At 40.1% G+C, this 144,179-nt stretch overlaps 2 protein-coding genes across 6 annotated transcripts; one reads left to right on the plus strand and one right to left on the minus strand.

Annotated features, from left to right (window-relative positions):
• Positions 1-3,581: 3,581 nt before the first annotated feature.
• On the minus strand, positions 3,582-48,982 carry NDUFAF6 (NADH:ubiquinone oxidoreductase complex assembly factor 6). 5 transcript variants are annotated; one of them, XM_043979732.1, is made up of 9 exons: positions 48,772-48,982; positions 36,401-36,500; positions 27,888-28,010; positions 23,253-23,309; positions 18,135-18,237; positions 16,375-16,508; positions 15,656-15,757; positions 13,260-13,316; positions 3,582-3,720 (listed from the first exon to the last, which is right to left on the minus strand). In XM_043979732.1, the coding sequence occupies exons 1-9, from the start codon at positions 48,966-48,968 to the stop codon at positions 3,592-3,594; spliced, it is 1,002 nt and encodes a 333-aa protein (XP_043835667.1). In that variant the 5' UTR covers positions 48,969-48,982; the 3' UTR covers positions 3,582-3,591. The 5 variants fall into 5 exon arrangements, with proteins under 5 accessions (XP_043835667.1, XP_043835668.1, XP_043835669.1 ...); XM_043979733.1 differs by having other exon boundaries at positions 36,397-36,500; positions 48,772-48,908; XM_043979734.1 differs by lacking the exon at positions 36,401-36,500 and having other exon boundaries at positions 48,772-48,894.
• Positions 21,809-22,221, plus strand: LOC122737259 (60S ribosomal protein L35a-like). Its single transcript, XM_043979738.1, has one exon. The coding sequence runs from the start codon at positions 21,843-21,845 to the stop codon at positions 22,173-22,175; it is 333 nt and encodes a 110-aa protein (XP_043835673.1). The 5' UTR covers positions 21,809-21,842; the 3' UTR covers positions 22,176-22,221.
• Positions 48,983-144,179: the final 95,197 nt, after the last annotated feature.

Consider the following 144,179-nt stretch of genomic DNA (forward strand, 5'->3'; position numbering starts at 1 on the left):
GTACTTTTGGGCAAGCCTCTTAACTTCTCTGCTTAATTTGCAAAATGGGGATAATAATATCTATATCACAAAAGTTGCTGTGAGGATTCATTGAGAATTCTCTAAGGCAACTAGGTGGTTAGAGTGCTGGGCCTGGAGTCAAAAGACCTGAATTCAAATCCAGCCTTGGAAACATTTGTAGTGTGACCAAGGGCAAATCACTGTTAGCCTGTTTCCTTGTCTGTAAAATGGGAACACCACCACCACCTACCTTCTGGGGCTATTGTGAAGAATGAAATCATATATGTAAAGCACTTAGCACAGTGCCTGGCACCTCACAGGTAATATATAAATGCTAGCTATTCTGATTTTTAAATATATCAAAGGGCATTGTAAACCATAAAGCTATATACAGTAAATGTGTATGTGTGTGTATATATATATATATATATATATATATATATATATATATATGCACACACATATACTGTGTGTACATGTGTATGTATGTAGTGTGTGCGCACGCACATGTGTGCGTGTGTGTGTGTGTGTGTGTGTGTGCTGCTACATCTCTGTTGGCAGCCAGAATGAAGCAGTGGGCAAAAAAAATTTTTTTTTGGCAGGGCAATAAGGATTAAGTGACTTGCCCAGGGTCACACAGCTAGTGTCAAATGTCTGAGGCCGGATGTGAACTCAGGTCCTCCTGAATTCAGGGCCAGTGCTTTCTACACTGCACCACATAGCTGCCCCAGGGCAAATTTTATTAGTTCCAATGTTATGTCCATATTTGTCATGTGGCAGCACACAGGTTTCTTAGAATATTATAGCCTGATCTTTCAATGATGATCAAGAGAAGGGCATCTGTTGCTTTTACAATTGAGAATTTCATAAGATAAACTTTTAAACCATTATTCCTAGAAAACAATATTCCATCTAGGTTTCCCTAGTGTACAATATGCTATATGAATAAATGATTGTGAGTTCAGAACAGCATTTGCATTCAGAGAAACCAAAAGAAGCATTCTCTCACCTGTGAAAAATGAGTATAAAATCTGTTTCTAACTTACTTCACAAGGCTTTTGAAAAGGTTATTGAGAATGAGGCTTTGAGGCTTTACAGAAAAGATCTGAGTATCACTGCCAGACAAGTCTTTTGTTAAGCAAAGAAGAGGTTGAAATGTATGTAGAGATGCTTTTGCCTCAGAGTCAGATTAAAAAACCACTAAGTACCAACTTTATGCAAGGCATCACACCACGCACTCTTTAACTTAACCATTGGCTTTATAACCCCAAGACAGTACTTATGAAGTCTTCTATAATTTAACAAGAACAGTTTTTCTAAATAATCAGAGAAGAATGTTTGGTCTCAGAGTAGGGAAATTTGATTGGGAATTAGGAGTTCCAAAGTCACTCATTCCAGTACTGACCTGTTTTGTTAAGATGCTTAGATGAAGCTGTTTTTATAATTATGTGAGTGCTCCCTCCACTAAGAGATTCCCGTGTCTCCATGTCTTCCTAGCCTGTGTGATTCTTGTCCTTTTGCAAATCCTTTAGAGCAGAAGGGTCATGCCCATAAGACTTCCGAATGCAGCCCAAGCCAGATCAAAATGTAATTGGGAAATATTTAATGAAATAAAAAATGAAACATAGGCAATACATTTTAAAACTATAGGCAAAACATGTAAAACTAAGTATGTAACTGGTGTGATCCTCATGTATGGATTAGTGGGTCCCATTTCTATTTAAGTTTGAGACCATTGCTTCTGTGAGAAAATAATAGGGGTTTTGGGATGTCCAGGGGCCCCCAAACCACACCTACCTTGAAAGCCTTGTTCCCAGGATCTGAGCTCTGACATCAGCATGACTGTGCCCAAACTGCCCTCAAACCCAGTGAACCAATAGATTTGAGTGATGCTAGCCAATGAGCTTTGAACAGTGTTTATGGGCGGGCTCTGCTCCTGTCCTCAGTGAGCTTTGGCGCGGAACTGGGTGAGTGCAGAGGCAGTATTTTCTCTCTTCTCTAAGCTTTCCTATGTTTCAGAGGCACGTGTTCTCTCTTTACTAATATCTAATATACTTTAACAAATACTTAATGCCCAAAACTGGTGCGGTAGCCTCTAATTTCTAAGTAAAAAATATATTAGAAACCCCAGCTAATTTTCCCTACACATGGGACAGAAATAGGCGACCATACATTTAATTTTAAACATCACACTTCAAAGGACCAAGTTAAGGTTAATGGGGCCTCCCTCTGGTTCTTTTGGCATCTCAGGGATACTTAATGCAACAAAGCATTTGAGTTACCTGTTGTCTCACGCCCTTGCTACATGACTAGCCCCTTTCCTTCCCTTCCCTGGTCAGATCACACAATCTTAGAGTCAGACAGGATTTTACATTAATCAGATCCTTATTTGTGTAGGGATACCTTTTACAACTATTTCTGTGAGGGGCAGCTAGGTGGCGCAGTGGATAGAGCACAGGCCCTGGAGTCAGGAAGACCTGAGTTCAAATCCACTCTCAAACATTTGTCACTTAACCCCAATTGCCTTCTCTCTCTCTCTCTCTCTCTCTCTCTCTCACACACACACACACACACCCACACACACACCCCTAACTCTCTGAAAATCTGTCCAGCTGATACTTAAAAATTTACAACAAGGGCAAGGCCCATTGCCACCTGAAGCAGCTCCTTCTAATTTTCGATGGCTCCAATTGACTGGAAAACCATCCTTACTTCAAGCTGAAATCTACTTCTATACAACTTGTGTCCATTGCTTCCAGTTATGCAGCCTGTGGCTGAGCAGAAGTCTAATCCCCCTTCAACAAGTGTCTTTCAAATATTTGAACTCAGTTGAATATATTAAAATTCCTTCAACCAATCCTCATGTGGCAGGATTAGGCACCCTCAGTTTACACTTTTACTAGCTGCATGACCACTGCAACCTCATTGAGACTCCTCACCTGTGAAGGGGTAAAACTAGATTGTGCTCGTATCAACATTCAACAAGAGAGGGCAGCTGTGGCATAGTGGATAAAGCACTGGCCCTGGATTCGGGAGTACCTGAGTTCAAATCTGGCCACAGACACTTGACACTTACTAGTTGTGTGACCGTGGGCAAGTCACTTAACCCTCATTGCCCCACCAAAAAAAAAACACCACTCAACAAGAGAAGATATTGTTTTGTCAGAAGCATGAAGATTTTGTGTGAGCCTCACACCACAAGTGATACTGTTCTGTAGAGAGTTATCTAAGCAACTAATACAGAAAATCATGAGATGTAGCCTACCCCTGAACAACTTAGGTTATAGGCTCTCGCCAATTTTCTCCCCCACTGTGATTTATGTTAAATTAAAAATTTTACAAAAAGATGAATAACACATGCTATGAAATGTTTAAAGATTATTTAAATATTTTAAAATCAGGGCAGCTAGGTTGTGCAGTGGATAAAGCACTGGTCCTGGATTCAGGAAGACCTGAGTTCAAATCTGGCCTCAGACACTTGACACTTACTAGCTATATGACCCTGGGCAAGTCACTTAACCCCCATTGCCCCACCCCCACAATTTAAATTATCAAGGAAAAAATGAGCCATCTTGGTACTATAAATTGATTTTAATATCTTTTTTTCCAAGACCGAATATAGAGGTGCAGTGCTAATAATGTATTCTTCTGCTGTAATCGCGGATGGAATACATCAAAATCCACTCTTTGAATTTTTTCTAAATAGTCCTCCAAAGCAACCTGAAAATGGAGAAGAGAGTTTAGTCAGTACAACAGTAAAACATTAGTCATGTGAAAGAAACTTGAGGAAAATTACAATGATTATCATAATTGGCAGATAGGTGATGTGGATATAGTGCTAGACCTAGCATCAGGATGACCTAAAATTCTTTTTTCCCCCTCAATAAATACTCCTTTATTTAAAGTTCTGAGTTCCAAATTTTATCCCTCCTTCCCTCCCCCCTCCCTATGGATGACCTAAAATTCAAAGTTTTCTTCATACTTTTTAACAGCTGGATATCCTGGGTAAGTCACTCAGCCTTAGTTTCCTTATCTACGAAATGGGAATAATAGCACCTAACTCACAAGTTTTAGAGAGCACAATACTATATGTAAAATACTTTGCAAACCCTAAAGCACTATGTAAATGCAAGTTACTGTTGTTTGTCCTATCATTTGGACCTCCTCTGGTAAACTTAAGGCAACCCAGACTGGTGGATCTTTTAATGAGGAGGTAGCTAAGAGTTCTCAGATCCTCCTTATTACTTCATCACTGGGGAAGGGCAGGTTAGGAGAAGCAAGGTTGTTGTTGTCTGTCCTTACTTCTTGAAGAGGGCCATGACATTGGGGTGATGTCATGACTTGCAGTGAACTGGATTTAAGTGAGGGAGAACTGTGCAAGGTCACCAACGTCACTCTCTCTTCCTGAGCCATCTGGGTCCAGTGGCAAGATATAGATTAGGATGAATGGTAATGGCCCTGAATGGCAATTGGCATTTGGGGTTAAGTGACTTGCCCAGGGTCACATAGCCAGTAAGTGTCTGAGGTGAGATTTGAACTCAGATCCTCCCAACTTCAGGGCCAGTACTCCATCTACTTCACCACCTAGCTGCCCTCAAAAGCAAGCTGTTATGATGATGACAAAAACTGTTTCAGTGTTAAAAGAACCTTATATGACCCTTCCCTCTTGTTTCATCAAGGAAACACCCCGTGTTCCTTGAAAAAACAAAGGGGGGACTGTAACGATTGGAGTGACGCCACCTGCTGGAGAGTTACTGTAGGAAAGCTCCACCATGAGGAGAAGGCGTCTGAGGGCAAGCCATGGGGCTTTTCTTTGGCGTCAGGAAGTGACATTTTCTCGTGGGTACTGTCTATCAAAGCTACTAGCCATTTAGCTTGGAGCTGTGTGTGCATGTGGACGGGATGTTCCCAGTTTCACAGGAGGCTTGTGGGAGGAAGAAGGGGTAAGGCTGGCTATCTCGCTCTCTTTCATCAGGACTCTCATGGAGAGTGGAGCAGAAATGCAGGCTTCCTGAGATAGATAGCTGAATCTGGGCCTCTTTCTCTCTCTCTTCACCAAATTCTTATTCTCCTTAATAAATGCTTAAAAGTCTGAATCTTTTTTTTTTTTTTTAGTGAGGCAATTGGGGTTAAGTGACTTGCCCAGGGTCACACAGCTAGTAAGTCTTAAGTGTCTGAGGCCGGATTTGAACTCAGGTACTCCTGACTCCAGGGCCGGTGCTCTATCCACTGAGCCATCTAGCTGCCCCAAAAGCCTGACTCTTGCTAAAGCTTATAATTTATTGGCGACCACTCATTAGATATTTTAGACAGACTAGCTAGAATTTTAGCCCCTTACACTCTGAAATATTACACTTAATCATTTTTAAAATGTAAAGTTGGAATGGGATAGGAATTAGATCCATGTTTTCTTTGGAATAAGGAATTCCTACATGAAGAAACTCCTTTTATTGATGAAGGTCAACATCTTCCCTGAAACTTGAAGTCTTTGCTGCTTAGGGCACTGAATGATTTAGTAACTCATCTAGGGTCCTGCTGCCAGGATATGTCAGAGGCAGGGCTGCAACCCAGATCTTCTTGGCTCTTAGGCCAATTCTTTATGCACCATATTTTGCTCTCTCTCAGCAAGAACATAGATGCTTTGAATACATTTAGTTTATGAAGTTGTGAGGAAATAGGGAATGGTCTCCTCTCAATAAGGATATAATAGTCACCATTCAAATTACACTGGACCTGTTTGAGGACCAAGGTCTCAGTCCCCCTCCTTTCCCTCTAGCAAACAGATCACATGGTTCGAGGAGCCCTGAGCTGGTCTCAATAAGGTCCTCTCCTGGGCTGTGTCCATATAAAGGAAGATTAAAGAAATGTCCCTGTGTCACTTCCCCCAGTGGCTAAGAACCCAAAGAATAATTATGGAAATTAGGGTTAGGAATACTTCATTCTGGTAGATTGTAATCCTTGAGTAATCGGCCTGTGATGAAAAGGGGGAGGGTCCATTCATGTTAGGGACTAGGGTTTAAAATGGGGTCTGTGAGCCCCCATTCTTTGCACCCACCAGCTGCACAGTGGGTTGCCCATTCTCAAGAGAATGACAATAAATGAGCCTCTGACACATCTGCTGAGAATTATTGAGCAGGAGTCGTTTTCCTCACAGAAGTGAAAGGCAGTCTGATGTAGTGGATACTGAGCTGACCTCAGAGCCAGGAAGGCTTTCATTGAAGTCTTGCCTGTGCCATATCCTGGCTGTGATATTCTGTCAAGTCAATCACTCGGATTTCTAAACGATTCTCTAAAACTCAAAGCTGCAGAGAAAGTGCTAACCTGTATCAGTGGTAGGAGTTTCTTCCTCTGGGAGTTCCCAATGAAATCACAGGTCTGATCCTTATCACTACCCCTTGTCTCTAGCCTACATTCCTGCTAAAAGACTCAACCAGGGGCAGCTAGGTGGCACAGTGGATAGAGCACCGTCCCTGGAGTCAGGAGGACCTGAGTTCAAATCCGGCCTCAGACATTTGACACTAGCTATGTGACCCTGGGTAAGTCACTTAACCCTCATTGCCCTGGGGGGGGGGGGAAAAAAGACTCAACCATACAGGCATACCAGAGGCCCCTGTGCCCCCTGCTGCCTCATTCCTGCTCAGCCCTGAGGCTTGGCTGCTGTCAGCTCTGGCCTCTCATGCACTGTGGGATGCATTGGGGTTTTGTGTTCCCCCCAGCATATCTGACAACTTCCCATTGCTTTTTCTTGCCCAATAAATGGGAGAGGATGGAGAGATCACTGACTGTCTCCATCCCAGTAGGGTCCTGATTGAGGATGTTCTCCAGCTCAGCTGCTGTACCCAGGCCTTTCTTCAGGGTCTCCTGACCCTGGTCCCATACCTATATGTGATCCTTCTCCCTTCTGGAAAGCAGCCTCCTTGGGCCTTTGCATGGCCCATCTCTATTTGGTATGAGGCTAAACTTCAAGGGAGGATTTTAGAGAGTAATCTTGTGCCTCTCTCAATGAACTTCCCTCCAAACATTGACACTGTAGTTGGAGTCAACTGTTTATTGCTCATCATACTCCCATCCTCTTGATTTTTTATTTTTTTTTTGGTGAGGCAACTGGGTTAAGTGACTTGCCCAGGGTCACAGAGCTAGTAATTGTTAAGTGTCTGAGGCCGGATTTGAACTCAGGTCCTCCTGAATCCAGGGCCGGTGCTCTATCCACTGTGCCACCTAGCTGCCCCTTACTCCCATCCTCTTACCCTCACCCCATCTCAGTGATCCTGAATGCAGCTGCCTATATATAGACCACCTCTGTTCCCCATTCTCTACTTGTTACTGCCAGAAGCCTCTACCCACTTCCCTATCTCAATCCCTGGGAAAACCAATTACACTATTCTCCAACCTCAAGATTCCCTTGCCCCTTTGTGCTATTTCTAATCCTGCCAAGCTCCAACAATAGATTACTCCCACAATCCATTCCTCTGTTCTTAATCACTTGTTGCTGGACAGAACTATAAGAAATCAAAAAGCCGTGCTAAGTGGGCCCACTACAAATTTATATTATCTAATCTCACTACAGTTAGGCAAACATTCTATTCCACACCGATTCACTACCCTCATTCTCAGTGGCTATTCCAAATTTTCTTATCTCTCCTCAAATCTCTGACAGCGTTCCTTCTCTCATTCTCTCAGTCAAGGACTTTGCCTCATACTTCACCAAATAAGTAAAATAAAATAAATTAAAATAAAAAGTAGACCATTCATCTAGAGTTCCCTCTTCTTCCTCATCTCCCATCATTCAAAAATTTCCTTCCACTATCTCCTCCTTTAACTGCTCTCAGATGAAGAAATGGCTCTGCTCCTTGCCAAGACAAAACTGTTTACAAATGACCTTGGATTGTCTTCTCTCCTGACTTTTTCAGCAAATTGCACACACCAACACCACAGATGCTAACAAAGTTATAAGTTTTCAGATAAGTTAATTTTTTTATACTAGCCTTCATAAATGTCAGTTATTACAAAGGAGGTACACTTTCATATACAAAAATATTCTCATCTTGAAGAATTTTAGGATAGTATCACTGAAATTCACTGAAGTGACATTTTTTTTGTTTTGTTTTTTTCAGGGCAATGAGAGTTAAGTGACTTGCCCAGGGTCACACAGCTAATAAGTGTCAAGTGTCTGAGGCCAGATTTGAACTCAGGTCCTCCTGAATCCAGGGCCAATGCTTTATCTGCTGTACCACCTAGCTGCCCCCAGACATTTCTTTTTATAACCATGGAAGTACATGTACCTTATTTTAATCCATGTACCTTATTTTAATCTCATAAAATCTTAAGAGTTGGAAAGAAACTAGAAAGGTCATCTGATCCTCTACCCAGTTCAGGAACACTACTGTGACAGGAGGCTCATAACCTTAAAAGTAGTCTATTCATTTAAAAATAATTCCAGTTGTCATAAACATCTACTTCTCTGTAAATTCTATTCATTGGTCATAGTTCTATCCAATGGAGACAAAGAGACCAAATATCTAAAGCCCTCCCCATCCTAAAGTCTTCTCTCTTCCAGGCTAAACATTTCTAGTTCCTTTGATGATCGACGCCAGAATGAATATAGGAATTGGGCTCAGGAGATCTGGGTTCAGTTTTGAGCTCTGACACTTCATAGCAATGCTAAGTCACTAACCTCCTATGAACCTCAATTTCCTTATCTGTAAAAGAATCACGCAACTCTTTACAGGGTGGCTGTGAGAAAAAGTCCTGTTGTGTAATCTAAGATACCATGTAAATGTCACAGAGTAATAGATTCGGAGCTGGAAAGGACCACCCAGGTCCCAGTTGACCCTACTTAATTTTGCAACTGGGGAAAGAAACCATAGAGGTAAAGTAATTTGCCTAAGGTCACACAGGGTAATAAGTGGTAGAGATGGGAATCCAAATCTTCTGATTCCAAAACCAGCTTTTCTACTGTAGTAGTAGGCTTCTGCCAGTCACGGACAACCATGGATCAGTGCCTTGAAGAGCCACAGGCCACAGTGTGGCTGTGCAGTCCGATACGGGAGCCACAGCTCCTGCCGCAACGAGGGCATCAGAAAACTGCGCTCTCTGTTGCCTGTCGGTTCCTGTGACTCATTCGTTTTTCTTCCTCCCGAGCTTGGAGGCCCACCTGAGCTGCGCACAAGCTGCTCCTGAGTACTGAACTCCATCGGGCGCAGTCCTTGGCCATTTCCTCCCAGCTGCCAATGTCTATTCCCAGAGCCCTCAAGTCTCGCTTTCATACATCTCTGTACGGAAGCTGGGGGCGTCCAGCAGGTCTTTGGCCTGAGGCTAACTGTTAAATCCTACCTCTGCAGTCTCCAATTAGTCTTTTCCTATCCATTCCTTGTGCTGCCAATCTGGTTAATGACCTAATTACCTACTGGCCTAGACTGCTGCTCTACCTCCTCACTGGTCTCCTTGCCTATAGTTTCATTCTCCTGCAATCTGTCCTATACTAGACAGGTAAAAGTTTCCTAAAGCACATGACTCCTTTGTTCAAGTAACTCCCCATTAAATTGGAAATAGAGACTCACTCCTCCATAGAGTCTTTGAGACCCTCTGTAAATTGACCTCAATCTGTCTTCACCTCTCATTACTCCCCTACATATAACCAACACTTACACGCCAACACGACTGCTTATTGCACTATATAGACCACATGGAGATCTGTTGATGAAGTTGGCAAGTAAGATAGAAAAAACTTCAAGATGTTTGGTAGAGAGTGCAAAACAGCAGGTGTTTTCAAATATTTGAAAGCTTGTCATGTGAAAGTGGTATCAGACTTCTGGGTTGATTTCAGAGGAATAACTATGAGCAATGAGCAGAAATTCATAGGGTTATAAATAGCTGGAAGAGATCTCAGAAGCCAACTAATCCAAACCCTCTTTTATAGATGAAGAAACTAAATGAGACTAAGTGATCACAGGCACTAAGGGTCAGAGATGGGATTTTAACCCATAGCCAGTGCAGAGGGACACAACAGATTTAGGCTTGCTTGATATAAGGGAAAAGGTCCCAATCATTAGGACAGACCAAGAACCTAACAGCCTGCTTTGGTGAGTTGTAAATCTCTTTTCCCCAAAGGTCATCCAGAATGGATGATGACTATTTGTTAATCATTTTTTTGAAGAGTATTCTGTTTGGTTACTGGTTGGATTAGCTGACTTTTGAGGTCTCTTGCACCTCTGAGATTCTGGGAATTCAATTCCCTAAACATGCCCTACTCTCCTGCTTTCATGCTTTTGTTCATGGCAATCCTTCTCCCTGGAGGGTATTTTTCTCTCCTTTGAGACCCAGTTTTAAATGCGACCACCTCTCTGACGTCTTCCTTTGAAATCCCATAGCACTCTGAATCTCTAGTACTATATTTTCACACTATACTTTGTATTATAGTATGGTTCTGTACCTCCTTCAAAATCTTTCTATACTTTACTAAGTGACTTAATGAGAGACATGGCCAAGCTTCTAGTAACATACCTTTCCAAAATTAACTAGACTGGTCCCTGAAAAACCATTTGTTGCTTATCCTTTCTAGTTAAATGAATGAACCTTCCAGAGTTTGCATTTTACTAATACATCCTTCAAGAACCCACCTTCATACCACAATGAGGGAGTAGGATTTCAGTGAAGGGTTTTACACACAGTAGGGGCCTTAATTAATAGTTAATTGTGTCATATGAAACTAACAGAATATTATTATGCCATAAGAAATTATGATTATGGAGAATTCAAAGCAGCATGGAAAAATATGAATTGATAAACTGACAATAGGGGGCAGCAAGGTGGCACAGTAGATAAAGCACTGGGCCTGCATCCAGGAGGACCTGAGTTCAAATGCAACCTCAGACACTTGACACTTACTAGCTGTGTGACCCTGGGCAAGTCATTTAACCCTCATTGCCCCACCAAAAAAAAAAAAGGGCATTGATAAACTGACAAAATAAAGTAAGCCTAACCAGGAAAACAGTATATAAAATGACTACTACAATGTTAATAGGGAAAAAAAACAACAGAAAAAAAGCGAAACTAACATTTACATTTATGAACAAGCTTGGTCTGGAAGAAGAAATAATAAGAAAGTATACCTCCAATTCTTTATTGCAAGAGTATGGAATATTAAGCATATTGTCAGATTCAATTGATAAGTTAGTTTTGATGAACTGTTTTTTAATATTTTGTTACAAAAAATGGCTCTGGGCAGGGGAGAGGAGAGGAATATATTCAGAAATGAAGGTGATGTAAAAACAAAATATGTCAATAAAATTTAAATCAAAAGTTGTTAGTAGTGGATGAAAAGAACATATTTATTTGTGTAAGCAGTTAGATGGCTTGGTGGAGAGTGCACTATACCTAGAGTCTGAAGTTCAAATCCTGCCTCAGATACTTACTAGCTCCATAATCTTGGGCATGTCACTTAATCTCTGTTAAATTAAGCTCAACAAATATTTGCTTTCTATATCCTTTACAACTCTTACTGGTATCTCCTCTAGTTTCTATCCCAGTTTATTAATGTCCTTAAAATACAATGTCCGGGGCAGCTAGGTGGCACAGTGGATAAAACACTAGTCCTGGATTCAAGAGGACCTGAGTTCAAATCTGGCCTCAGACACTTGACACTTACTAGTTGTGTGATGCTGGGCAAGTCACTTAACCCTCATTACCCTGCCCCACCCCCCAAAAAACCATAATGTCCAGCACAAAGCAAAATACTCTAGATGTGGCCTAATCAGGGGAACAGTACAAGAGGATAATTGTCTCCCAGGTTCCAGATGCTAATTCTATTAATTCAGCCTACATATTCTGGAGGTTCTATCACACAACTAATCCATAGTCAATTAATCAACAAACATTTATTAAATACCTAGTGTATGCTAAGCACTAGGGTATGAAGATAAAAATGAAATAATCCCTGCCCTCAAGGGAGTTAACAATCTATTGGAAAGAGACCATATGTACATACACATAATTATATATAAAATAAATATAAGTTAATTGGGTCCTCCCCAATTAGGGGAGGGACTAGCAGTTGTAGGGACCAGGAAAAGTCTATTGAGAGCTGAGCTTTGAAGAAGACTATGGGTTTTAAAAGGCAGAGATGAAAGCAGAATGCATTATAGCCATGAGACCTACACAAAGACCTGGAGACAGGAGATGGAGTATCATACGTGAAATGTGCAAGCTCTTTTCTGTGTTAAACAAGCTTAATCTACAATGTAATTAAATACAGCTGATTTTCTAACTAAGTGTAAATCTTTACATTTATTCCTAATAAATTGGATCAGGAGGTCTTTTTTTTTTTGATCAGGAGTTCTTAACAGTTCCCTTGGGCTGCTTTCTCAGAATAATGCTTTTAAATGTTTTAAACACACGGGATTATAAGAGAAACCAATTATATTAAAATAAAGATGTATTTTTTTGTTACTGCCTAAATTCATGGACCCTCTGAAATCTAATCAAACTTCTTGGGGGTCCATGAAGCCCAGATTAAGAACACCTGTATTAGATTCATCTTATTTTTCCAACTACCAATTCAGATCTTTCTAAATCTTGATTCCATTTGCCAGCATAATGGTTATCTCCTCCATCTTTGTGTGGCTTACAAGTTTAAATAGAGTATAGTCTTCATCTATGTCATTGATAAAAATTGAAAGGGAAAAAGACCAAAGGGAAAAGATAAAAAGTTTTTTGGGGGGCTGACAGACTTTCTGTATTTAAGACTGATTGGCATTTACTATACCACTTCTTCCTTCAATATCAGTTGCATATTTATTCAAACAAACACAATAGAATATAATAATTCAACACCTAAATTACAGATTTCTACACTGATTTAATGATATTTTATTAATGATCTGTATGTGTGCCATATACATATGGTACATAGTTTACACAGTTTGCCTTAAAACACAGCAATCTGTGAAATGATTAGAATGTTACTGTGTATTATATTTGTAAATTCATCATAGAAAACCTACAACTGAATGATGGAAAACAGAAGGAGGAACTAGGGATGTTTTAAAATATTCTTTAGGGAGACAGAGAGTTGTTCATTTCTTTATAAACTCTAGAGGGCTCATCATTCTTAAAACTTAGGAAAACAGACTAAGAAAAATAAAAAATAAAAACCAAAAACAATCAACATTGCAGACATAAATTTGTAGCAATTTTCAAACATATAAAACCATATATATCTAGTCCCCAAGCACTGTGCCATGGTCTGTTATTCTACTTACCGTCTGAAGAAAAGCAGGAAATGCTTTCACAGGAACACTGTTCTGGAAGGATCTGGCCTAAAGAGAACAAGGAGAGGAAACTGACAATGCAGAAATTCTCCTCAAAATAAGTGAATAAAAAGTTCTAAATCCACACAAAACAAATCTATCAGAGAAAAGTCACAAAATTGTAGGATTTCAGAGTTGGGAGGGTAGTTAACAGGTCCTCTAGTTCAACCTGTAATTCAGAATCCCCTCTAAAAGATCCTTGATCAAAATAGAGTGATAACAGAGCCTTTGCTTGAAGAACTTGGGGGCTGGAGAATCCACTGCCACTCAAAGGCAACCCACTGCACTTTGTTTTGTTTTGTTTTGTTTTTGTTTTTGTTTTTTGGTGAGGCAATTGGGGTTAAGTGACTTGCCCAGGGTCACACAGCCAGTAAGTGTCTGAGGCCGGATCCAAACTCAGGTACTCCTGAATCCAGGGCCGGTGCTTATCCACTGCGCCATCTAGCTGCCCCTAACCCACTGCACTTTTAGACAACTACAATTGTTAAAAAGTGTCTTTTTATATCGATTCACTTGTAAGTTCCATCCACTTTCTGGCTAGATAATCTTTGAAAAAAAGAAAATCAAGCTTTTCTGTTTAGATAGATCAGAATGTTACTAGAGTTAAGAACCTCTGTAGCCAAACCCAGAGAAAAAGAAGCTAAGATTTTAGGGAACTCCTTTGTGATCTAACTGATTAGCTTTGATATTTCTTATTATTTGTCTTCTCTTGGGCAAGTAATTTGTCCTTCCTGGGTCTCAGTTTCCTCATCTTTTAGTTAAGGCCAGAGTCTATGATTTCTACAAAAGGCCCTCCCAGCTTTGATGTCCTATATCCTAATTATAACACAGATTAGAATGAAAAGCACATACAAGTCAGACTGTCATTCAATATTTAATGGAACAATTACTTCTACATGCAGAAAATCAAGTAGGGCTTCATGGTAAAAGTATCTGCAAGTCACTTAACCCAGTCTGCCTCAGTTTTCTCATCTGTAAAATAATCTGGAGAAGGAAATGGCAAACCATTCCAGTATCTTTGCCAAGAAAAACCCAAATGGGGTCACAAAGAGTCAGACATGACTAAAAATGATTGAGCGAACTTATGACTAAGTTCATTTTTTCTTTTTAAAAGGAAAGAAAAAAAATAATACTGATTGGGAAGTGATTATAGAGGACTTTACCAGGTAATACGATGCATATTTTATCTTTGAGATAACAGAAAGTTACTAAAGTTGTTTGAGTAAAGTAGAAATATAATTAGACATGTATAAATAATATTTTGTGGTAAAAGAAATGCAAGCTATCAACAACCATATTTTTTTTAAAAAACTCTTCAAATCAACAAGAAATGCAAATTAAAATAAGGTTTCACACTTCATAGCCAGAAAATTGGCAAAGATGGTAAAAGAAGTAGTCAATATGGGCTACACTAATACACTGTTAGTAGAATTGTGAAATTGTTCAGCTGTTCTGGAAAACAATTTGGAATTTTTCTAAAAGAGTCATTAAAGTGTTCAAACCATTTCACCAAATGATCCCACTACTGGGCATATATACTTCAAGGGGGTCAAGAACAGAAAGTCACCAAATATAGCAAAATACTTAAAGCAATACTTGTGGCAGCAAAAAGCCTGAAGTGAGGGTCCATTGATTAAAGAACAGTGGAACAAATTATGGCATATGAATGTATAGGGATATTACTATACCACAGAAAATAACTACTTTGAGGAAGTCAGAGAAACAAGAGAAGAGTTATACAAAATGATGTGGAGTGACATCAGGAGAACAACATACACAATGACTAAAAAGCTATTCTGGTAGAATAGAACAGTTGCTTGAGGGGAAGCTATAGAATTAAATAAAAGTTTCTTTGCTTGTTTTCCAAGTCAGGGAAAACCTCTGCTTATATCACAGTTGAAGAAAACAAATCAGTAGAGAAGGTGCTATTTAGTGGACTGGTGTAATTTGGAAGTATTGCTAATGGAGCAAAGTTGTGAAGTAGTCAGGCAGGACGGACCTGATAACACAGGTATAGAAAAATTAACCCTGGAGAGAAAATTACATAAATCTTCCATGAAATAGGATAAATATAAAGACAGATATTCTACGAAAGAGGAGAGGATAGAGAGAATTAATGCCAGCTTTTCTCAATGAAGATGTGAGTGTAAGGAGAAAAGTGGTTAGAACTAGGAGCTTGAAGAGAATAAACAACAGCTTCCAAAGGAAGCTTAGCTGTGCAAAGGGCCACCAAATACAAGATAAAGCTAAAGAATTCCAAGCAGCAGATACCAAAACAACATTCTAGAAAATACCATATCTAGGGATTAAAATGTTCTATTTTCATTAGTCCAAAAAAAGAAACTTACATGTTTTAAATGAAGATGTCCCTGGCTAGCAATGTCATAAATTACATCCCTCACATTTTTATCTTGGTTCTTACGTAGAAAGTCTTCTTGTGAAACACCATGCTGTAAAAGAAAACTCAGATCAGGGTGTTCTTAATACAACTAAAATCTAATGTACCAGCATAAAATAAGCTCCTGGAATAATAAGTGGATGATTATCCATCATACAATAATAACTTCCCTGGTTCAAGTGTGAAATCATTGGCTTAAGAGAATAGACAACAAGCAATTTCTTTCCCAAATACTTCAAGCTTAAATTATATTTCTTACAAAGTAAAATACTTTTGTTAATTTTAAATGTATTTTTCCATCTTAGCTACTTGTGAGCAGCCTTCAGGAAAAGGTGACTCACTAGAAAAGTCGTTCTGACTGCCTGGGGTGAGAGAGATAAGACACATGGAGATAAGTAATTTGAACTATCCTTCCTTACTCCACCACCATCACCAACAGCAAATGCCTGATACAATAAAACTTTGATTTGAGGATATTTGTGAAATGACATAGAAAGGAGTATGCTTTTTGTTTGTTTGTTTTCAGGGTAAGTCACTTGTCTTTGCTGAATGCAGAACTAAAGAAAATTCACATCACATTTTACATTTTAAATTCTTATAACTTTAGAAGAAAAAACACTTATTTTCAGTTTACAGTTTATTGCTAGCTTCCCTTTTGGATTTTCTTACCAGCATGCAAATGTCCATGGGAAGAAACACCTTTCGCCTACTAATATGATAAGGAGTTGCTCTCAAGCAGGTGACAATGCCTTGTGCTTTCCCAATATGACTTGCAGCATGGTCTGCATGGAGGTCTCTTATACCTATTATTTTAAAAAAATTAGTAATAAAGTTGGTTAGCTTTTTTTTGCATGTCATAAATTTATACATAATGCATATATTTTATGTCTGAAAAAAACTTACAGATTTAAAGCATAATCACGCAAAAGAGGTAAAGCAGATGACCATTTTACCATATAATTGGTTTCAAAATTGAAATAATAAGAACTTTCCTCAGATTATACTGCACAAAGAGTATATCTAGGATTTAATCACCTATTAACAACTTTATACCAATATTTCTATTCTCTTCAGTATAATTTCCCTATGATCTCATTCCAAAGAATATGCTTTGCAAATAAACAATTTTACTCTTTACTCTTTTTGTTGTTGTAGTAAATGTCTCTGGGTGTGTTTTTAAGAGAAAATAGACTAAGAATTTTTATTACCTACCTAAACTGCCATAATGACAGTTTTCTTTAAAAAACAATTATAATGCATTGTCCTTGGCCTAAAGAACTTGCTGGTTGTAATAAGAACTCACTAATCTGGAACATAAGGTCAAAGAGAGAAAATCCTGACTAAATTAGTAAAAACAACAACACCAATAAGTTGCAGAAATATTTTGTTTGGTTTGGTTTGGTTTGGTTTGGGTTTTTTTTGTTTTGTTTTGTGGGGCAGTGAGGGTTAAGTGACTTGACCAGGGTCACACAGCAAGTGTCAAGTGTCTGAGGCTGGATTTGAACTCAGGTCCTCCTGAATCCAAGGCCAGTGCTTTATCCACTGCGCCACCTAGCTGCCCAGAAATATTTTAAGAAATGCTGGTTGGTTACTCATCAGTACATATAAAAACATTATTAAGAAGGCACAGGGGGCGGCTAGGTGGCGCAGTGGATAAAGCACCGGCCCTGGATTCAGGAGGACCTGAGTTAAAATCCGGCCTCAGACACTTAACACTTACTAGCTGTGTGACCCCGGGCAAGTCACTTAACCCCCATTGCCCTGCAAAAAAAAAAAAAAGAAGGCACAAAAAGGAGTACACTAAATTATGAGTTTTTGAAAAATCTTAGAAAAATATTTTAGGAATTAAGTCGAGATGTAACATATTAGAGTAGACTGAGTCAGGATGACATAGATTCAACTCGTCCCTCTGACAGGTATAGACTTAACTTCTCCATATTACAATGACTATAAATTAGGAATGAGCTGCTGATTCACATTGACAAAAAAGTCAGGTCACCTCCTTCCCCTCAAAAGAAATTTGTTGGGGCAGTTAGGTGGTGCAGTGGATAGAGCACTGACCCTGGAGTCAGGAGGACCTGAGTTCAAATCTGGCCTCAGACACTTAACACTTCCTAGCTGTGTGACCCTGGGCAAGTCACTTAACCCCAATTGCTTCAACCACCCCCCCAAAAAAAAACTGTTACTAATCATTTATAATAAGCAGATTGTTAACTACAAACAGAAATGATGCCAAAGCACTTTTACAAATGCTTTAACATTTGTTAGTCTTAAACTATTGAAAAAGCTATTCTAACAATTTGTTCAGCAAACCTTTTATTCCATAGATAATACTAAGATATATATACTTTAGTACTAACTCTACTAGGATAAATTCTCAACTAGAATAAAACAAATTGAGAGAAATATCAAATGGAAAGTGCACATACCCAATACTTCCAGTGTCAAGTAAAGAAGAGAACTTTGTGTGTTTTCAGCATATGTTTCTAGTTCTTGGATGTTTCTATATACTTTGTCATCCAAATTTTTTTCCTAGAATCAAAATATAAATAAAAACAAAGTTTGTTAAAACATCAGTATTTTGTTTTCATTCTAAGTAGTGAATAAAAATCATATTATATTTAGCATACAACTCAGGAATAAAAAAATAATAATTTAAAGCTTCATTCTAGTCAATATCATATACATCTGCCCCCCAAACAGTATATGCACAATTATTTCAACATACAAATCACCATGACAACACAGGGCTTCATTTCTATTTCTTTCTAAAGAAATGAGGGAGAATATAAATTTTGGTTTTTTGTGATTTTTTTTTTGGCAGCAGAGGGAAGGGGGTGAAAGGGGAAAGGGAAGTCATAAATGTGAAGAGGAAAGAGACTGTGTTCTAAAGATGATACAAATAAGTCAAATACTTATACTTAAAACAGTATCATGTTTAAAGAGTAAAACATATCTGGAAAACAGAAAACTAAAGCCACTGGTAGCTTACAGTAACTACAACTAACTATTCTATACATATATAGAAAACAAAAATAGAGACTGAATAAAGTCAGCTCAACTAATATAAATAAGATAGAAGTGTGGGCCTTATTAATCTACGTCAGTTAAATTACTTGGTCAGCAGAAGAATAATTTGTACAATAACAACACTAAAGAAAATCAACTTTGAAAGACTTAAAAACTCTCATCAATGAAATGAGTAATCATAATTCCATAAGATGAATAAGAGACTAAAGGTGAATGAAAAATTTTTAGACATGGACAATGTAGAAATTTGTTTTGCTTGACTATTCTTAAAGCTAGTTAGAAGTGTTTTTTGTTTTTTTAATGGAAATAGATGGGTAGGAGAAGGCAGTTAACAACACTGGGGGGGGCAGCTAGGTGGTGTAGTGGATAAAGCACTGGCCCTGGATTCAGGAGGACCTGAGTTCAAATCTGGTCTCAGACCCTTGACACTTACTAGCTGTGTGACTCTGGGCAAGTCACTTAACCCCAATTGCCTCACCCCACCCCCCAAAAAAAACAAATACTGGGAAGGTAAGGGAGGGGAGGAGAGAAATAGCACAGCTTTGAAAGTTTTATGTTGAATGTATTATATGCTTAAACAAAAAAAGGAAGCTACATGTAATAGAATTGCCATTTAATATATAATCCTCTTTTTCAGTTCTACTTTATATATGGAAATTTTATGACATTTGTTATGTTTAGAATTTTAAAAACAATTCAAATAACAAAAGTTATTTGGTTAGTATATAGCAATAGTGAAGACAAGGTTGCAGACCTGATCTCACAGAAGGTCTAATACAGAAAAAAATCCTAAACCCTATCAACCATTTCACAAAATGCAAAACATAAGAGAACTAGGCAAAAACATATGTAAGATTCTGTACAACTTATTACCATATTTGGAAAATATTAAGTTTGTGTCTGACTTAAGAGGATCACATCCTCTAGTGCAGTTTTTATATGAGAAGAATATATTTCTTCAGTAGATTCAGTAGCTACTTGGCAATATGTTTAGGAATGCTTTGTAACACTTTTTAGAGATGGTAAATAACCCTACTTCACCCTTTGATTAGATGGATTTGTCAGGGACAAGCATCAAATACACACCAAACATATAGATTAGACAAAATCTTTTCAATCTTTCTTTTGAATCAGGAAGATTTGATCCCAGGGTCTGTCATGAGAGGTCCCAGAATAAAAAATGATTTAATTGGCAGTTTCTAAGACCCTAATTTCAATTGAATTCAATGCACACTTATTAAAAAACTACTTTGTGGGGCAGCTAGGTGGCGCAGTGGATAGAGCACCGACCCTGGAGTCAGGAGTACCTGGGTTCAAATCCGGCCTCAGACACTTAACACTTACTAGCTGTGTGACCCTGGGCAAGTCACTTAATCCCAATTGCCTCACTAAAAAAAAAGAAAAAGAAAAAAAAACTACTTTGTGCAAACACCTGTTTTACTAGGTGGTAAGGATACAAAGTGATAAATGAAAAAGACCCCATAATCAAGAAACCTTCAGTCTTCTGAAGAGATGCAATATGTAAAAAGATAAGCAAACACAAGATAATGTAAACAGGGAGAAAGCACAAACAGGCTTCCCATAGGAGCTGGCTCCAGAGCTAAGCCTTGAAGAAATCTAAGGATGTAAAGAGGCAAGGATGAGGAGGGAGGGCGTTCCAGGAATGCAAAGGCATGAAGGCAAGAGATGGGACATTATAAAAAGGAGGGAGGCGCAGCTAGGTGGCACAGTGGATAGAGCACCAGCCCTGGATTCAGGAGGACCTGAGTTCAAATCTGGCCTCAGACATTTAATACTTACTAGCTGTGCGACCCTGAGCAAGTCACTTAACCCCAATTGCCTCGGCCAAAAAAAAAAAAAAAGAAGAAAAAAAAAGGAAGGAAACCAAGTTCAGAGAATAGCAAGTAATCCAGTCTGGGTGGGACCCAGTGCAGAAAGCGTAGCAGTGTGAAATAAGGCTAGAAAGGGATTCAGTTTAACACTGATCTTATTAATGACATCTTCACTACCTGCTATATAAATGTATAATCTGCATAGAAGAAACAGTTTTCATGGGCACAACATGATGGAAGCAAGATATAATCACAGGAAAGAACCTGGGGCAAAGAGATTTCACTGCTTTCTGAAACAATGTATGCAAAAGCTATGATGGGGAGAGATTATCCAGGCAGGGAATTTACATTGACCCCAATCAGATCTACTTTTTTTTTTTTTTAGTGAGGCAATTGGGGTTAAGTGACTTGCCCAGGGTCACACAGCTAGTAAGTGTTAAGTGTCTGAGGCCGGATTTGAACTCAGGTACTCCTGACTCCAGGGCCGGTGCTCTATCCACTGTGCCACCTAGCTGCCCCCAGATCTACTTTTAAGATTATTTTGACAACCATGTGAAGAACAGATTGGACAGGAGGTAACTGCTTTGGCAGAAAGAAGATCAATCAGGAGGCAATAGTCAAGGTGAGGGGAGGATGAGTACCTGAATCAAGGTGATAGTTGTTTAAGTGGAAAAAGGACAGATGTATGAGATTACACAGTGGTGGAATCAATGAGACATGGAAAATATTGTAGATGAGAGAAAAGGTAGAGGAAACAATTGTAAGGCTTCAAAACAGGTAACTGGAAGCATGGGGGTACCCACAACAGAAAGAGGAAGCTTTGAGGGAGGGGAAAGTTTAAGGCAAATGAAAATAAGAACTATTTAAACATGTTGAGTGTGAGAATCAATGAGACAGTGCTGTCCAGCCAGCAACTGGTGATGTGAAAATGGGAGAATGGTGACGTGAGTCCAGAAAAGAGATGGGGACTAGATATATGAATCTGGGATTCATCTGCATAGAGATGATAGCTGAACCAATGAAAGCTGATGAGACCACCAAGAAAGTATGCAGACCAAAAAAAGATGAAGACCCAGTCTAGCCAAGGTTAGGAAGTAGGATGTAGATGAAAATCTAGTAAAGGAATATGAAAAGGAAATCAGACAAACAGGAGAAGAGTCAGGAGAAAACAGTGTCATGAAAGCCAGGGGAGAAGAGTGCCTAGGAGTGACTTCCTTTTTCCTCCATCTTGGAGCGTCGGAGGCCTCCTAGAAACAGGACTTCTAGAACAGCAAAATGTCTGGAAGACTGTGGTCCAAGGCCATTTTTGCTGGCTACAAGCGAGGCCTGCGCAACCAGAGGGAACATACAGCTCTTTTGAAAATTGAAGGAGTCTATGATCGGGATGAAACTGAATTCTATTTGGGCAAGAGATGCGCTTATGTATACAAGGCAAAAAATAACACAGTGAATCCTGGTGGGAAACCCAACAGAACAAGAATGATCTGGGGGAAAGTTACTCGGGCTCATGGTAATAGTGGAATGGTTCGGGCCAAGTTCAGAAGCAATCTTCCTGCCAAGGCCATTGGACACAGGATCCGAGTGATGCTGTATCCCTCAAGGATCTAGAATATGAAAACTGATTGAATAAAATTACACATTTTTTGCAAATGTATATGTTTTGAATGCCTTTTCCCTATTCAAGATCTATTTGTTGGTGGTTTTTAAAAATAAATTTTACTTCTCTCTTGCTTTTTTTCCCCATAAAAAAAAAAAAAAGAGTGCCTAGGAGAACACTTGGTCAGTGCTGTCAAATACTGCAGAAAGGACAAGAAAGATCAAGCCTATAACACTGCTCCACACTACTATATATGAAAAGGGAATGTCTTATTTCGGGCTCACAATCCTTCATTTTCTACTGTGCATAAAGTTGGGAAAGGTTATGCCTGAAAAATTAACATTTTCTTTTAGATTTGGAGATTGAGGACCCTCTTGTATATTGAGCCTGTTACTAGTGCTACAACTGCCTAGATCTTACTAGTGCTACATTTGCATGTTTGTGAAGGGTTTTTTTTCCCCTGATAAATTCAATTTAATTTCGTTTTTATAGCACAATTTTGAGAAAAGGAGACTGATGAGAAAACCCAGGCAACAATGAATCAGAAAATGTAGATGTTTTAGCCTTAACTACAGAACAAACTGGAATCAGAACTGAACCTAAACCCAATTCTACTGACTCAGTAGGGATGAGACTCCATCAACTGTGACTGTAAGACTACTGCATCTGTGCTACTAATATATTACTGGATCACAGCCTAGTAATGGAAGATAGAACATGATTACCTTTATGATTAGAAATGAGGGGGCAGGTAAGTGGCACAGTGGATAAAGCACTGACCCTGGCTTCAGAAGGACCTGAGTTCAAATCTGGCCTCACACATTTGACACTAACTGTGTGACCCTGGGCAAGCTACTTAACCCTCATTGCTCCGCAAAAAAAAAAGAAAGAAAGAAAGAAAGAAAGAAAGAAAGAAAGAAAGAAAGAAAGAAAGAAAGAAAGAAAGAAAGAAAGAAAGAAAGAAAGAAAGAAAGAAAGAAAGAAAGAAAGAAAGAAAGAAAGAAAGAAAGAAAGAAAGAAAGAAAGAAAGAAAGAAAGAAAGAAAGAAAAAGAAAAAAGAAATTAAGATTGTAGCATTTTCAACTTACTCTTTCATCAATGATTTTCATAAGCCATCTTTTAGTTAGATTATGTCTCTTCACTGCCTAAAAAAGAGAATCATTTTAAAAATCCTGACAAATTAAAAAACTAGTGAAAATCTGAATGAAATAAATCCAACAAAAACAGTGATTAAGGAAGCAACATTTGCAATAGTACATTATTAAAGAAACAGCAGTGCTAGAAAAGACTACAGGGAAAAAGAAAATGTCAATGGAAAATATTTCAAAGCATTTCCAAGTGAAGAATTTTCCTAGTACTTTTCCACTAACTGGCTGCTTCCCTGAACTATTTAGTAATTTAAATGGTTCAACTACTATTAACCACCACCACCCCAACAAAAAAGGCTTTTTTATTTACCTGATGCACCCTGGCTTTGCTGTAGCTGGTATTTTAAGGCTATACTGTTATTAAGTACTTCACTTCTAAAATATACAGATGTTCTCTTTGAAGAAAAAACAATTTCCTTAAAAATGAAAATAGCACATCCTAAAGAACCAAAAGAAAAATACGAATTATGTACCATTTCAGTTTACCAACACAAAGGAGTTTAAGTATTTTCTAGCCAAAGACTATTTTGATAACTATGGCTTTTTCAAGTTATCCCTCTTCTAAATGTACTATAGTCCTTTTCAAACTTGATCTATCCTCATTGTGGAACACTATGGTCTACACAGCTGTCATGGAAGTCGATGTCTCACTGAAGCATTCTCATAGTGATTTAAGAGAATAGACAAAACTGAGGACTTTAGTGCACCCCTTTCTGTATTTAAAGCTCTTAACATTTATAGGTTAATATTTTCTCACAGCCAGGAATAATTTTTTGTTTTTCACAAATATCAAGAGACTTTTTACATTCTTGTACATGAACTAGACCTCACCAAAGCCCAGTTCATGCCTTTCTTTTTTTTTCAACATTTGTTTTTATGAGATTTCTAGTTTCAAATTTTTCTCCCTCCCTCCCCCCTCCCCAAGACACCAAGTAATCTGATGTAGGTTATATATGTACAATCACATTAAACATATTTCTGCATTAGTCTTGCTGTGAAAGAAGAATCAGAGCAAAAGGGAAAAACCTCAAAAAAGAGAAACAACAGCACCAAAAATAAAAGAAATAGTGTGGTTCAATCTACATCCATATTCCACAGTTCTTTTTTTTTTTTCTGGATTTGGAGAGCATTTCAGGAATAAATTTGAAAAGCTAGATCACTGACCTCTTATTTAAAAGAGTGTGCTCATAACTTACACTAAGGAGATGAGTATGATGCAGGACAGGCCCCATGCAGCTGGCAGAAACCTGCCAGGGAATCATCCTGCACAGACTGCTGTGGCCTAGCAGTCCCCTTGGATTACAAGAGTCATTTCAAGAGCTTCCACTGTAATCTTACATCTCTGTGACAGGAAGAAGAAACCTTTCCAAGTGAGCTCAGCTCCTGATGGTCTGGGATTCATTAGCCTAACCCTAAATTACAATATCTCTGTTTGCATCTGAAGGAAGTTAAGCAATATTTTTTAAAAACAAATTTAGAAATATAGCAATTACAAATAACTCTGGGAAATTATAGAAAGAAAAATAAAAACCCTGACTACACACAATTACTTAAACTAGAAATTTAAATTCATATACAAATTACATGCAAAATACATTCAATGGGGGAATTCCTATATGGAATATGTAAAGCAATTATGTTGTAATTGTTGTTCTATTCCTACTTCTGCTGTTAAACTACCACCATCACCTGTTTGACTTTTACAGTTTGTAGAACATTTTCATAAATATTTCCTCATCTTCACAATAATTTTGTGTGACAGGCAGGGCAAACACCTTCTCTATTTTATAGATGAGAAAACTGAGGCCAAGAGATCAGGTGATTTGCCCAAGATTAGAGTTAGAAAGTAGCAGGGGTCTGGATTAGATACCAGATCTTCTGACTTCTAGTCCAGAACTCTTTCAACGAATGGATGATGATAGGAGCAAATTCTGCTATCTGGACAAAATATCTTCACTTCTTTTATGCTACACTTTCAAAAAGAACCTGACGTTCTACTAAGGAAGAATGATAAGGTTTGTAACAGCTACAATTGAGATTCTATAAAGTTCGCCTAGGCAGTACAACTACCCTGAATGTCACTAATTTCTTCCAAATCCTCAGAATAACCTTCAAAATTAATCACGTTGGAAACTTAAAGAAACAATCATGATCACAGTTTAAGCTGCTCTAAAGAGAACATGATAAGCTAGCAACTATAAATTGGCACAAAGGGTAGCATTTATTTTCTACTTCAGATACATCTTCTAGCTTTTTTTTTTGGCCGGGGCAATGAGGGTTAAGTGACTTGCCCAGGGTTACACAGCTAGTAAGTGTCAAGTATCTGAGGTCAGATTTGAACTCAGGTCCTCCTGAATCCAGGACCCATGCTTTACCCACTGCACCACCTAGCTGCTCCCTGTAGCTTTCTAAGAAAGGCAGATATGAGAATGATATACCTCCTAAAACAAATTCCCATCTCTACTACATGTTCAGAAAAACTGATAAAGGCTAGAACATCTTGTACTATCACCTAAGCATGAGCTCACAAGTATAAGGAGTCAGCTAGAAGTTGAAGAGTCAGTATTCTATTGGGAACTGATTAGGTTGAGCTTCTTAGAAGGAGATAAATATAGAGGGAAAAACTAATCTAATACCTACAGTTTCCCACCCATTTTTTTTTCATCAGTTGCCTGGTATGGGAAGACCTAGTTTTCCACTCCTTAGTGGGACATCAGAACTACGTCCTGCCCTTGATGGTGAAAACTGAGAAAATTTGTGCCAACAACAGGTTTTTCAGTTTGCTTCGCCTATAGAATATACATCTCTCTGATAACATTTAGTTACAACACAGAGGTAAATAACACAAGTCACTGGAATTCCCTTTCCCTTTACATAGCTTCTAAAGTTACTCAACTAGGGTTTCCTGTGAATTAAGTGTGGTGCACATAGAGGTATAGTTAGTTGGAGTAGTGGATAGAACACTGCATCTGGAGTCAGATAGACCAGAAAGACCAGAATTCAACTTTAACTTCAGACACTTACTAGCTATATGACCCTGAGCAAGTCACTTCACCCCTGCCTAAGACTGGAAAAGGAAATGGCAAACTACTCTAGTATATTTTGCCAAGAAAATGTCATAGGATGACATTTGTGGTCCATGGGATCACACAGAATTAGACATGACTGAACAACAACATGGTTGTTGAAAGTACTCCAATGTGGAAATGTAAAGTGGTTAGTAATGAACACAACATAGATATTAGGTTATTAATAGAACTTGAAACCATGATTTTCTTTGTGTGATACCTAGAAAAATCAATGCTGAAAGCAAATTAGTCCCATCATAGAAGTGGCACATATTCCAACCTACCAAAGTAAAAAATGGGATTAAAAAGCATGTAAAAGGTGATAAGTAACAATGTTTCCTAGGATTTAAACTCCATGACCAAGCAAATTGTTGAAGAGACCTCAGGGGCTATTCAGTTCAACTCCTACCAAAAGAATCTCCATTACAACACACCCAACAAGTAATCATTTGTTTGAAGACCTTCAATGGGGGAGGACCCTACTGCCTCCCAAAGAAACTCATTCAACTTCCAGATGGCTCTGTTGCAATTTTTTAAAAAGTTAATATCAAACCTAAATTTGCCCATTTGCAACTTCTATGAATTGTATCTAGTTTTGCCACTGGGGCCAAGCAGAACAAATCTAATCTCCTTTCTATATGACAGCCTTTCAAGTACTTAAAGATAGCTATCCCAAACCTTTTCTACAGGTTTAACTTGCCTAATTCCTTCAAATGATCTCATAGGGCAAGTCCTCCTGGACTCAACCTTTCCCAATCTGTGGTCACTCTCCACCAACCTAGACCATAACCCCTCAATAACTTATTTCATCTATTAAGTATGTCTTCAACAGTTGCTGTGCCTAAAAATTTTATCCCCCTGTAGCCAACTTAGTGATGGACCTCCCTCAAACCACAGACACAGCTCATGACTAGCACCATACTTGAAGTCTTTCTGGCTTGGTAAGGCCTGCCAAATTAGCACAGACTTCAAGAACCCAACATCCTCTCAATACCATGATGGATTAACAGAGGAAGTATTCAGAAGATAAGTCATCTGTGATAGTTAAAAAATAAAAACAAAACAAAAAATAACCCAGCTCTGTGTTGATACTCCTTTTAGTGAGAAGTATACCAAGAAAAGCAGATTTATGTTCAAACTAATTTCAGGTTGTCATTCGGTGGATGATTTGTCATTCATTTGTCAGGTTGTCATTTGTCAGATACCACAGCTAATAGATATCAAGCTAACAACTGCCTAAGAATTTAATTTATAGGGCAGCTAGGTGGCACAGTGGATAAAGCACCAGCCCTGGATTCAGGAGGACCTGAGTTCAAATCCAGCCTCAGACACTTAACACTTACTAGCTGTGTGACCCTGGGCAAGTCATTTAACCCTCATTGTCCTGCAAAAACAAAACAAAACAAAAAAGAATTTAATTTATAATAAAGAACTATCAAATAACATATAGAAGTCTCTAATATTTTCTTTCAACTAACATTAATAGAAACAAGAACTTTTTTTTCACCTTCCATAGTTCAATGGCTACCGGTTGATGAGGTGGATTGTCAGAATACATATCTTCCACAGCTTTCTTCCAAAACTGCATTCGCATTTGGCCAATTGTTTTCTGAGAGACTGAATCTTTAACCTATGAAGAGAATTTAAAACTTTAATAAAAGTACTATTTATATATATATATAAAGTATGCAGCTATGGAGCTACTCAGGTAATGATTCAGGTCAAAATTAGGATTCATTCTATACATTTTCGATTTTACTTCAAACTCATATCTACCAGTAATCTAAATCCTTAGCTTTGTTTTCTATCAGAGAAATCACTAAAGTCTCTATTTCCTAAATGGGGTAGTGGGGAAGAAACATGCATTTACCAGCTGTTGGTAAATGCATTTTAAAGTCTGAGTAATAGCCCTAAAGAATAGTACCTGATGCTCTCTAGCAAGCTGTATTCTTTAGACCTGTCAGCCTCATGGCTCCCAGGGCACTAGAAAAGAACCCAGTCCACAAGTAAGAGAATGCTAGCCTCTGTCCTCCTGCCTTAGCTAATTAGAGCAGCAACTATGGGTGTGTGTGTGTGTGTGTGTGTGTGTGTGTGTGTGTGTGTGTGTGTGTGTGTGTGTGTGTGCGCGCGTGCGCGCGTGTGTATAGATAGATATAGATATTTTTTAGGTTATACATGCATTAAACACATTTCCAAATTAGTCATGTTGTGAAAGAAGAATCAGAACAAAAGGAGAAAATCTGAAGAAAGAAAAACAGAAAGAAAAACAAAAAAAGGTGAAAATAGTAGTATGTTTCGATCTGCATTCAGATTCCACAGTTCTTTTTTCTGAATGTGGAGAGTATTTTCCATCATGAGTCCTTTAGAACTGTCTTGGAACATTATATTGGTGAGAACTAAGTCTATCACAGCTGATCATCACACAATGTTGCTGATACTGTGTACAATGTTCTCCTGGTTCTTCTTACTTTACTTAGCATCAGTTCATTAAAGTCTTTCCAGGTTTTTCTGAAATCTGCCTGCTCATTATTTCTTCTAGCACAATTGTATTCCATTACATTCACAGCCATTCCCCAATTGATGGGCATCTCCTCAATTTCCAATTCTTTGCCACCACAAAAAGAGCTGTCATAAATATTTTTGTACATGTGGGTCCTTCTCCTTTTTTAATGATCTCTTTGTGATACAGACCTAGTAGTGGTATTGCTGGGTCAAAGGGAAACACAGTTTTATAGCTCTTTGGGCATAGTTCCAAATTGCTCTCCAAAATGGTTGGATTGGGGAGGCTAAGTGGTGCAATAGATAAAGCACTGGCCCTAGATTCAGAAGGACCTGAGTTCAAATCTGGCCTCAGTCACTTGACACTTAGTAGCTATGTGACTCTGGGCAAGTAACTTAACCCTTATTGCCCTGAAAAAAACAAACAAAAACAAAACAAAAAAACCAAAATGGTTAGATCAGTTCACAACTCCCCCAATAATGCATTAGTGTTCCAATTTTCCCACATCTTCTCCAACATTTACTATTTTCCTTTTTTGTCATATTAACGAATCTGATAGGTGTGAGGTGGTAGGTACCTCAAGAGTTGTTTTAAGTTGTATTTCTCTAATCAACAGTGATTTAGAACATTTTTTCATATGACTATAGATAGTTTTAATTTCTTCATCTGAAAACTGCCTGTTCATACCCCCCATTTCTCAACTGAGGAATGACTTGTATTTTTACATATTTGATTCAGTTCTCTATATATTTTAGAAATGAGGTCTTTATCAGAAATGCTGACTGTAAAAATTGTTTACCAGCTTTCTGCTTTCCTTCTGATCTTGGTTGCACTGGTTTTGTGTATACAAAACCTTTTTAATTTAATGTAATCAAAATGATCCACTTTGCATATGATAATATTCTCTATCTCTTGTTTGGTCATAAATTCTTCCTCTCTCCATAGATCTGAGAGGTAAACTATTCCTTCCTCTCCTAATTTGCTTTTTTTTTTCTAAATTATGTGCCCATTTTGACCTTATTTTGGTATATGGTGTAAGATGGCTGTCTATGCCTAATTTCTGGATTTTTTCATCCTCACCCACAGTACTATCTTCCATCTCTTTGACTTTGTACTGGCTATCCAAAACACCCAGCATACATTCCATTCTCACCTGAGTACCTTTTATTTATTTGGTATATTTGGTGCCTGGTAAGTTGTAATCTCCTTAAGGGTAAGGAATGTTAAATTTATGTCTTTGTAACACCAGCATCAAGCACAATGCTTGGCACTTAATAAATAATTACCGACTAATGGCCAAGACAGTGGAAAATAGGAAGCAAGATTTCTAGCAAGAGTAGTCTAAGAGATACTGGCTGAATTTGTCAGGTAGGTAACTATTCAGGAAGCAGTTTGGAACAGAAACCAAATGGATTAATTTAGGGTCAAAAAGAAAAGCAGAAATGAAGGGGGCGACGGGGAGATGGCCAGGAGGAAGGGAATAAGCATTTATATAGCACCTACTATGTACCAGGCCCTGAGCTAAGTGCCTTACAAATATTATCTCCCATTTGATCCTCACAATAACCTTAGGAGGTAGATGCTATTATTATCCTCATCATTTTACAGTTGAGGAAACTGAGATAAATAGGTTAAGTGACTTGTTCAGGGTCACAATAAATGTCTAAGGCTAGATTTGAACTTAGGTCTTCCTGACTCCAGGCCCAGTACTTCATCCATTGTGCCACATAGCTGCCTCAGACAACCCTCTTTTCATCAAACAAGGACCAAAGCAAATGGTTTAGTCTTGAACTGGAGGGTGACAAGATAGTGAAGAATAGCATTTCAAGGAACTGGGCCTACAGGAAGGGTCTACAGATTAAATAACAATGATTAAAGAGGGCCTAAAGAAGACAGCATAATGGTCTCAACCTGTAACACTATATAATTTATCTGTTATCCACAGATTGTACCCACAAATCCTCTTACACTGTAATAGTTTTGTTGTACACTTTAACACACTACATATGCTGGACTAGAGTTGCAAAGTCAAAGTTAAAAGACAAAAAGCTATGGTGCAAGGCAGAGAACCCACCCCCTTCACCTTATACCCTTGACCTACAACAACAAACTTATCTGAGCTAAGCAGTGTCATGGGGTGCAGAGCACCCCAGAAATTCTCTGGGGCACATCAAGGAAACTTCTCCTTGAGAAACTAAACCAGAGGACAGATAATGCCTAGAAGAGATAAGCTGAACCAAATAGGACTGAGCTAGCTTGGGATTCCTACCCTTCATTCTGGTCTTCCTTACCCTGGGGAGATAAATTTGGGTGTGGCTGCGGCCTTTGTGTTCTGAAGAGGGATCCATAGCCACCCCTCACCCTATTCCTCTAGTCACTACCAGTGGGGGATGGTCCTCTACTCCTCACCCAAATCCCCCAGCTACCACCAGTGGGGAATGGTCCTCTCTCACTAAAGGAACTTTCCACAGGCAGATGGTCCACCCCCATCAGTCCTCTATAAAAGTACCTTCCAGGCTCCTATTTGAGGAGATTTGGTACCTCTGAGCCATGTGCTTTATGCCAATCTCCCCATGAAAAGTCCAAGGATTTCTTTCATGGTTTCCCTCCCCCCACCCTTCCCTTCCCTTGCTCCTAAATAAACGACCACCTTATTCTAACTATTTTTTGCATGCAAGAGGGTATAATTCTTTAAAGAGGAATTCCCAAGAACCCCAACCCCTAATCTAACCCGTACCCCATTTCCCCCCATATCAGCAGGAACAAGAAGAGGAGACCAGCTGGGCAATCCTGCAATCTATTTTGGGCACAACTTGTCCCCTGGCTGTAGTAGAAGTCTTCCTAAAAGACCCTGAGAACCCAAAAGTCTAGCCAGCACAATAGTTCATCTTTGCCTCTCGTACCACTGCAACACTGGAGGGACAACCTAGCAGCTGTATTCCTGAACATCTGTATCCCATATATCCTTAGCTTTTCTAATTCCCATCCATTTCTAATGAAAGGATGACTATAAACTTTGAGGGAATAACAAAGAGAAGACAAAAGCTAAGACACATTCTGAGGAATTTAAAGGATGACATTGGGAGGGGGGGGGCAGGGCAATGAGGGTTAAGTGACTTGCCCAGGGTCACACAGCTAGTGTTAAATGTCTGAGGCCAGATTTGAACTCAGGTCCTACTGAATCCAGGACCGGTGCTTTATCCACTGTGCTACCCAGCTGCCCCCTAAAGGATGACATTTTAAAACAAATGATCTAAGGAAACTAAAGTACTATAGCCATGACACCACCCAAGAAAAATTTAAGCAATGCTTTAATGCATACAAAATTTACCCCTAAAGGCCTATTCCAGGTCAAAGTCTACTCAGAATTTGAATAAAACAAAAATCTCCTTTTTAATAAACTGAAACATACTACTAGCAAATAATTAACATTTAGCATTACTGTCATTTAAAACCAGAACATATCCCTATTCTTATTTCAATTGTTTAGGACAATGGCTAAGATGCTTAATCACTGGTAAATAGCTGCCTATAAATGATAACTTCCCTTCCAATATAAGATCTCCTCTTTATGGTGTGATGTTACATGCTAGCTTGCTAAATCCTGGTAGGCTCTCCCTATAGCTTTCCATTTTTCACTGTTTCTTTACATCAGTCAGTACAGTCTCACTGTCAGAGATGTACAGGATAAAGTTCACCTGAATTAATAATTGTAGTCAAAACTGCAAGTAGTTATTGGCATGTTAAAAAAAAAATCCTGAATACCTATATGTATGATAGTAAGGATTTTCACAACACAATCTGGGGAACAAGCACAATAGCAACATTACAGGATAAAAACAGGCCTTTAACTAAACTCATTTTATTGTATTCCTTCTTACTCTCAAACAATTTCTTAGAAGTGTGGTATAATGGATGGAGGCCTTGCCCCAGAGTCAGGAAGACTCAGGTTCAAATCCTACCTCAGAAACATACTGGCTGGGTGATACTGGGCAAGTCACTGGATCTCTCAAGGCCTCAGGCAACTCTCCTAGACTGTAAAGCACAAAATTAGCATTTAGTACTAGCAGAGGAAGCTTTCTGATCAAGATCTTCTGACACTGCTAAAATCACAGGTCTGGACAGAAAGAAGAAAAAAAAAATACCAGCTCATGTGACCAAGAGGTACTAAGAAAGCAAGTATATCCCACATAGACACTTGTACAGCTACTATCAATCACTCATTTCTAAAAACTATCAAACTCTAGTAACTTTGTCTTTGTTAAACTGAATGATTAGGAATAAATTAGAGGTGCAGAGGAAGCACTAAGTTCAAATCCAGCTTCAGACTCTTACTCACTATGTGACCCTGGGCAAGGCATTTAACCTGTTTGCTTCAGTCTCCTCTTCTGTAAAATAGGAATAACACCATCTACCTCCCAGGGTTATTGTGAGAATCAAATGAGATAATATTATAAAGTGTTTAGCACAGTGCCTGGCACATAGAAAATGCTATTAAAGTGCTAGATATTAAATATCCACGAGTAACTTTTGTAATTGTAACAATTCGCTGGCAATATATATCATTTGCAAGAATAAGCAAATACTGATAAAGTGACTTTCATCTCTGGGTTCATCATCCTCTAGTCTGTTTTCCCCACACTTAACTTGAATATCTTTATAAGTAATGAAAACTAAAATATCTCACCTTTAGTTCACACAAGATTAGGAAATAAGCATCAAGCAATTCCTAAACAAAACTTTAAACTGGTTTACTACCTTGGAATTATTGTTGTTTTATATGAAAAGTGAATTAAAGAACTAAAATTACCATCTAGATATTTCAATTCTTGAAGCTTAGGCAAAATTAAATTCAATAAGTACTTGAGCACCTACTATATACTTGGATTCAGCGCTATTAAGCATTATGAGAATTACAAACATGCATGCAAATATCAAAGTAAAATCGAAGCAGTATGGCCTAGGGATGAGGGTGGGGGACCTGGAATTGGGGAAATCTAGATTCAAATCCCACCACCTCGACACTTTTTATGTGACCCAATATTCAAAGTACTTTACAGCCTAGCCCCCTCCTACCTTTCCAGTATTCTTATACATTACACTTTGACATGTACACTTTGATCTAGTGACACTGGCCTCCTGGTCATTCCATGAACAAAACACTCCATTTTACAGCTATGGGAATTTTCACTGGCTTCCCCTGACTCCTGCAATGCTTTCTCTCCCCAACTCTGCCTATTAAATTTCCTAGCTTCCTTTAAGTCCCAACTAAAATCCCTTCTATTAGTGAAAGCCTTCCTCAATCCCTCTTAATTCTTGTACCTTCTCTCTGCTAATTATTTCCTGTGCTCTGTATATATTTGTTTCAATGTTATCTCCCTTCACTCACTTGTAAGCTCCTTGAGGGAAGGGATTGTCTTCGACTTTTTTGTATCCCCAGCACTTAGTAAAGTCTGGCACTTAGTAGGAGCTTAATAAATGCTGACTTATTGATTGATTGGGGCAAGTCACTTAAACTTTCTAAGTCTCAGGCAACTCTGAAAAACTTATGGTTAGAGACATGTAACACCAATTAAATTACAGATGCCAGAACTAAGAAACACAGGAGGCAGCCACATGTAGTGGAAAGAGCACTGGACCAGAAATCGGAGGACATAAGTTACAGTTCGGCCTCTGTTACTTACTACCTATGTGACTTTAAGCAAAGCCTTTCTAGGCCTCTCATGATTTAGTAGGGGAGCCAAGAACTACAAATTATGAAACCGATAATAATGTATTCAACAAAAATTTATTGGGTACCTAATATCTGCAAAGTACAGTGCTACAAAATATCCTCAAAGAGCTTACACTAGAGGAGGCAGCTAGGTGGCGCAGTGGATAGAGCACTGGCCCTGGATCCAAGAGGACCTGAGTTCAAATCTGGCCTCAGACACTTGACACTTACTGGCTGTGTGACATTAGTAAAGTCACTTAACCCTCACTGACACCCCCCCCCCAAAAGCTTACACTAGAATTAGATATGAAATAATATGAATCAAAATATGACTAATTGATAGGATTAAGATAACACTGATACTAAGGATTATAACTGTTCAAAAAAGAAAAATTAATGTTAGCTCCTGTGGTCATAAGAAGCTTTAAAATTGTGTTGTAAGAAATGACAAAGGAGGGGGCAGGTAGGTGGCGCAGTGGATAGAGCACTGGCCCTGAATTCAGGAGGACCTGAGTTTAAATCCGGCCTCAGACACTTGACACTTACTAGCTGTGTGACCCTGGGCAAGTCACTTAACCCCAATTGCCTCACCCCCCCAAAAAAAGAGAAATGGCAAAAGGGATGGTTTCAGAAAAATCCAGGAAGACTTATATGAGCTGATACAAGGTGAGCAAAACCAGGAAAACACTGTATATAGTAACAGTAATATTGTAATAATAATCTACTATTGAAAAACTTAGCTACTCTAATTGATAACAATGATACACATGAATTCCAAAGGACTCAAGAGGAAAAATACTATCAACCTCCAGAAGGAAAACTGATAAATTCTGAACAGAGTAAAGTATGTATACTTTTTACTTTATTTTTCTTGTGTATGTGTGTATATGTTTTTTATTACAACATGGCTAAAGTGGAAACATGTTTTACATGACTTCATATGTATAATGGGTATTCTATTTCTTGTTTTCTCAATGGATGAGGGAGGGAGTTGAAGGAGGGAGAGAATTTAGATCTAAAAGTAAATTTTTTTTTTAAAGATCACTGATATTAAAAAGAAAAAGCAGCTTTATTGTAAAGGGTAGGAATTGGCCTAAGCTTTGAAGAACAGGCATAATTTGAATAGGCATAGAAGAAAAAGGACAGCATTCTAGATAAGGAGAATAACATGGAAAAATACAGAATGGGTAATCTTGTATGGCCTGAATCTAGATCAGTGGTATCAAACTCAAATAGAAATGAGAGCCACTAAACAAGACATAAAGATCCCTGTGGGCTGCATACTGACTTCATTTCAAAATGTATTATTATTTATTCTTTGTATTTTTATGTATTTTGTTAAATATTTCCCAATTACATTTAATCTGAGTTTCTGGCCAGCAAATCTGACCCCTCTGAGCTAGAGAATTGCCTCCAATGTTTCTTTTACATATAGAGATACAACCTTGAGATAATACATTTGAAAGAATACTTTTGAAAGTCAGAAGTGCTACACAAATAAAAGGGACTAATTTTGCAACTGTTTCATCATTAATAGCCTACTAATCTTACATTATACAAATAATAGACAAGTAGATCATAGTCTCTTTATGGTCCTTCTATTATTTCTTTTTCACCTTTTAAGCTGTGTAAAAGTAACTAAAACCTCAAAATAGTATGTGTAGAACTGGAAGTTTGCCAATTAAAATTTAAGATGGGTTCTTAAAATTATTTAATACATAACTAGTTTTCTTTACTATACAGACTTTAACCTTACACTCAATCATCAACATTTTCAGTTGACTATTTTAATTATTTTAATACCAGCCTGAGCCAGTTCCACATTGAAGGCTCTCAATGCAAAAGCAGCACTTCGGGCTTCTGCAGGCAGTAACAGGCAACATAAATATCCTTCATAGTCTCGTTTCCTACAAACAAAAAAACAAAAAGTTATCAGTTGCTTTCTAAATTCTGTATAAATCTACATTTAGCTTGTTAATTTATATACCGCTTTCAATTGTGAATATAGGCTTGAAGGTCAAGATCAGTGTAAAAAAATTTTATTAATTCAGACACAAATTAGGGATCATTTCTTTAAAACTACTGTATTGGGGGCAGCTAGGTGGTACAGTGGGTAAAGCACTGGCACTGGATTCAGAAGGACCTGAGTTCAAATTTGACCTCAGCCACTTAACACTTACTAGCTGTGTGACCCTGGGCAAGTCACTTAACCTTCATTGCCCTGCCAAAAAAAAAAACCAAAACCCTACTGTATTGAAGTTTCTTATTTTACTTCTTCTCAAGGCCAAATACAAAGAAACTGTACCATAGGATTCTTTCTGAGGGGATGGGGTCAACTTTTCAAAACATTCAGGAGAATATTACAAGTTTTTGGTTTGTTTGTTCAAATAGCCAGATACTTAAACATTTTTTAAATACATAATAACCCAGGGGCAGCTGGGTGGCACAGTGGATAGAGCACTGGCCCTGGAATCAGGAGGACCTGAGTTCAAATCAGGCCTCAGACACTTAACACTTACTGGCTGTGTGACCCTGGGCAAGTCACTTAACCCCAATTGCCTCACCAAAACAAAAACAAAACAAAACAAAAAAAATCCCATAATAACCCTGAAAAATTATATGGCCAGTTTAAAAAATGACAGCTAGGTGGCAGAACAGATAGAATGCTGGCCCTGGAGTCAGGAAGACTCCTCCTCCTGAGTTCAAATCTGGCCTCAGACACTTACTTGGCTGTGTGACCCTGGGTAAGTCACTTAAACCCTGTTTGTGTCAATTTCCTCATTTGTAAAATGAGCTGGAGAAGGACATGGAAAACCATTCCAGTATCTTTGCCAAGAAAAAACCAAATGAGGTCATAAAAAGTGAGACATGAATGAAAAATGACTAAACAACAACAAACTTTAAAAATAATAAAAAACTCAACGTACATCGATTTGGCTTAAAATACAATATATATGGGGGCATCTAGGTGGCGCAGTGGATAAAGCACCAGCCCTGGATTCAGGAGGATCTGAGTTCAAATCCAGCCTCAGACACTTGACACTTACTAGCAGTGTGACCCTGGGCAAGTCACTTAACCGCCACTACCCTGCCCCCCTCCAAAAAAACCCCAGAAATGAAAAAACCAAAACAAAATAAAACAAAAAACAATATATACAATTTAAATTCTTTTAGAACTACTTTTCCTTTAATAGTCAAATAGTTACAGATATAGAAATCAAATTACAAAATATGCTACAGTGTTCTTTCCATTATATTTTATTATTTGAATCAATTTACACACTTTTTTTTTAGTTTCAGGGGGAAAAACATGATGCAGTATTTTAAGGACTTTGGGGAGAGTGATTTTTGTCCAATTCAAAACCTGCTTTTGACATTACTACCTAAACAAAAAGTTTTCATTGGCAGTATTTTTACCACCATATCACAAACAGGTGATCTAAAACAGCAGTGTGATTTCTGCCACTAGGGAGCACCTGGAACATGTCAAAATGTTATGCAGCTAAGAATCCCGCCCAGCTGTTTTTCTCTTAAGAAATCTAATTTGCTTTCAATTCCAAAAATATTTCTGGGTTAAGTTTTCTAGAATAAAAGGTTTTATCTAATTACAAATATCTAAACCAAAATAACTTTTATGCTTTAGTTTATTTTCAGGCCCTCAGGATTGAGCCCAGAAAACCCTAAGAGAAAATTTTATGCTTATATTTTCATCTCTGCTCAGATCGGCCATAAGGAGGCTGTACATGTAAAATTACAATTCATTGGATTCATTCTCACTCCAAATAAGTTATTTCAGACAGAAGTTCATAGGACACTCATAAAAACTCTCCCCTGGCTAGTGAATTCAAGAGGTATTTTTAAGCCTTTGGTTTCTCATAAAAGTGCACAGAGGAGTTTTTGTTCAGAATCCCCATTTCATTTGCATAAACAAAAATCAGCTCCTGTCTCTGGAAATCTTTTTCTGCTTTTTGATATGTCGGTTATTGTTTCCCTAGGATACCTATCATATTCCATACTACTGTCACATGTATATGCCCTTCCACAGCACAGAGCAAATAACTACAGGAGCACTAGTCACACTCTAGGTATTTCAATCCCTTTCTCTTCTCTGTCTCATCCCAGCAAACCTACTGGATGACCAAAGAAAGAAACAAGTGGCTGCCCCCATCCTCCATTAAGGCTTCCCTTAACCATTTAAAGCTCAACAGAATGAAATTTCTGGCAAATTCCAACTCTCCAAGCCATGTTAAAGTTGTCTCTGCTCCTCCTTTCTTGGAGCCAATGTTGCCTTAACTTGCTATTGTCCATTCTTTCATTATGAGCCCTAGGGATCCCAGTCCACCTCAAAAGCTCAAAAATGCACAGTCCTTCCCCTCCCCCGCCCCAACCTTATGTAATGAGGATAGTGTATACACCTATGGAACATCCTTGAACTTGACCTGGGCTCCTAACCACTTTCAGGGACACAGGCTTAGCATTAAAGGACCCTGGGATGACACAGCAATCCTGTGACGCAGTGGGGAGGGGGCTTTGTCAAGGATTGGACACTGAACCAGGAAGAACTATCCACTCAGGAGACTTTAAGGTGTGACAAGTTCCCCACTCTATCTCTTCTCTCCATAAAGTGTGGCATGAAACTCTCTCTGGGACTTCTTGGACGGAGGGAAGGTGAGAAATGTAGCTATAGTGGCTACTTGCATATGGCAAAGAGTATACTTGGCTCAGCTTTACCTATGGTCAATGGGTATACTCTATCTTCACTACACTTTTTTTTTGGCAGGGCAATGAGGGTTAAGTGACTTGCCCAGAGTCACACAGCTAGTGTCAAGTGTCTGAGGCTGGATTTGAACTCAGGTCCTCCTGAATCCAGGGCTGGTGCTTTATCAACTTCGCCACCTAGCTGCCCCCTTCACTACACTTTTAAAAGTTTCACTTAAACCCACCACTATCTCAGACTAGCATCCACATATCTCTTTATCATCACAGCCAAACTTCTAGAAATTGTCATCTATGCTCTTTGTCTTTCTTCACTTCCTCTCCTCCCACTTATTTCTCAAACCCTTGAATTCTGGCTTTGGACCTTAGCTTTCAAGAAAATGATCTCTACAATGTTACCAAAGAATCTCCTAATTGCTCAATCCAATGGCCTTTCCTTAGTCCACATTCTTCTTAACCTCTCCATACCATGCGGCACTTCTGATCATTCCCTCCTTCTAGACACTCTTTTGGCTTTCCTGAAGCTGCTCTGATCTATCCCTCTTCCTACTTGTCATCCCAACCTCTCCTGATAGATCATCATTCATGTCTCATCTCTTAACCACAGGTTAAGAGTTCTATCCTGGTTATTCTACTCTCTTCTTTCTACAGCCTCTTGTTGCTATCAGCTCACACATATTCAAGATATGTAGCCCCAATTTCTCTCTTAAGCTTCATTCTCACATCAACAACTGCTGTGTAGATTTCCCACAGACATCTCAAATTCAATATGTGCAAAAAGAACACTAGGTCTTCCTCTGTAAAACCCATCCCCTCCTCAAAACTTGGCTATTTCTGCTAAAGGTACCATGATCTTTCTACTCTCCAAAGTTCTCAACCTCCTTTGCCTCTCCCTTCACTCAAATATTCAATCATCTGACAAGTCTTTGGAACCAGTCTTGGTTCCAAAGGTTTGTCATGCTGGGGTGGGAGTGGGGATAAGCTCCCACTCTCTATGAAATGCTCCAATAGCTTGTGTCTCAAATAGCCTCTGACAACCGAAGCCCAACTCCTGGCCTTCTCCTGGTGGAACTGTTTCCACTAACAGAAGGGGCAAAGGCAAGTCACTGGCGCCTTAAAACCAGTCGCTTCAGGCAGGTGGGGCTCACTAGCCTTGGCAGGCAACCCTCATTTTAAACCTCTGCTACCTTGCAGCTATACCCATATGTGGGAAAGGCTTCGGGAGTTAACCCTGAGGAAAAATCAGGAGTCGGAGTCCCTTAGGCAGTTGGATGTTGGACATCACGTCCCTCTGGCAACTCCTGCAGCTGCACTGGTGCCAAACTGTATTGACTCTGCCTCTCCTTTGGATCCACCAATGTCGAGGAGAGGGAAAACCTGCTGCATGGGCAACAGCTTGTTTTCCACCAGCGCCTTGATCCATGGTCGTCCTTGACTGGTGGAAGCCTACTATTACTACTACTACTACTACTACTACTACTACTACTACTACTACTACTACTACTACTACTACTACTGACAAGTCTTGTTGATTCTACCTCACAATATTTCTTCCCTCTGCTTATGTTGCCATTACCTTATTTTAGGCCCTCATCACATCACAACACAGTGTAGTGAAAATATTGATAAACATGGAGTCAGGAAAACCTGGGTCTGAGTGCCACTCCAGACATACGAGTTGTGTGACCCTGGGCAAGTTGCTTAACCTTTTTCCTAAATGAGGAAACTCACTAACCTCCAAAATCCATTCCAGTTCACATCTATTATTCTGTGATCTAGGACCCTGTGACCATTAAAGCAGTCTCCTAATTGGACTCCTGGCTCCCAGTGTCTACCTTCCCTATCCTTCACAGCTGCAAAAAGAATCTTCTTAAAGCACAAATCTACTATGTCAGTCTCCTGCAGAAGGATAAAATACAAACTCCTTAGCTTGGAATTTAAAGCCTTTTAGAATTTGGCTCCAGTTTAACTTTCTAGTTTTGTTGTTGTTGTTTTTTAACAACACTCCCCCCTTCACATACTATGTCTCAAACTAGACAACTGCAGTTTCCTAAACTTGGAATTATATTTCCCACTCCTGTGCCTTTCCAATGGCATTCACATCATGCCTGGAATGCACTTCCTCCTCAGAGAATCCCTAAATTTCTTTAAGGCTCAACTCACATGCAATTTCTGAGATAAAGCTTTTTCTGATCCCCATAGCTGTTAGTACTCCCTCTCTCTTCAAATTGCCAGGGAAATATTCACCCTATTTATAGGTTAAGTCATATTCCACCTACCTAGTCCCAGTGGAATTACAAACTCCTTGATGGCTGAGTACCTCCCCACCCTCCTTATGTCTTTGTTTGCTGAATTACTTCACACATAGTAGCCACTTAATAGTTTGGCTGGACTGGGATTTCTGGTAGCTATGGAAGCTGATAATCTCTTCAAACTTCTTGGCTCTTCTGAACAACACCATCGTAACCAGATTAAGTTACTTGCATGTTTGTAAAAACATTAAAATGGTCTTTGCTCAAGCTGTTTCCTGAACTTGGAATGCCCTCTGGCAATCTTACCCCTTGCTTGCTGAAATATTTATCTTTCAAAAACTAGCTTGAACGTCATTTATTCCATAACTCTCTGAACTTCTATTTAGTATTGTAATTATTTGTGATTAAGTTTTCACCTCAGGCAGTGAGGTGGAACAGCTGGGTGGGTACAGCCAGGCCTAGAAGTAGAAAGACTCTTCTTCCTGAGTTCAAATGCAGCCTCAGAACTTACTAGCTGTGTAACCCTATGTCACTTAACCCTGTTTGCCTCAGAGCTAGAGAAGGAAATGGCAAACTTACTTCAGCATCTTTGTCAAGAAAACCCCAAAAGGGGTCACAAACAGTAGGACATGACTGAAAAATGACTGAACAACGAATTCATCACCTCAGTCTACCCATTCTGTTTATGTTTATGTTCAATCCAATTCAATAAACTTACTATGGAATAGGCATTGCAATATGTATTGTATACAAAGACAAAAAATGAAACTTACATAGAGGGGTTGAGGGGTGGAGAAAGTAAGTCAGTTCAAAATATACATACAAAGTAAATATAATGAGGGGAAACGGGAATAATAATAATAATAATAATAAGAGGCACTTATTAAATGCTTGTTGAATTAAAATGAATTATGCTAGAGGCAAAAGGTTGCCACTGAAGTTTACTTAGTAGCGGAGTAATGTGATCAGATCTATATTTTATGAATGTCATTTTGATATCTATGTATGTAAAGAAAAAAAGAGGCAGAGATTAGTTGGATTAGTTCAGGTGAAAGGAAATGATGGCCTGAACTAGCTTGGTAGTCATGTGAATAGGCAGAAAAAGACCTGATTACCAGGGAATGTACAAGTAGAACCAACAGGATTTGGTGACAGACTGTATATGAGAGGTGAGAAAGAGGGAAAAGTTAGAACTATAAGATTGTGAAACTGGGAGAAATAGAGAAATTATAAAGAGAGGTGGGTTTAGGAGGAAAGATAATGAATTTTATTTTAAACATTGTATTTGAGATACTCAAGGGACACTTGGGTGGAGTTATCCAGCAGGCAGATAGTGATGATGAATAAGAGCTCAAGACAGATTCAAAGACTATAGATTAGCTTGGAAGTCATTTGCATGGAGATGATAACTGAATTAACAGGAGCAGATATCAATCAATGAGCATTTATTAAATACCTATTACCTTCAAAGCATTGGGATTACAGACACAAGTGAAACAATGTCTATCTTCAAGAAGTTTATATTCTATAGTAATTACATTCTATGGGGGAGAAAAACATATGCACATGTAAGCACATACAGAAGGTACAAGATGAGTTCTGGGGTTAAAAAAGTATCAAAGATAGAATATGCATGATGAAGTAACAGAGGAGACTAAGAAGTGATCAGACAGGCAGAAAAAGCAGAAGAGCAAATGTATCAAAGACCAAGGGAAAATAATGTCCGGAGGGCTGTGAAATGTTGCATAAAGGTCAAGAAGGTTGAGGATTAAGAAAAGCAATTAACAGACTGCTGGAAAATCAGGTGGTATGGCTGGACACCAGATAATAAGGGGCTTAGAGGTGAGTGGAAAGTGAAGAAATGGAGGCAATGAACATAGGCGGTTATTGATGGCACACCACCATATTCCCAGTGACTTGGATTGAAACTCTCTGCCTGTAAAAATCTGTCCCTTCAAGCCCCATTGAGGCATCACATTTTCCATGAAGTCTTTCTTTATCCCATCAGATGGAAATGGTCTCTACTCAAAATCTGCCAAAGCATTTTGCTTGGACATACTTCTTTGTATATCTCATATTCTGCCTTGTGTTAAGTCTGTATATCTAATCCCCTCCCTGGAAGGCAGATTTATTTCATCTTTGTTTATTATACATAGTAAAATGGCACTTAAGTGTCTGCTGAACTGGATTATAGGCTGTATATAGGCAGGTGTCTTAACTCATCCTAGTACTTACCCCTGAAGCTAACACACTGAACTGCACTTGATGAAATAAAAATAATAACAACAACAATAATACTCAATTCATTAAGTATCTAAAAAAAGACTCAGGGAGAATACGTCCAGGAGGAGGGCATGGTCAGTAGTATTTAATTAATATTAAATATTAGTTTTTGAAGCGAAATGAAACTTGCTATAACATAATTCCCTATAGAAAGGCATTCATTTTAAGGATAGTATTGGGGCAGCTAGGTGGCGAAGTGGATAAAGCACCAGCCCTGGATTCAGGATTACCTGAGTTCAAATCCAACCTCAGACACTTGACACTAACCCCTATTGCCCCGCCCAAAAAATATTTTTTTTAAAAAAGAAGAATAGTATCAAAAATTGCAAGGAAAAAAGAAGGGTAGTATCTCATAGCAAGTTAAGAAGCATTAATAAGTGCTTACTATGTGTCAGGTGCTACACTAAGTAGTGGGGATACAAAGAAATGCAAAATTATGGCCCCTGTCCCCAACAGTTCATATTTTAATGGGAGAAACAAAATGCAAATAACTATGTACACAGGTATATTCAATACAAATGGAAAATAATTTCAAAGGGAAAGCACTAGCAGCTGAGGGCAGGGGGCCAGGAAAGGTCTCCTGCAGAAGGTAATATTTGAGCTGAGTCTTGAAAGAAGCCTGAAAAGCTGGAAAGAGTGTTAAAGATGAAGATCATTCAAAGCAATAAGGACAGCCACTATAAAGACACAAAGATGGAAGATGTAGTGTCTTGGGAGAGAAGGAGCAGTTAGGCAAGTGCAGCTAAATCACAGTTTGAAAAGTTGAAGTGTAAGAAGGCTAGAAAGGTAGGAAGGGGCCAGGTTGTAAAGGGCTTTAAATACCAAAGAAAGTTTATATTTAATCCTGTATGTAACAGGAAGACAACAGAGTTTGTTGATTAGGGTAGGTGACACCATCAGAGCTGCAATTAGGAAGATTACCATGGTGCTGAGTAGAAGAAGGACTGGAGTGGGGACACTTGACGCAGGGAAACCAACCAGAAGCCTATAGCAATAATCTAGTATGACAAAACGAGGGCCTGTACTAAAGTAGCAGCTGTATAACTGGAGAGAAGGGAACATAGATGAGAGTTGTTTTGAAGGCAGAAACAACAAAATTTGGCAACAGATCAGCTGTATGGAATGAAAGTGAGGAGTCATAGATAACACTGAGGTTATAAGCCTGTGTGACTGGAAGGGTGGTGGTGCTCTCAATAATACATTTTGGAAAGGGATAGGTATATTTGAGATGTCTATAACATAACATAAAATAATATAATATAATTTAAGACATCTAAATGTCAGCTGGTGATTGTGACTATCAATCAACAGAGAAATGAGGGCTGGACATAGATCTGGGATTTACCTCCACAGAGATGATGGCTAAACGCACTGCAATTGAAGAGATCATCAAGCAAGATAGCATGAAGGGAAAAGAAAAGAAGGCACAGGACAGAGGCTATAGGGACCCGATGGCAAGTGGGTACGACCTGGATGAGGATACAGCAAATAAGACTGAGAAGCAGGTGAAGAGAGGATTGAGAGGGAGTAATGCTGTGAAAATTTGGGAGGGAGCATCCAGGAGGAAATGGTGAGGTCACTTTAGAGGGTGGGAGAAGAGGTACCAGGGGGAGGCTGGAGAAGGAATGAAAAGGTTTAGAATAGCTACTGCAGAAAGAGTGTTAGTGATAGATTAACAAGGTATAAATGAACTCCCTTGTTGCACTGAAAGCCAGGTTGAAATGATGTACTTGTAGCAGACCTGAACAGCAAGGTTTGGTGATTTTCTCCAGCTCTGTTCTGTGATACTGTGAATAGATGCAAAGGAGGCAGATGGTGGGAGTAATTCGTGGTTTGGGTTCAGCAAGGTATGATCAATGAAAAGAAAGGAAGGGATTTGAGTGTGGATGATAATGCATAGTTGAGGTAATTCACCAAGAGATGGCAAGGGAGTCGAATGTAACCAGTGCATGGTTGAGGCCTTGCACATTCTAGCTGCTAAAAATGTTCATTCAATGAATGAGCATCCATCCAAAAGAGTTTAATTATTTCAATACCAAAGGATATCATATTCTAATAATATTCTAATAAGCTACATTCTTTTTTATGGTGACCTCACAATACATTGATCAGTCTTATCAGGATAACAAAGCCACTGTGGAAAAATACCCCAAAAACTAAATCAATAAATAATGGTTTAAGGACTTCGTGTAAATACAGGATTGTGGAAAAAGCTTATAAAGTGCTCAAGTTAAGCAAACAGGAGAAGTGACAGGTGTCCTATCATCATGAACTTTGGTTACTTTTACTTCTTTATGTGAATCCCTCACTTCCTGCCACAAAAATAAAAGTGTAGATGAACAAGACCTCCCATTTCTCGACTTCCAGCATTTTCCCTGGCTGTTTCCCACTCCTGGAATGCTCTCCCTTCTCATGTCCCTCTTGTGGCTTCCCTGTTTTCCTTCAAGTCCCAATTAAAATCCCATCATCATCTGGAAGCCTTTCCTTTTTTGGGGGGGAGGGGGGCAATGAGGGTTAAGTGACTTGCCCAGGGTCACACAGCTAGTGTCAAGCATCTGAGGTCAGATTTGAAGTCAGGTCCTCCTGGCTCCAGGGCCAGTGCTTTATCTACTGCGCCACCCAGCTGCCCCTGGAAGCTTTTTCTAACCCTTCTTAATTCTAATGCCTTCCCTCTATGAATTATTTCCTATTTATCCTGTATATATCTTGTTTGTACATATTAGTTTACTTTTTTGCCCCCCTCTCCCCCATTAGACAGTGAACTCTTCAAGGGCTGGGGCTGCCCTTTGCTTCTTTTTGTATTCCCAGTGCTTAGTGTAGTGCCTGGCACATAGCAGGTGCTTTAAAAGTGTTTACTGACTACCTGTTTTCCCCACCACCACCACAAAAAAAAATGATCATTGTAAAGTAAAATCTCAGCAAACAATAGTCCTGCTCAAATTAATGGAAGGCATTGCCTACCCATATTCAATCATATGCCATGTCTTATAAATTCTACTTCCATATCAACCCTCACATCCCACCTTTCTCTCCACTCATCCCACAAACAAGTCTAATTCAGCCCCTCATAATGTTTTTGCCTGGCCTACAGCAAGTCAATAAATTGCTATGCCTGCATCCAGCCTCTCCAATCTTGGTAGCAAGAGACTATGTCACTCTCCTGAAGATATAGGGGCTCCTTTTTGTCTCTAGGATAAAATACAAACTCCTCCAGTATTTAATAAACTTTACAACATGACTCCAATCTATTTTTTTTAGGATGATAATGTATCATCCCCCCTCATTCTCTACTTCCAGCCACCGTGGTTTATTTGATGGACCCCAACAGCATATCTCCATCTTTAAGGCACAGTGGATAGAGGACTGGGTCTAAAGTCAGGAAGACCTGAATTCAAAACAAGTCTTGGATACTTACTAGATGTTATGATCCTGGGCAAGTCACCTAGCCTCTGTCTGCCTCAGTTTCCTCAATTTTAAAATGGGGATGATAATAACGGCAAGATTGTTGTGAGAAGCAAACGAAATATTTGTAAAGCACTTATCAGAGTCTGAAAATAATAATAATAATTGTTATTATTATTATTACTATCTCCACAGCTCTGTGCTTCTTCCCCCACACCTAGAATGCACTCATAAAATCCCTAGATTCCTCCAAATCTTGGCTCAAGCCACCTGAAGCTTTCAATCTGAAGCCTTTTCCTGATCCCTTTCCCCTTTGTATATATTTTGCATTTACTTGTTCTTATACACTGGTGCCTCTCCCAAGTTCTCCTTCCCACTAAGAAGGAAGTTTCTTGAGGGCAGGAGCCCTGTTTTTTGTCTCTGCATCCCCAGTATCTAACACGAGGGCCAGACACAGAGTGGGCACTTAATAAGTGCTTGTTAAAATTAGATACCCATTGGAGCAGCTACGTGGCGCAGTGCATAGAGCACTGGCCCTGGATTCAGGAGGACCTGAGTTCAAATCCAGCCTCAGACCCTTTACACTTATTAGTTGTGTGACCTTCAGCAAGTCACTTAACCCTCATTGCCCCACACACAAAAAAATTTCTTTAATTTTTAAAAAATTAGATACCCATCAATTGGGGAATGGCTAAACAAATCGTGGCAAACTGCTATAATCCAACAGTGCGAGAGAAGCATGGAAAGATCGACAAGCCAGATGCAGAATGAAGTAAGTCCAGGCAAGAAAACAATAAACTTAGTGATTACAACAATACAGGACAGAAAGAACCATCCAAAACCCCCCCAAAGTGGATGTTGCCAAATCATCAGGCACAAACAAGTACGGCTGGAAAAAAAAAGAAATGAGAAGGCTCTCTCCTCCCTCCCGCTCCTCCTCTCTCCCCCTGAAGAGTACGGCACCACACGTGTATTTTCGGACGTTTTTCGGCGTGCTGATGCTCGGGTTTTTTTTTTTCCTATTGTCTTTCTAGTCTTTACAAATATGGGATAACATTGGAGTAGAAGACAGAAAAACACTGCAGAGAACCACGGTGATGGGGAGTGGGAGGCAGCAATAAGAACTTATTTCAAAATAAACGAATGGGGGGGGGGCGCAGCTAGGTGGCGCAGTGGATAGAGCACCGGCCCTGGATTCAGGAGGACCTGAGTTCAAATGTGGCTTCAGACCCTTGACACTTACTAGCTGTGTGACCCTGGGCAAGTCACTTAACCCCAATTGCCTTACTAAAACAAAACAAAACAAAATAAACGAATGAATGGATGACTGTTGGATCGAGGGGAAGCAGAGACCAAGGTCACAGGCGAGGCTGCGAGGGGGTTATCTCAGGAGCTCCGCCGACCCCTTCTCCCCCGACCCTGGAGCTGTTCTCTCTCTCCCTCCCTCTTCGCAAGCCGGAGGGCTGCGGGGCCTGAGCGGGGAGGGGGCTGGAAGGGGTGGCGGCGGCCTCGGGCCGGAGCTCACCGGAGCAGCTCCACGCAATACAGGTCACTGCCGGGGGCCTCTGTCCGGCTGGATGCCGTCGCACTTCGTCCCAAGACCACGGGCGCCGGGAGCCCCCTCCCACGCGCGTTCAGACCCCGGGGCGCGCGACCACGAAGGCAACAACCAGGGCCAAGGCGGAGTGGGCCCCAACCCAGCGCCAGAGCGGAGGCCGCCATGACACCTGGACACCTCTGACCTTTTACCTTTAACACACACCTCGCGCGCCTGCGCAGCCCCGCCCTCCAGCTGACGTCTCCTTTTCTCTCCTACGGCTCTCATCCCCCGTCCCTTTTCTTTCTGCTTCCGAAGAATCTCCCTCTTCTGCCCTATCATTCCCCCTTACACGTTTGTCTTTCTTCTGAATCTCCTCTGCTTATCTCTTTTTTTCTCCCTCTGTCCCCCACTTTCGTCCTTTTCCGTTTGTGGATCCTCTGTCGGCTCCCTCCTGAACACTTCCCTCCCTTCCCTCCTTCCTTTCCTACCTGCCTCTCACCTTCCTATATTTTTTTCCTTCGTTCCCCTCTGTCCCTCACTACTCGTTGCCCTCATTTCTTTCCCTTTCTCTCAGGTCAAGCCAACAGGCATTGATTAATTTGCCTACTATGTGTCAGGCGCTATGCTAAGAGCTGGGTATAAAAAGAAAGGCCCTAAACAAGCCAAACAAAAGAAACAATCCATAAACATTTATTAAATACCTACTATGAGTCAGGCATTGTGCTAAGAACTGGGGATAAAAAGAAAATCCAATAACAAAAATAAGCCAAATGAAAGGAAATAGTATATCCAATCAATGGACGTTTATTAAACACCTATTTACCAGGTACTGTGCTAAGCATTGCGGGTACAAAAAGAAGCAAAAGACAGTCCCTGCAAATATCAGCCATCTCAAGATATGCAGATGATACCACTCTGATGGCAGAAAATGAAGATTTAAGAAACCTCTTGTTGAGGGTGAAAGAGAAGAGTATAAAAGTGGCGTGAAGCTTAACATTAAAAACAAAAACAAAAACAGGGCAGATAGGTGGTGCAGTGGATAAAGCACTGACCTTGGATTCAGGAGGACCTGAGTTCAAATCCAGCCTCAGACACTTGACACCTACTAGCTGTGTGACCCTGGGCAAGTCACTTAACCCTCATTGCCCTGCAAAAACAAACAAACAAAAAAACACTAGGCTCCTGGCACCTGGTCCCATCACTTCCTTGGCAAATAGTGGGAGAAGAAATGGAAGCAGTGTTTAAAGTCCAACGGAGGAGACAACATGCAAAAAAAAATACATGCAAAACAAGCTATATACAGGATAAATAGGAAATAATTAAAAGAGGAAATGTTCTAGAATTAAGAAGATATATGAGGAAGAATGTATATGCTCTCAGGTTGTTCACAGTCTAATGAGGAAGACAACATGCTAACAACTATGTACAAACAAGATATATATGGGAGGTGGTCTCAGAGGGAAGGCACTAAGAAGATTAAGGAGGACTAGGAAGGGCAGAAAGTGGAACTTTAGTTAAGACTCAAAGAAAATCAAGCAAACTCTCTCCTTTCCCTTCCCTTTTCTCCTATTTTTTTTAAAGTTTCCTTCCTCTTCCTTATGTTGTTCCCTCAGAGCCTGAACAATATATTTATATGCTCTAGGCAAGACTAAAAAGCCACAGCCTCTATGTATTGTTTTCTACCACAGACTAAGTTTTAAATGTCATATATACAATTTGACAACACAAAATAAATGCTAGTATCTTAGAAGCAGAATTTTCTGGCATCAAAAATGTGCACATTTATATAAGGTAATATTAGTGACATCCATGACCCTAGTGGCTTCTTCCCTGGGGCTCATGGGTCCAATAACCCAAGTACTGCCTAATCAAAGCTGTTCTTCACTGTTATTATCCAGCCATTGGGAAGCTTCTTAAAAGCTTGCAATATCCCCACTAGCCACCAGAGGATGCTAAGAACTGTGCAAAGTGTTGGAGATACAAAGACAAAAGTGAAAAAGTTCCTGCCCTCGAAGAGTTTTCATTCTAATGAATGAATGGAATATTACTCAAAATATTAAAAATCTATAGTTTGTATATAACTAATAAACCTCAACTCTACATTTCAAAACTCTTCTCTCTAGTCACAACTTGCTCCACACCCATAGGACTCAGATGTTCAACATAGTTTATTAAACATAGTGAAAATGAAAGGGGGCAGCTAGATGGCGAAATGGATAGAGCACTAGCCCTGGAATCAGGAAGACCTGAGTTCAAATCAGACCTCAGACACTTAACACTTACTAGCTGTGTGACCCTAGGCAAGTCACTTAACCCCAATTGCCTCACCAAAAAAAAAAGAAAATGAAAGGAAATATGTCCCATTCACCTATGTAGGGCCATCCATGTGTAGTCTTTGCCTAAATTCTTAAATCTCCTCCTACCTGCCCAGGGACCTGCAACAGGATAGCCCCTTTTCACATTGATTGGTTCCTTTTGGGGCCAGTCCAGCCATGCTTCTTTCCCCTTTCAGGTGTGCTTCTGATTCTAATGACTTTATTGCTATGCCCCCACCCAAGTGTCCTTATATCCTGTCTCCCCTTTCCCTCTACCCCACCTTAATTTGTTGTCTTCCCCCATTAGAATGTATATTCCTTGAGGGCAGAGACACAATTTCTTTCTGTTTCTGTTTGTTTCACTAGTATTTAACACAGTGCCTAGCACAGAGTAAGTACTTTAAAATGCTTATTAACAAATCAACTGGAAGTCAGGGGAAGTAATATCCAAATCACTGCTCATGGAAAGGAATAACAAAAAGGGTTGTGTATGTCTCTGATCCTATCTCATGGTTACAGACTGTTACAACAGGGGAAAGCAGTAAAGGAGAAGATAGAAGAAAATGATCAGTCTTTTCCTGTAAGCTCATCAGCCCAAACAGATTTGCAATAGCTGGCAGTCTGGGTACTCAGGATGGTTCATTTTCTCAGCTCCTTTCTCAGAATCTCTTCCTCAGTGATCATCTCCAGCAACCCATTCCAGAGCTGAGAGAGCCTTTGGTCATAGCAGCAGCAGCCACCTTCTAGGCAATCAGGAAGTCCTACTCTCAAGGACAGTGAAGGAGAAAGAAGTAGTAACCGTACAGATGGTATCCCTTTCTGTCCCCAAGCACTTTTGGGGCAGTGTAGCTTCCCTTTCTTTTTTCTGTTATGGAAATAATTTTGATACCCCTACTCAATTCAATCAGTATTTACTCAGTTCATTGTGACTTAATGGGTATTAGTGATTGGGTTAGCTAGTTTGGTAGAATAAAATTATTTGATTTAGTTAACACTATTAGAATAAGAGTTATGTAGGTTAGAATTAATTAGCCCAGGGGGCAGCTAGGTGGCACAGTGGATAGAGCACTGGCCCTGGATTCAGGAAGACCTGAGTTCAAATCTAACCTCAGACACTTCACTTAACTAGCTGTGTGACCTTGGGCAAGTCACTTAACCCCAACTGCCTCACTAAAAAAAAAAAAAGAATTCATTAACCTACTATATATTGATGATGGTTCTATTGCTTATATTAAGTTAGGGGACAGATTTATACTTTATAGATTTCTACTTTATTAGCTAGGCCTACATTAATAAGGGTAGGGATTTGCTGTACTACCCTTCACCCCGCCCCCACACACTACTTTGAGAACAATGCTAAAAAAAATAGCTTCCTTATGCTTCTCTGTTCTTTTACACCTAATGTTCATAATGGTGATACACAAATAACATTGCTGTTGTTGTTCAGTTGCTTTCAATCATCTCTGACTCTTCATGACTCCTTTTGGGTTTTTTTTGTTTTGTTTTGTTTTGTTTTTAGTAAGGCAATTGGGGTTAAGTGACTTGCCCAGGGTCACACAGCTAGTAAGTGTTAAGTGTCTGAGGCCGGATTTGAACTCAGGTACTCCTGACTCCAGGGCCGGGGCTCTATCCACTGCGCCACCTAGCTGCCCCTGGGGTTTTCTTGGTGAAGATACTGGAATGGTTTGCCATTTCCTTCTCCAGCTCATTTTGCAGATAAGGAACTGAAGCAAACAGGATTAAATGACTTACCCAGGGTCACATAGATAGTAAGAGTCTAAGGCTAAATTTGAACTCAGGAAAATGAGTCTTCCTGACTTCAGGCCCAGCACTCTATCCACATAGCCTGTACACCTACCTGCATTGAAATACCTACCCTAGGGGCAGGTAGATGGCACAGTGGATAAAGCACCAGCCCTGGAGTCAGGAGTACCTGAGTTCAAATCCGGCCTCAGACACACTTAACACTTACTAGCTGTGTGACCTTGGGCAAGTCACTTAACCCCAATTGCCTCACCAAAAAATTAAAAAAAAAAAAGAAATACCTACCCATATCTACCTGCATTGAAATATATTCCCATATTAAAAATGATCTGGCCTTTTCATTTAATATAGGGAGAAAGCATGTGGGTCCTTAGGATTCCTCTGTAAAGAATCATACTCTCGTAAAAGTCCTATTTAGGAATAAAAGAACAGGTTTATTGGGGTACAAGAGAAACTGGCCTGGAGGAAGGTTTAAAAAACGCTTTCCTCCCTCTTTTATAGGGCCAAGATGGCATGTGCAAAATGTCCCTTATTGGGCAGTGGGTTGGAAGTCCTCTGGTGGTGGGTTGGTGTAGTTTGACAATGGGTCGTGAGCAATCTGGTGATGGGCATTAACTCCATCCTGGTGGGTCCAAGCAGTCTGCTGGTGGGAAGTTCCTGGCGTAGCCATGCCTAACAGGATTACCTCATCCAGGTGGTGAGGGGGACTGGAATATAGGGTGGTGGTCCTGGAGCTTGTTCAGTTTGATCCAGTGCTGCTTATTTCTTTTGGGTGTGTCTATCCTTGGTAGACCTCAAAGAGAGGCCTCCTTGATCTCAGGGGAAAACTCCTGGGGTTTCAAGGAAAAAGTTCCTTGACCTCCCCAGACAACTTCTGGGGTAACTGGGGCCCATAATCCTCCCATAACACATTCAAGGCCCTGCTAAGGAATCTGATAAACTAATTTATTCTAACATGTTACTGTCCCAACTGTGCCTTTTTACTCAGAAATTAACTTCATTCATTACAGAATTACAGAATTTTAGAGTTGGAAGGGCCATTTAATCTACCCCATACCCACAAAGGAATCTTTCACTATAGCATACCTGATAAATAGTTACAGTACCCAGCATAAGCTTGAAAAAAATCCAATGAAGACCTCCCTAAATACCTTATTCAGCTGCCAAATTGATATTCCTAAAGCATAGATTTGACCATGTAACTCCTCTGTTAAAAAAAAACAACAAACTGCTATGGCTCCCTATTGCCTCTAGGAAAAACAAGAGGTTCTTTGGTATTTAAAATCCTTTGCAATCTGTTCTAGTCTTCCTTACATATTATATTATACATGTACATTATGGTGCATTAAACATCTATATATGTATGTATGCATGCATGTATGTATATGTGTGTATGTGTATATGTGTGTGTGTGTATACTCTTTATGTTTTCCATGTTCCACCCCAACTGGCCAACTTTCTCTTTCTCCTATGGAAGAGTCTCTCTTTTGTCTTCTTACCTATGCACAGGCTACTCCCCTGAAATGCACCCTTTCTTCATTTGTACCTGACCTCATCGACTACAAATGCTCCCTCCCAGAAATTACTTTGTGTCTATGTTGTATTTATATGTGTCTGTGTTGTTTCCTCTAATAGAAGGTAAACTCCCTGAAGTTAAATGTTTCTATTTTCAACACCTATCAGTTCTTGGCACATAGTAAGAGCTTAATAAATGCTTGGTGATTCATTGAGAGTTATCTTTAGGTATGGGCAGGGTATTTAGTACAATTATATAATAGGCCCTTAATAGATATTATTTCTCCTTGCACACCTTGCTTTATTGCCCACTAGGATGCTTTACCCCTGATCCCAATTCTTTTTTTTTTTTTTGGCCTCCCTTACTTTCCATCCTAAGAAACAGGTCCAAGTCCAACCTAGAAGAAGGGTATTCTATTGTGTTTGAGAAAATCTTTTATCGGTAGCTGACTCTGGTTAAAATATTGCAGAGGATTACTTAATTCCCTGTAAAGGGAGAATTATCTTAAGCCCTTCCCATATCCAAATTAGGATAAGTTCTTAAAAATATTTTTCCCCCTAAAAACTTACAAAACTGTCCCTGGAACTTGACTGGCCCACAGGATTAAGGTTCAAACTGTTCCTCCTTTAATGAAACTTCCTGGTAGCCTCTGACCATATTGTCATGGTTTCCTGGTCACCTAAGGACATCAAAGGCTCGCCCACATGGAGCTGGAGCCCTTCAGACTTGGCAGATGTCCCAAGACCACAGGATTCTCCACACCCAATCCTTCTGACTAGATGTATTTCCATAAGAGGGAGGCAAAGTCTACACAAATTAAGTACTATAGTATGCTCATTGAATAGCCTTTTTATTTAATGGCTATGTAAATCTTCTTCTGCTCACTGTTGAATGACCTACAGGTGCCTCATTTCATTCCAACCTCAAGCCTTAACAAAGAGAGCATGGGCCTGAATCTGGGCTCTCTTCCTCATGATCACTTCAATTATGCCCTTTCATTCCCTACAGAGAAAGTCACTGAATCTGCCAAAATACAGACTCTCACATTGGAAAGCGACCTCCAAGATCTGCCTATGTAACTGTAGCTCCCAAAGTGAATCCTCCTGTCCAGTCATGCCATTCTTATCTGAACCCACCATGTTCTTCCTCTTCTTCTTTTTTTATTTTTTGTGGGGCAATAAGGGTTAAGTGACTTGCCTAGGGTCACACAGCTAGTAAGTGTTAAGTGTCTGAGGCCATATTTGAACTCAGGTCCTCCTGAACTCAGGGCTGGTGCTTTATCCACTGCGCCATCTAGCTGCCCCCACCATGTTCTTCTGAGCTTCCAAACCTTTGATGTTCTGCCTACCTGAAATGATCTCCTTATTTCTTCATCATTCTAGACCCTTTGCAATCAGCTTTCTCCCTCCCTTTGCAATCTTATCTCACTCTGCTTCCTACCACATACTCTAAACTCTTTCCTAACTGGATTATGTACTGTCCTCCCTATTCATCAGTAGAGGTAGCTAGCTACCTCTGTGGTTTAGTGGATTAAGCACTGGGCCTGGAGTCAACAAGACTTGAGTTCAAATTTAACCTTAGGGGGCAGCTAGATGTTGCAGTAGATAGAGCACTGGCCCTGGAGTCAGGAGTACCTCAGTTCAAATCCAGCCTCAGACACTTAACACTTACTAGCTGTGTGACCCTGGGAAAGTCACTTAACCCCAATTGCCTCACTTAAAAAAAAATTAACCTTAGGGCAGCTAGGTGGTGCAGTGGATAAGGCACTGGCCTTGGATTCAAGAGGACCTGAGTTCAAATCCAGCCTCAGATACTTGACACTTAACTATTAATTATTATATTTATATGATTATATTTATTTTAATTTATAATTTATATTTAGATATATTTATATTATGATATAACATGTTAATTATTATTATATTATATATTATATATATTATACCACTATAATCTACATTATAGGGCCTGCTTTTCATTTGTTCTACTATAAAAAAGATTGCTTATTTAATTGATATAAGAATAGAAACACCAGTAATAAAACTTCTTTAACATGCCCCAGAGTCTCTGGAAGCCACCTCATTTTCTAAGTGACTATCAATTAATAATCATTAGTTGCCCACAGAGTTTATAGCATTCTACCATCCCATTGTAGGACAAAAGGACTTAGAACTTAACGACCTTTGAAATCATCTGATTCAAGCCCCAAATTTAACAGATGAGGAAATTGAGACTCAAAGAGTGATTTACCAAAAGCTATATGTAGAGAAGAACTAGAATTCTAATCCACGTTCTGATTCCAAATCCATTGTTCTTACTGTTCTCTCATAGCTACCTTAGATTAATTGTGGCTGTCAGATAAAGACCTGAGAAAGACTTGTGCTAAAGTTCAAATACCTGACATATATCTATAACAAAAGAAGTATGCCCTTGTTGATGCCTTCATCCTGACACATTGTCCATCTAATTGATTAATGATGGCTAAGGGACACAGCACATTAAAATAGTGTTTTTTCAGTCTAAACAGAATGATCACTTGTGCTTACATTTACTTTTCACAGGGTCCCTTAAAAAAATTTCTATTTTGAAATAATAAAAATATTTAAGTAAAACACTAACTTAAGAATAGAAGTGTCAATGCAGGAGCTCATGGACACTAACTTCTATATTTTAAAATAAAAGCTAATTTAACTTATATACTATTCTTCCTCTTTATTAAAAATCATTGATTAAGGGGGAGTGGGGAGGGAGGGAAGAAGAGAATTTGGAACACAAGGTTGTAAAAATCAATGTTAAAATTGTTTTTACATGTAATTTGGGGAAAGAATTTTTAAAATCATTGATTAAAGGGGGCAGCTAGGTGGGTCAGTGGATAAAGCACCGGCCCTGGATTCAGGAGGACCTGAGTTCAAATCTGGTCTCAAACACTTGACACTTACTAGCTGTGTGACCCTGGACAAGTCACTTAACCCTCACTGCCCCACCAAAAAAACAAACAAACAAAAATCATTGATTAAAGAGTATCAACATTTGAGATATAATCAATGTTACTTAACCTCCTTCCCAATGTAAGCAATATTCTTTAAATAACGGTTGAATAAATCTGAATTCTAATTTCGCCCTCCCCCCTGCATTCTTTTTTTTTTTTTAGTGAAGCAATTGGGGTTAAGTGACTGGCCCAGGGTCACACAGCTGGTAAGTGTTAAGTGTCTGAGTCCAGATTTGAACTCAGGCACTCCTGACTCCAGGGCCTGTGCTCTATCCACTGCACCACCTAGCTGCCCCTCCCCCCTGCATTCTTAACACCAGTAACACAAACAAAGTAGCTGTGCTTTCTAGTAATACAAAATCTTAATGTGCTATAACTTTGCTAAAGCTACCTTAGGATCCATACTCTAATACTGTAGTGAAGCGATGCTTGAGGGAAATCTAGAAACTTCTATAAATGAATGCCTCTAAGTGGAGTAAAAGGAAGACCTGCTTTTCCTTGCATTTAATAGTCTTGTGGGTTGTGTTATAAAACAAATCTTCAGTGTCTTTTTTCCAACCACTTAATTAAGATAATATTTTATGAAGTCTTTTCTAAATTGTAAAGAGTTATATGGTCATAAAGCACTGGAAAGAGGCAGCTTGATGTGGTGGATAGAGAGCTTTAGATTCAAGAAGTTCGGATTGTCTTTCTGATGCATACTGGCTGTGACCCCCTAGGAAAATCACTTAACTTAGTACTCTAGGCCAGTGGCATTAAATTCAAATGAAAATCAAGCCAGTAAGCCATACAAGAGGCCACATATTGACTTAGAAAACCACAAATTAACAGAATCTATGTTTTATTGTAGGGCAGCTAAGTGGCGCAGTGGATAAAGTGCCGGGCCTTCAGTAAGGAAGACTCCTCTTCCTGAATTCAAATATGGCCTCAGATACTAGTGTGACACTGGGCAAGACACTTCACCCTGTTAGCCTCAGTTTCCTTATCTGTAAAATAAGCTGGAGAAGGAAATAGCAAAACCATTCCAGTATCTGTGCCAAGAAAATCTCAAATAAGACCACAAAAAGTTGGACATGACCAAACAACAAGAAAAAATGTTTTATTGTATTTTTATTTATTTTGTTAAATATTTCCCAATTCTATTTTAATCTGTTTGGAGGATTAGATGCTGGACTAGATGACCTCTAAGGCACCTCCTAGCTTTAGATCTATGATATACTAAAAGGCAGCTGGGTTCAGGGTAATTGCAATGACCAATTATGGTCCCCAAAGAATGGATGAAGACACTCCCTTGTTCTCAGGAGAAGGTATTGGCACTATGGGTGTAGAATGTTGTTAAGCATGCTGCAGCTGATTTTGAAAGGGACTGTCAAATTACAAATGCTGGGATGGAATAGAACAACTCTTTGATGCACCCTGCAGGCAGTCAGGGCTGTACTGAGGTCTCGAGGGGATAGTAGTTTAGACCCTACTAAGCAGTTTTCTCTCCCCAGAAAGGAATTTAAGATGAGGAGAGAAGACCAAAGAGGTATGCATATTCTGTTCAGTGGTGGCTAATTTCAAGTGACCTCTTCCAATTCCCCACCCCTTTAGCTAGCTATGACTGGCAACCACTTGTGAGTGTGTTCCTTTATTCTACTGTAAATTGTATTTTACAGAACTGGTTTTACTTCTCATAAACTTCTGTGGTTGACTCAGTCATGTGTATTTCCTTGTGCCTTCTCTCTCTGTTGATTATCTTTAAATAATACTGTACATATCTTATATCTTTGTACAAAGCTGTTTACATGTCATCTTCCCCATTAGACTGTGAGCTTCTTGAGAGCAGGGGCTGGTTTTTGCCTTCCTTTGTATCTTTAGTGCTTAGCCCAGTGGCTAGTGCATAGTAGGTGCTTAATAAATACTTGTCAACTTACCTATTGGTTTGTGGCATAAGAGTGAAGGCTCCAACTCTGGAAGTGAAAAAAGAGAGTGACTTTTTCTAGCATAAGGGCTGAGATCTCTCTCTATCTGGGGGCATAATCACAAGCCATTCATATGTTTCGAAACTAAAATCTCAAGGGCAGAATTAATATGAACTCCAGCTTTTCTTTTGTCTGCTCCAACAGACTACAAGCCTAACCTTTCTTTTTATGGTATAACTCAGATATTTGGTTCACCAAGAGTTGTGAGACCCAGAAACTCCATAGCAACAACTTTCATTACATATACATATATTAACTAGAATATTGGGTAACCAGAATGCCATAACACTAAATACAGAGTTTGCTGGATTTGGGTTTTACCTATTAATATAATATCTAGGGGTAGCTAGGTGGTACAGTGGCACTGGCCCTGGAGTCAGGAGGAGCTGAATTCAAATCTAGCCTCAGACACTTACTAGTTGTATGACCCCAGACAAGTCATTTGCCCCTGATTGCCTCAAAAAATATATAATATCTTCTCAGGCATACATAGTAGGACAATAATTTATAATCCCTGTATGATTTACTACCTTCCCTATTAGCTTCAATTTTCTGGACCTGACCAACTTCATGATAAAGAAAGGGAATTTAGCTTTTAAAGTGAATGTGAGAAAAGACCAACAGTCTTTTTCTAGCAGTCAATCCTTTGGAGCAGCAATGGTCAGGCATGGTATGGGCCTCATGTTGTCTCTGCTGTTCTTACTATTGCCATTGATCACAGAATTACAGAATTTCTGAGTTAAACAGGACATCTACATCTATCTAGTCCAACCCATTCCTATATAAAAATCTCCTCTACAATATAGCCAATAAGTGCTCATCCAGCTTTTGTTTGAAAATATCTACTGGCGAAGAGCCCACTACCTCCTGGGCCAGCCCATGCCAGTTTCAGACAGCTCTAATTGTTAGGAATTGTTTCCTTATGTCATTATAAATTGGCCTCTTTGTAGGTTTTAACTACCAAATCAAGACTCTTCTTTCTTTACCTTTACAACTTGATTTGGTGTATTTGACTTCTAGAGAACTTAGCTGAGCATTCATTAAACTAACTAGGCAAATGTCTTAAGGGGTTCTCATATATTCTTTCTGCCACTTTGGTATAGGAAATCTGAGGTCAGTGAAAGTAGGCAGGGGAAAAGAACTCTGGAAAAAATAAGAAAAAAGCCTTTAAAAAAAAAGTCAATTTTTATTGAAAAATTGCTTGAGAAAAGGATTAAAATAATTAACTTAACCACCGAAATTGGAAACAACTTTGATAAACATATTATGCAGTTTTGTTTGTGGTTTTCATTACCATTTCTTACATCTGGAAATGCTATTTGGGAAAATTCCAGAGGTGACAAGTCATAGAGTACAATAGTAAAAACACACTGTTGTCAAATGAAATATCTGTTCACTAGTGTCTAGACATGATTTTTGTTTCATCTTCTTAGAGCATCAGTTTTTGCCTTTGTAATAATAAATCACATTTACACAAAGGTTTATAAAGCATTTTTCCTCACAATGACTATGTGAGGTGGGGAGTAAAGGTATTATTATTTCCATTTTACAGATGAGGAACCAGAGTCTCAAAGAGGTAAAGTGATTTGCCCAGAGTCACACAGTTAAAAAGTACCAAAGCCAGGATTCAAACTCTTGACTCTCACTTTGGTCATTTTTCAACTATATCATACCGCCTTCAATTTGTAAATTTAGGACATCCATCCTCTCTTGAGTCTACTCCCAACGAGTATGTGGCTGCTCGATTCCTCCCCACTCAAGCCCTCTCCCACCAGTGCCTGGGCAGCATACTTCCCATTGGCTTCAGTACATCCCACTTAGAATTTTGAGGTTCAAAGAGGCACTTCTGCTCTTATGTTCCATTTGCTTTTTCATTCCCCATCTTATTCTGGGTCAAGTAGGGAAGGTTATGCCAGTGATCTGATGCTGCCTCTTAAAGATCTCAACAGGGAGGAGGGTCCCAGAACAGGAAGAACTCAAAGACAGAGCACAAGCCTTGGTGCATTGTAAGCTGAAGTAACCCTAAAGTCCATCTATTAAATCAGTAGTAGATATTTTTTCAGGGGAAATAATTTTTTTTTTGGATACCTCCCCTACTGTTCCTTGAGCTTCCATAAGTAAAATTGGTAATAAATGAACAGTATCCTCTGGCAATTGTAGGGATAAAGACTCAGAAATATCTGAGGGAATTTTGGATAGGAAATAATTTTTTTTTAATCTTCTATTCCATTATATCCAGTAGTTCTTAAAGCTCTCATGCGTCTTCCTGTGTTGAGAAAAGGCATATCATCTGGGAAAAGTCAACAATATTTTAATTATTTTCTGGAAATAAGCCTAGCGACAAACACGTTTTATTTGTCTATGCGAGTAGCTTTTAGTTAACAAGAGGTCAGCGTCCATTACAACACAGTCCTATCAAGTGAAGGTCTCCTGATAAAGGTAACTAAGCTTTATACATAAAGAAATTGTTCCAGTGACACACATTGTACTCCAAGACCTTGCCAAGTCTCTTATCTCACACTGCGTAAAGTGTACCACTAGTCACGAGGGCAATCAGGTGAGAGTACAAATAATTCCACAGAACTCATCACCACTACTAGAAAAATAACACAACTATGCACACCCAGTAAGCATTGGCTAAGTTCCTATTATTTGCAAGGCACTGAATTAGGTGCTAGAGATACAGAGTCAAAAATAAAATAGTCCCTGCCCCAAAGGAGCTTAGAGTCTCTTGGAGTTATTTGTTGAATATATTCACATATACAAGGCATACCTTTTTTAAAATTGTGCTTCATTTTACTGCACTTTGCAGATATTGCATTTTTTTTTAACAAATTGAAGGTTTGTGGCAACCCTGAATCAAGCAAGTCTACAAGCACCATTTTTCCAAGATCATGTGCTCACATCATGTCTCTATGTCACATTTTGGTAATTCTCACAATATTTTAAACTTTTTCATTATAATTATATCCTTTAATGTGATCTGTGATCAGTGATTTTTGATGTTAGTATTGTATTTGTTTTGGGGTACTAGGAACCACACCCATCTAAGAGGGGGAACTTCATCAATTAATGTGTGTGTTCTGACTGCTCCACCAACCAGCTATTCCATTTTTCTTCCTCTCCTCAGGCCTCCTTATTCCCTGAAACACAAAAATATTGAAATTAGTCCAACTGATAACCCAACAAAGGCTTCTTTTTTGTTTGTTTGTTTGTGGGGCAATGAGGGTTAAGTAACTTTCCCAGAGTCACACAGCTAGTAAGTGTCAAGTGTCTGGAGCTAGATTTGAACTCAGGTCCTCCTGAATCCAGGGACTGTGCTGTATCCACTGTGCCACCTAGCTAGCCCCCCCATAGCAATGGCTTCTAAGTATTCAAGTGAAAGGAAGTTTGTGTGTGTGTGACTTGCTTTATTGCAATATTTGCTCTATTTTGGTGGTCTGGAACCAAACCCACAATATCTCCAAGGTATGCCTATACGACTTTCTTCCTCCTCAGACCAAAAGCTTCTAAGGGCAAGGGCTCTATTGCCCATGGTATCTACTACAATGCTAAGTGCAAAGTTACTGAGTAAATACCAGGGACTGAAATGGAGGCTACACCTCAGAAAGCATGAATGAAATGGAATATGATCTCCAATTCATCCCCTGCCCCACCCCTCTCTCTCTCTCTCTCTCTCTCTCTCACACACACACACACACACACACACACACACACACACACACACACACACACACACACTCACACACACACAAGCATGCAGTAGGAGCTTAATGTTGAGAGAATGCTTGGTGAGAGCCTCGCAGACAGAGATTATTGCATTGGAATTTATCCAATGGTTGAGGGAAATAGGTATTTAGATGATTTTTTTTTCCTGCCGGCCCTGCTTAAGGGTCCATGAAAAAGGCATCATTGACTTTTATATGTACCCTGGAACAAGAAAGGAGCAGCATCTTTTTGCAAGGACAGTGTAATCTTATGACAAGGATCAAACTGACCATGTGGAAAATAGATGACCTTTATTTCTACATAGAAGGTTCTCTGAAGTCAGAAATTGCTTTGATGTTTTCAAGTGACAGTTCTCTGAACCTGTTTGTGGAGTTCTTGGAAGACTGGAGGCATCACTGAACCCCAGGCACTGTTCTGCTCAGCAAAAAGACACTATTTATGCTCTGGTCTCAAGCTAGCTATTCAGGGACACATACACATGAAATAAGCAGCAAGCATTCTTTTTTGGTGACCTCTGACTGGAGATAAAAGGTGATGGGGACTCAAGAACTCATTTCTTTTTTCAATTTTCTAAAACCCTGCAGAGTAACTCTGCTTTGGGGTTTTATTCTTTAGCTCAGCAGGCACTTATGTAGCCTTCTTGTAATCTTTCCATGCATGGGTAATGAAGAAGCCAGGTCAACATTTGTACCTAATAAAAGCCATCAAAAAGAACAGGGGACGAGGTCAAGAACATTTTGTAAACACAAAAGGAACACTGCAGAGTATTTGCTCCTTCAGCTCTTGGATGGGTCTGTGCTCTCACCAGGATGGGGATGCCCTCCACTGGTGCAGGTCACAAGTCCTCCATGCCTTCTTGTGCAAGTCTTTCTATAATCTTCCATAGAAGATGCACCCAACATTCTAAAGGCATTCCTTGGGTTCTTTTAATATTTCAAGGTCACTAGTACAGTACTTATACTGCCTTTCTGTACTTATTCTTTTTTTTTTTTTTGCAGGGCAATGGGGGTTAAGTGACTTGCCCAGGGTCACACAGATAGTATGTATATATGTCAAGTGTCCAAGGCCGGATTTGAACTCAGGTACTCCTGAATCCAGGGCCAGTGCTTTATCCACTGCACCACCTAGCTGCCCCTTGTCCTTATTCTTAACCAGGCCATCTATTTTTTTTTGTTGCATCTTTGTCTTGAAAATGTTGTTTAGGGGGCAGCTAGGTGGCACAGTGGATAAAGCACGAGCCCTGGATTCAGGAGGACCTGAGTTCAAATCTGGTCTCAAACACTTGACACTTACTAGCTGTGTGACCCTGAGCAAGTCACTTAACCGCCTTTGCCCTGAAAAAAAAAACAAAAACTAAACTAAAGGAAAGAAAGAAAATTTGTTTAAAACACAACTTGTACATGAATCACTGTTGGTAATATGCTGAAGTCTCTTAATAGCCATGCCCACCTTTCATTCTCTTTTCAGGCACCTGCAATTTGAAAATTCTTCTGAGATGATGGTATTATTCCATGCTTCATAGAAATATATCATCATTGGAAGAATAATACTGTTTAAAGATGGACATTTTTAGCTGGTAGCTGATTTTTATCTTTGAAAGCATTATATAGTTTTCCAAATGTGCACAAGGCTGATATCCTCCTATTCAATTCTCATTGTACATCTACAGTATATCCCTACTCAACTAATTTATTTTGATCACCTAATTCGATGAGCTGCCTGTTTACTTGTCTGTTACAGTGTGCATAATATGCACTTTTCTCATTAATGTTGTTTTTCCAATGCTGATCTATTTCAAATGACTACAGATTTCACTGAGTAATATAGTGATCCAAAAATCATTAAAATTAGTAGTCATTTGTGAAGGGGAGCATTTGGAGAATCTCATCATTCATAATTACTTTTTTAAAAACTTTATTTATTTAAGTTTTCAACATTTGTTTAGATAAGATTTCCAATTTCAAATTTTTCTCCCTCCCTCCCCTCTCTCTCCCCCTCCCCTAGACAGCAGGTAATGTGATACAGGTTATATATATATATGTATATATATATATAGATTTATATTTATATATATGTATATATATACATATATATAATATATATACATATATATAATATATATATATACATATATATAATAACATTAAACATATCTCTGCATTTGTCATGTTATAGGAGAAGAATCAGAGCAAAAAGGAAAAACCTCAAAAAAGAAAAACAACAGCACCAAAAACAAAAGAAATACTATGGTCCAATCAGCGTCCATATTCCACAATTCCTTTTTTTTTTTTTTCTAGATTTGGAGAGCCTTTTCCATCATGAGTCCTTTGGAACTTTCTTGTACCGTTGGATTGGTGAGAAGAATCTAGTCTATCACAGTAGATCAACACACAATGTTGATGATACTGTGTACAATGTTCTTCTGGTTCTGCTCATCTCACTCATCATCAGCCCATGCAAGTCCCTCCAGGTTTTCTGAAATCCTCCTGCTCATCGTTTCTTACAGCACAATAGTATTCCATTACATTCATATACCACAACTTGTCCAGCCATTCCCCAATTGATGGCCATCCCCTCAACTTCCAATTCCTTGCCACCACATACAGAGCAGCTGTAAATATTTTTGTACATGTGGGTCCTTTTCCCTTTACCATGATGTCTTTGGGGAAAAGACCCAAAAGTGGTATTGCTGGGTCAAAGGGTATGCACAGCTTTATAGCCCTTTGGGCATCATTCCAAATTGCTCTCCAGAATGGTTGGATCAGTTCACAGCTCCACCAACAATGCATTAGTGTTCCAATTTTTCCACAGCTTCTCCAACATTTATTATTTTCCTTTTTTGTCATTTTAGCCAATCTGATAGGTGTCAGGTAGTACCTCAGAGTTGTTATAATTTGCATCTCTAATCAATAGTGATTTAGGGCATTTTTTCATATGGGAATAGCATGATTAGTTTTTGATCTTAGAGGAATCGTTCTTTAATTTGGGATTCATGATGCTGGTGAACACCTTAAATGAGCATATATCTCCTCAATTTATGTCTCAACAGATGTTGATATTTAAGCATAGTGCTTTAGCAGAGGATGGATTTCTGGGTAGTAGATTTGTATAAAGGGAAAGGTACACATGTAAACACTACTTCAAAGTCCAAAAGAGCCCCATGTGAGAGGTGTATACATGTAGGGCAAAAGGTTAATGCACATGTTGGGCCCTGGAAGTCCTTGTTGTCCTTTATGGAGTCCTCATCAAGTTCTCCTTGTGTATACCTCCTGGAGAAGTGGGAAATCTAGATGGGCTTCAAAAGAACTCTGTTGAGTCCTTTTCAATTATTTCTTGAGGGGTCACCATGGGTCTTATCCCCTGAACTTCCTCCATCCTCAGATGTCTTTCTGCATCCATCTAAGCAGTTTCCTTTTCTGTGAGCCACTTTTACTCTGATGACTACTGTTACCATCTCTGATCTCAAGCGCAACCCAGATGAAGACTCTAGATCTCCTAAACTCACAAGTAACACAGTAGAGCATTGGGCCCAGGAGTCCAGAAGATCTGAGTCCAAATCTTGCAACAAACATTTACTAGCTAGATGACCCTGGGCAATTCATTTAGTCTCTATTTGCCTCTATTTATGGGGGTAATAACAGCACTTACCTCTTATGGTTGTTGTGAGACTCAAATGATATAATACTTATAAAATGCTTAGTGTATGTCCTGGCACATTGTGCTTAATCAATGCTTGTTCCTGCCCCAACCCCACTACACATCCACCTTAGAATATTTGTTCAACTAAGATCAGGAAAGAATAAACATAGAGTAAGAGGGGGCTTATGGCTATCAGGGTGGTATGGGAGACAGGGCTGTCATCCCTTTCCTCCTCAGCCCTTGGTGCCAGCTCAAAGTCATCCTCCTCATTTAAAGCTGCCAAGGAAAAGGAATGAAAGAGTAAGTGCCCCTTTTGTATGCCCACTCAGTCCTGGTTCAGCAATCCCTGTGTCACCAGCTCTTCCAGCTCCATAGCCAATTAAAAGACTTTGTATCATTGTACAAGCCCTGCAGCCACACATGGCTGGAAACACGTTCCCTTCAAATTTCCATGTGGTCACTTGGACTGGAAACAGGCAGGGAATATTTTTGAGTCCTTCAAGGATTGGTCCTCACAAACTAGTCTAATCCCATTCCATGGAATTGTCTCTGTAATAGCATCTGTCATATATGCTTCTGTCTTTTATGATTTTTGACATGTGCAGGGGAAACACTTTTTTGAGGAAAGAGAACCTATGAGGCTGAATTTTGTTGTATTGAGGTTTTTATGTTGTTTTTTAAAATCAACAAACATTGGGCATGATGGGATCTCATTTGCTCTACATTCTTCTGAGCCAACCATGTCACCATGAAGATGTTATGGGGGGAAATTTGTGTTGAACTACCAGAAATTGAATGCAAATGTTTGCTTCTTCCCTTCTCATGTTATCAGTTAAGGATGCCCTTGACACATTCCTAGACCATTCTCTCAAAGATTTCATAAAAGAAATCAGACAACTAGTTGACTTACTGAATGGAATGCTGGTGCTGGAGTCAGGAAGACCTTAGTTCAAATCCTTCCTCAGATACTAGCTGAGTGACCCTAGCAAATCACCTCTCTGAGCTTGATGCGCAAAACGAGGGGTTCAGACTCTGATGACTTCTCAGGCACCTTCATTTCTAAAGCTAGGATTCTATGTCATGGGTCAGTAGTTGCTGATGCATTTTTGTGAGGTAGGAGGATTAGCCAGGTGGGTCTGAATGTGTACTTTCATGAGTGTGGGTAACTCCCTGTGTGAGAGCTCCCTGTCTTGATTCAGACCTGCAACTACTCTCAAACTTACAGTCTTCGCAACTTATCTTTAGCACTAAGAGTTTAAGTGACTTTCCCAGTCACTTTTACAACTAGTTTGTATCAGAGCCAAGATGTGAGCCAAAGTCTTCTTTACTCCAAAGCCTGCCCCTCTAATCATGATAGTCTGCTGGATCTCTTGATATCTACTGCACCACTTTTTAAAAGTATCCTTTGTAATATTCTCCATTCTTTTAGAAACTTCCCCCTTTGGAATATCTTTGACACCTTAATAACTGGTCTCTCTGAGTGTCTTTGCTGTTGTGTCCAATATGGATTCCTCCCATATATATTTGATGATGGAGTCATTATCTTCACTTCTGTCCATTTCTGATATTTTAGGAGTGAGCAGAGTGTTTAAATAAACACAGTTGGAGCTGTGAGATGGTGGATTGAATGCTAGGCTTGAAGTCAGAAATAACAGCTAATATAATAATAACTAATGTTTATATAGTGCTTACTATGTGTCAGGCATTGTGCCAAGTGCTTTATAATTATTTCATTTGATCCCGTAACGATTGGAATGACGCCACCTGCTGGAGACTTACTGTAGAAGAGTTCTGCCCATGAAGTGAAGGTCTTTGAGGGCAAGACCAGGAGTCTTTTCTTTGGTGTCAGGAAGTGACGCGGGCTAGTGGGAGGAGGAAGGAAGAGACTGGCGCTCACTCTCGCGCTCTTTCCTTGGGACTCTGGTGGAGAGCGGAGCTAGAAATGTGCTCTCCCTTTAATAGATAGGAATCTAGGCCTTTCTCTCTTTACCAAATTCTTATTCTCCTTAATAAATGCTTAAAAGTCTAACTCTTGCTAAAGCTTATAATTTATTGGCGACCACTCATTAGATATTTTAGACAGTTTAGCTAGAATTTTAGCCCTTAACAATCCTCACAACCACCCTTGGAGGTAGGTACTATTATTCTTTCCATTTTATAGATTAGAAAACTGAGGCAAACAAAGGTTAAATGACTTACCCAGAGTCAAACCACTAGTAAGTGTCTGAGATAGAATTTGAACCCAGGTTTTCTGAATTCCAGGCTTGGTGCTCTATCCACTGAGCAACTTGGGCTCTCACTCTACCAGTAATATTCATGGGCTGTGTGACCCTGGGCAAGTCATTTAACATCTGTGTACTTTAGACAGCTCTCTAGGATATACCTATTCCTTCATAGATGGGGTTGAAGAAATGACCAATCCTTCATGTACTCAGAATAACAACTGTGAAATGAATATTGACAAACAATCTAAGAATGCCAAGATTCTTAGCATGCTCTCTTCCTGATACTATGTAGTCCTTACGATGGCAGATAGAGGCCATAAAAGACTGATGACAGTTTTGCTTTTTATCTGTTTCATGGGCTGCTATGACCAAATCATTGGTTACCTAGCAGTCAGTCTTCCAGTAATGAGCATCTCTATACTCAGTTGTCCTTAGATAACAAATCAGTTTGGTAGGATCTATCAGAATTTGTACCCCACTGACAGTCTTCTAGAACCCAGGGCTTACCTCCAGGTTACAGAGCCTTCAGTAGAATATTTTTGTAAAGTACATAGCACCAGTTTAAGAAATAAGGAATTACACGGGAGGAAAAGGCATGGATGGGTTCGGTACTCACAATGATGAAATCATGCACCTACCAAAGCACTGGAAATGAGAAAAAAGAACAAAAAGTTGGAGTCACTGGCAATAAATTGTAAGAGCTACAAAACTGTTCCTACTCTTTGACCAATGACCTCAGTATTAGGGTTATATATAAAGTAGTCATTGGAAATGGAAAAATACTTATCCCGATAGACCTTCAAAAAGCTACGGCTCTGTGCCTAAATCAAAGGACTCTCCATTGTTTGTAGTTATTGATTACCTCTTAAGGCTGGAAAGAAACAGTCAGTACATTTTCTTGCTAGTAATTGGTGGATTGAGCTTTGCTAGGAAACCAGTCCCTGGGGATGGGGAGTGTAGAGTACAGAGAACAGAGTTCAGAAAGAAACTTAGTGATGTGCTTTGAGTGATGAGACTTTAAATCAGAGAGAGAGACTAATTAGAAAGCCCTGGGACTGTGTGCAAACCGAAAGAAGATGAGTCAGCTTGAGTGTTGCTGGATGTGTCTGGGTACAGATTCTCAGAAGTTTGTTGGTTTATTGATGATATATCCAGGTGTGCATCCACTGAGGCACATTAAAATGGGTTGGAAAGACCTGCAAAACACAGTAATAAATCAAAGGACAGACTTTGTATGTATGTAGGGTAGAAAAGAACGTCACTTGTATATAGTAACCTTAGACTCTAAGAATGAACCAGAGACCGGGTAAATGAAAAGTATTTATGAAGCCATTACTATGTGCCAAGCACAGAGCTTACTTGGTGAAGATACAAATACAGAAGAGAAGCCATCTCTACAGTCAAGGAGTCAACACTCCTATAGAGGAGTGATAGCCAAGCAAGAGGGTTTTGGTTTAGGAGGTCACAGAGGCATGGGGGTGAGGGGACAGGGAGCCATAGACAATGATAGAATCATTTTGATTACTGGGACAGACAGATTATGGAGAGCAGTGAATACAAGGCTACAGAGTTTGGACTTTATTCAGCAGGCAAAGGAAAGGCATTTGAGCAATTTGATCAGGGTGATGATGTGATGAAAGAGTGATGGGGGGGGGGGGGGCGGCTAGGTGGTGCAGTGGATAAAGCACCGGCCCTGGATTCAGGAGTTCCTGAGTTCAAATCTGACCTCAGACACTTGACACTTACTGGCTGTGTGACCCTGGGCAAGTCACTTAACCCCCATTGCCCTGCAAAAAAAAAAAAAAAAAAAAGAGTGATGGGAGAGTCAGTGAGACATAATGTGAAGAACTCTGAACCTGAAATAACTAGACTTTAGTTCAAGTCTCAAGCCTGCCCTTTATGCCTCATTATTTGGGATGAGTCACTTCTCCACTACTCTGGGTCTCAGCTTCCTCATCTGTAAAGTGAGGGAGCTGAACCTGATAACCAATGAGGTCACTTTAGTTCTTCATCTATGATCCCATGACCTGCCTCATAGGGTCATTGACAGTCAGTCAACAAGGATTTTTTAAAGCATTTAGTAAATGTCAGGAGCTGCTGAGAGCTAGAGATAAAAAAAAATAGCTAAAAATATCTCCTGCCCTGAAGGAAGGTACATTCTGTTTTTGTTTTTTTGGTTTTTGGGGGGATTTTTTTGTGGGGGAATGGGGGTCAAGTGACTTGCCCAGGGTCACACAGCTAGTAAGTGTCAAGTGTCTGAGGCCGGATTTGAACTCAGGTCCTCCTGAAGCCAGGGCCGGTGCTCTATCCACTGTGCCACCTAGCTGCCCCAGGAAGGTACATTCTAAAGAGAAAGACAACATGTCAATAAGGAGGGTCCTATGAGATACATAAGGAGTAGAGGGAAAATCATCTCAGAGGAGAAGGTAATAGTAGCTAGGGAAACTGAAAAAGGCCTTCCAAAAAGGTGGGATTTGAGCTAAGTATTTTTTAATTAATATTTTATTTCCTCCAATTACATGTAAAAACAATTTTTAACATTTTTGAGTTCTCACTCCTTTCCCTCCCCCCACTAGAAGGTAAGCAATTTCATATGGGTTATACATGTGCAGTCATAGAAAATGTATTTCCATGTTAGTATGTTGTGAAAGAAAACATAGTTACCACCTCAGGGAGGAGGGAGGGGAAAGAAGGAAAGAGGGATAGGATTTGGAACTCAAAACTTTAAATAAAAATGTTTATTATCAAGAAGAAAAAAGAAGAAAAGAAAGAAAGAAAGAAAGAAAAAGAAAAAAGAAAAACAAAGAGAAACAAAACAGACAAAAAAACCCAAGAAAAATAAATTTAGAAAAACTGCTTTGATCTTTATTCAGACTCCATCAGTTCTTTCTCTGGAGGTATGGATAATATTTTTCATCAAAAATTCTTCAGAATTGTTTTGGATCATTGTATTCCTGAGAAGAGCTAAGTTATTCACAGTTGGTGATCAGCTGTGTTACTGTTACTCTGTAAAAAGGTTCACCTGGTTCTGCTTATTTCACTTTGTACCAGTTCTTGTAAATCTTTCCAGGATTTTCTGAGAACATCCTGGATTTGAGCTGAGTCTTAAAGGAAGCCAGGGAAACCAAGAGATAGAAGTGAGGAGAGAGAGAACTCCAAACAAAGGGTTCAGCCAGCAAAGGCAGAGAGATGAGGGATAAAGTGTTGTATTCTGGAATTGTAAATAGACCAGTGTACCTGGACCATAGAATAAGTAGTGGGGAGGAAAGCTTAAAAGAAATAGAAAGGTAGGAAGAGGCCAGATTTTGAAGTGCTTTAAATGACAAAGAAAAGACTTGACATTTGATCCTGGAGGTAATAAGGAGTCACTGGTGAACAATGGGCAGGGAGGAGGTGACATGGTAGATCTATGATTTAGAAAAACCTCCTGGGCAGCTAAGTAAAAAGCATATGGATAGGGGCAGCTAGGTGGCGCAGTGGATAGAGCACCGGCCCTGGAGTCAGGAGTACCTGAGTTCAAATCTAGCCTCAGACACAATACTTACTAGCTGTGTGACCCTGGGCAAGTCACTTAACCCCAATCGCCTCACTAAAAAAAAAAAAAAAGCATATGGATAGGGGCAGCTAGATGGCACAGTAGATAGAGCACTGGCCCTGGATTCAGGAGGTCCTGAGTTAAAATCCAGCCTCAGACACTTAACAATTACTAGCTGTGTGACTCTGGGCAAATCACTTAACCCCAATTGCCTCACCGAAAAGAAAAGAAAAGAAAAGAAACATATGGACGAGGGGGAGACTTGAGGCAGGGAAAGTAGTTAAAAGATTATTTAAGTAGGGGCAGGTAGGTGGCACAGTGAACAGAGTACCAGCCTGGAGTCAAGAGAACCTGAGTTCAAATCTGTCCTTAGATACTTAGTAGTAGTATGACCCTGGACAAGTCACTTAACCCTGATTGCCTCAAAAAGAAGATTATTTAAATAGTCCAGGCTAGAGAAGATAATGGCCTGAACTAATAACTCAAGAGATGTCCATGAGAGATGTGAAAGTAGAGAAGATTGGGTGAGTGGGAGTAAGGAGTTGAAGATGACACTGAGGCTGTGAGCCCAGGTGATCAGGTGGATAGTGTTATCTCCAATAATAAAAATAGAGAAGTTGGGAAGAGAAGAGGATTGTGGCAAAAAGATCATGAATTCTGTTTTGGACTTGGGAATTGGTAATGTGTGACTATAGAATCTAGGGCTGGATACAGAAATCTGGGAATTATATGCATAGCGGTGAACCCCTGGGATGTGTTGAGATTCCCAAGTAAAATAATAGCATCTGAAAAAGACGATGCGGCCTAGGACAAAACCTTGGGAGACCTCAAGAGCTGTTGAGAGGATCAAATTAGATAAAATATATATAACTCTTTGCATAACTTAAAGCATTCTATCTTAATAGGCTTTTATTATGGCTGTAATATAGTGTAGTAGTATGGAAATTTATTTTGATTTGGGTACCCTACCTTTAGGCTGAGATCTGAAAGCCTTAGGCCCTCAGGGTCTCTTCTGTGTGGGAGGTGCTAGTGCCCCTCCCCCCCTGCATCAGCTGAGCCAAAAAGCCCCTTGGGCTGTACAAGACACCAGGTCAGACAGCTGGGGGAAAAAAAGCCCCCAGCTCCCTCTGACCTGAGCGGAGCTATCCGAAAGATCCCAGATAGCCAGTGCTGAGGCATGTGAGGCTGGAGCGCACCCCCCCCACCACCAGCTGCAGCCCTGGCTGGAGGATTAGCTTGGTCTGTGGGGGTGCAGGAAGCCCCAAGATTTGAGTGGAGAGAAGAAAAGGTATATATAGACCTGGGAGTTAGACAGCAAGGGGTTCGGATGGATGGGACGAGGGACAAGAAGAGGTCAAGAGGCTGCTGAGGAGACAGCAAAGGTTGGAGAAGACAGACAGGGGGCTACAAGGATGCCGGAGAAGACAAGAAGGACTAGGAGCAGAGAAAAGAGAGGCCGAAGGGCAGACTGACGGAGCAGACAGACAAAAGGTCGGTGAGAGAGAAACACAGGGGTTCAGTGGTGGCAGTAAGGAGAGGAAAGTTAGAAGCAGGGGGATTTACAAAGTGAAAGGGGCTCAGAGTTAGAATAAAGTACCTGAGTGCCCTAAGGCAAGCGGCAGCTAAGGCCCTTATTGTATTAAAGAAGTTCCAAAGAGATGCAGTGGAAAGAGAAGTGCCTCAACGCAGTCAGGTTGTACATTTTATTTCCCTGTATTCTTAATTTTCAATAGTATCTCATAAATAAACTCTGCTTTGATTATTTGGTTAAGAGGCTTCTTAATATTTTGCTTATCAATTTGGGAGTAGAGCAGTGTGGTGGAACTTTATAAATGGCCCATGCTAAGTTAATAGCAGTCAGATAGCCAGTTAGTCAACAGTCTCAGAATTAGTACCCCAATCAAATTAGTCCCCCCAGATTAGCCCTAGTCAATAAAATATTTCTACATATTGAATAGCAACCACGAAGGGACTTACGGCCCAATTATAATTTCTCTAAACTTATCATTTTTCATATAGTTATAATTTTTCATATAGCACACAATTATATAATTTTCCAAATTAGATTAGATTATTAATAATTACTTTTTTTTACAGTAGAATAAGGGCTTGGTTTGAAGTCAAAGGACTTGGGTTCAATTTCTGGTTCTATTATCTGTATGACCTTGGACAAATAATTTTACTTCTTGGGGCTTCAGACTCTTCTGTAAAATAAGGTGATTGTATTTTTTTTTTCTGTAATTGAGTCAAGTCAAGATACATTTATCAAATGCTTCCTAAGTGCCAGGCACTGTGCTAAACACTGGGAATAGAAATACAAGCAGAAAGAAACATAGTACCTGCCCTCAAAGAGCTTACATTCTAGTGGGGGAAGACAACACATCAATGGAAACTGGAAGGGGACAGGAGATGAAGTTACCCATAATTTGTAAGCCTCCTTCTAGTCCTATAATCTATGATTGATCTATGAGAATTCAGAATAGTTTGAAAGAGGGAGGGACTAGAGATACAGACATCAGCAAAATTACTAGAATTAGTAGGTAACAGGTCCTTGAACTAGAGTGATGGCAATAAGAACAGAAAAGCTAAAAGCAAGAGAAAATGTGAAAGGAGAATTTCTGAGTTTCTGAGGGAGAGAGCAAACAGGTACAATTCCCTGAAATCAGTAAAAGAGGTATCATCATACCTACTCACCCCTCAAGTGTCTGTATTCCTTCAAAGGAATAAGGAAACAGTAATTGATTGACCAGTAGGGGGACCCTTTTCAGATAAGATGCATGAGCTGCTTGAGATAAACAAAAAATTTCTTGTATCAGTCTGGGTTTCTGGTCAGCGTAACCTAAGTCCTTAGGTAATGGTCTCTAAGCAGCAGGTGAAGGTAGTCTAACTATGCAGGGCTAGGTTCAAACAATGCAATAAAGTTTTCTCAAAATTCCCATTATGGAATAAATTTTTCTCAGAAGACAGAAATTGGACAAGACCCACAACTGAACAGAAAGGGAACTGAACTAGATCCAGAATTGAGTCACAAAATGGAGTCAGTGTGGTTCGCTTAATTCCCACAATTCCCTCATGGATAGCACCTTGGAGCTAGAGAAAGGAAAGCTGCAAGAATCCACATGAAACTGAGAAAACAGTATAGTCAGAAGTGTCCACCACACACACACACAAAAAGTCCAGAACTTCAGGAACAAGAGAACAAGACCATTTTGACTGATAGGCACAAGGTTAATCAGAAAAAAAATCTATGTTGCTGAAACCTCTCACACCCCGGAGCCCAGGGCAATGATCCTGTATCTGCTTTCTCCCCTTGAGTATCTTCATGGATTTTTTTTCTTCTGGGCATGGGAAGGAGTTGCTTTACCTTTCTTTGTTTTAAATGTTTACTTTGTCTTACAAACAATGGTAACCACCTGGAATTACTGGTCAGGATTGTACTTGCTAGTACAGTTGGGATGATGCAACTGAGGAGGGAAAGATATAGAGATTGATTTGACTCTGAGGTACTTTTGCCAAAAATGCTCTCTGGTTGGGGTCTTGGAACTAACAAAAAAGACAAAAAGAATAACATTCTTTAATACTACTTCATAGAGTGGATAGAGCACCAGCCCTGGAGTCAGGAGTACCTGAGTTCAAATCCAGCCTCAGACACTTAACACTTACTATATGTGTGACCCTGGGCAAGTCACTTAACCCCAATTGCCTCACTAAATTAAATAAATAAATGAATGAATGAATGAATAAATACTACTTCATAGAGGGAAGAAAAAAATTTTACCTTAAGTTTTTACATTAAAAACCCACCTAGGCAATGAGTCAATAGGATAAGGGACATTGGGGAGTGTCTGAACAACCCTGATCAATATACCATCCCTCTAACACTTACAAATGTATTTTTCTTGTTTTGTTTTTTGTAGGGCAATGAGGGTTAAGTGACTTGCCCAAGGTCACACAGCTAGTAAGTGTCAAGTGTTTGAGGCCACATTTGAACTCAGGTCCTCCAGAATCCAAGGCCAGTGCTTTATCCACTGTGCCACCTAGCCGCCCCTTTTGTTTGTTGTTTTTTTTTAATGTATTTTTCTTGAAGTGACAGTTAGACATTCAAATGTTAAGTTCTCAAGCCAAGCCAATAAATCCACTAAACATTTATAAAGTACCTACTATGTACCAGGCACTGTGCTAAGCTCTGAGGATACAATTAATAAAAATATTTGTTGCCCTCAAGGGACTTACAATCTAATGGAGGCAGACACCACACAAAAGGAGGTAGGAAGGGGGAGGACAAAGATTGGAACTGAAACACAGGCAAAAGATCAGGGCTAGAGCTATAAATTTCCTCACTTTTTTAGAAACTGATACCTTCTTGTTTCTTTTTTGTTGTGGTTTTGCTGCTGCTTCTTTTTTTTCTAATTACATAAGACTTCAGCCAAGGCTAGTTCAAATTGTCTCAATTCCATTTGTACTTACTGAGTACCTTTTTTTGTGACATATGTATGATTTCACTGGTTTAGGTAACTTCCAGTGGGAAAACTCCCTCTATCAATGAATAATCTTTGAGAGTTGCCTGGGAGCACTGAGAGATTGTAACTTTGTCAGTTACATAGCTAGTATATGCCAAAGGTGGACTTGAACCTGGGTCTTCTTGACTCTGGGACCGGTTCTTTAGCCATTACATCTCACTGCCTCTATTTGATTACCTCTAGGGCTATAACTATGTTAGGTGCTATGAGGACAAAAGAACGTAACAAAATCCCTACCTTCAAGCAGCCAACCAGCCAACACATGTCTAGCGGTTTGGCTGGCTACTGAACTAAGGGATTCAACAAGTGATTCTAAAAGTGGAAAAGTAAAAGCCATGCTAACGGTGTAATCTAAACAATATCCTCAGGAACAACAGAAAAAGCACTTTAAATTCTGTTTTATACACACATGTGGCCTGTACAAACCAAGAAAGATGGCCAAGAAGAGCTAAACTAGGTCTGAGGAGGGAGGAAAGGCTGGCTGCAGGGCCACAGAAGCCTTGGGCTACAGAAAGACTTGGGTTGGCCCCAACTACATTCAAACTTTATCTCTTCACCAGCTGGGCCTCCTTTAACAGTTACCACCCAGGCCTCAGTTATATGTTTAAACACAGTTCATGCCAGAAGTGAACCCTGGAGGGTTATCTTTAATTTATAAAGTCCCAGCCCTACAGTATCTGATTCACTCAACCTCCCTGGCTTCTTTTTAACCCTGACCTGCTTTACAATTTATTTTGAAAGACTATGTAAACAAAGAATGCCCTATTCATGCAAAAGAATCATAACTATTATTCCATTTTCTGTTCAACTCTGAGCCAATCATTTTGTTTTAGCCATTAAATACATTTGAGTTTATAGCTTCTTTTTATATCCAAAAAATAGCATTTTATTTGTCCATTTTAAACATGCATATTTAAATCTTTTGCTTTTATATCTCTTTCCTTTCTAAGTACATCTTTCTCTCCTCTCAAACCAGTGAACATTCCCTTGTAACAAAGAATAAAAAAGAAAAAGAAAAAAAAAGGCAGTCCAGAAAAACTAACAAATCAACCAAATCTGACAGTGGATGCAAGTTCCACACCCATGGTCTCTCATCTTTTAAGTGAATGAATGAATGAATGAACAAATGAATGAATGAAAAAGCATTTATTAATCACTTACTATGTACAAAGTACAATGTTGAAGATACAAATATCCCCAAAGCAAGATAGTCTTTGATCTCAAAGAGCTCACATTGTAATGGGGGAGATAGCAAACAGAAGATTTCAGTTCAATGTTAGATGTGGTTCTTAGAGTGTGGCAGCAAAGTAGATGATAATGTCTCTTCTTTAATGTTATTTCCATGAATAAAATCACATATTTCTGTTGTAGAACTATCTGACAGTGGCAAAGGTTTTGGTGATAACTTTGTTTTGTGGGTCTTCAGTGGTGTGGCTGCACCACTGAAGCAGCTGCCAGGGCACATCTTTAGAGAGTTTGCTTCCCCAGGTGATGGCTATCGGGATTGGGCTTGAAGCATACCTATTCCCAAGGTTCTTGGGTTCCTGAGCCAGAAAGAGGGACTGCATCACAGTCTCAACAGTTTTAAAGATGCAGCCTTTGATTAGGCAACCAATTAAAGGAGGCTACTCCAATCCACACAATAGAGAACACAGAGTGTCTCCATTCTAAATGATGTGGGCATACCCCAAAGGCCCTATTACACTTGTACTGAAGAAAAATGTCAGACTGTGACTGAAATAATTTGGGATGTTATGCTAAGTAATAGTCAAAATGAAGGGAAGTGTATAAGCCTATGATTGCTTCATTTCTTGAAGACAGTAGTTTAGTGATTCTATATGTATATATCTTAGCTCTGAAGACCCACGGTCCCAAGGCCTCGGCAAAGAAAAACAATTCATTTAATGAATTCTGTTTATATTTTCACTTCTGTTCTCAGAGACTACTTATTTATCTTAATTACTAGAAAAAAAATTTTAATGTAAATATAAATCTAGTTTAGAATGTGGGCAGGTGGGTGGTACAGTGGGTAGAGCACTGGGCCTGGAGTCAGGAGAGACCGGAGTTCAAATTTGGTTTCAGACACTTACCAGCTGTGTAACCCCAGGCAAATCATTTAACCCTATTTCCCTTCGTTTCCTTAACTGTAAAATGAGCTGGAGAAGAAAATGATAAACCATTCCAGTGTCTTTGTCAAGAAAACTCCAAATGAGGCCATGAAGAGTTGGAGATGACTGAACAACAGCAACAAAAATTTAGCTTTTATATAGAACATAAGCTTCTTGAGGGCAGAACCTGTTGCATTTTTTAATTTATAGGGCCTTGTACACAATAGATAATACCTATTTGATTAATCAGATCAATAGATGTAGGCCTTGAGTTGCTGAGCAGCTTCCTCTGCTACATACATAGTAGCCTCTCAGCGTTACAGAGTAATTGATTTCGAGCTGGAAGCAATCTTTAAGGTCAGCTAGTCTAACTCCCTTAATTGACAGATGAGGAAAATGAAACCAAGAAGCTTAGTAGCTTCTCTAAGGTCACTGGTGAATGTTAAGTTGGTCAATTGACCGACATGTTTGATTCCCATCATTTCTACTTTAGGAGAAAAGCCCAATATATTTATGAAAACAACTCTCTACCCTCTTCAATTCTCTGTTATTTACCTATTTCTTTATGCTATGCATTCAGAATTAGTTTATTATGTATGTAAAAGCTTGGAAGCAATGAGAAATCAGGGGTGTGGGTACACGGAGGTCACCACATTCCCAGAGAGAGCGCTCTCCTACTGGCCCAACATTTCACTGGCTGCTTACATTGCTGAAACTAGTTATCAGGGATGCCCTGGGTTGGCTGAACACGGACACCTCTCATGGAAGCACATTGGCAGGTGTGCTTTGACTCTCTGAGAAGCAATATATGCTGCAGTATGTGTATAACTAGCAGCTCTTGGCTGTTCCTCATGTGTCTCTGTTATTGGTGGCTGTGCACATGAGGATGATCAAACAAGCTAGGTAGAGCTGCCCAATCTGTGAACCATAAGGAGGAAGAAGAGACAGTTTCCAGTCCCTTTAAAAGTGGCTTCTTTGTGGGGTCAGTCAGTAAACTTGACTTTGATTCCTGGGAGAATTCTAGAATGGGAAGGGAAAGAGCTTTTTTTTTTTTTTTTTTTTGCAGGGCAATGGGGGTTAAGTGACTTGCCCAGGGTCACACAGCTAGTACATGTCAAGTATCTGAGGCCGGATTTGAACTCAGGTACTTCTGAATCCAGGGTTGGTGCTTTATCCACTGCGCCACCTAGCTGCCCCCACAGCTTTCTCTTAATAATGTTTATATAGTGGCAGGCACTGTGCTAAATGCTTTTTTACAAATATTATTTCATTTGATCATTAATGAGATAGTAACTAGCATTTATATCATACTCTAAGGTTTGCAAAGAGCTTTATGAATATTAGCCCATTTTATCCTCACAACTTTGGGATGTAGGTGCAATTATTATCCTCATTTTAGAGATGAGGAAACTGAGGCAAACAGGTTGCATCCAGGGACACATAGCTAATAAGTATCTAAGGTACCTTTTTTCTTTTGCAGGGCAATAAGGGTTAAGTGACTTGCCCATGGTCACACAGCTAGTAAGTGTCAAGTATCTGAGGCCAGATTTGAACTCAGGTCTTCCTGAATTCAAGGCCAGTGCTTTATCCACTTTGCCACCTAGCTGCTCCCTCTAAGGTACTTTTGAACTTGACTCTAGGTTCAGTACTCTGTCCATTATGCCACCCATTTTCCCTTTTTAAAAAAATATAATTCCTGGGGCAGCTAGGTGGTGCAGTGGATCAATTGCATCTCTGGAAAGCATGGAGGGTACCCTGAATCTGAGTTCAAATACCACCTCAGACACTTACTTTCTGTGTGACCCTGGGCAAGACCCTCTTTCAGCCTCAGTCTCCTTCTCTATAAAATGAAGATAATAATAGCATCCACCTCAAAGGGCTGTTGTGAGGATCATAAGAGATAACACACATAATGTGCTTTATAAACCTTCAATATAATTGATTATTCTTGTTCTTATCATCTGTAGAAAAGCAGCATACTTCCTAAGCTGGGACCGTTCCAAATTTCTGCATCATTGTATCCACTCAAAGCAGGGCTTTCATTGTTCTGTGAATTTTGTGTTTTGTTGCAGTTAAAAACAAACAAACAAACAAAACAACTCACCCCAACTTATTGATTTTATATGTTACTTTAAAATTAAGTTAACACTGAGTTCAAATCCAGCCTCAGACACTTGACACTTAACTAGCTGTGTGACCCTGGGCAAGTCACTTAACCCCTATTGCCCTGCAAAAAAAAAAATGTTAACAGATTTTTTGTTATGTTGTAATCAACAAGTATGTGTTTGTTTCCTCCATCCTTCAAACATTTCCTTCTGTGCCCTCTTGATCTCTCTGCTGAAATTACATCTCTGCCTAGAGCTTTCTCACTTACAAAAAAGAGATCAGCTCTGAACACAGACAACTTGACTTTCATTAAATAGCACAAGCTTTCAAGCCTGGGTTGGTTTAGGAAAATTCCATAGGCAATGATCAAACCCTTTAGAGCTATTTCTGTGGTGTCTGGCAATGCCTAAGGTAGAGTCACCATACTCTCTCATGATTCATCCAAGCAAACACTTGCAAGGCAAGTGAGGACTTTTTTTTTTAATTAAACAAAATTTTTTTTTTGGTGAGGCAATTGGGGTTAAATGACTTGCCTAGGGTCATACAGCTAGTAAGTGTTTTCTTTCTTTCTTTCTTTCTTTCTTTCTTTCTTTCTTTCTTTCTTTCTTTTTGGCAGGGCAATGAGGGTTAAGTGACTTGCCCAGGGTCACACAGCTAGTAAGTGTCAAGTGTCTGAGGTTGGATTTGAACTTAGGTCCTCCCGAATCCAGGGCCAGTGCTTTATCCACTGTGCCACCTAGCTGCCCCAAGTGAGTACTTTTTAAAAGCCCCAATGCTAAGTTCTATCAATACCATTGCCTTGGAGAGATAGCATGGTAGCCCTTCCAGCTGCAATTGACCCCTAGATAGTTGAACCAATGGTGCTAATATTTTATACTACTATTCTGTACACAGTTGTTCAGTCATTTCAATAGTGCCCAACTATTCATGACCCCATTTGGGGTTTTCTTGGCTAAGATACTGGAGTGGTTTGCCATTTCCTCTCCAGCTCATTTTACATATAAGGAAATTGAGGCAAACAGATGATGAATTTTTCTGATACCAGGTCTGGCACTCTATCCACTGTACCACTGAACTGCTCATGTTCATTAATAGGCACATGGTGGTGTTTGTCCTTCATTTCAGAAGAGGACCAATGACATAATGTGATAATGTCTTGACTTGTGCATGAATTGGATTCAAGTGAGGCAGAGCTGCACAAAGTCATCAGTTCCACTCTTCTGAGTCATCAAAGGCCAGTGGCAGAAAAAAAGTCAAGACAACTGGTGATGGTCTGGAAAGCAGTGAATGATCTTGGTATCTTTGATACCTGACTAAGCTCTAAGCACTAAGCACTCCACAGAGCCTGCTTCATTTGCTTTCATGACTGTTGAAACAAATTGTCTTCATCTACCCATTCCATTGGGGGGCGGGGGAGGGGGGAGTCTTCATATGCTTGGAGGTATTCACCCCTTTTAACTCACTGACAGATTTGAGGCCCTTCAGTTACCCTCAACCTGGATTAGTCCATCTCCTGAGATGGTTTTTTCAGGGTTTGGCCACAGATTCTTGGAGCTACAGATGAGAACTGAGTGACAAGTGGACACCAAACATGAATAAGCAGTCCAGAATAGGGCTTTGCAAGCTCTTGCATCAGAGGTACTATTCCTCCTTGAAAAGCCCTCACTCCCCCCATATACCATACAAACACAGGTACATATACAATACATATAGAGGAAATAGAAAGTAACCTCAGAAGAGAAAGCTCTAGCAACTGAGGGGGATTGGGAAAGACAATGTTCCGGTTCATATTAGCCAATAGCAATTGCATCTTCCCCCTCAAACCAGAGGCTTTAGGATGTTTGCAAATTTATGTATAGTGAAATTCAAAGCTTGGGAGATTTGATGTGGGCCACGATGAAGACAGGGACGAAGCACTCCAGAAAAAAGATAACTTTGTCCTCTTTGCTTGTGGCTTGTGCTTGCTTAGATACATTTGCATGATAAGACCCAGAAAGATATAACCAGTGGCACAGACCCACACAGCTCTGCGGGGTTTCTTGGGCAGAACCCCATTAAATGTGCTTAGGAGCACAAAATTGCCATAAGGGAATTAAACAGGAGTTAGAAGGATTTTCTAACCATAAATCAGAAAGCAGTTTATAAGGGTGTAAATCTGTCTATCAAGTTATGTTGAAAAATCAATTTGTCTGGAGACATTCTGCCTGAGCTTTAGTCTTAATTGAGTGTGGTGCCTCAAAGAATTGTTAGTAAATCTGTATTAGAAAGAAGTCTTTGGGGGCAGCTAGGTGGCGCAGTGGATAAAGCACCAGCCCTGGATTCAGGAGGACCTGAGTTCAAATCTGACCTTAGACACTTGACATTTACTAGCTATGTGACCCTGGGCAAGTCACTTTACCCTCATTGCCTCACCAAAAAGAAAGAAAGAAAAAAGAAGTCTTTTAGTCACTGCACCATAGCAGATCTGTTCTGAGACCACATTCCTTACTAACACACAGGGCAAAAACACAAAAAAACCCCACAAAAAACCACTGCATTAAAAATCCTTACAGAACATGTATAACCTATATCTGATTGCTTACCACCTCAGGGAGGGGGAAGGAGAGGGAGGGAGGGAGGATGGGATAGAATTTGGAACTCAAAACTTTAAATAAAAATGCTTATCTAGGGGCAGCTAGGTGGCGCAGTGGATGGAGCACCGGCCCTGGATTCAGGAGTACCTGAGTTCAAATCCAGCCTCAGAGACTTAACACTTATTAGCTGTGTGACCCTGGGGAAGTCACTTAACCCCAATTGCCCTGCAAAAAAAAAATTGTTTATCTAAAAAAAAAAATCCTTGCAGAACAGACCACATGAGAGCAGTGTGATGACATCACCAGAAGACTTTGGTGGCTGGCAACACTGGAGTTGGAAGCTGCCCCTCCCTGCATGTTCCTTGGCCATTCATGCTTCTCTCTATGCATAAGATATGTGTGACCCTCTAAGTAATTTCTCAGGCTTGTTCCTTTTGTCTCACTGATGGTACTTATACTTTGTGGAGGAATGTGCTCCTGGTTTATTGGGAGAGAGGATGTTCTTACTATGCGATTTCATTAAACACCTTTGTTTTGAACTGATTGCATCCTCTGGTTAATAAATAAATGTGATCCCATTTGTCTGGGACAATGAACTTGAAGTAGATGTAGATCTAGAGCATTTTGAACCCTGGGTTGCTCCTCTGATAGGAAGGGAAATGCCCTAGAGATCATATGTGTATATATAAGCATTACATGAATATACACTGAACTACTAGGTAACGTTGCTAGCTACTACCTGATCATATTCACCAAAAGGGACTGGGCTTTGGAAAGTTCCAGGCTCATCCGCTGATTTATGTGTTCCACCTTACTGAGGGAGAGTGTTGGAGAACTGTCAAATTAGTGGAGAGTGCTGTACCTCGTGTCAGGAAGATGTGAGATCAAATTCAGCCTCAGATAATTAGTAGCTATATTGTCTGCCTTAGCTTTTTCATTCATAGAATGGGGATAATAATAGTGCCTGTCTGTTGTGAGGATCAAACAAGAGACTTGTAAAAACACTTTTCAAACCTTCAAGTGCTATATAAATGCTAGTTATAGCTGTCATTATTATTTGTTTTCAAGGAGTAGGTGACCTCCTGGTTTCTAGCTCTGCCTCTCTTGGGGTGGCTGTACTCGGCTCAGGAGTCTAAGGGTTGTGGTTAGTGAAGATTTACCCAATGAGAACAGCTCTTGATTCCCCACCTACCCTCCCTAAACCCCACCTCCTCCCTGAAAACGCTATTCTTGACTGTGTCTCAATCCATTGACTTTGGCATAATGAAGCTGGCCTGAGGTAGGAACAGGCAGACATTCAGGAAATAACATGGTATGGTGGAAATGTACCTAAAACGTAGAGTCATGGGACCTGAGCTTCCATCCTGGTTCTGCCACTGGGGGACCAGCTTAGAAAATCACTTAGGGCAGCTAGGTGGTGCAGTGGATAAAGCACCAGCCCTGGATTCAGGAGGACCTGAGTTCAAATCCAACCTCAGACACTTGACAGTAGCTGTGTGACCCTGGGCAAGTCACTTAACTCTCATTGCCCTGCAAAAAAAAAAAAAAGACAATCACTTAATGTCTCTGGGTGTCAGTCAGTATCTTTAGCTGTAAAATCAGGCTGCTGGACAAGATGACCTCTCAGAGCTTCTCTTACACCAGATCCATGACCTTTTAGTTGGATGCTGCCATCAGTGGCTAACTTTCTTGCACAGTATGCATTAAAAAGTATAAGCAATACATAATAGACCATCTCCCATGCAGTGCTTATCCTAGGCTCGGGTCCCACAACCAGTAAAGGGACTCATCCCTGAACCCTAGAACCTCAGGAAATGTATAGTTAAGCTGCAGCACAGTTGAGTTGTTTAGTTGTCTAATCTTTTGGCTACTTGGTATGGAATGGTTTTTCCTGAAGTTCACTATCTTAAGTATTCCATGCCTACCAAAATGACACTCAAAGCTTTCCAGGATGGTAAAACCTAACAGAACTTGTGTTCCATTGCCATAGTCTTTAAGAACTGAGGGTTACCTCCATGACACAAAGAATTCCAAAGAAGCTGAGCTTCTAGAAGTCCTACAACATCCATCCCAAAGACTGGGTGCACTCATGTTGAAAGAGCAGACATCCTGTGGTCAAAGGAAAATCGAAGTGTATAAACTATCTCCTCTAGGCTCCCTGTGACTGCCATGATGTGCCAGTTTAATGGGCTATGTGCCTTAAATCACGATGGGGGAATAATCTGTAAATTCTTTGACCTGCAACCTGAATTGTCTGCCCTGTTTGTTGTCACTTTCTCAATGGTCTCCTTCACCAGTGGTGCAATGGCCAAGAGATGGTTTTGTTTTGTTTTTAAAAATCTAATGAACTGCTATAAAAACAGATTCTGTTATTGATATTTTCCTGTGGTTTTTCTATTACAAAATGTAAAACTGTTTCAGAGTAATATATGATGTTCCCAAGGGACAAATTCAATAACTCTTTTTTTTCCTATTTTTTTTCCTGTGAGGCAATTGGGGTTAAGTGACTTGCCTAGGGTCACACAGCTAGTAAGTATTAAGTGTCTGAGGCCAGATTTGAACTCAGGTCCTCCTGACTCCAGGGTCAATGCTCTATCCACTGTGCCACCTAGCTGCCCCTCAATAACTCTTAAGACTGAAATAAATTGTTAGGAAGTTTTTTGTTGGTGAAAATTCTTAGCAAGTTATATTGATGGGTTTTTTTGGTTCTGGTAGCTTTAATAAGCTATTAAGTTTAATAAGCTTTAATTTAATAATTTAATTAGTAGCTTAATTAATAATAATAATAGCTTAAGACTGCCCTAAGACTTTTGGGGCACCTTTTAAATGCTAAATGCAGGTAACTTCACAACTGCACTAAGACTTTTGAGATACCCTTAATATACTATATGCAGATAACTGCACAAGTATGACATATTGAATTTCTTGATTTCATAGGGAAGGTTGAGGAGGGAGGGAGGAAGAAAAATTTAGAACACTGAATTAGCTCAAAGACCTTAATCTCATTAGAGTCGGCTCAAGAAGGGAATAACATTCACACCCAATTGGGAGGAGTAATCTATTTAACCCTACAGGAAAGTAGGAGGGGAAGAGGATAAGGAGGGAAGAGTGAAAGAAGGGAGTGCAGAGCAGGGGAGGGGACAATCAGAAGTAAAACACTTTTGAGGAGGAATAGGGTAAAAGAAGATAGAAAATAGAGTAAATATCATGGGAAGGGAATAGGATGGAGGAAAAGAGTTATGATTGATTATAATGGTAAAACGCATGGTACCTACTTTACTGGGCTTTTGTGAAGAAAAATTCTTTGCCAAGGTTAAGGCACTATATACAGGTTATGGTGAACAGGATACTATCAGAAAAACCTGGAAAGACCTACATGAAATGATGCAGAGTGAAATGTACTGTATAACAGCAATAGTGTAAGATGATCTGCTGGGAAGAATGTAGTTATTTTCAGCAAGGCAATGATCCAATATAACCCTGAAGGACTTATGAAAATTGCAACCCATCTACAGAGAAAGAACTGATGGTATCTGAAAACAGATGGAAACATATTTTTTTAATTTTTTTCTTTGACAATTCCTTAATCTGAAGTTTTGTTTTTTAACTATTTTCTCTCACAACCTATCTAATGTGGGAATGTTTTCCATGACTACTCATGTATAACTTATATTGAATTGCTTGAGTTCTTGCAGGTGGGGGGTGGGAAGGAATGGAGGAAGAGAAGTTGGAATACAAAGTTTTAAAAAATTGATGTGAACAAAAACATTTTTAAAAACCGATGTCAAAATTAGTTTTTACATATATTTTGGAAAATAAAATTCTAGGGGGCGGCTAGGTGGTGCAGTGGATAAAGCGCCGGCCCTGGATTCAGGAGTACCTGAGTTCAAATCCAGCCCCAGACACTTGACACTTACTAGCTGTGTGACCTTGGGCAAGTCACTTAACCCCCATTGCCCCACCAAAAAAGAAAAAAGAAAAGAAAAGAATTCTAAAAAAAAAGGAAAAAAGATCAAATAAAAGATGTTGAAGAAAGTAAAATATATATATATGAACAATATGCAGAGAGGCTGTACATCCTATCTATGGTACAAGCCTCATAGCATAGTGGCTAGATTACTGGGCCTGGAATCAGGAAGACACTGGGTTCAAAGCCAGCCTCTGATATACACTAGTGGTGTGAATCTGGGCAAGTCATATAACCTCTATGCATCTCAAGCAACTCCCTAAGTCCTACCTATTAAGTCATAAGAGGGTCAAAGATCTGTGTGGTGGACAGAGTTCTCACATGGAAAGTTCCTTACGATGACCAAAAATCCTGAATCATTTACATCTTTGAATAGGTAGATGGGGCACTAATCTTGCTTCTAGTAGGAAGTAAAATGAAGGGCACAAGTCTTACCCAGCCCCTTTCAGGTTTGTTTCTGGTATGAGATTTTCAAGGACCAAAATTGACATCAGGAGATACTGACATTTTTTTGGACGTGTTGAATTTTAGATATCTGATAGGCAGTTGCCCACAAGTGTTCCCTATTCATGTACCTCCCTATGAATGTTCCTTGGCCATATATATTCACTGGTTTTGTCATCCCAACTAGTAGTCAGGGAAAGAATCTTGACACATGTCCACACTTCCTGATGTCCACCCTTCAAAACCATGGCCCTGTTAGTCTCATCCTAGAACTTCCCTCAGTACCTGGGGCCTCCCTCTTCTCCCTGTAAAATTCAACTATACCTTGGCTCTTCTTGCCCTGGAATACCCCTCTGTAAATCCTACCCCTTTCTCCCATTGGTGAAGTCCTACTGAGGCCTCCGTTTTGTGGAGGGACTCAGATCCACCAGCCTTCATTCTTCTTCCAGTACTGTTCCTGACTTCCTAAACCAGTGACCAAAGATGGGTCATTCCATGGGTGATAAGGAATACTTCAAGGGAGCATGCATGCATGTGTATATATGTTGGTGCCTACATCAAGGTTTGAGTGTTCTGAGGATTCAGGGCTCTCATACTTCTATCTAACAGATCTGACTGAGGTTGAGGTCATCAAGTCAAATCTAGTCATCAATAAGCATTTGGGTCAAAGGATATTAACAGGCAGTTTTTAGATTAAGAAATCAAAGTTATCTATTGCCATATGAAAAAATGCTCTAAATCACTACTGACTAGAGATGCAAATTAAAACAATTCTGGGGTACCACCTCATACCTCTCAGATTGGCTTTTATGACAAAAAAGGAAAATAATAAATGTTGGAGAAGCTGTGGAAAAATTTGAATACTAATGCATTGTTGGTGGAATTGTGAACTGATCCAACCCTTCTGGAGAGCAGTTTGGAACTATGCCCAAAGACTTATAAAACTGTGCATACCCTTTGACCCAGTAATACCACTACTAGATCTGTATCCCAAATATATTTTTAAAAAGGGAAAAGGACTCACATTTACAAAAATATTTATAGCAGCTCTCTTTGTGGTGGCAAAGAATTGGAAATCGAGGGAATGCCCATCAATTGGGGAATGGCTGAACAAGTTGTGGTATATGAACATAATGGAATACTATTGTGCTTTAAGAAACGATGAGTAGAGGGCAGCTAGGTGACACAGTGGATAAAGCACTAGCCCTGGATTCAGGAGGACCTGAGTTCAAATCTGGACTCAGACACTTGACACTTACTAGCTGTGTGACCCTGGGCAAGTCACTTAACCCTCATTGCCCCACAAAAAAAGAGAAAAAAAGAAACAATGAGCAGGCAGATTTCAGAAAAACCTGGAAAGACTTATGTGGACTGATGCTGAGTGAAGTGAGCAGAACCAGGAGAACATTATACACAGTAACAGCAACATTGTGTGATGATCAATTGTGATAGACTTGGCTCTTCTCAGCAGTGCAATGATCCAAGACAATTCCAAGGGATTCTGATGGAAAATTCTCTCCACATCCAGAAAAAAAAAGAACTGTGAAATCTGAATGCAGATTGAACCATACTGTTTCTACTTTTGTTGCTGTTGTTTTTTTCTTTTTTGAGGTTTTTCCCTTTTGTTCTGATTCTTCTTTCACAATATGACTAATGCAGAAATATGTTTAATGTGATTGTACATATATAACCTATATCAGATTGCTTTCTGTCTTGGGGAAGGGGAAGGGAGGTGAAGAAGGGAGAAAAATTTGGAACTAAAAATCTTATGAAAACAAATGTTGAAAACTATCTTTACATGTAACTGGAAAATAATAAAATATTTTTATGATTAAAAAAATAAGCATATGATAAGCTCCTTATATATGCCTGGAACTATGCTTCATGATGGAAATACAAAGAAAGTTAAACAAAAACCATAACCAGTCTCTGCACTTAAGGAACTCATTCTAATGGATAACTATGAACAGATTGGTATTCCAGGAATGAGTTATGTCCTTTACAAGCAAAGCATATCAGAATGAGAGAGGGAAGGTTAATCTGGTTTATTGGGAGATGGGATGAAGTTTTGAGGGGGAGATGGATAGTTTAAATATGTGCCCTAAGGTTGAATAATTCAATCCAATTTAATAAAAATTTATTAAGTACCTACTATGTGAAGGAATGAATAAACTGCCTTAAGTTCTGCTTGTGTGCCTGTACTAATGTTTTTCCTCTGTTGATTATCTCCAGTTTATCCAGTACATATCTATTTTGAATATAGTTGTTTTCATCTTGTCTCCCTATTAGACTACGGACTCTTTGATGGCCAGGACTGTCTTTTGCCTTTCTTATTATCTCTAGAGCTTAGGAAAGTGGTACATTGCATGATCTTAATAAAAGCTTCTAAGCAGCTAGGTGTTGCAGGCCTGGAGTCAAGAAGTCTCATCTTCCTGAGGTCAAATATGGCCTCAGACACTTACTATCTGTGTGACGTCTGGCAAGTCACTTACTCTATTTGTCTCAGGTTTCTCATCTGTAAAATGATCTGGAGAAGGAAATGGCAAACCACTCCAGTCTCTTTCCCAGGAAAACCCCAAATCGGGTCATAAAGAATCTGTGACATTGGGCAGCTAGATGCCACAGTGGTAAAGCACTGACCCTGGATTCAGGAGTACTTGAGTTCAAATCCTGCCTCAGACACTTGACACTTACTAGCTGTGTGACCCTGGGCAAGTCACTTAACCCTTGTTGCCCTGCAAAAAAAACCAAAAAAACAAAAACAAACAAAAAGAGTCTGTGACAGGATGGCAGAGGAAAGGCAGTGAGCTCCCGAACTCATGACACAATCGCTCCAAAAAACATCCAAATAAGGTCATAGGAAAATGCCCGGAGCAGCAAAACTCACAGAAGAATGTGCTGAAATTATCTTCTAACCAAGAGCGGCTTGGAAGGTCAGAAGGAGGGAGCTGCTGTGCTGATACAGGAGTCGGGCCCAATCCCACAGTCATCCTGACAAAGATCCAGTCTCAGGAAGTCCTCACCAGAGAAGGAGACCTGCAGAGCCTCTGAATCAGCTGAAGCACCAGTGTCGTCTGGAACTAAGCTCACAGTCTGGTGAGTTGGCTGAGCCCTGGGCAGGGGAGAGACTATAGGGATCTATACCGGTGCTAAGGCAGAACTTGGATTTTATACCCCTACTGAGAACCAGGAGGTAGGCTCAAGTAGAAGTGGCCCAGGTGGGGGAGGGGCACAGGCTCATCGGAGCTAACAACCACAACACACAAAGCTGGTTGATTAGCAAGTTGGTCTGGGCTCATCTAGGACCAGGAAACAGGCCGGGTGAGGGAAGAACCTGATTCTCCTTAAATCATACCACCTGGGACTTCTTAAGCTTGGGATATTGCAGCCTGGAAACAGTGCCCCACTTTAAGGAGCTAAAAGTCTAGTAAAAGAAAGGCAAGATGAGCCGACAGAGAAAGGTGAAGACCATAGAAAGTTTCTTCAGTAACAAGGAAGACCAAGGGGCACCCTCAGAGGAAGATGTCAATGTCAGGGCCCCTATAGCTAAAGCTTCCAAGAAAAATATGAATTGGTCTCAGGCCATATTGGTGCTCAAAAAGGACTTTGAAGATAAAATTAGAGAGGTAGAGGAAAAAATGGAAAGAGAAATGAGGGTGATGCAGGAAAGACATGAGAAAAAAGTCAACAGCTTGAAAAGTCAAATGGAAAAGGAGGTACAAAAGCTCTCTGATGAAAATAATTGCCTAAGAATTAGGATTGAACAAATGGAAGCCAGTGACTTTGTGAGAAACCAAGACACAATAAAGCAAATCCAAATGAATTAAAAAATAGAGGGCAATGTGAAATATCTTCTGGGAAAAACTGCCGACCTGGAAAATAGGTCCAGGAGAGATAATTTGAAAATTATTGGTCTACATGAAAACCATGATCAAGGAAAGAGCCTAGACACCATCTTCCAAGATATTCTCAGGGAAAATTGCCCTGAAATTCTAGAAGAAGAAGCTAAAATAGAAATTGAAAGAATCCACCGATCACCTCCAGAAAGAGATCCCAAAAAGAAAACTCCTAGGAATATTATAGCCAAATTCCAGAGCTCTCAGGTCAAGGAGAAAATATTGCAAGCTGACAAAAAGAAAGAATTCAAATACTGTGGAGCCCCAGTCAGGATAGCACAAGATCTAGCAGCTTCTACATTAAAGGACCGGAGGGCATGGAATATGATATTCCAAAGGGCAAAGGAAATGGGATTACAACCAAGAATCACCTACCCAGCAAAACTCAGCATTATCTTTCAGCTGAAAAAATGGGACTTTAATGAAAAAGAAGACTTTCAGATATTTGTGATGAAAAGACCTGAACTGAATGGCAAATTTGACTTTCAAATACAAGACCCTAGAGAACCATAAAAAAAAAAAATTGGAGCTGTGGGACATACCTGGGGTCATACAGTGGGCGACTGTCTTGTGTCTGAGGCTGGGTTTTGGCTGGGATCCCCCTGGGTCCAGGGGTGATGCTTTATCCATTGTGTCACTTAGCTAGGTGATGACATCTTTAGGGTTAAATTGAGGGGTGAAGGGAATTCATTGGGGGAGGGGGAAGGGCAGAAGTGAAATCCTACAGGAAAGTAACAGGAAAAGGCTTATGGAGTGGGGGAAGAGATGGGAGAGGAGTAGGGCAGTAAATGAAATTTACACTCATCAGAAAAGGCTCAAAGATGTTAAATTCATCAGAGCTGCCTCAAGGAGGGACTAGTAGACACACCCAACTGGGTGGAGTAATCTATTTAATCTGGGCAGTAAATGAGCCTAACACTCATTAAAATTGGCTCAAGGACCTCAATCTCTTTAGAATTGGCTCAAGGAGGGACTAATGTATACACTCAATTGGGTGGAGTGATCTCTATACCCCTGCAGGAAAATAGGAGGGGAAAGGGATAAAGAGAGAGGGGCAAAAGAAGGAAGGGCAGAGTGGGGGAGGGGACAGATAGAAGCAAATCCGTTTTGGAGAGTGATAGGATGAAAGAATATGTATAATAGAATAAATATCATGGGGAAGGGAATAGGATGGAAGGGAAACAGTTAACAATAGTAATCATGAAAAAGAGAAAAGGGGGGAAAATTGTACAAAAAAATATAGCAACTCTTGGTGGAAGCTAAGAATTGAGAATCAAGGGAATGATCATCAGTTGAGGAATGATGTAAAAAGCTATGTTATATGATTGTAGTGGAATGGACTTGTGCTACAGGAAATGACAAACAGAATGATCCCCGAAAAACCTTGGAAGACTAATGAACATCGATGTATGGTGAAGTGAGCAGGTCTGAGAGGACATTGTGTAGTGACAGCAGTATTGTTCAATGAGTAATTGTGAATGACTTAGCTACTCTCAGCAGTACAATGATCCAGGACAATCCCAAGGAACTAATGAGGAAGCATATTATGTACTGCTATAGAAAGAACTGATAAAAAGAACAATTGTGGATTGTACATATATAACCTGATTGCAATCTTGTGGAGGGGGGGAGGAAAGGGAGGGAGAAAAATTTGGAACTCTAAATCTTATGAAAATGAATGTTGAAAACTACCCTTACATGTAAATGGAAAATAAATGTTTGTTGAGAAAAAAAAAAAAGAGTCTGTGACAACTGATGTGACTGAACAACAGTAAAAGCTTGAGGAGTGACTGACATTGTCAAGGACTTCACTAAGTACTGGTGATACAGATATGAAAAGAATAATACCTGTCATCAAGGAATTTACATTCAAATAGATACAATAACATACACATAGGAGTGGAACCCCCATGGTTTGGGTAGTTATGTCCCTAAAATGGTGAATGTTGCCATTTGGTTGTTGTTCGGTCATTTCAGTCATATCCGACTCTTCATGATCCCATTTGGAGTTTTCTTGACAAAGATACTGAAGTGGTTTGCCATGTCTTTCTCTAGCTCATTTTATAAATGAGGAAACTGAGGCAAACAGGATCAAGTCACATAGCTTGGCATGTGAAGCCATATTTGAACTCAGGAAGAAGAGTCTTCCTGACTCCAGGCCCAGCACTCTTGCCATTGAGCCACCTAGCTGCTCCTGTCCAGAGGTTATGGTAAAGTTGATTTTATTACACTTCTCAGAGAAGGGATGGAGGGAGAAGGGCCCACACTGAGGCAGGGTGGAAAATGGTGAAAGATACATGGTCCCAAGGAGTATGGAACCCAGTAGCTTCACTCCTCCCAGGCATGACCTCTGGTAATCCCATTTGAGGGGTAGAGCATTAGTGACCATAGGGGAGGCAGAAGGAAAATGGCCAGAGTGAGAATGAGCAAGATATTGTTATGAAAATGATATCATTTTTACCCTCATGAAGCTTCCCTTCTATTTGGGGATAGTGGGAATCTATTATAACATATAGATAGCTAAGTCTAATACAAATAGGAAGTGATGAAGTTCACAGAGAGGTCAAAGTACCCTAGGAAAATCTGAAGAGGGAGAGAATACTTTCAGCTATAGGAGTTCTTGGAAGATTTCACAGGGAATCCATGAAGGAGAGAAATGGTGGTTGAATTGTAGATGATTTTACAGTCAGAGGACCTGGGTTCCAGACCTCGCTCTGCCATCATTCAAGCAGCTCTGTCACTTACTACTTTGGGCAAATTCTCAGGAACTTCATTTCTTCATGTTAAAAAATGACCTCGAAGTCTCCTTCCATCCCTAAATCTATGAACCTTCCTTTGAGGTCATCTAATCTAACCCCCTTATCTTAAAGATAAAGAAACTGAATCCCAAAGAAGTTCTGTGTCTTTTACATAGGTAGTAAGAAGGTCATATTTGTACCCAAGTCCTCTAACCCCCAATTCAAGTTTTTCTGAAAACTTTTTACATTTAGAACTGATCCTTTTCATCATTTCAGACTTTTGAGAAAGTTTTCTCCCTCACATATGCATATCTCATATGGTTACTTTATAAACATTCACGAAGTGTTTGATCACTGTTTATTGTCATTTTTTATTTGGTTTAGAATCATAAAGCCTAAGGTCATCCAACCCAACCCTTTTCATTTTATAGATGACAAAAGTGGGACCCAGAGAAGTTAAGGAGATAACTGTGAAGCAGGACAATTCCTGGCTTTGGTCTTGGAAAAAAAAGAGATAATGTGGGGGATGGGAAATAAGACTGAGATGGTTACTCAAGGTTCTACCATAAGAAAACAGTGCACAATGACCCGGGAAAATCAGGACATTGGGTGGGATGTTCTCCAGGCTAAGAGCAATTCAGGTTAAACATTTTTGAGGGAAGTTTATTTAATTTCCCCCGCTTGACTTCAGAGGTCCAAGGTGTGCTGTACAAAACAAAATGGGTTTGCATTCACCACATGGTGATAACTCATTTCGTAATGTTTCAAGAAAAGTTAAGCCCCTGAGTTAATTGAGCATTAGCTCATTTGGCAATGTGTTCTGTTTGCCCTCTCATAGGCTTGTGCAGAAAAACAGAGGATTAAGGTTCTCTCTGAATGTTTGAAAATCCTTGAGCGGGGTTTTAAATTCCTTTCACTCTTAAGAATGGTCACAAATTAAACAACTGGGGACACAGCCACCTAGAACTGAGCCTGAGATGATGTCAGACTTCAAGGAATATTGTTCATTCAACCCTTACATTATCCAGTAATGGGATGGACTGCTTTGAATCCAAGGAAATGTTTTAATCTCTTGAAAGCCCTTTGCTTTGCCTATTTTCTTTTGATTTTGATTACCATATGAATTGCTACGTGAACTGAATGCCTCACCATTTGATAGGATGATACGATAGGACCAGAGTACCCTTGTTTTCCTAAAATAGGGATTAGTTTTCCCTAAAATCGAAAGCAACAAAGCTGCCCCCTAGGGCTTAATTGGCCCTTCTCTCCCTCTATGCAACTTCCTGGTCACTGAAGGGTACCATCTATGGGGAGTTGGGGCCCCTCTAACTTAATGGATTTTTGAAGACCAAGAGTCCTGCCCTGCACTGTCAACCAAACCGGAGGCAACAGTGGTTACATCTAGAGAACCTAAGTGCAGATGTGTTCTTATTGCATCCATATCCTTGCAGTTTTAGGGCAAAGCAAACCTCCTTTTGTTAACTGTCCAATGACTTCAGAGTATCTCATTTCATCCCAACATTAAACCTCAACTACCAGGGTACCATCATCAGGCCTGTGCCTACTGGTCAGTCACATGATTTAGTGTGGTTTCTAATCTTAGCTCTAACTGGAGAGGCTCTAGCTCTATCTGTGTGACTTTGGCCAAGTTATTTCATATTTCTCTAAGGTCCCCTCCAGCTATAACGTCCAATAGGGGGCTTGCCCCATATCACACAAAACTGGTCAACATGACAACTGTGATGAACCAAGATCTGACTCCAGATTAAGTCTTTCTTCCATGAATACTATACTATCTTGCCTGTACTTTTGTTAACAGGGTTAATGAAGGAGAATAAAGAGCATAATTTATATGCTTGTTATCTAGATACAATGTACACCTACCTGGAGATAAATGTATTTTTTTATTAACAAATGTCAAAAGAAAAAGGAACCAGTTCAGAAACCTTTTAAAAATAGATTGGAAATAAAATACACTAGAAAGATGTCTTGTTTTCCCTAAACTTAAATTAAGAAGCTGGAGGAGGGAATAAATCCCCTCTTCAGTGCCTTCAAACTTCCATCAAACTAAATATGTTTGGGTTAATATGATCCTCTGCTGAGCTAAACTTCTCTATGTGTCTAACTACAGGTGAATTCTTTGGCTACAGAATGGATCAATTGTTCAATGTCTCTTCCAAAGACCTATTCTCCTGTGCCAGGAAGTCTGAAGCTCAACTTATCCCCTTGGTTTAAATCTAAGAACTAAGCCATGCATCTTTGTGCAACCCACAGCACCTATCATAATATGTTGTTGTTGTTCAATGGTGTCCAATTCTTCATGACCCCATTTGGGGTTTTCTTGGCAAAGATGCTCGAGTAGTTTGCCATTTCCTTCTCCAGCTCATTTTTTTTTTCTTGCTTTCTTTCTTTCTTTCTTTTTTTTTAGTGAGGCAATTGGGGTTAAGTGACTTGCCCAGGGTCACATAGCTAGTAAGTGTTAAGTGTCTAAGGCCAGATTTGAACTCAGGTACTCCTGACTCCAGGGCCAGTGCTCTATCCACTGCGCCATCTAGCTGCCCCTCCAGCTCATTTTACAGATGAGGAAATAGAGGCAAACAGAATTAAGTGACTTGCCTAGGGTCACTCAGATCAGACATGACGGAATAACAAGAAACATTTATTAAATGCTTACTATGTGCTCAACAGCAAAAGTACTGTACAAAATGCCTGAGGATATAAAGACAGACAATAACATGATTATTGCCCTCAGTGAGCTCACAATCTAACAGGAAAGATAACATGGACACAATTATGTGTTGTTGAGCCTGAGCCGTTTCAGTCATGTCCAACTCTCTGTGACCCCATTAGCCATTTTCTGCAAAGATGTTGGCATGGTTTGCCATTTCATTCTCTGGCTTATTTTATAGATGGGAAAACTGAGGCAAACAGGGGTGAGTGACTTGCCCAGCTATTAAGTGTTTGAAGTCACATTTGAACTCAGGTCCTCCTGACTCCAGGGCTAGAACTCTATCCAGTGAGCCACTTAGCTACCCAAGTAATTGCATACATATTCTGTACAAATAGAAGGGAATCTTAGAAGGAAGGCACCAGATGCTGTAGGGAAGACCTGGAATGGGTTCCTGAAAAGAAGATGGATTTGACCTTAGGCTAATAGAAAGCCAGGGAAGGTAGGGGTCAGAGGTGAGGAGGGAGAGCATTGCAGGTGTGGGGACAGAACCTGCAAATGAGATAATGCCAGGTTGGGAAGGGCTGGAAATGGCCCAAAGAGGGGTCTACGTTTGAGCCAGGAATCCAGGACAGAATAGGTTTGTCATATGAATAAGTCTGGTCATCATCCAGATTTCATATCACTGATGGTGGTTTATAAAACCCACAAAACAATGGAGTTAAGATAAAGGGCATTGCTACTACCAGACAAAAACTGTTACAATGACTTATATCCAGAAAAAATCCAGATAACCAAAATAGGCAGTACTTTTCACTTTGCAAGTAAATGCAGATTAAACACAGGGGCAGAAGTCATGCTGAAGAAACCCGCATTTATTGTATCCCTGTACATCTGGCCAGCATCTATGGCCGTATTGTTTTCTGTGCATACAAATTCAAACATGGAATTCCCCCCTCCTGCCACCCTCAAGTAACACAGCATTTCGCATCAAAAACACACATCTTTCCGTCTTCTAACCCCCATGTTATGAACAGGTAGTGTTCCTCTTTTCCTGCTGTCCTATATCTGTTGCTGTTTTTTTCACAATAACATTGGCATACACTGACACTACCATGCACATGCTCTATCCAAGTTCTGCTGGGGAGGCCCTTTTATTGTCATCAGAACAGCCAGCCCAGAATAGCCAACAACACTTATATCAGTGACTCAGTTTACCATCTGGTTACTTCCACTTGGTTTCTGCCAATTGGACAGTCCTCTGGCTTCCTTAGGAGTGGTTCACCCTTTCTCTTGGTTTCCAATGAATCTCGCTGAGCTGCCCCTTCTAGGTCTGTTCAGCTTCATCCTATGTTCCTGAAGAGAAATTTTTTTTTTTTAATTTGAGCCAGTATCTTTCAAATTAAAAAGTTGAGGCAGAGTGGGTAGAGCCCTGGACTTGAAGTCAGGAAGACCTGTGTAAAGAATTAATTGTTATTTGAGATTTTTATGCCTCGGTGCGCACTGGCCTGGGGCTCCGCAAACCACACGGTGCTCCACCCGCTGGTTGTAGCCATTGCCATGGCACTGGCACCTCACCTCATCACCACTTGCCGATGCCTACATGGGCCAGGCAAAATTATAATGATTGGAAGCCTAGTGAAGGCAGTCATGGGACTGTCAGAGCGGTCATCCCATTGGCTGGGGCTGTGTGGGGTTTTTCTGGGCTTGCGGGAGGAGAATTGGGCATTCTAGCTGGATGCTGGAAGGCGACAGGAGTTCTGCTGTGTATTCTCAGCTGATTCCTGGGAGGTGGTATCTTTTCAGGTTGTATAATTTCCTTTTCCCCATTTTATTTCCTTTCCCTTGATCCTACTGATCCTGTTTGTGTTGGTTTTTTTTAAGTTCATTCTTGTTAAAAAAAATCCTGTTCTGTTTTGAGGGAGGGTGCTGGTCTCCTTCTTTGCTCCAATATTGCGGCGAGCCGCTTAGCTAACACTTTCCAATTAAAAATTGGTCCCCACACCTGAGTTCAAATTCAGTATCAGATGCTTACTAGCTTTGTGACCCTAGGCAAGTCACTTAACTGCTATCTGCCTCAGTTTCCTCAACTGTAAAATAGAGATAATAAAAGCATCAACTTCACAGGATTTTTGTGATGATCAAATGAGATAATATTTATAAAAGTGCTTAGCCCAGTACCTGACACATAGTTACTATTATAACATTAGCTATTATCATTATCATTATTAATGTTAGCAATGCTACTTGTTTTATTTAAAAAAATGAATAGTTTTATTGATGCTCTTTAAAAAATTCTATTTTGTTCCAATGATTCTTCTCCCTTGCCCACCCTACCTTTGGATAGCTCTAATTGTTAGGAAGTGTTTTCTTACATTAAACCTAAATTTATTCTCTCTGTACCCTCTACTTAATGTTCCTAGTTCTGTCTTTTGGAGACAAGTCCCAGTCTAATCCTTCTTCCTAATATTTAAAGACCATTATCATGGTCTCCCTTGCCTCAAAAAACCCTTTTCTCCATGCCAAGGACTATCTGCTGACACTCATGTAGCATGATGTCAAGGTGCTCCCTGTTCTGCTCACACTCGCCTGCTTAGATGTTCTCTCACTTATCAATGTCTTTCCTAAAATGTGGCACCTAGCACTGAACTCAGTCAGGAATGACAAAGAAAGACTGCAAAGAGACCACTGCCTTTCGTGTTCTGGACACTTTGCCTCATTAGTATTTTTCAGAGTTCATTAGCATTTCTGGCTGTCAGGTCATAGAGATAGAAGAGATTCTTAGACCCTTTTTTGTGTCAAGGACCTCTTTGGCAGTCTGGTGAAGCCTGTGGAGCTTTTCTCAGAATAGTGGATTTTTCACAATTGATAATTGAAGGAAATACCAAAATTCAATGAGAAGTTAAATATAAACATGTGATAGATAAGTGAAAATAAATATAAATATATAATCTTCTCCCCCCTCCCCATACAAGTTCATGGCACGTATCCTGCTCCCCAGGGCTTTGGTCTTGCTATCTCTAAATGCAGAGCTTACATACATGTATCCTATCTCTGGTCTTGCTAGGAGGCCATGCTTTGCTGGCGCTGTCTTTGATATCAGGGCCCCAAATCCTATTGCCCAAAAGAAAGAATGAATACAACCTTAGGCAGATATTCAAAAGAAAAAAAAATGATTTTTCCATAATGCCTACATAAATAACTAGAAGAAATGAAGAGATTTTTTTTTAAAGCCCTCTGGAGGAAATAATTGGAAGGAAAATAAAGAGCTTAGAAGAGGAAGTGATAAATCTTACCCAAGAAATAGATTCCGTGAAAGCTAGAATAGACCAAATAGAATTCAATGACTCCATAAGATAATCAGAAATGTTCAGCAAAATCAAAGGATTAAAAAAAATAGAGGAAAATGTAAGATATCTGATATAAAAAAAACAACCAACAACTAATCTGGAAAATAGGTCAAGGATAGACAAGGTAAGAAACAACAGACTCCTTAATAACCACAATAATAATATATATATATATATTTAAAAGTTTAGACCCTATCAAGTAATAATGAATGAAGACTTCTCAGATCCATTAGATACAAAGGGCAAAGAATTTATTGATCACTTCCTTAAAGGATCCCCCCAAAGGAAAAGTTCCAGATCTTCCACATTAAATCAAAAGTATTGTAAGCATCCAGAAAAAAAAAGCAGTTCAATTGCACAGTCAAAATCACACAAGACCTGACAACTTTGACTATAAACAAGAGGAGCTCTTGGGATACACTATTCCAAAAGGCAAAAGAGATGGGCTTACAACCAAAAATAACACCCTGAGAAGCTAAGTATAAATCTTAACATATGAAAAAAACCAGATGTTTAATGCAATAAAGGACTTTCAGGCATTTCTTTTTGTTTGTTTGTTTGTTTTTTTGCAGGGCAATGGGGGTTAAGTGACTTGCCCAGGGTCACACAGCTAGTAAGTGTCAAGTGTCTGAGGCCGGATTTGAACTCAGGTACTCCTGAATCCAGGGCCAGTGCTTTATCCACTGTGCTATCTAGCCGCTCCCAAACTAGTTTATTTATTTATTTATTTATTATTATTATTATTCTTTTTTGCAGGGCAATGGGGGTTAAGTGACTTGCCCAGGGTCACACAGCTAGTAAGTGTCAAGTGTCTGAGGCTGGATTTGAACTCAGGTCCTCCTGAATCCAGGGCTGGTGCTTTATCCACTGCGCCACCTAGCCGCCCCCACTTTCAGGCATTTCTGATGAAAAGAATGGAGCTGAATAGAAACTTTGAAATACCAACAGGAGTCCAGAGAAATCTAGAAAGGAATTTACAATGGTTGACAGTACCTGTTCTGAAGGTCTGCATATCTTGTTACTTCTTGGCTGCAGAGAAGTAAAAATGAGTGGAAGATTTTTGACCTCTTGTTCTTTCTGGAGTGGGAGGGAAGGAGGAAAATTGTTGGAGCCAAAATTTAGACTATCCAGCTGTTAGAAAGGTGATAGGAACCTCTATTTCACTGGAACTAGAACAGATGGTTGTATTATGAAAATGCAGGTGGGCACCTGAGCCACTCACTCCTGATCTGAATGGTCTGATAAGGCTATGGATGCTGAAATCTGTGATATCAGTACAAAAATGAAAATCTGCTGCTCCAAGTGTGGTTTACAAAATGAATGTGTTGATTATATGGTCCATTTTAAGGTGGGAGTATGAGGGAGAGCAGTAAATCTTCCAAATGAGATTTACCACTTGCCACCCAAAAAAACCAATTTAGCAAATTGAAACTCCAGACTATTTTAAACAAAACTGTACCCGTGATATATTACGGAATTCTTATGAATTAACGACATAAAATTTTAAACATATCAAACAATCAAAGACTTGTCTGACACTATCCTTGAAAATAAAAGAATTGGGGGCAGCTAGGTGGCACAGTGGATAGAGCACCGGCCCTGGAGTCAGGAAGACCTGAGTTCAAATTCAGCCTCAGACCCTTGACACTTACTAGCTGTGTGACCCTGGGCAAGTCGCTTAACCCCAATTGCCTCACTAAAAAAAAAAAAAAAAGCAGGGGGAGGAGGAGAGGTGAGAGGGTTATCAGAGACGGACTTTACCAGATTATTTTGTCTGGGTCTTCTAGACCTGCACCTGGTTCTGGAGTTTGCTTACTGCCAAAGTCCAAGGGAGGCAAGTGTTCAAACACGTCATGTTTGCAGGCTTTCCCATGTAGTGTGGACTCTGTGTATGAGACTATCAGGGAGCTGAGGAGACCTCAAAAGATCCTCTAGCCCTCCTGAACGTATAAGGCTGTTGTGAGTAAAGCATTTTGTAAATCCTAAACTGCTATATTAGCGTTATTGTCAGTGTTAGTCTGCCAAGTGAGTCAAGTACTATGAATTGACTTCTTGTCCTGCCTCTAGTCATTCTTTACTCCAATAGAGCTTGTATTATTATTGATTATTGATGTATTATTATTACTGCTAGAATAATTTCTCAAGCACAATTTTTTTCATTAAAAAATGTTAGTGATGTCCTTTATTACATTTTATATTTTCAATTCATTTCGATAAACATTTATTGAACAGTGCCAGGCACTGTGCTAAACAATGAAGATACAAATAAGAAAAGAAGAAAGTGAACACACACAAGGAAGCTGAAAAGAGAGGGGACCAGAGGGAGCACCAGGGAGTACCAGGTATGGGGGGCACAGTTGTTCTCAAGCAGAGCAGCTGATAGGAAATAGAATGACCAGGAAAGTTTATGAATGCTCTATAAAGGAAGGCTTTGGGAGGAGTTTAGTGCTCCATCCTCTAATTAGTGGCTCCTGTGTATTCAACACAGGTTCCCAAGGTGAACTCTCCCACCAAGCCAGATTTGTTGACTGACTCACCGGCTCCTGAAAGGGTCTTGCAGCATTTCCTACCTCCACACCTCTACACACATTCTTCCTCCCTTTAGCTTGGCCCTTTCTACACCAGGTTGTACCTATTCAAATGCTACCTGCCCTTGGAGGTCTGACTCAAGTATTGCCCTTCTCTAGGTGATCCTCCTCCCTTCCCAGTCTATCCTAACCCATAGGAATCTCTCCTTCCTGGAAATTTTTCCTGCACTTACTGTCTGTGTCTCTTTAACACTACCAATATGTAGATGCATCACACTCTTTAATAACTAGATTCTCGGCTCCTTGATGGTAAGGGCTACATTTTATACCTTGCTATGATCCTGAGGGCACTACCTTTGGTGCAGACAACACAGTACCTACTTAACAGTGCAAAGCACACTGACTTTGAAGTAAAAGGACCTGGGTTCAAATTCCACCTCTGCCACTTACTAGCTGTGTGACAGGTAAGTCCTTGACCTCTCTCTGAGCCTGTACTCAATAGCTTCTAAGGTCCCTTCCAGCTCTGATCTATGTTCCCATGTAGTGATTATATAATGAGTAATCAATAAATAGCAATCAATTGATCATTGCCTGTTTTTACTAAGTGCCTATAATATGTAAAGCCTAGGCACTGTTCTGGATGAAAAGAAAAATAAAATACAGCCCCATGCCTCACTAAACTTCCTAATAGGGGAGCTAAAACATGTGTTAATAACTATTGGTTAAAACTTTAATGAGAATTAGCTGAGAATATGAAAAAGCATTAAGAGTAGTACCAAAAAAAAAATGATTGGAGTTCAGTTTCTTTCTAGCTAGGGGAAAAAAAATCAAGGTATAACATATATACTACTTACTCTAGAATTTCCACAGATAACTACATTCACCATAGGGATCCCATACAGCTTAAAGCCCCATAAAATACTTATTTCTCTAACAGACCAGGACAGAGTTATAAATCAAAGAGCAAAGTTAGGTTAATTAGCAAATTAGGGAAAAATATGAAACTGGAAAAAAATCAAATGATAAAAACAATTTCATCCTTGCGTACATAAATGAGTATAACATGCAAGAGACTCACACACTGGTGGGAAAGAATTTAGGGCCTTCTTGTCCTCAAGCAAATGCCAGGAAAACTCAAACAAGGGAAGGTTTTGGTTTTAGGCTGGCCTACCAGAGGATTCTGCCTCACTGCTGTGCACCTTTGTCTCCCTGTTCATCAAAGAATCACTTTATCTGCTCCTGTTAAGCCTGGAAAACCTGTAACTCAGGTGGCCAGTCCTTCTGTGCCCAAGCTCCCTCACCCTGTTCTTACCACTACTGCTGCTCTCTCTGATATCCACCCAAGCTCTACCCATCTGCTGCTGCCATTGCTGCTTTACAAAAATGTTGTTGCTCTTTTGGGGTAAAACTGCCTGAGGCCAATATGCCTGAGGGCTGGTGAACACCTTTCCAGCTCTTTTATGACTCAGACTCTCAGGCCAGCATGAGGGTTGGTCACTTGAGCAGGCTTAAGACTTTACTGACTTGCCCCTCTCAGTGGAAGGTTCCTCAGCACTTGTGTCTAGCAGGGCGAGGGTGAATGAATTCCATTTACCTCTTTCCCATATCAGGGTGGAGGCCATGTTCCTCCCCAGTGGTCACCAACACCTACTGAGTCTTTCTGAAACTGAGGCTAAACACTTGTCCCCTTTCCATGTAATTTCCAACTCCTATCAGTGCCTTATGTGGGAGGCAGCGTGTACTGTGAAGAGCCCTGGATTTGGAAGACACAAGTTACCTTGAACAATCTCTCTGGGCCTCTATTTTCTTGCCTGTGAGATGAAGGAATGGGACTAGATCAGAGGGGCCAAACACCAGCTGCTTATATGGACTGAGTAGCACCAGAACCAGATTAAAATGCAATTGGGGGGGCGGGGCAGGGAACAGCTAGGCGGCACAGTGGATAAAACAGTGGCCTTGGATTCAGGAGGACCTGAGTTCAAATCCAGACACTTGACACTTAACTAGCTGTGTGACCCTGGGCAAGTCACTTATTGCCCTGCCAAAAACAAACCAAAAAAAAAAAACCAAATGTAACTGGGAAATATTTAACAAAATAAACAAAAATACAATGCAACCTACATAACATTAATATGTGCTTTTTAAAGTCCATATGAGGCCCAGAGTGATCCTTACGTATACTTTAGTGGCCTTGGTTCTACTTAAGTTTGTCACCATTGGACTAGGTGACCCCCTAAGGTCACTCTCATTTCTAGATTTATAAAACTAGTACTTAGCCCTGAAAATTGCCTTCAAGTTCCAATAAGCTTCAATAAGTTCCTGCCATCATGACAATTTCCCTTAAATAACTGGAGATTGAATGTTCATGATTGGTTTGTGCCAATTTAATAAAAAATTATGATTCTACCTAAATTAACTTATGATATAGTGCCATGCCAATCAAACTACCCAGGTATTTATAGAACTCAACAAAATCATAACAAAATTCACCTGGCGAATTCAAGAATCTCAAGGGAATCAAGAAAAAGAAGTAGGAATGAAAAAAGTCTATTATTACAAGATTTCAGATAATAATATAGAGCCGTAATCATGTCTTCCTTACTTTAGAATAACTTAACTAGAACATGAGTTGGCAAAGGCCCCTTTCATATGCCTCAGAGGTAAGAATGGTTTTTATATTTTAAAATTACATTTTTTAATGTAAAAAGCCAGACAGGGGTTGAACAGGCAAAACTTTGAAGTTGGCAGTTTGTCTTTGATGTCCTCCCATCTCGCTTTTCATCAACTTTCTCCACCAATTTGGTAATACATTCCCTAGACATTTGATATCCTTTATTACCTTCTAACTGTCCAGGTGACCCAACTCCGGTTTCCTACCTATGTATGGTCTGTCAAATAGTATGGTTGGACCCACCTTCCTCTCTGCCACATCTTTTTTATCTTGCTCTCCTGATGTCAGTTGCTACTTTGGAATGGATCAAATAAACAAATTCTTAGGAATGACTTTCTTTCTTTTTTTTGCAGGGCAATGGGAGTTAAGTGACTTGCACAGGGTCACACAGCTATTAAGTGTCAAGTATCTGAGGCTGGATTTGAACTCAGGTACTCCTGAATCCAAGACTGGCGCTTTATCCACTTCACCACCTAGGAATGACTTTCTAAGGGTAGAGTTTCAAGTACCAAGGGTCAGCATGGGAGAGATCTTTGGATGGGTACGATTTCCCTTGTGCTTCTCAAATCTTCCCTTCATTCAATAACTTCTGATGTGCTCTGCCTCCTACCTTATCTGTTCTTTATCTCTTGTTAGCTTTGACTCTTCCTTTCTCCTGCCAAGTATGGCAGCTTAATTTGAGTATAGGATAATTCTGAAATACAGCACTGCCCCAAAATGAGATCTACAGAAGTGTCCACACTCTTTGACTCAGAGATCCCACTGCTAGGCATATATCCCAGAAAAGTCAAAGGCTGAAAGACAGGTCCTATATACACCAAAATATTCAGAACAGTGATTTTTTTGTAATATCAAGAAACCAGAAACAAAGTAAGTGCCCATTGATCTAGAAATGAGTAAACAAATTGTAGTACAGGAATGTAATAGAAGGACTGTACTATATGAAACATAAAATATGAAAAAGTTAGAGAATCATAGGAAAACTTAGATGAACTGATGCTGGGGAAAGTAAGCCAAGAAATTAATATATACAATAATTATCACAAGGAAAATGGAAAGAACAAAAGCAAATTAAAGTGATCACCATATAATTATAATGACAAAGCCTGGCTCTAGAGAAGAGCTGAGAAAATGTACCTCCCTCCCTTCATTCCTGGGATAAGAGGAAATCATGGGTGTGGAATGGTGCATATATTATAGGACACAATTGATATGTTGGTTGATGCTGATGAATTGCTTTTCTCCCCCTTTATAAGGAATGGTCTACTTGGTTAGATGAGACACCTTTGGAAATGAATATGATGCAAAAACAAAAGGCGTCAATTAAATTAAGATAATTTTTAAAACTTTAAAACTATTCTTTCCTTTCTGTTCCATTCTTCCTTCTGCTCTTCTTCCTGGCCATCTCCACACCATATTTTCTACTTTCTACCCATCTTTCTTATCTCTGCCATGTTCTCCACCCCCTCCATTGAAATCTGGGACTCCAGCCCTGGCTGTTCAGCTCTGATAGGTGAGCTTTCACCTTATCCTGACCAGAACAGGCTTCCACATCATTGGCCATCTCCACATCATACGTTGGTACAAGGGCCCCTTGCTTTCCCTCCATATAGCTCTCTTTTTTTCTGTTGTCTTCATCCTTTAGAATTAAGCTCCTTGGGGCAGCTAGATGGTGCAGTAGATAGAGCACCAGCCCTGGATTCAGGAGAACCTGAGTTCAAATGTGACCTCAGACACTTAACACTTATTAGCTGTGTGACCCTGGGCGAGTCACTTAACCCCAATTGCCTCACACACACAAAAAAAGAATTAAGCTCCTTGAGGGCAGGGGACTGTCTTGCTTGCCTGTATTTGTATTGTTAGAGCTTAGTGCGGTGCCTGGGCCACGGTAATCACTTAATAAATGCTCTGTCTTGGGGCACCTAGGTGGCGCAGTGGATAGAGCACCGGCCCTGGAGTCAGAACTACCTGAGTTCAAATCCGGCCTCAGATACTTAACACTTACTAGCTGTGTGACCCTGGGCGAGTCACTTAACCCCAACTGCCTCACTAAAAAAAAATAAATGAAATAAATAAATGTTCTGTCTTGGGGCAGCTAAGTGGCACAGTGGGGCAGCTAGGTGGTGCAGTGGATAGAGCACCGGCCCTGGAGTCAGGAGTACCTGAGTTCAAATCTGGCCTCAGACACTTAACACTTACTAGCTGTGTGACCCTGGGCAAGTCACTTAACCCCAATTGCCTCACTAAAAAAATAAAATAAAATAAAATAAATGCTCTAACTGTCATCCTCTCACTCTCCCTTCATCTCTGACTTAACTTCTTTTTTCCTGGTCTCTGAATCAACTCCATCTCTGACCTGATTCATTCTTAGTTCAGAAGCTGACTTCATTACAGTTCAGACAGTCACTAAACCTCAGTTTCCTCAATTGTAAGATAGGGATAATAATAGTACTTACCTCCCAGTGTTGTTGGATCAAATGAGACATGCTTAGCACGGTGCCCTGGCATATTAGTTGTTGTTAGGTTGTTTTCAGTCACATCTGACTCTTCATGGCCCTATTTGGAGTTTTATTGGCAAAGATACTAGAGTGATTTCTTTCCCTAGCTCATTTTACAGATGAGGAAACCAAGAGAAACAAGGTTAAGTGACTTGCCCATGGTCACATAGCTAGTAAGTGTCTGAAGCCAGATTTGAACCCAAGAAGATGAAGTTTCCCGAGTCTAGGTCCAGTGCTCTATCTACTATAACAACACCTACCTGGCCTGCTTGACATATGGCACTAAATAAATACGGCCAGCAATTATTATTGTTGTTATTGTTGTTGTTGTTATTATTATTATTATACCTGTTGGAGTTTAGTCAAGAAAACTCTTACCACCTTCAACCGTATATAGGTGAAATCAAGCTGTTGATTAAATGATCAATGTAGTGTAGTGATATGTGCTATCCACCATCAAGCAACTCCTGGACCCAAGGATTTTGAAACCCTAGGATACATAATAGCACAGATATCCCAACCAGGAGCTGCTGAGGCATCATTCAGAACCATTGATGCTTACTAAGGTGACCCAAAAGGTAAACGCAGGTGTGGGGTTTTTATACAGTAAGCAAAGGTCCCAGAGTGGCTGGTACACAGCACCAAATAATAATAATAATAATAATAATAATTAGTAGTAGTAGTAGCATATATAATATATGATAATAATACTATAATAATAATGAATAATAATGCCAAGAGGGTCAAGTGCTACAATGTGACCCATTATGGGCCCCACTGCACCCAAGTTTGACCAATTGAGAGAGGAGAATCAGGTCTCTTTTTAATAAGGGCAAAGGGAAAGACATTTAAATTGTTCAGACACAGGAAAAAAAAGTTCCCAAGTTACAAGGTGGGGCAAGACAATTCAGGATTGTGAAATAAAAGCAGTCTGTTGAAAACAAATTACATAGGCCCCTATGACCTAGGCTAGCTAGGTCTACTGGCTCATCATACAACCCATCTATAGCTTAGTAAGAGATACTTCATGAGTCACTGTGGCCAAAAACAATCATTATCTGGTAACCAGCCCTCTGGTAATGAGTCTCTCTGAATGGTCAAAGACTGGTTATCTACTGACAGATAGTGAGCTTGTTGTGAGACTAGCATTTTCTTTTTCTTTTTTTTTTTTTTTGTTGTTGTTGAGGCAATTGGGGTTAAGTGACTTGCCCAGGGTCATACAGCTAGTAAGTGCCAAGTGTCTGAGGCCGGATTTGAACTCAGGTCCTCCTGACTCCAGGGCTGGTGCTCTATCCACTGCACCACCTAGCTGCCCCAAGACTAGCATTTTCAATCTTTCCAGTAAAGAAAGACCTATCAGAGCTTCTTCTTCTCTGGAGTAACCTCTAAGACCCTGAGTGTATCTCTGTGCATCAGGGACACAATTAAATTAGGCTTTAGTGGAGTCATTAATAATAATAAAATACATGGGAGAGAACTGAAGGAACCAGAATCTCTACAAGAGGATTTTTTGTTTGTTTGTTTTACAAATGAGTAGAATTTTAACAAATTCTTCTTATGAAAAGCAATTTAGAACGTCATGCTTTTTGTTTCTAAAGTAAGGATGTACCACCAGTACTTCACAAAATCTAAAAGCAAGAATAAGAAGGGCAATTGGTGACAGTGTGGGGGGAAAAGGACACAGGATTTTGAGTCAGAAGACCTGGGTTCAAATACTGTATGACCTTGGGCAAATCACCTCTCCTCCCCAGGCCTCATTTTCCTCATCCACAAAATGACAGAACTGAACTAGATGACCTCTGGGGTTCTTTCTTTGGATTCTGACAGGTCACAATTTTCCATCCTGGAAGATGTGATGGGTGAAATCTGAAATAACTGAGTAAACAAAGGTTTGAGCTTCCAAGCATATCGATTTATTAAGCAATGCATGCCAATTGCACAACAAATTGGAACCAGGCTTCCTCAGCTTGGCACTGGACACCATGTACAAGAAGATTTTTATGCATTAAAAGAAAACAACAGGATAAAAACCAGGATACGACATGACATAATCTGATTTCTAATTGGAGAAAAGATTAGGGGTTTTCTTAGTAGAGAGGGGCATAGCAAACAGGTACAATTCCCTGAAATCAGGAAAAGACTTGTCCCACTGCCTTCCAAACCTCTGAATTCAATCAAAGGGACAAGGAAACAATAACTGATTGACCGGTATGGGACCAGTTTTCAGATAAGATATATGGGTTGCTTGAGGTATATAATTGTGAGAAAACTCATCAAAGGAACACCTTGTTCCTAGAAGAAACAAAGGGGGGAGTGTGTCAAGATAATGGAATGTGACAGATGAGATATAGCAGATATTCAGGAACCCACCTGGAAACTGAGTTAAACTGATTGAATTGGATAAGGCAATTGACTGTTGACTGTTGACTACTTACTAGATTGTAAGCACACCTGGCTGGTACTTAAGAAAGTAATTGTTCTTAGAAGCTAACGACTTTGAACTTTGACCATCTTTGGGCCCAGTGAACCAGTCAGCTTGAAGAACCTCCCATTTCTGGGAGGAGAACAGGAAGGAGGAAGAAGATGCTGTTGAGAGAGCTGGGCCTCTTTGGCTGTGAGAGATCAGCGTGGTGGCAGATGACTTCAGCAGTGGGAGCTTAGGAAGTTTAGGATCGCATCAATCTTTGGATCTGATTGGATTTGTGGTCTGCATAAACTAGGTTCTTAGTTAAGGGTCTCTAAACAACAGGTAGAGGTGGTCCAACTCCCCAGCCATGCAGGACTAGTGTCACAGGTGAGAGGTGGTGGTTCTTAAGTATTCCTCAATAAAGAATTACATTCTCACACATAAATCCAATTAGAATTAAAATAGGTTTGTGTTTTTTTTTTAATTTGGTGCTAGGAAAGGTTGGAAGAATTTCCTCCAAAGACAACAGGAGGGGGCAGCTAGGTGGCACAGTGGATAGAGCACCGGCCCTGGAGTCAGGAGTACCTGAGTTCAAATCCAGCCTTAGACACTTAACACTTACTAGTTGTGTGACCCTGGGCAAGTCACTTAACCCCAATTGCCTCACTAAAAAAAATAAAACAAAAAAACAAAGACAACAGGAAGGGCAAGGCTTTTTATAAAGAATAGATGGGGTGGGGGGGGACCACTTGAAAACTGGAAAGTTCCCTTTTGGGGTGAGGGGGGGAAAGCTTGGATGCTTGTCATATTCTTTCTTTCTTTCTTTCTTTTTTGGATGAGGCAGTTGGGGTTAAGTGACTTGCCCAGGGTCACACAGCTAGTAAGTGTTATGTGTCTGAGGTCACATTTGAACTCAGGTCCTCCTGACTCCAGGGCCGGTGCTCTATCCACTGTACCACCTAGCTGCCCTTGCTTGTCATATTCTTGAGAGTTGAGGGGGATTTTTTGGAAATGGTGGTACTGACCTTTGGGGTTATCTCTGTCTCCTGGCTCTAGCCAGGTTTAAAGATACACCCAGCCAACATTCCTGCTATAAACCTTTATCTCCCCTGAGTTCCTTGACATGTCTGTCCTGCTATCTGGCCATCTTTGAGTACACTTCTCACAGGAGAAGCCCCCTCTAATTGATTCCAAGCCCATGTCACTAGGTTCAAATAATGCAATAGTTTTCTCACAACTCCCATAATTGAATAAAGTTTTCTCAGACAACATAAATTGGACTAGACCCACAATTGAATAGAAAGGGAACTGAGCTAGATCCAGAATTGAGTCACAAGATGGAGTCAGTGTGGTTCACTCTATTCCCACATTTCCCACAGAAAGTACAGACTGTTGTTCTGGTTGGAGTAGAAAATGTGAAATCATAAGGCAAGCCATATCACCAGGATCCATAAACGGGAGGACAGAGTTCAGCAGATCGCTGTTCCTAAAAAATAAGCAAAGCTGCAATTTTAATGGAAAACTAAAGAGCCTCTGCTCCCTCTCCCTCCCCTTTCCCCCACTAATGCTGGCTCAACAATTGCTGAGAATGGTAATTGTAGTACAGGACAATTTGAATTAGTTCAGTAAATGTTTAGAGGAACAGGGTTCTTCTTCACCCAGACCTTTGGCTATGCTTTCTAAGTTCTTTACATCATTAAAATATTCTTTTATATAAACCTAACTGACAGAATTTAAAGAGCTTTTTGTTACAGACCTGTTGTTTCTATGACAACAGCCAAATAAAAGCTTAAATGTCTGAAGCATTTAGAAAAAATAATATACACTAATAATAGGTAGTGCTGTGGATCCTCCTTAATATGACTCTTAATTGGAAGCCAGTTACTTTGCATGTTATAACAAGGATGGCTGTCGAGAACATGCAAACCCTGAAAGGCTTTGAAAAGTCCTGGTTGAATTTGCTGAAATCACCTTGAGATAGAACAGTATTCACAGATACTTTATACATTTCCATCCTAACTTTCCAAAAATAGTCTTAAACCCAAGAAAAGCTCCTTTCTTTCTTTTTCTCTTTCTTTCTTTCTTTTTCTTCCTTCCTCCCTCCCTCCCTTCCTTCCTTTCTTCCTCCCTCTTCCTTCCTTCCTTCCTTTCTTCCTTCCTTTCTTCCTTTCTTTCTCCCTCCCTCTTCTTTCTTTCTTTCTTCCTTTCTTCCTCCCTCCTTCCCTCCCCCTTTCTTTCTTCCTTCCTGCCTTTCTTTTTTCTCTTTCTTTTCTTTTCTTTCTTCCTTCCTTCCTTTCTTTCTTTCTTTCTTTCTTTCTTTCTTTCTTTCTTTCTTTCTTTCTTTCTTTCTTTCTTTCTTTCTTTCTTTCTTTCTTTCTTTCTTTCTTTCTTCCTTCCTTCCTTTCTTCTCTCTCTCTCTCTCTCTCTCTCTCTCTCTCTCTCTCTCTCTCCCCCTTTTACTATGTATTTGAAATGGTCCCCTCTTTGTGCTGCCTTCTTTGCATAAGTGCCCACAGAAGCCCTGGCAGGGACGGGATTGGCCTGAGCCCAGCTGCCTCCCCTGCAGTGGGCACAGGCAGGGCAGCTTGTGAGAACACAAGGAAAATTGCTTCCAGGCTGGCTGCATCTGCCTCATGAAAATGGAGCACAAACTCCCAGCAGGAGGGGGGTTCTCCCTGCCTGGTTTTCTTCAGGCTGTTGTTCAGGGGGCTGGGTCAAGACCTATTTCTGACCCATTGTGTAGCTAAATGAATGGAACAGCCTTACCTACTTTATTTTCAAGACAGACAATAAATAAAGCCATATGGGGTGGGGAGGGGCAACAAAAATCTCACTTTCTCAGACCACATCTCTGCAAAATGTGCATGAGGTTCTTGTAATGGGTGAAGCTGGACGGGATGGCTTTCACATTCCTTCCAGTTGATTCTAGGTAGAGTCAGCACTTTATCAATTGAAAATGAAGTCCCAGGGTCTCACCCAAACTCACTTCATGAGTAAAGGCATAACCAGGACAAGTCGCTGTATCTCATAACTAACGGGTTAACTCACATCCTCTGCCCCTCAGGTGAAATAGGGCACAGGGCTGACAATGGAACGACCCAGCCCCAAAATCCTGAGGCCCTCTAAAAATAAAATGCAAAAAACGCCTCAACCCGGCTTTTAAACCCAACCACAGTCTGATTTCGGCCTACCTTCCCTTACTTCACATGATTTCCTTCAAATAAGTGATGTTCCAACCAAGATGGCTTATTTGCTATTCTCCAAACTCAACATATCATCAGCCTATCTCCCTATCTTTGTGCAGGCCCCACCCCAGGCTTCTTCAACTCTGCTTCCTGGAAGGCTAAGCTTCCTGTCAAGGCTCAATTCAGCACCTTTTTAATGTTCAGTCATGTTGGAACTTGGGATTTTCTTGTCAGAGATACTGGAATGGTTTGTCATTTCCTTCTACAGCTCAGGAAACTGAAGCAAACAGGGTTAAGTGACTTGTCCAGGGTCACACAGCCAATAAGTATCTGAGGCTGGTTTTGAACTCAGGAAGATGAGTCTTCCTGACTCCAGGCCTAGCACTCTATCCACTGTACTACCTAACTACCCTCTACCTAAAACCCATCCTGATCCCCTCCAGTCCTTTGTGCTTTTTCTTCTTTCAGATTACTCTTCATTTATTTATCTGTGTATGTCTTGTATGCCCCCAGTAAAGTAAGCTCCTTGAGGGCAGGGACTGTTCAATATTTTTGTCTTTGTATCTCTTAGCATAGCATCTTGCACATAGTAGGCACACAATGGCAAAGTCAACACACTTAGAGTCATCCCTAGGGCTATACTGACAGGTTGGCTATATAGGACATAGACACATGAAAAGTTAAATAGCTATGTGAGACAATGATACATGAGATGTCACAGGGCAGTATGAGAATAAATGCCAATTGAATGGTACAGGTATCAAGCAGTATAAGTTCAGAGAAGGAGGAAATCATTACAGGCTGAAGTGTCAAGTTAAGCACCTACTATGTGCCAGGCACTGTGCTGGAGGCTAGGGATATAAAGAGAGCAAAAAACAATCCCTGCTCTCACAGGCGGCTAAGTGGCACAGTGGATAAAGCACCAGCCCTGGATTCAGGAGGACCTGAGTTCAAAACTGACCTCAGACACTTGACACTTACTAGCTGTGTGACCCTGGGCAACTCACTTAACCCCCATTGCCCCACAAAAAAAAAAAACACAAAAAAGTTTATAGTCTAATCAGACTATAAGCAAATACCTTTGTACAAACGAGATAAATGTATAAATACATATATACACACATACATATACATACATAGATGTGTGTGTGTGTGTGTGTGTGTGTAATGAATTGGAGATCATCACAGAGGGAAGCCACTAAGATTAGGGATGACTGGGAAAGGCTTCTTGCAGAAGATGGGTCTTTTGCTGAAACTTGAAGGAAGCCAGGAGTAGGAAATGAGGAAGGAGGGAGTTCCAGAGCTGGGGGACAGCCAGTAAAAATGACCAGAATCTGAAGATGGCCTGCCCTGTGCAAGAAACAGCAGAAAGCCCGGTGTCACTAGACTGCAGAGCTGCTGGAGGAGAGTAAGGTGTAAAGAGACTGTACACGTAGGAAGGGGCCAGGTCATGGAGAGTTTTAAAAGCCAAACAGACGATTTTCTACTTGATCCTAGAGGTAACAAGAAGGGACTAGAATTGACTGACCATGTCAGCCCCCTTTAAGAAGATCAATTGGACAGCTGAGTGGAAGAGGAACTGTAGTGCTCAAGAAAGTCTGCACAGAGGAAGTGGGCCATGAGGTGGATCTTGAAAGATAGGTAGGGGGCAGCTAGGTAGGTGGCACAGTGGATAAAGCAGCAGCCCTGGATTCAGGAGGACCTGAGTTGAAATCCAGCCTCAGACACTTGACACTAACTGTGTGACCCTGGGCAAGTCATTTAACTTTCATTGTCCCACAAAAAAAAAAAACAAAAAAACAAAGGAAAAAAAATAAAAAGATGGGTAGGATTTGGATGGATGGAGAAGAATATTTCCTGGTGGAAGAACTGAATAAGGAAAGGGAGTTAGTTCTAGGGACAGGGAGTAGACTAGTTTGGCTGGAACAGAAGTTTCACGTAGGGAGGTAGAGGCTGAGATGAGATTTGGAATGATCCAAACTCTCCAGCCAGGCATTTAAAGCCCTCCAGAATCTATCTCCTTCCTACCTTTTCAAACCTTTTATAGGGCTTCTTTCATGAACTCTATACTCCAGCCAAACTGACCTACTATCTGTTTTCTGAATTGGACATGGCATCTCATCTCCATCCCTTTGCCCAGGCTTGTTCCCCAAGCATGGAATGCCCTCCCTCCTCACCTCCACTTCCTGTCACAAACCTTCTCCTTCTATATTTTGTATATATGTAATTCTTGTATGTATGTGTTCCTGTATATATCTTGCATGTGTATGTATATATATATATAATTCCTGTATATATACACATATGATGTACATGTGTCTATACTATATAGTCTGTATATATCTTATAACTGTGATTCTTGTATTAATACATTCCTGTATATAATTTGTATACAAATCATTCCTTTGTGTACATATATATTTCTGTATGTTTTTTGTAAATATCTTGCACGTATGTAATTGTTTGCATGTTGTCATTAGAATGTAAACTTCTAAAAGAATGTTAAAGATAAATTTTTTTTAAGACTGTAAACTCCTTTAGGGTAGGGAATTCTTTGCCCTTCTTTGTATCCCCTTGTGTGTGTGTGTGTGTGTGTGTGTGTGTGTATGTGTGTGTGTATGTGTGTGTGCATGTATGCATAGCACAGTGCCTGCCACATAGTGCTTAATCAATGCTTATTCACTAACAAAGTGTAGATTAAAACACACACATGTGAGAAAATAATGGGGTTCTATGAGACCCAGAGAACCTGGCCAGACCTTTCTTAAGGCCAGTCCAGAGTCAGGAGAATTTCTTTTCTTTTTTTTTTTGGAGGGGGGGGCAGGCAATGAGGGTTAAGTGACTTGCCCAGGGTCACACAGCTAGTAAGTGTCAAGTGTCTGAGGCCACATTTGAACTCAGGTCTTCCTGAATCCAGGGCCAGTGCTTTATCCATTGCACTACCTAGCTGCCCCAGACCTTGGACTGTGAATAGGGATTAAAACCACACCTACCTGAAGGCTTTTTCCCCTAGGAGGGCTCCATACTCTGACATCAGCACCCACTGTGCAGAACCACCTTCAAATCCAGTAAACCAATAGATTTGAATGATGCTAGCCAATTAACTTTGAGCAGTGTGTAAGGATGGGCTCTCCTCCTGCTCGCTGGAAGCTTACACAGTCTCAAGCTCTCTTGGCCCTGGGACACGGAAGGGCCAGGCGCAGCCCACTCTCACTCCCCACTATCTCTCCTTCTTAACTTTCTGAGCCATGTGCTCTCTTTATTAATATTTAATATGCTTTAATAAATGCTTAATGCCCCAAAACCAGTGCAGTAGCTTCTAATTTCTAAGTAGCAATACATTAGAACCCCAACTGATTTTCCCTAAAACTTGGGACAGTAATAGGGCAATCCCATATAATTTTAATCGCCACACATGCATGCACACATGTAATACACATATGCATGAATGTGCACATGCATACATATACATACATACACACACACATACTGGGGAGCTTGATGGCACAATGTTTAGAGCACTGGGCCTAGAGTCAGGAAGACCTAAGTTTAAATTGTACCCCAGATACTGTGAAACTGGGCAAGTCACAACCCTATTTGCCCCAGTTTCCTCATCTGTAAAATGAGCCAGAGTGGGCAGCTAGGTGGCACAGTGGATAAAGCACCAACACTGGATTCAGGAGGACCTGAGTTCAAATCCAGCCTCAGAAACTTGACACTAGCTGTGTGACCCAGGGCAAGTCACTCAACCCTCATTGCCCCACAATAAACAAATAAATAAACAAACAAACTTAACATAATATAATGAGCTTGAGAAGAAAATGGCAAACTACTTCCAGTATCTTTGCCAAGAAAACTCCCCAAAAGGTCACAAAGAATTGGACACCACTGAAAATGACTAAACAGCAACAAAAATATATTAACTAGAGATTGTAATGCAAGAAGGCAAGGAGGGTGTGTGACTCAATTGGAAAATAGCTAGGGAAGGGTACATACCTTATTCGAAAGGAACAGAAGAAATAAAAAAGTAATAGGAGCAGCATAGCACATGGTGAAGATAAATCCATGACAGAAGGAGGAAGTAGAGCAGAGAGCATTTGTCTGAGGGTCAGTGGAGGAAGCAACAGAACCGATACTGTCATGGGTGTGTGCTACAGACCACCACACTAGAAAGAAGAGAGAGATAAAGCATTCAGGAAACAGATCACAAATACAGTATTCAAGCATGCAGACATGATATAATAGTAATGGGAGGAGAGAAGGGTTCTTCAATTCTCTGTACATCTGCTGGAGCTCTCTGCCAAAAGCAGATCACATGAGGAACTCTTGACCTGTTTAAATTAAAATTTTATTCTTAGGAGGACAGCAGAAGGGTTTAGGGAAGCTGCTTTTTTAAACCCAATTCTGACCCATAAGGGGCTATTTGTTGCTGAAACAGAAATAATTTGAACTATGGGAGGAACTGACCACTTCATCTCAGAGGTCAAGATAGAAGAGGAGAAAAAACAGCTGGGCACAGTCTAATCCACACTAGATTTGGGGAGAGGAGGTTTTCTTTGCAAAGGATTCATTGGATCCTGTGTCCTAAACTTCTACAAGGGAAGTTGGCCTAAGGATGAAAGACCAATGAAATGCTGAAGACAAAAAACACTTCATTCTAATGAGGAAGAAAATGGAGAACTGGGTCAATTTATGTGTATAGGGAATAAATGAGCCAACATAGGTTTTTTAAAAGACATAAACAGAAGATGGGAGAAAAAACAAATAACAGGATGAATATAAAAGATTGGTATGGCCATGTAAGAACAATGCCAGGGGCACTAAAGCCCAGAACACTAAGGACCAAAAAAAAAAAGGGGTGAGGGCTTTTTTTTAGCTATGTTGTAGACTAGACAAAGATTAAAGAAGGAAGTGCTGCTGAAGGGTAGGTAGGAATGGTGAAAGAGAAAAGGAAGAACTACTTAATTCTTTTTCTTGTGGAATGGGGTTTTGGCACATGCCCAGATCAACTAAGATGGAGGTACCACGTGAAAGATGCCAGGGAACTTCTTGGGAGAGGACATTCTGCATATACCTACCATGTGAGTGCCAGAGGCCTCTTTCCATTGGCTGCATTACCAGAACTGCTACATCTTTTAAAACTATTAGTCTGGTGGGGCGGCTAGGTGGTGCAGTGGATAAAGCACTGGCCCTGGATTCAGGAGTTCCTGAGTTCAAATCCGGCCTCAGACACTTGACACTTACTGGCTGTGTGACCCTGGGCAAGTCACTTAACTCCTATTGCCCTGCAAAAACAAACAAACAAACTATTAGTCTGGGGCAGCTAGGTGGCGCAGTGTATAGAGCACCGGCCCTGGAGTCAGGAGTACCTGAGTTCAAATCCAGCCTCAGACATTTAACACTTACTAGCTGTGTGACCCTGGACAAGTCACTTAACCCCAATTGCCTCATAAAAAGAAAAATAAAATAAAATAAAACTATTAGTCTGGAACAACCTTTTTCTCATGGTCTTCAAGGACAAAGGTCTCATTCAACCACAGTATGGGCACCATGCACTAAGTTGGATGAGGAAGGGTACCTTCCCTTTCCCCTTGAAATGAGCCATGAATATTTGGTCCGTTGGTCTGTTTTGTTTGCCTTTTTCAGTTCTAGGTGAAGGGAGAAGAGTCCTGGACCTGGGAGCTTACAACTTTGGAACCATGAATCCACACTTAATGTTGCTGCTAGTCTACCCTGATAAATCAAGATGCTGGAATTCAAGTCCAGGGGCACTTTGGACTTGGAACTTGGTGGGACGAATTCTATAAATAAGAACCGAGTTAAGCCTATAAACCTAATTCTCCTTCTCTCTTCAGGACCATGGTGGGATTGGAGAATTGTATTGTTGATTAGGTGTTAAGGAGGGAACATTTATATATTTGTTCTTGATATAGCTTTGAAATAAATATTTCTTTGTAAAAGTTAATCTGGGGGCAGCTAGTTGGAGCAGTGGATAGAGCACTGGCCCTGGAGTCAGGAGTACCTGAGTTCAAATCTGGCCTCAGACACTTAACACTTACTAGCTGTGTGACCCTGGGCAAGTCACTTAACTCTTATTGCCTCCCCCCAAAAAAGTTAATCTGACTTTTATTTGGTTAAATAGAACAGGGGTACTGAGGAAACCAAATCGGTGACAGTTTGAGCCAAGAACTGAGACAAGAGACCCCCTCCCCCAATCTTCTTAGTTGACCAGAGTACCCTGGAAGAGAGAGTAAAATGTAATATACCTGGCTTTCAGGCACTGAAGGACCAGAGTTAGGTACTATTATATTTGTTCCTGTTTTCTATTCAAGGATAATGATTTTCTGAAAAAGAAGAATAAAACAAAAATAGTAAACAGGAAGTAGATACCAAAGATAAATGAGAAAAAGGCAAGATACTCTCTCTTGTCTGCCTTTGACAAATTCAAGCCACCAAGCCTAAAACAACTATATCACAGAGTACTAAAAGGACTGGTAGAAATGATTGCTAATTTCCTTTTTCCCATTGGTGAGTTTTTCCTAGGGCCTCCATTTTGGGAGAGACCCAGGACATCCATCCATTCATCATTTCTCTTCCAGCTTTGCATCTGACTCTCTTTGATGGACTGTGCTGTAAAAATGACAAATGCAGGGGGCAGCTAGGTGGCGCTGTGGATAAAGTACTGGCCCTGGAGGACCTGAGTTCAAATCCAAGATACTTGACACTTACTAGCTGTGTGACCCTGGGCAAGTCACTCAACCCTTACTGCCTTCCCCCCGCTTCCCCCCCACAATGACAAATGCAGGGAAGCAAGGGAAGACTTTAATGAACTGATATAAATTGAAGTAGGAAGGACTAGGAAACTATACAAAATGACTATTTTGTCAAAAAAACAGCAACAACAAAACAACTGAAACTGAAAGTTGAGAATGTATAATGACCAAGCTTGAACACAAAGAGAAGACATAAGATAGCACCTCCTCTCCTGTACTCTACAGAGGTTGGGGCTATGTGCATAGAATATTGTACATGATGTCTGATTTTTTCAGAGTTGGTTAGTTCTATTAAACTGTTTTTTCCTTTCTTATCTTTTTTACTCTTCCTCTGGAAGAAGGGAGAAGAGAGAATATTGGGAAATATAAGTGATATAAAAACAAAACATCAAAAAACTTTTATTTTAAAAAAACTTAGTTTAGGCTCTCAGACTTAGTTGATGGCTATGTAGTAGTGTCATTTGAAATCAAAGAATGTTGTTCAACTTAGGTTCCAACGTAGAAGAATTTCCTTCAAGTGGACCACTCCAAGACTCCTAATCTACAAGTACAAAGAGCTAGACCACATAATTCTATTTCCCCAGCTCTCCCGGGCCTTTTGAATTGTTTCTTCAGAAGGGAATAAATCTTGTGCAATTCTTCTGTGTTTTTGGAATGATCAGTGGCCTTCCAGCTTAAAGTGTTATCTTTCACAATACTTTCTCCTTGAAAGATTATCTGGGCTTTATGCAATATGGTATGATATAAAGAGTATTAGACTTAGAGTCAAGACAGTTGGGTTCAAATCCTACCCTAGCTATTTACTAGCTGTGTTATCATGAAAAAATCAATGAGTTTCTCAGGCTCAATTTCCTCAGCTATAAAATTAGTTCAATAATACCAGTGGTCTACTTTCCAGGGCCATTAAGGTTCAAATGAGTATATGTAAATAACTTTGTGACCCCTAAACCATTCTGTATCAGCTGTTATTGTAATTTCTGATTCAAAAATCAAAACATATGGTCTGACAAAGGACGTGTCTTCTGAGGAATGCATTTTCTTTTCCAGAAATTTGAACTGTCCCAGAAACTATTAGAAGTATAACCACCACCACCACCACCACAACAACAATAATAGTAATAACATCTAGCATTTTTATAACACTTTAAGGTTTTCAAAATATTTTACAATTTGATCTTCACAATAACCCTGTATGAGTGATGTTAGCACTGTTTTACAGAGAAGAGAACAAGGGAAGACTGAGATTCAGTGACTTGCCTAGCATCTCACAGCTAGTAAGTATTTACTCTAAGCACCACACCACCTAGCTGCCCAAGGCTGGTGAAGTCCAGAAAGTCAGAAGTAGAACCTGGGCAGGTGTCAACACAGTAAGATTCCTAAGTGCTGGGGGCAGCTAGATGGCACAGTGGATAGAGCACCAGCCCTGGATTCAGGAGGACCCGAGTTCAAACCCGGCCTCAGACGCTTGACACTTATAAGCTGTGTGACTCTGGGAAAGTCACTCAACCCCAATTGCCTCACCAAAAAAAGATTCCTAAGTGCTACTTTTCCACAAGGGGTTAGGACAAAATGAGGCTTCCCAGTTTGTCCTGTTCTTATAGACAAAGCACATGGACCTAGGTCTTGATCAGAATTCTTCCTCTTGTCTGATTAAGCCCCTTTTCAGTTTTGTTTTGTTTTCTTCTCAGTTAGCCCTACCTAGGACTCAACTATATGAAGAAGCATGCTCTGGGCAAGAATCCTTTAAAAAGGTGAGAAGCCCTAAAGTAGGATAAGTGTGCATCTGCAAAACAGCCACTCCAGGTCTGATCCTGGCTGGGAACTGCTGTGTGGCCATGGTGTTAAATTAATTCTGTTTTTTGAGGGAATTAATACACTTTCAAATGTCTTGTATTAAGGGCATTTTTTTTCCTTTTAAAGACTCAGAAGAGGAAAAAGCTTTACTCAAAAAGTGTTTCATTAGTATCTCACCAAGAATCATGCATGTTGGGGTTTTTTTGCGGGGGAAAACCACAAAGTCTTTAAAAGGGAAACACGGAGGAACATTGATGGAGAGCTGGCTGGAAAGGAGGCTAAATCACTTGCTCTGGATAAAAGTCAGAGTGGGGATAGTAACCTGAGCCCTCTGACTCCAAGGCCAGGGTTTGTGTTTTTTTTCTCTAGTAAGTTACGGTCCCTACTTAGGACTGCTGGACTGCAGAGCAGAACAAAGGCCCAAGGTCCTCTTGGGCCGAATGCCACCCTTCTGAGTGTGGGGCCTGGGCTGTGGTGAGGAAGGAACAGACCAAGAGGTCTGCTTAGCAACAAGGCAAAGTCAAACACTCCAAGGTGCAATATGGAGCCAGGCCATCTAGGTGTCTGGGTGCACTTTTGGCACAGAAACAGGGGGACATTGATACATGGGGCTCAAATAATTTTGCGTGGGGGCAACACCACTGCCACAGTTTCAGCTTCCTCATTAGTAAAATGGTAAGAATACCTACTTCAGGGACTCCTTCCAGCTTAGAAGTGCTTTCATCAACTAATAGGTGGGGTAGCTGATGAACAAAGGCCAGGAAAGGAAAGAAAGAGTACAAGGTCAGCAGTCTTGCATATTTTCTGACTCTTCATACCTTATTAGCTAAATAGCCTGTAGTCTAAAGGATTAGCATTAATAGTGAACATCCCTGAAAACCCCAGTAGTGTCCTTAATAGAAGGTAGGTCGAGGGGGCAGCTAGGTGTCACAGTGGATAAAGCACTGGCCCTGGATTCAGGAGGACCTGAGTTCAAATCTAGCCTCAGATACTTGCTAGCTGTGTGACCCTGGGCAAGTCACTTAACCCTCATTGCGCCACCAAAAAAAAAAAAATAGAAGGTAGGTCGAACTTTGAAAGACAGTTGTTTGTACTCAATCAGACCCAGAGCAAGGAATGAGAGGCATGTCCAGAGCTCTGGACCCAGAGTCACAAGACTTGGGTTCAATTTTTGTGTTCTACCACTAACCAGCCTTATGATTCTGGGCAACTCATTCTGACTCCCAAGGCCTCATAGCCCTCCTTCAGAAAATGAAGAGGTCACATAAGATGAGTGGTTCTCAAAAGGTGTACTGTGAAATTTTGAACATGATGTTATTGTAGAAAAAAGTTACTTTTTAAATAACTTCATTTAATATAAACTTTATTTACACAGCATATGTAATATGGTAAGTATATTATTAACAAAATAAATCTGCTTATCACACATATAACTGTGGCATGGTGGTAGGAGGGGAGTGGTGGTATTGTGTTGGTAAGGACAAGGCTGGTTAATGCCTTTCTGTACTTGACCTTCAAAAGGATTAGGTGTCCACTTCCTGGTCATTCACTCTGTCCTCCCCTTTGGGTATGAATTTCTCTCTAAGCACTCCTTTGGCTCCACTCCTGGATAGGAATGGTCTTCCATGCATAGTGAGAAGACAGTAGTGGGAAGAAGTAGTAAAGGGGCCATCTCTCCTACCAACTCCAATTTGTCACTGCCTCCCCCCAAACTGGTGACTCATTTGCTCAGGAGTGGTCCAAATCCTTGTTTTATCCAAATAGGAATTAATCATTCCTATGTTCATTCCCAATCCTCTTCCAGGAAATGCCCCTCTGTCTCTCTGTCTGTTCTCTGTCTCTGTATTGTCTAATTTGATGCTTCTCCCTCTGCTGATTTGAGCCAATACACACACAGATCAGTAATGCAATGGTTAACCACACTGACCTTAGAGAAACTAACTTAACACAACAGTAGAAGAGAAAGCCAAACAAGCTCTTAAGAGAGATATGGGAATAAGTTCTCTCTTGGAGAACAAGAGCGGGAAGGAAGCAGAGGACAGAGAAAGTGAGGACTTGTCCATTTTGTTCTCATCAGCAGGAACATTTCCCACAACTTAGCTTCCACAGGCTGTCTCAGAATCCTAGTTTTTACTCCTCGTGGTTCCTGGGCTGGCTCATCTCCTTGCCTTACAGTTGTTGGAGTCGAAGTAGCAGCTCCCCCTGTATCCTGCTTTCTCTGTTCTCTCTTCCTTAGCAATCCTGGCAGCGTGGCTGTGGTGGGTGGCAGCCTGTCTGATGCATATCAGTCAGATTCTGATGCATTAGTGCTGGTTTCTTAGAAGGTTGAGTTGGGAAATAGGAGGGGGCTTTTACTCACAAGGAAACATTGTCTCCAGCAGCACCCCATTACATAAAAACGAAAAGGAATCACTTAAATACAGTTTCTTGCAAGTCCAGACATTACCCTCCTCATGTCTTTGGTTCTCTTTGAAAAAGAAGGATGAACAACAACAAAAACAACATGAATACACTAACTACAAAATGTATCAGATAATGAACCTGTATAAAATTCAACAAAAATAGATACTCTCTTATGAGAGGGAAACTGCACATACACCTATCTCTTGACTCCAGTGGTTGCCAAGTTCAACCATTTAGTGTATTATGACTCCTCAGTGTAAAGAATAACTGAGGGGGCAGCTAGGTGGCACAGTGGATAGAGCACTGGCCTTGGATTCAGGACCTGAGTTCAAATCCGGCCTCAGACACTTGACACTAGCTGTGTGACCCTGGGCAAGTCACTTAACCCTCATTGCCCTGCAAAAAAAAAAAAAAAGAAGAACTGAGTAAGAAAATTTGGGAACCATGGGATTCTATGGTGTCTAAGGTCCAGTTCTAGATCTATGATCCCCTGTCCCCTCCACACCTCTCATCAGTTCAATGTAATGCCAGACCAGGTGCTAGGGAAGCAGAGACATAGATATCATTACTGCCTTGAGCTTGCATAGAGCCAAGATTCATAGAGCTGGAGGTAGAAGGGAACTCAGAGGTTATATCAAGGCCAATCCCCTCATTTTACAGATTAGTAGGAGGCTTAACTAAAATCACACATTAAATGACAGAGTTGAGATTCAAACCCAGTTCCTCTGACTCCAAGGCCAGTAACATTCAAGTAGGAGAAAGGAAAAAAAAACAATAAAATACAACTATTGCTTGATTAAAAAGTAACAACTTATAAGATGGTAGTAATCAAATTTTAATCATTTAAATTGCCTGGCTGCTGTGGCATTTAAAATCATATGTGGTCGCCTTATTTCTGTCCCAAGTTTAGGGAAAATTAGCTGGGGTTTCTAATATATTGCTACTTATAAATTAGAAGCTTTAGCACCAGTTTGGGGCATTAAGTATTTATTAAAGCATACCAGGTATTAGTAAAGAGAGAACACTTGGCTCAGAAAGTTAAGAAAAGGCTTATCTAGCCTAGAGGAAAAAAAGAATCTCAGCCTGGCCTCCTTCTTCCTCCAAGTCTTCCACCACCAGCACATCAGAGAGCTAGAGTGTGGAAGCTTTCTCCAGGTCCGGAGAAGAGGCAGTCCCTACATACTGCTCCAAGCTAATTGGCCAGTATCACCTAAATCCATTGGTTCACTGGACTTAAGGGAGGTCCCTTAGCTGAAAGGCCGAGGTCAGAGCTCAGTGAACACACCCTCTGAGGGCCAGGCTTTCGGGTAGGTGTGCTTTCAATTAAGCTAACTTTAGGTGAGTTAATCTGCAAAGTAAATCCAATCAATCTTAATATTATCCTCTCAAGAGGGGGCCTTTGGGCATCCCAAAATCCATTATTTCCTCACACGGCAGAATATTTAATCCATTCATTGTAAACAATATTCAGGATCTTATTTCCCCTACTTATTTCTGCTCTCTACCTTCTCAAATAATCAAATATTGTTTATTTGTTTACATGTTCGGTTGAGCTGAACAACCATTTATTAAGTGTCTACCAAGGGGGAGGCACTGGCACCCACAAAAATAACTAAAAAAAAAACAAAAATAGTTCCTGCCTTCAAGGAGCTTACATTCTAATGGGAAAATAAACTATGAACACATGCAAATAAATACAAAGTATATACAAAGTAATTTCGAGAAAGAGAGAATGCTAATAACTGGGAGAATCAGAATGGAAAATCAGGGATTCTAGAAAGTGGAAGCAAGGACAGAGTGAATGTTAGACATGAGGGATGAGGGGCCAGAATTTAACAACTGAAAATTTGAGGCAATTTCTCCTTTATGGGCAGGAGCAGATAGCCTGGTGAGAAAGCAGTCTTATGGCCAGCCTCTCTTTGTGTCAGAGCCAAATGAGGCCCCATAGCTGATTTTATATGGAGGTGTGTCTTCTGATTGGCACCTCCTCTGGCAACCCTGATTGGTGGATCTTTAAAGGAGGAGGTGGCTAAGAGTTCTCAGATCCTCCCTATTACTTCATCATTGGGGAAGGCCAGGTTAGGAGAAGCAAGGTCGTTTTTATTGTTGTTTGTCTTTCCTTCTTGTAGAGGGCCATGACATATTGGGATGATGTCATGATTTGCACTGAATTGGATTTAAGTGAGGGAGGGCTATGCAAGGTCACCAACTGGGTCCAGTGATGAGCTATATATATCAGAACTATTGGAGATGGCCCCCCATGTTTAAGGCAATTGGGGTTAAGTGACTTGTCCAGGGTCATGCAGCTAGTAAGTGTCTGAGGTAATATTTGAACTCAGGTCCTCCCAACTTTAGGGCCCATGCTCTATCCACTGCACCACCTAGCTGCCCCAGGGGAAGCAGGGGCATCCCTTGGAGAGGCCCTTAGCTCAAACTGGCTTCTGCTTATGTGGTAAACTGAGGCAAAGGATTCTACTCAAATTAGTTAGCAAGCAAATGCCTTTGGGGCTGGGAGCAATTACTTTTCTCAGTCACATCCTTCAGAAATTGCCTTGACCTTCAAAAATTGGAATCTGTGGAAATGGCTGTATTTACATTATAAATAATACAATCCAACATTAATTTTCCTCAGGGAGCACTTGTTCCAAGGCTTAGAAATAGGAAATAGAATGTCATATATGGGGAACGACCTGTTCAGGCCAGTTTGACTGAATTATATAAAAGGCAATATGAAAAGATAAATTGGAGCCAGATTTGTGGAGAGCTTTATGTGTCAAGATAAGAATATTGAATTCTCTCTGTAGAATGTAAGTTCCTTGAGGGCAGGCAATATTTTATTTTTGTCTCTGTATACCTGGTGCCTAGTACAATGCCTTGTACATAGTAGCTGCTTGTTATTTTGAATGGGAACACAGCTGGATCTTGTCCTTGGAAAAGTCCTACTGAACACCAGTTTTATAGACACAATTCCAAGGGCCTAGAAGTCAGTTACTGGTGTACAGAGTCGTCTTGACAGTCAGAGGCTGATACAAACTGATAAACCTGGTAAGAATGTATTATATAGGGCAGCTAGGTGGTGCAATAGATAAAGCACTGGCCCTGGATTCAGGAGGATTTGAGTTCAAATCAGGCTTCAGACACTTGACACTTACTAGCTGTGTGACCTTGGGCAAATCACTTAACCCTCATTGCTCTGAAAAGGTGGGGGGAAGGGAAAAAAGAAAAAAAAAGAATGTATTATATAAAACCATACCTTGGGCTTGCAACCATGCTTTTCTTCTTTTTATTGCATCTCCCTCCTTTTTCTATTTCTAGTTTCCAACTCTTTAGCTAGAGAACAGGGCTTCCTGTATCATAGTTGGCTGTTTTCTGGCACAAAAACCTGATGGTATTCTACCCAGGAAAAGAATTAGATGTTGTTATATTATCCATGTCAAATTTTCCAATAAATTTTAAAGACTTTCAATAGAATTCCAATCCTTAATTCTAATCATGTTTTAATTCCATTGTATGAACAGACTATATGTAAGAATTTCATACTAATAGGGACCCACAAATAGTTTTATGCCCTATAAAAATATAAGTAACCTTAGTGAGTAGAAATGAAGGATAAGAGATACTTCTTATATTTATTTATTTTTTTAATTTGTGGTGAGGCAATTTGGGTTAAGTGACTTGCCTAGGGTCACACAGCTAGTAAGTGTTAAAGTGTCTGAGGTCAAATTTGAACTCAGGTCCTCCTGACTTCAGGGCTGGTGCTCTATCCACTGTGCCACCTAGCTGTCCCTGAGATACTTCTAACATAGACTCTGGTGACAGCTAAGTGGCACAGTGGATAGAGCATTGGCTCTGGAGTCAGGAGGACCTGAGTTCAAATCCGGCCTCAGACACTTAACACTTACTAGCTGTGTGACCCCTGGGCAAGTCACTTAACCCCAATTGCCTCACTAAAAAACAAAAACAAAAAAACACACAGACTCTGATGCAACAGTGCTAGCAAATGCCCGTTCTGGTTAACACTCTGTACATGATGGGGCCCTCAGAGCCAGACAAGAAAAAGTAACAGCAAAAGGACTTACCTGCAAGTATTTTGTATTTGAATAAATTGATACTACCCAAAGAAGCTGTTCTGAAAAGGTAAAATTTTCTTTAACAGCTACATTTCCACTGTGTCATTGTTAAGTAGTTTTTCAGTCATGTTCAATGCTTTGTGACCCAATTTGGGGTTTTCTTGGCAAAGATACTGGAGTGGTTTGCTATTTCCTTTTTCAACTTATTTTACAGATGAGGAACTGAGTAAACAGGGTTAAGTGACTTGCCCAGGGTCCCACAGCTAGTTAAGTGTCTTCCTGACTCCAGGACCTGTACTGAGCCACCTAGCCATCCTATTTCCACTGTAGCTAATGCCTTTGCTGGAGTAATGATGCACAGTAGATATTTTATGCTAATGCAGTTCTCTCCTTCACTAAATTATCTTTTTTTTTTAGTACTATGAAATACTTTGACTCTTAAGAATCCATCTGTGGGGGAGAGGGGAGTGTTGAAAATAGGTTCTACATGCATCATAATACAATCAGAAGACCATGATTGTTTCTTTAAGCAAATGGGTCTGGAGGTACCAAGCCTAACACCAAGAAAGTAAGTCTCCAGGGCCAACTCTCATTCATAATGTCACCTCCAACACAAAATATGTTGTTCTAGGAGCAGCTAGGTGGCACAGTGGATAGAGTGAGCTACTGTTGCTTTTTTTGTTTGTTTTTTGGTGAGGCAAATGGGGTTAAGTGACTTGCCCAGGGTCACACAGCTAGTAAATGTCAAGTGTCTGAGGCTGAATTTGAACTCAGGTCCTCCTGAATCCAGGGCCGGTGCTCTATCCACTGCGCCACTTCGCTGCCCTGCTACTGTTGCTTCTTGATTAACCATTCTGAGGACTGTTTAACCACCTGGTTTTCAATTTAGGAAGCCTCTCCCTCTTGTCATTACCATTGTCTCTTCACCTCATTGTTTTTTCATGACCCCATTTGGGGTTTTCTTAGCAGAGAAACAGTTTGCCATTTCCTTCCCCAACTCACTTTACAGGAACAGAGGCAAACAGGGTTAAATGACTTGTGCAGGGTCACACACCTAGTAAGCGTCTGGGGTCGAATTTGAACTCGGGCCCAGCACTCTATCTACTGTGCCACCTACTGCCCTTTCATTTACCCTTATTTCTATGTAAATAAAGATGTATCATTTGTTCTTCGTATCAGCACTTTTCATATTTGTTACTTATGTAACCGTTCTCATAACAAGTGTAGAATGACAGATTGTACTCAGGTTTTATATCAGCAAGATTTGGAAAAAATAATATGACCTGTATTCAGACCAATAAGGTATTTTGCTAACTGATTCCCAAGGCTGAGTATGTAATGGGAAAACACCTGAAATGGCATTTTGGAGGTTTGAACTGGCCAGACTAGCCTTGATCTTTCACTTGTTTTTTTTCCTATGGAGAGCTGCCAGACTGTGTGCACAAACACACTGATGAATGAATGTACGATCCTGGGGCAAGGCGGGACCCCAAGGTGAATGATGATGTTCCACAGGGTTTTTGTTTTGCCTTGGATGAACAAGAGAATTTTCACCAGGACTTACTTTCAGTGATGTTGCAATTGGCACCAAGTCTTGGCAACCAGCCCCTATGCAAGAGAGATAAGATCGATCTTCCTTTAGGTAGAAAGGCTGCTTTCCTGCTAATGGATATAGCAAGCCGGGAGAGAACAGAAGGATAACACAGAATACCAGCTGTAAGGAACCTGAGAGGCCATCTATCTCAAGTCCTTTATTTTATAGATTAGGAAACCAAGGTCCAGAGAATTAAGGAACCTGCCCAGGGTCACAGCAGTTAAGAGGCCTAAAAGCCTGGCCTCCTGAGCCAGAAAGGTTTTTCTACTAAGCCAACATTTCAGAGTACTCCTTGGAAGCAGGGGTGGGTGAGGGTGAGGGTGTGGCATTTTGTCAAGGGTTCTGAATATGTTTATTTAAGGGGTATGCCCAGTAGTCTCTGAATAAATCTCTTCTGAATATTAGTCTCCTTTAACAGAATATTACTTGCCTAGATTTATTCAGACAGTTGGTGAACTTTGCCTTGAGTACTTGGGACTCAGAACAATAAACTGATAATGAATTAGACTCAGTGGATATTCAGGCCCTTTCATTTTATTAAGAAGATTGTTGTAGTTAAGTTGTTTTTTTCGTTCAAGTCCTGAGGAAACTGAGGTAAACATTGTTAAGCGACTTACCCAGGCTCACACAGTTAGTGTCTGAGGCTACATTTGAACCTGGGTTTTTCTGACTCTGGGCCTGGCACTCTCCATTGGACCACCTAGTTACTCAGTTCTGGCTCAGCAGTCAATTAAATGGCTTTTTCTGAAATGGGGAGCTGGATTCTTCTTTGTATATCAACACACACTTAAAAAAGCAGGTTCACAAACTATCCACATTCATCCTTTTTTTTGGGGGGGGGGGTTGGAGCAATGAGGGTTAAGTGACTTGCCCAGGGTCACACAGTTAGTAAGTGTCAAGTGTCTGAGGTCAGATTTGAACTCAGGTCCTCCTGAATCCAGGGCCAGTGCTTTATCCACTGTGCCACCTAGCTGCCCCCTACATTCATCCTTTGTACATGCTTCCAGGACAGGGCACTCATTCTCTTACAGATCTACAACATTTATATAGTGCTTACTATGTACCATGCACTGTGCTTTATTTTTTATAAGGACTTTACATTTATTATCTCATTTGATCCCCATTTTACAGAAGAGGAAACTGACAGGGGGGCTTGTGGTTCTTAGGTTTTCCTCAATAAAGAATCACACTTGCACACAGTCCAATTAGAATTAAAGTAATATTTATTTGGCACTAGGGAACGTGACTGAGAGGAAAGTCAGAGACAGCCTCTCAGAGAGGAAAAAGTCAGAAGGAATTTCCTCAAAACACAGCAGGAAAGGCAAGGCTTTTTATAGAGGATAGATAGATGGGGGAATCACTTGAAAACTGGAAAGTTCCCTTTTGGGGTGGGTGGGGAGAGCTTGGATGCTTGTCATATTCCTGAGAGTCAAGGGGGATTTTTTTTTAAATGATGGTCCTGACCTTTGGGGTTATCTCCGTCTCCTGGCTCCAGCCAGGTTTGTAGACATACCCAGTCAACATTCTTGTTATAAACCTTTATCTCCCCTTAGTTCCTTGACATGTCTGTCCTGCTATTTGGTCATCTTTGAATATGCTTCTCACAAGAGAAGCCCCCTTTAATTGATCCCAAGCCTAAGTTATTCTAAGCCTGTGTCAGAAACTGAGGCAGACAGGTTAAGTGACCTGCTGAAGGTCAGGCAACTAGAAAGTATCTTCAGGTGGAATAAGAATTAATGAATTTGTGAAAAATGGGGCATGCCCATGTCATTATGAGTTAGCTCAAGGAAGGCTGTGTGGTTCAGTGGAAAGAACATTTCAAATCCCAAAACTACAGTCCAAATTCCTCCTCTGCTACTTATTGCTTATGTGACCTTGGATAAATCATTCAACCTGCTGGGTCTCAATTCTTTTTTTTTTTTTTTTGGTAAGGCAATTGGGGTTAAATGACTTCCCCAGGGGCAGCTAGATGGCACAGTGGATAGAGCACTGGCCCTGGACTCAGGAGTACCTGAGTTCAAATCCGGCCTTAGACACTTAACACTTACTAGCTGTGTGACCCTGGGCAAGTCACTTAACCCCAACTGCCTCACTGAAAGAAAAAAAAATGACTTCCCCAGGGTCACACAGTTAGTGAGACCTAGCTGCCCCTGGGTCTCAATTCTTCATCTGTAAAATGAGAGTCAGACAAGATAACTTCTCTCTTTTCAGGTTTAAATTCATGATCCTATAATCTATTATAAAGACCATGTTCAGGCAGTAGGTGGCGCAGTGGATAGAGCACAGGCCCTGGATTCTGGAGGACCTGAGTTCAAATTTGACCTCAGACCCTTGACACTAGCTGTGTGACCCTGGGCAAGTCACTTAACCCACAATTGCCTCACACACACAAAAAAAGACCATGTTCTACCTAGTCTTCTTTATTGCTATGGCAATAGTCTTTGTCAAATGATTAAAAACTAATAAATTATTTACATAAAACCATTTATTGTGTATAATAATAATAATAAATATTTGCAATAAATTACATCTCTTGCATACAAGCCCTTCTAGGTGACACAACAGTCCCAATTCAGGCCCTCAGCACTTTCCCCCTGTACTATTACAATGGCTTCCTATTTGAGTTCTCAGATTCAAGTCTCTTGCCTTTATAACCCATCCTCCTCCACACAACTTTGAAAATACTTTTTGCAAAGCATAATTCTATCTCATTCCTTTTCTTCAGAACCTTCTGGGGCTCCCTATATAGTCTAAAGAGACTAAAGCACAAATTCTTCAGGGGCAGCTAGATGGTGCAGTGAATAGAGTGCTGGGCCTAGAGTCAGGAAGACCTGAGTTTCAATATGGCCTCAGACACTTACTAGCTGTCTGACCCTGGGCAAGTCACTTCACCTCTGTTTGTATTAATCCACTGGAAAGGGAAATGGCAGAACACTCTAGTGTCTTTGCCAAGAAAACCCCATGGACAGCCTGGTCCACTGGGTCTAAGACATGACTGAGCAACAACAACAAACTCTTCACATTGGTATTTAAGCCCTTCACAATCTGGCTGCAGCCTACCTTTTCCAGACCAATTTTACATTACTGCCCTTTATATCTATGTTTTAGCCAGACTAGTCTATTAACTGTTCTCTGAACTTCACCCTTCATTTCCAGCCACCTTGCCCATGTATAGAATGGATTCCCTCCTAACTTTTTCCATTCAGAATCATTCCTAGCTTCCTTCAAAGCTAAGCTCAAATGTTACCCAATATGGGAAGCCTTTCTTGACTTTTTTTTTTTTTTTTGCTGGGCAATGAGGGTTAAGTGACTTGCCCAGGGTCACACAGCTAGTAAATGTCAAGTGTCTGAGGCCGGATTTGAACTCAGGTCCTCCTTAATCCAGGGCCAGTGCACCACTTAGCTGCTCCCAAAGACTTCTTTAGATACTAGTGATCTTTCTCTTCCAATGATCATGTCATTTACATACTTATCTATTTATATGTTCTGTTCCCCCAGTAGAATGTAAGCTTTCTAAGGGCATAGACTGTTTAAAAAATTGTTTATCTTTCTATTGCCAAAGAGCCTTTCCCATAATAGATGAATTGTTAAGTTCCTTTGGAATTAGACTGAATATTTCAGTTCTCAAATTCTTCCATTGAATCTAGAAAAAAGAAGGAAAGAAAGAGAAGAAAGGAAAAAAGGCCTCTTTTCACTGATGGGATCAGAACTATTTTCTAAAAATTGCACATTTGTCAAATATGAATAGTATGCAAAGCAAGGAGCTGAACATAGAGATAACAATAGCAAGCTATTGTAATTATATAATAGTGCTTTAATGCTTACAAAGTCCTTTACATATGTTATCTATCCTCTTATAACCTCACAACCACCCTGGTGGGTAGGTAATATTATCATACTGTTCCATAGATAAGAAACTGTGGTGAGGAGGGGTTAAGTGACTTGCCTGTAGCCACATAGCTAGGCAGAAGTACTCCTTGATCTATCCTATCTCCTGCCTACTAAAAGGTTGTTTTTCTCATTATACCAAATCATCTTATACCTGGATTACAAAAATAGAATCTCTGTATAATAAACTCATTGATTTTAGTGTCTAATATCAGTTCTTGAAAAGAAAAGATAAAACACATCTCTCTCCTTTTGGTGATGGTGGTGGGGACAATGGGTATAGCAAGTTCTATATACTTTAGACACAGTTGATTTATCATTTGCTTTTTGCTTAATAGATTTTCTTTATTACAAGGTGGGGGGGGAGGTTCAGGGGAGTGAAGGGACATTGAAAAATTAATTACTAGTGCAAAAAATTAAAGACATCTGAAATAGGAAACCCCCCCCCAAAAAAAAAAAAAAACCAAACCTGTACTCAATCTAGTATGCTGGACCCACAGTAGCCATGTTCTACTACACTCATGATTCTAGGGTTGACCTTGTGGGTTGCTACTCCTACTGCTTTGGATCCTGAGCCCTCACTGGTATTCTTGCTACTAGTAATTACTGTTATTTATCTACATCTAAATATTAAAATAATAATATGCATGATTTATTAATAAATTAGAACAATAATAAAGCTATTTAACTATTAAATATTTTTTAAATGTTGGCTATGACAAATGTCACCACCAAAGTCACTATAAAACCTTAAAACATCAAGGGCTAAATCCTCTTCACAGTTTTGAAACAAAGTATTATTACTTCATCCAATATCTCTTAAGATGGTAAGTGAAATCATTTCTCTTAAATCCTCTCCATCAAAAACGTTGTAAACATCTCTTAATCTCTTTCCACTATTTTTTCTTTAGCTTCTCTCCAACCATGACAAATAGGAACATCTCTTCAGTTTCTCTCAAGCTAATATTTTAATATTAATTTAACATGTTTACACATTATTTAATATATCAATTTATCAAGTAGATCTTCACAAATAAAATATCAAAAACACACGCATCCTACTTGACTCCATAGGAACCATTTCTCAATTGTCACGCCAATTGTCAGTCCCATTATTCTTCCAATATTTCATCGGCATTGAACTTGGGGTCAGGAAGACCTAGGTTTAAACCCTGATTCACTTGCTGCTGTGTGACCCTGGACAAGTGACTTAACCTTAGTTTTTTCATCTGTAAAATAAGTACTTGATAACATCTAAAGTCCCTTCCAGCTTTATCTCTAAGATGCAATAAATTGATGAGGCTATAAAGTGAAGACTTGCAGCAAGTTGTTGAGGCATGACTGGTGAATTTTACACATTGGTAACTTACTGATTAGGTTTCAGAGGCTAGGACGTGTTGATAACTAGAAGAATGTTTTTGGCAGGAGGAGCTGCCATCTTTATGCCTCTAAAACCAAGCTATGAAAAGCTCCTTCTATTGTGCTCTCTCCTTTGGACTTTTAACCTGGAATGTAGCAAGAGGGTAAACAGGATTTCTCCTTCTCATCCCCTGCCTCTCTCAACCTTCCTGGAACAAAAAACACAACTTTCAGAAGCCCATGGGTAAAGGTCTTTGCTTGTACAAGCAAGCCTGAGAGAGGAGCTAATGAACCTCTAATTCCTAAACTGACTTCTGTCTTTCTGTTTTCTTTTCTGAACACTAGCCAGAGACTAGTAATCTTGAGAATGTATGCTAGTTCTAGCCTTGGGTTACCCCAGCATTCCCAAGTGATCCAGAATTCCTGAGTTTGGAGAGCCAGCCTTAGAGAGGAAGAAAATTTTCTTTCTCTTTTTTTTTTTTTTAGTGAGGCAATTGGGGTTAAGTGACTTGCCCAAGGTCACACAGCTAGTAAGTGTTAAGTGTCTGAGGCCAGATTTGAACTCAGGTACTCCTGAATCCAGGGCCAGTGCTCTATCCACTGAGCCACCTAGCTGCCCCAAGAAGAAAATTTTCTTAAGAGCATGCTTCTTAGAAAAAAGGCTCTTCCACAGAGAACTGCTGCCCCTCCCTCTTACAGTCACAGGACTAAAATCATTCCAAGGATATACTGACCTTGTCAACTCTCTGAGTTGCTCTTACACTGTAGAAGATGAATGAGTAGTATCTCTTTAGGTGCCTTTACTGTCTAGGGAGTCTAATGAGCTGTTTGCTTTACTTTTTTTTCCTAATTCATTAAACTGGGGTTTTTTGTTTTGGGTTTTTTTTTTGCAGGGCAATGGGGGTTAAGTGACTGCACCACCTAGCTGCCCCTTAAATTGTTTTTTCAATCAGCAAAAATCTGCCTTTACTCTCTTCCCCCTCACTGAGAAAGAAAGGAAAATCAAACATGAATAGTAGTCAAGAGAAACAAATTTCTTTATTGGCCATGGAGTGTGTATGTGTGTGTTGTTCAGTCATTTCAGTCCTGTCCAATTCCCTTTGACCCCATTTGGGGTTTTCTTGGCAAAGATACTAGAGTGGTTTGCCATTTCCTTCTCCAGCTCACTTTATAGATGAGTAACTGAGGCAAACAAGCATTGCAGGATAAATTTAATCAATAAATAAAACAACACCATTTCTCTGAGCATACTATCAGTTATTAATAGAGGCATGTGATCTATTAATAAAAGACAAATTAATGGCACGCCTCCATGTCTTTTATAACCACCCACGTCTTCTATCTGATTAGTTTGACAGTACATCATTGAGACCTCCCTTGGCAATCCTATTGGTGGACATTTTTAAGTTGTTATACAATCATTTCAATCTAAGGATTTTTGTGAGTTTTCTTGGCAAAGATCCTGAAGTGGTTTGTCATTTCCTTCTTCAGCTCATTTTATAGATGAGAAACTGAGGCAAACAAGGGTAAGTCACTTTCCCAGGGTCACAAAGCTAGTAAATGTCTGAGGCTGCATTTCAACTCATGAAGATGAGTGTTCTTGATTCCAAGAACTATCCACTGTACTACCCAGCTGCCCTATGTGTATATATATATACATACATATATATATATATATATATATATATATATGTATGTATATGTATATGTATATGCAAATAGATATGCATGTATACATTACCATGCATACGCATGTGTGTGTGTGTTTCTGCACTCTGTCAACCAGTTGGAAAGCTTTGCTTTTTCAGAGTGACAGAACTCATTCAGTCAGTTATCAAGTGAAGCTTGTAAGCTTCCTTTTAGACAGTTTCCTGCCCTGGTTATACCTCTGCAGGCTTTAGATTGGTCTAGAAGCTGGAAATGAGATCCTTATCTGCTTCTTCAGTCAGAGCCACAAAGCTACTTTCTTCTGAACTTGCTTTTATCTCAGGGCACAGCATAGGACCTGCAACAGTTCCTTACCAGTGAATGCAGGGGTGTGCTTGTAAATGTTTAACAACTGGCTCCCCCACCCCCCCAAAAAAGTATGCAAAGCATGCTCTTAAGTTTAATATGCATCATTAACATTTTCTCCATCACTTTCTTAAGTTTAGGCAATCAGAAAAACAACACACACAAACATATACACATACATATACATATACACACACATATATATACAAGTACATATACACACATACATACACACATATACATATATGTACATATATATACACGCACATATGAAAGGACTTTGAAAACTATAAAGTGCTATATATTCTTAAATGGCTCATTGAAGATAAAACAGAGGGCAGCCTGGTTGAAGAGGCTTTGTTCTTCAGAAGGCATTAGGCCACAAGTATGTGCCTGATTGTAATTCAGTACTGAAATCTTGTGAGAGAGGTTCAGGGCCTGCTTCCATGGCCTCTCCACCCCCTCCTCCCCACCCCTTTCCCACCTCCCATGACCACCATAGAAGCACCCTAATTCCTTTAGTAGTATTTGAGATTATTTGTTTTAATCCTAAATAAATGCTTTACTTTTTTTTTTTTTGGTGAGGCAATTGGGGTTAAGTGACTTGCCCAGGGTCACACAGCTAGTGTCAAATGTCTGAGGCCAGATTTGAATTCAGGTCCTCCTGAATCCAGGGCCAGTGCTCTATCCACTGTACCACCTAGCTGCCCCATGCTTTACTTTTAAAATGCACATTTCTTGTCCTGGTTTGCTAATAAGTGTCTGTACCCATTTAGATGATTTTAGAGATTTCCAGCATATCTAGATTTGAGTTAATTGAGGCTTGCATCATTTAAATTATTCTGATCTTGAATCCAATAATCTGTGGGAATTTGAAAAGTGAATTTTTTTTAAAAAGGTTCTAGAACTGCAATACTGAATAACAATAACAGACATATCCATAGCAAATTAAGATTTGCTAAAGCATTTCACACACCCATTTGATTCTCACAACAATCCTGTGCAGAAGATGCCACAAGTATTATTATTATTATTATTGGGGGGGGGCAATGAGGGTTAAGTGACTTGCCCAGGGTCACACAGCTAGTAAGTGTCAAGTATCTGAGGTCAGATTTGAACTCAGGTCCTCCTGAATCCAGGACCAGTGCTTTATCCACTCTACCACCTAGTTGCCCCACAGTATTATTATATCCATTTTGCAGGTGAGGAGACTGAAGCTTAGAGAAATGGTTTGCCAATGATTATACAGCTAATTGGTATCTGAAGCAGAACATAGCCCCTCTTCACTCCAAGTCTACATCCTACCTGTGCCTTTATTTCTAATAAAATTTCATCTTCTAAAATAAAGAGGTCACAAATTAATGAATCGAGTTAAGAGGAGAGACTAGAGAAGTAGTCAGAGTATAACTTGGACTTTAGTAGCAGAAAGCTGCTTGACTGAAATGATTCTCAGAGTTGGACAGAGAAATGCATTTTTATTATTTTGCATGAGGTCTCTACATTTTACCCCTGTCTTCCCTCCTGAACTTCTGTCCTGTATCACCAATTGTGTATTAGGAATTTCAGAACAGACCTTTAGGAGACATCTCAAATACAACGTGTCTTAAACAAAACTTTCTTCTCTCAGAGCCAGGTTGTCAGGACCAGGCTGACTACACCTGTATCTCAGGATTTCTGGAGTGGAAGACATCTTTTCTGATCATTATTTTCTACGTTGTGACTGCTGGGGGTTTGCCTGAGTAGGTATGTGGGAACTGCAAGAGTTTTTTCAGGGGGGGATATGTCAGTTTCCTGTTTAGGCAGCCATCTTGTCAGGAACTCCTCTCTTTAGCTTTGAAAGCTGGAGATGGCATTCTTTCAATGCCCAGACATTCAAGAACGAATTCTCCCCTCTCCTCATTTGTACTTCACCGAATTTCTCTCTTCCTTCAAGACAGCCTAAATACCATTTTCTACATGAAGCCTTTCCTAATTCCTTCAATTGCTAGTACCCTGTGTTCCTAATTTGTATTTCTTCTCTTTATATTTATTCTGTACATATGCACTTACTGTCTCCCCATTAGAATGCAAGCTCTCTGTATTCTTTGTATATCCAGTGCCTAGCTCATAGTAGGGGCTGATTGCAGATTGATGGGTCAACGTTTCAAAGGAATATTTTCCAATGATCTTTACATTTGTTGTTCAATTGTGTCTGACTCTTTGTAACCCCATTGGGGGTTTTCTTGGAAAAGATTCTAGAGTGGTTTGCCACTTCCTTCTCCAGATTATTTTACAGATGAGGAAACTGAGGCAAAAAGGGTTAAGTGACTTACCCAGAGTCACACAGCTATTAAGTGTCTGAAGCCAGATTTGAATTCTTTTTTTTTCTTTTTTTTTGGTGAGGCAATTGGGATTAAGTGACTTGCCCAGGGTCACACAGCTAGTAAGTTGTCAAGTGTGTGAGACCGGATTTGAACTCAGGGCCTCCTGACTCCAGGGCTGGTGTTCTATCCACTGTGCCACCTAGCTGCCCCCAGACTTGAATTTAAGAAGAGGACTCTTCCTTACTCTAGGCCTGCCATTCTATCTTCTGTGCCACCTACCTGCCCCTATCTTTACATTATTTAGTAAGAAAAGCGAGAGACTTCCGGGGTGGAGCCAAGATGGTAGAGGAAAGGCAGTGAGCTCTCAAACTCATGACACAATTGCTCCAAAAAACATCCAAATAATGCCATAGGACAATACCTGGAGCAGTAAAACCCACAGAAGAATGTGCTGAAATCATCTTCTAACCAAGAATGGCTTGGAAGGTCAGAAGGAGGGAGCTGCTGTGCTGAGACAGGAGTGGAGCCCAACCCCACACAGATCCTGACACAGATCCAGTCCCAGAAAGGCCTCACCAGTGAAGGAGACCCCCAGAGCCTCTAACTCAGTTGAAGCAGCAGTGTCGTCTGGAATTAAGCTTACAGTCTGGTGAAAGGGCTGAGCCCTTGGCAAGGGAGAGACTACTAGGGTCTATGCTGGTGCTGAGGCAGAACTTGGGTTTTTCTTTCTTTCTTTTCTTTTTTGGTGAGGCAATTGGGGTTAAGTGACTTGCCCAGGGTCACACAGCTAATAATTATTAAGTGTCTGAGACCGGATTTGAACTCAGGTCCTCCTGAATCCAGGGCCAATGCTCTATCCACTGTACCACCTAGCTGTCCCAGAACTTGGGTTTTTCACCTCTGCTGGGAACCAGGAGGTAGGCTTGAGTAGCAGTGGCCCAGGTTGGGGAGGGTGCACAGGCTCGTCTGAGCTGACAACCACAACACATAAAGCTGGTTGATTAGCAAGTTAGTCTGGGGTCATCTACAGACCAGGGAACAGGCCAGGTGAGTGAAGAGCCTGATCTTCCTTAAATCATACTACTAGCTAATCATACTAGCTTCTGAAGCTTGGGATACTGCAGCCTGGAAACAGTGCCCCACTTTAAGGAGCTAAAAGTTAAGTAAAAGAAAGGCAAGATGAACAGACAGAAAAAGGTAAGAACCATAGAAAGTTTCTTCAGTGACAAGGAAGATCAACATGCACCCTCAAAGGAAGATGTCAACATCAGGGCCCCTATATCTAAAGCTTCCAAGAAAAATATGGATTGGTCTCAGGCCATAGAGGCACTCAAAAAGGACTTTGAAGATAAAGTTAGAGAGGTAGAGGAAAAAAATGGAAAGAGAAATGAGGGTGATGCAGGAAAGACATGAGAAAAAAGTCAACAGTTTGAAAAGTCAAATTGGCCAAATGGTAAAGGAGGTACAAAAGCTCTCTGATGAAAATAATTGCCTAAGAATTAGGATTGAACAAATGGAAGCTAGTGACCTTATGAGAAACCAAGACACAGTAAAGCAAATCCAAATGAATAAAAAAAAAAATAGAGGGCAATATGAAATACCTTCTTGGAAAAACTGCTAACCTGGAAAATAAGTCCAGGAGAGATAATTTGAAAATTATTGGTCTACATGAAAACCATGATCAAGGAAAGACCTTAGATATCATCTTCCAAGAAATTGTCAGGGAAAATTGACTTGATATTCTAGAAGCAGAAGGTAAAATAGAAATTGAAAGAATCCACCGATCACCTCCTGAAAGAGATCCCAAAAGGAAAACTCCTAGGAATATTATAGCCAAATTCCAGAGCTTTCAAGTCAAGGAGAAAGTATTGCAAGCTGCCAAAAAGAAAGAATTCAAGTACTGTGGAGCCCCAGTCAGGATAGCACAAGATCTAGCAGCTTCTACATCAAAGGACCAGAGGGAATGGAATATGATATTCCAGAGAGCAAAGGAATTGGGATTACAACCAAGAATCACCTACCCAGCAAAACTGATCATAATCTTACAGAGGAAAAAATGAGACTTTAATGAAAAAGAGGACTTTCAGGTATTCGTGATGAAAAGACCTGAACTGAATGGCAAATTTGACTTTCAAATACAAGACCATAGATAACCATAAAAAATTGGAGTTGGGGGACATACCTGGGGTCGGTCAGTGGGTGACTGTCTTGTGTCTGAGGCTGGGTTTTGGCTGGGATCCCCCTGGGTGTAGGGTGAATGCTTTGTCCACTGTGTCACCTAGCTGCCCCATGATCACATCTTTAGGGTTAAATTGAAAGGCGAGGGAAATGCACTGGGGGAGGGGGAAGGTAGCATGAGGTGAAATCCTACATGAAAGAAACAAGGAAAGGGCTTATGGAGTCAGGGAAGAGATGGGGGAGGAGCAGGGTAGTAAATGAATTTTGCACTCATCAGAAAAGGCTCAAAGACCTTAAACTCATCAGAGTTGCCTCAAGGAGGAAATAACATACATACTCAATTGGGTGGAGTAATCTATCTAACCCTGCAGGAAGCGAAGGGAATAAAGAGAGAGAGGGCAAAAGAAGGAAGGATTGATTTGGGCAGGGGACAGATGGAAGCAAATCGCTTTTGAAGAGGGATAGGATGAAAGAAGATGGATAATAGAATAAATATCATGGGGAAGGGAATAGGATGGAAGGGAAACAGTTAATAATAGTAATCATAAAAAAGAGAAAAGGGGGGGAAATTATAAAAAAATATTTATAGCAACTCTTTGTGGTGGCTAAGAATTGAGAATCAAGGAAATGTTCATCAATTGAGGAATGACAGAAGAAGCTGTGGTATATGATTGTAGTGGAATGGTATTGTGCTATAGGAAATGACAAACAGGATGATCCCAGAAAAACCTGGAAAGACTCATGAACTGATATACAGTGAAGTGAGCAGAACTCGGAGGACATTGTGCATAGTGACAGCAGTATTGTTCAATGAGCAATTATGAATGACTTAACTACTCTCAGCAATACAATGATCGAAGACAATCCCAAGGGACTGATGATGAAGCATACTATCCACCCCCATAGAAAAAACTGATAAAAAGAGCACTTGTGGATTGTACATATATAACCTGGTTGCTGTCTTGTGGAGGGGGGAAGAAAGGGAGGGAGGGAAAAAAATTTGGAACTCTAAATGTTATGAAAATGTTTGCTGAAAACTACCTTAATATGTAACTGGAAAAAAGAAGATAAATGTTTGTTGAAATTTGAAAATAATAATAATAATAAAGAAAAGCACTGGTTTGGGTATTCTGAGAACTGGGTTTGAGCCCAGTGCTGAACTTAATTCATATGTGACCTTGGGCTAGTGAATAAAGCTTCTTAAATCTTAGTTTCCTCATCTGTAAAATGGGAATAAGGGGATTCTTGCACTCGACCTAACAGAAAAATGCTTTGCAAACCCTAAATCATTATATAAATGAATTGTTATCTAGTTTTTAGAGTCTAGCTAGGGCATTATAATATAATGGAAAAACCACTTGAATAGAAATCCAGAGAGCTGGGTTCCGTCTTTAATCTGTCACTAAGTGTGTGATTTAGGGGCAGCTAGGTGGGGCAGTGGATAAAGCACCAGCCCTGGATTCAGGAGTTCCTGAGGCCTCAGACACTTGACACTTACTGGCTGTGTGACCCTGGGCAAGTCACTTAACCCCCATTGCCCCACAAAAAAAAATCCCAACTAAGTGTGTGACTTTGGGCAAGTCATTGACATTTCTCTGGGCACACAGTCTTTTCATCTCTAAAATGAGCAGGCTGGACTAGATCATTTCTAAAGTCCAGCTTTCTGTGATTCTGTGTTTCTAA

The sequence above is a fragment of the Dromiciops gliroides genome, chromosome 1 (genome assembly GCF_019393635.1).
Source record: "Dromiciops gliroides isolate mDroGli1 chromosome 1, mDroGli1.pri, whole genome shotgun sequence".
In the NCBI taxonomy this organism is placed as follows: Eukaryota; Metazoa; Chordata; class Mammalia; order Microbiotheria; family Microbiotheriidae; genus Dromiciops; species Dromiciops gliroides.

What these genes read in the sequence shown, in the direction of transcription:
- LOC122737259 (XM_043979738.1), top strand. Translation starts at nt 21,843, where the DNA reads ATGTCTGGAAGACTGTGGTCCAAGGCCATTTTTGCTGGCTACAAGCGA.
- NDUFAF6 (XM_043979732.1), bottom strand. Translation starts at nt 48,968, where the DNA reads ATGGCGGCCTCCGCTCTGGCGCTGGGTTGGGGCCCACTCCGCCTTGGC. An exon ending in TCAATGTGGAACTGGCTCAG is followed by an intron (nt 28,011 to 36,400) that starts GCTGGTATTAAA and finishes TTCTCTTCATAG; the next exon opens with GTTAAAGATTCAGTCTCTCA. An exon ending in TAGCCATTGAACTATGGAAG is followed by an intron (nt 23,310 to 27,887) that starts GTGAAAAAAAAG and finishes TCTCTTTTTTAG; the next exon opens with GCAGTGAAGAGACATAATCT.